Source organism: Conger conger, chromosome 9, assembly GCF_963514075.1.
Source record: "Conger conger chromosome 9, fConCon1.1, whole genome shotgun sequence".
Classification (NCBI taxonomy): Eukaryota; Metazoa; Chordata; class Actinopteri; order Anguilliformes; family Congridae; genus Conger; species Conger conger.
In genome coordinates, this window is record NC_083768.1 from 14,757,786 (window position 1) to 14,894,673 (window position 136,888).

At 40.1% G+C, this 136,888-nt stretch overlaps 6 protein-coding genes across 15 annotated transcripts; 2 read left to right on the forward strand and 4 right to left on the reverse strand.

Annotated features, from left to right (window-relative positions):
* Nucleotides 1–4,710: 4,710 nt before the first annotated feature.
* LOC133136900 (inhibitor of growth protein 4-like) lies at nt 4,711–12,802 on the reverse strand. Of its 3 annotated transcripts, XR_009709562.1 has the most exons (9): nt 12,765–12,802; nt 12,038–12,109; nt 11,595–11,761; nt 10,715–10,829; nt 9,175–9,286; nt 8,433–8,577; nt 8,106–8,167; nt 7,845–7,929; nt 4,711–7,749 (listed from the first exon to the last, which is right to left on the reverse strand). XR_009709562.1 is itself a non-coding variant. In XM_061254763.1 (8 exons), the coding sequence occupies exons 1-8, from the start codon at nt 12,799–12,801 to the stop codon at nt 7,710–7,712; spliced, it is 750 nt and encodes a 249-aa protein (XP_061110747.1). In that variant the 5' UTR covers nt 12,802; the 3' UTR covers nt 4,711–7,709. The 3 variants fall into 3 exon arrangements, 2 of the variants coding, with proteins under 2 accessions (XP_061110747.1, XP_061110749.1); XM_061254763.1 differs by lacking the exon at nt 7,845–7,929; XM_061254765.1 differs by lacking the exon at nt 7,845–7,929 and having other exon boundaries at nt 12,008–12,109; nt 12,765–12,778.
* Nucleotides 12,803–22,850: 10,048 nt separating this feature from the next.
* Nucleotides 22,851–50,239, forward strand: fam131ba (family with sequence similarity 131 member Ba). 6 transcript variants are annotated; one of them, XR_009709630.1, is made up of 10 exons: nt 22,851–22,956; nt 36,360–36,397; nt 41,886–41,921; nt 42,668–42,776; nt 43,731–43,949; nt 45,099–45,239; nt 45,922–46,220; nt 46,655–46,912; nt 49,492–49,793; nt 49,926–50,239. XR_009709630.1 is itself a non-coding variant. In XM_061256165.1 (9 exons), exons 1-9 carry the CDS (start codon nt 22,929–22,931, stop codon nt 49,708–49,710), a joined length of 1,347 nt encoding a protein of 448 aa, XP_061112149.1. In that variant the 5' UTR covers nt 22,851–22,928; the 3' UTR covers nt 49,711–50,239. The 6 variants fall into 6 exon arrangements, 5 of the variants coding, with proteins under 5 accessions (XP_061112149.1, XP_061112150.1, XP_061112151.1 ...); XM_061256165.1 differs by having other exon boundaries at nt 49,492–50,239; XM_061256166.1 differs by having other exon boundaries at nt 42,668–42,767; nt 49,492–50,239.
* Nucleotides 50,240–60,375: 10,136 nt separating this feature from the next.
* LOC133136391 (chloride channel protein 1-like) lies at nt 60,376–82,767 on the reverse strand. Its single transcript, XM_061253844.1, has 23 exons — nt 82,693–82,767; nt 76,448–76,667; nt 75,961–76,092; nt 73,605–73,733; nt 71,811–71,944; nt 71,455–71,532; nt 70,065–70,143; nt 69,457–69,582; nt 68,977–69,061; nt 68,701–68,802; nt 68,364–68,448; nt 67,835–67,990; nt 67,588–67,657; nt 67,255–67,365; nt 66,275–66,488; nt 65,321–65,454; nt 64,792–64,961; nt 63,077–63,158; nt 62,906–62,988; nt 62,038–62,082; nt 61,828–61,932; nt 61,517–61,603; nt 60,376–61,307 (listed from the first exon to the last, which is right to left on the reverse strand). The coding sequence occupies exons 1-23, from the start codon at nt 82,741–82,743 to the stop codon at nt 60,957–60,959; spliced, it is 2,829 nt and encodes a 942-aa protein (XP_061109828.1). The 5' UTR covers nt 82,744–82,767; the 3' UTR covers nt 60,376–60,956.
* Nucleotides 82,768–84,573: 1,806 nt separating this feature from the next.
* Nucleotides 84,574–104,409, reverse strand: LOC133136392 (solute carrier family 2, facilitated glucose transporter member 3-like). Of its 2 annotated transcripts, XM_061253846.1 has the most exons (11): nt 104,193–104,409; nt 103,474–103,608; nt 101,209–101,310; nt 98,573–98,733; nt 96,524–96,764; nt 96,079–96,241; nt 94,085–94,272; nt 91,867–91,971; nt 91,496–91,594; nt 90,762–90,965; nt 84,574–90,297 (listed from the first exon to the last, which is right to left on the reverse strand). In XM_061253846.1, exons 2-11 carry the CDS (start codon nt 103,486–103,488, stop codon nt 90,034–90,036), a joined length of 1,542 nt encoding a protein of 513 aa, XP_061109830.1. In that variant the 5' UTR covers nt 103,489–103,608; nt 104,193–104,409; the 3' UTR covers nt 84,574–90,033. The 2 variants fall into 2 exon arrangements, with proteins under 2 accessions (XP_061109830.1, XP_061109831.1); XM_061253847.1 differs by lacking the exon at nt 104,193–104,409 and having other exon boundaries at nt 103,474–103,646.
* Nucleotides 104,410–105,265: 856 nt separating this feature from the next.
* necap1 (NECAP endocytosis associated 1) lies at nt 105,266–116,031 on the forward strand. Of its 2 annotated transcripts, none has more exons than XM_061255162.1 (8): nt 105,266–105,452; nt 106,772–106,872; nt 107,436–107,540; nt 110,086–110,167; nt 112,579–112,687; nt 112,810–112,945; nt 114,331–114,424; nt 114,654–116,031. In XM_061255162.1, the coding sequence occupies exons 1-8, from the start codon at nt 105,358–105,360 to the stop codon at nt 114,709–114,711; spliced, it is 780 nt and encodes a 259-aa protein (XP_061111146.1). In that variant the 5' UTR covers nt 105,266–105,357; the 3' UTR covers nt 114,712–116,031. The 2 variants fall into 2 exon arrangements, with proteins under 2 accessions (XP_061111146.1, XP_061111145.1); XM_061255161.1 differs by having other exon boundaries at nt 105,272–105,452; nt 112,810–112,957.
* A 4,390-nt stretch (nt 116,032–120,421) lies between these two features.
* Nucleotides 120,422–130,963, reverse strand: LOC133137872 (serine/threonine-protein kinase SBK1-like). Its single transcript, XM_061256269.1, has 4 exons — nt 130,529–130,963; nt 125,296–125,440; nt 124,579–124,781; nt 120,422–123,919 (listed from the first exon to the last, which is right to left on the reverse strand). The coding sequence occupies exons 1-4, from the start codon at nt 130,532–130,534 to the stop codon at nt 123,110–123,112; spliced, it is 1,164 nt and encodes a 387-aa protein (XP_061112253.1). The 5' UTR covers nt 130,535–130,963; the 3' UTR covers nt 120,422–123,109.
* Nucleotides 130,964–136,888: the final 5,925 nt, after the last annotated feature.

Below are 136,888 nucleotides of genomic sequence, written 5' to 3' on the forward strand. Positions count from 1 at the left end.
GAAGGCTGGAGCAGGGCTAGGACGGAGATGGGTAGACAGGCAGGTGACGGGAACAGATCATAACCGGGAGGAAGAGAAAACATGGAATGGAACATGAACACAGAAAACACACAGAAATGGGGAAACAAGGGCATGGGACGTGACAAGGAAAACATGAAACAGGACATGGAACTAGAAAATACATAAAACAGGGATAACAAGAGATAACAAGAATGTAGGACAGAGATACGGAATGTGGCATATTTAAGTCTGGAAACTGAGATTGCCATTGCAGAACAAGGATGTTGTTTCAGTTACCATTTCTGTGTGGATTTTGATGAATGTTTAGAGCCATACTGGAAAATCGATCTATGACCAAGGGCCAGATTTATGTAGCTACATGAAGCTCGCAACTCAAAATGCGGCCTGACAAGAGTGTTGGTGCGGTCGCATTGTTCCTGAAATGAACATCTTATTTACAATGGCATCAGCTCATTACACGATCAGCTAATGGGACTGCTAACGAACCTCATTCTCCGAAAGAGGCAGATCTTCAACAGCACAGTTGAAACATGTGTTTAGTGCATTGAATATCTTCACTGCTTGTGGCGATATCCATGTATCAGCTGCCACGTGAAAGCATATCCAGCGCAGGACAAAATGTGTACATATTCCAGCTGTATTTGCTAGTTTTCTCTGAATTAATCCAAATGCAGGATGTAACATTGCAAAGAGCTTGACCATTGCCAGGTTAGAATGGGAATGTTGTGTGGGAGGTTTCATGAGATAGTTTATGTCTCCCAGAAGCGCAATTATTTGGATGGCTAGTTGCTTGTCACAGAAGAATTTCCCCATTTCTATTCCCTAATTGTTTTGGAGGATAATTAATGAAAACAAACACACAAACCTGTTTTTATTATTTTAGCAATGCCAGTAGAGTATGCTCTGTTTCTAACAATGTTCTGTTAAAGGCAAAAAGCATGTCTTTCCACGATGGACAAAGACAATTAAAAGCAGCATATCAATGCATTCAGCCTATTCATATTTTTTGCTAGCGGCAACGATTTTTTTAAACTTCAAACACTTGTTACTGTCACTATGGTTGAGCTTGTTATTTCAGTAATTTCCCACTGCTTCGCATGAGATATTGGTTAATTGAATAAATTATGTTTCGCTTGTGCCACAGTTTACGCCTGCTCTTTAGAGGCGGATAAATTTCACACACAAATCAACCCTTGTTAAGTGCGTGAACTTTTGTAAATTCAACAGAATACATAATCAGCCACACTTATAATATCTCCGTCCTTTATTCGCACGATCCACCCTTAAATGCATATGCATTAAGGAGAGAAGCACACTCGCTTGACTCGTCTAGATCAGACAGCCTACGTTAACGCATTCCAGCCCCGTGTGCCAGCTTCATACTTAAGACGCGTGCTTCCTGGGCAGAATGTGTCATATGTGCACCTGAAAATAGTTGCAAAATTTGTACAACTGGCCCCAAGTCTCTAGCACATTTTGTGAAAATCCTTGAATTCATTATGCCAATGCTGAAAATAGTGGCTCACTGGCACCAAAATATCCCCAATACCTCAATGACCCACCTCCATATTTGACAGTTGGTATGAGCTGCCTCTCCTTGTATGCATTCCTTCATTTTTATACCCTAGTGAAACAGGAAGTAATGGAACGACACACTAGTTCCTTTTAATTAACTAAAATAAATACAATCTCATTGCCAATTTAACTTTGATTGTATTTACAGTAATTGTAAGGAGTGACAATAATCTTGAAACCTATGGTTTTCAGAAAAAATAGGTTACATAATAGAAAATAGTAAGAATAAATGCATTGAAATAAAAATAGATCGTTTTCCCATATGTTTGAACAATTATTATCGGTATTGTTTATCATATGCGGCCCTTTTTCTTTATTTTATCAAGGGAGCCGATAATTCTGGAGCTGACTGTATACAAAGGACCTATAAGAATTTTTTCCTCAGTTGCCCTCTTGAAATCCTTACATGGTACTACAAACATGAGTCTATTTATTTTATTTTATATATGTCAATGTTATTGGATTAGCATAACAACTCATGCATAGAATTGAGGCTGAATGGAGACCGACTGGGGTGAAGGAAGTGGGTGGAGTCAGACAGCAGCTATATGTTCTGACCTCTCTTGTGAAGGTGGGATTGCGTTTCTTTCTTCCAGGGCATGACATTTACAGTAAAGACCAGGACTTCTCATGTTACCCTTGGCCACATTTTCTTTCTCTCTTACTATAGACTGTACCGCCCACTTGCACAGGTCTGTCAATCCAGTGACATCCAAACTGCTGTATGTGCAATTTTTATTTTTTTCAAATGCCTTTTCAGCACGTGCACAAAATGCCTGTTTTATGTTTAATCTATTTGCCCTAAATCCATAATCCATTCTTCTTGGTCCATAAAAGCTGCAAAGTAGCTGGATGGTCATGGGAAAATATGTTCATTATTAACACAATGAATATTTTTGAGCCAAAATGATTTTAAGGCAGCCTAGCTGCTACATAGTTCATATATGTTCTGTACAACATGTAAAGGGATGTGTTTTTTTTGTACTGAGTGCATACAGATATTATAGAAAATGGAAAAACGGGGAATAGATAAAGCTGCCTTTTTGTTTGATGATAAACAACTGGCTTTTTAATTGTTACATAAAATGGAAATTGCAACCAATCATGGCCCAACTTAACCTCCCTTCTTAAAAGGTGAAGAAAATGTCAAACTAAAAATATGATTAAGGCATAGATAACCTTTACACCATGTCATTCACAGTATGCGCCCGTTCCCAGCTCTTGTAGATCAGTGGTTCCAGAGCTTCTCCTCACATACTCCCAGCCACATCTCAGGCACAGCTGATGCAAATATTTGCTCAAATTGGTCTGAGGACGGCTGGTTTTCCACCCTCCCTCTACCTGGAAGCCAGGTGTGGCTACACAACTTCATGATAGCAATGTTTTTGTTACTGGTGCTATTTAAAAAAAATATTCATAAAATGTTTTGTTTACAATTAAATAGGCCTTTTACTCAAATACTCCCAAGCTGTTCTCATTAGAAAATTAAACTTGCAGCTACATGTACTGCAACATGTAAATGGTAGGCATATATATAGCGCCTTTATCCAAGGCGCTGTACAATTGATACTTCTTCATTCACCCATTCACACATCGACGGCGATTGGCTGCCATGCAAGGCCCCGACCGGCTCGTCAGGAGCATTTGGGGGTTAGGTGTCTTGCTCAGGGACACTTCGACACAGCCCGGGCGGGGGATCGAACCAGCAACCCTCCGACTGCCAAACGACTGCTCTTACTGCCTGAGCCATGTCGCCCCCCATGTCCTAGTAATGCTCTACCCCTCTGACGTTTGAGCATTTATCAAGCTAAAATAATAGGGAGTCATTTTATTATTAATCTCTGCCGGATAATTCTTTCTGTAACATTAAGTGGTGCTATCCTCTTAACGAACAGTACAGAAAAGCCAGGAAATCTAGAATATTTTGCCATTTCATGTTTTTCAGACAGCTTCCCTTGCCGAGGCAATGACCAGAAGAAAATAGCCTTTTAGGAGCCCCAACCCCTGGAGCAGACCTGTCTTGGCTCAGGAGGTAAGAGCAGTCGTCTGGTAGTCGGAAGGTTGCTGATTCAATCCTGCCCTAGCTTTGTCAAAGTGTCCCTGAGCGAGACATCTAGTTCCTGGCGAGCCGGTTGGTACCTAGCATGGCAGCTAATCACGATGAGAGTGTGAATGAGAAGCATCAATTGTACAGTGCTTTAGATAAAGGCGCTATATACAGTCCCCTCAAAAAAATTTTTACAATAAAAAAAGATGAACACATGACAACATTTCAGAATTTCAGCTTTTATTTCCAGGTATTTACACCCAGATGTGTTTAACTACTTGGAACATAGCACCTTGAGGATCAAACATGAACCTTCTAAATGGTACTCAAGCTCATTTATTGTAGTATACAATAAAAATAAAGAATTTCCTTCCATCATCAAAGGTGATTTACTTTACAAAGGTAAATACAGTCAGTTGCAACCTGCACCTTCAAGGAACATGCGTTCCCTGTAACAAAACCAAACAGCACAATTTTAGCGACCCCGGGCCCAAATGGTCGCGGCTCACAAATTAGCATGCGGACACGGGCTGTGCCAAAGAGACATCCAATTATATGGCATAGTTCGACAACAGTGCTAATGCTTGCAATGTTAGGGGAGCTCTGGCAGGATCTCCAAACAAATGAAAGGAAGGACTTATGACGAAGAGCTGCCGAGACTGACATAGGTAAATATTTGCCGCTGAATTGCTCCCAGGAGCCAACTACCAATACACACATTTAGATCAGCTGTGGCCTGGCCCTCTCATTGAACAAGCTCCTAATAACCACGGTGTCTCCCCAGAAGGGCTGGCATGCAAGTGTCTCCTCACAGCTGCTGCCCCACATGGCACGTGGGAGCAGAGGGGTACACATGTATAAGAGCACACAGGAAAATGCAGTGCAACTACTCACAGACAAGTGCATGTTGAATACCAAAGGGCTGTCAGTTAACAAGCCTGATGTTGGCAAGGGTCTCCTCTATCTAGCATTTACTTATTCACGACTCTCACTCTCACACACACACACACACACACACACACACACACACAATGAAAGCATTATAAATAACCACACCCAATAAATACTTTATGATTTTCACATTTTTATTATATTATAGATGTACAGTAACAAAATAAAACGGTTCACTTTCAGAATAAAATGTAGTTTTTTTTTTTCAGTTCAATACACACAGCATTTCCACTGTACTTGTTCCATACATGTTCCTTGTTTTCAGTAAGTACGTAGTAAAATCTACTGTCATTGTTTATTGCAACTCATTTTCAGAATAGCACAAGCTTCAGGAAAATTCAATAACAAGGCTTATACTCCACAATGTTTTAGATATGGGGTAAGGGGATGGAGGGGGGTAAACCAATCAATGTCACAGCTGACCTCACACTACACTGCATGGATGCTTGCAGTGATGACAATAAGACCATATTGGAATTAACCACATGCTTGCTTTTGCTTTAAAAATTTAATAAAAAAACAAGCATTTGGCAACTTCTTTTCATTCTTTAAAAAAATTGCCAAGCTAGCAAACTTGCTACTGGTTTGCTCTGAGGAAAATGATAGCCAGGCTTAGTATAAAAATGAGGCCTGTTTGAGAACCTATAAAACATTACCGAGGACCTAGTCTCAGTTTAAATTGTGTCATCGTGTCAAGTTATTCCAGTTACTGTTGAAGAAAAACGGCACCCGATAAATGCCTCACTCCTCAGTCAATATGCATAAAAAACACTGGCTTGCACAGCAACAGGGTAATTCAATGTCAACTCAACACACTTCTGGACCGCATCGTCACGCATATTTAATATAGATTTGGCATGCCAAAGAAACCCCTGCAACCAAAACGGAATCTGGAATATATAGGCTTTGCACTAATTTGCGTGACTTGCCCTATCTCCATTACTGTAGGCCGTAGAGAAATGGTTCGTATATCACTTTATACAATCCCCTGGTCAAAAAGCCTTTTTCAATTAATATCTTGGTCAAAAGAAGAAAACCTGAACTGTAAATGTAAAACATTAACATTAATTTAATTAAATGTAATTCTTTTCTGTTGCCAATCTATACCAGTTACCCATGTTGTCCAGGATTCACCGCATACATACGACCAGGTCCCCCGGCAGCAGGAATGGATCTACTTCTCCAAGCCACATCGTCTCCAACCGCGATTGTGACTCCAATGCGATCAGGGCGCTGTTGTTGTAAGCGGTGAGCCTCCCCCTACTGACCCCTCCCCCCTCCCTTGGAGCGGCGAGCCAATTTTGGCGCTCCATGTGAGCCGGCCAAACTCAGCCTTTGGCAGGACCGGGAATCGAACCCCGGTCCTCAGTGTGCAACTGCAACAGCAAAGTTCGCTGCATCTTAGCCTGTTGGGAACCATTTTGGATTATACTTCGTTACTTTTTAAAAAGATGATTACTAAGGCCCAGACCCAGGTGATTTACCTGTTAGGGCTTCAATGAGTCAGGTGAATATAATTCTAGGGCTGAACTAATTTTTCTGAAGCAAATCTATGCCTTCTAAAGTGTCCAACAGCAGTGGCTGTTCTGTCTGGCGATAACAACCACGTGTTCCAATAGACAGTTGTCCAAGGATGTCAGAATGAACATGGTCAATTTCCACCATGAAGGAGAAGGCTACAACAAAAAGCTCAGATAGAATGGCCCGAGACCTGGTGAGAAATGGTCAGAACCCACACATCACTGCAAAAGAGCTGCAATAAAGAGATCTAGCTGTGCACAGGACAATAAACAGCAAAGACCTACATGTCATTTGAGAACATGAGAACATGCCTTTTGGAACAGAGTGCTTTGGGCTGACGAAACAAAAATTGAACTTTTTGGAGACCACCAAAGAATGTATGCTTTGAAAAAAGGGTAAAGCCTTTTTAAAGAGGAACACATAGCCAACTGTTAAGTACTGACAGTTATGCTTTGGGGTTGTGTGGCAGCTGGGAGCACAGGGAATATTGTACGAGGGGAAGGAAGAATGATTCCTCCAAATATTAGGAAATTCTGGAGGCTAATATTCAATGGTCAGTCCAGCCATTGAAGTTGAAAAGAGGTTGGGTATTCCCTCAAGACAATGATCCCAAGCATACTTCAAAATCAACTCTGAAGTACCTCCAGGAAGGTTTCGGAATGGCCACAAACATGCCATACATGCAAGGAGGCTGAAGAATAGTTCAGAGCAAGAGGTGTTCTGCCAGGAAGAATGGGGGAAAATAGGAGGAGGAGGAGTTAGAAAGTGCTAACTGAAAGGGCTCCCAAACATAGGGCCTTTTTCCTTTTTTGAAATTCTAATAAAATAAAATAAAAAGAATACTTGCTTAAAAAAGTTTTTGTTCACAAATATAAAACAATTTTTTTTCCTTTTTTTTTTTTTTTTTTTTTACCAGGGGTGCCCAGATTTTTGCATAAGTCTTAGGTTGCGACCTATGAATAAATATATTATGTTCACCCCAAAATGAAAGGTAACAGAGTTATGAGTGATTATATTCTTCAGATCTGATTTGCAAAGAAACCTATATTTTATCAAATATCAAATTGTCAAGATATCATTACTTATCTGAAGCAGCATCACACAGTTTTGGATCATTCAAGAAAATAAAAAAGAAAACCAGGGCTGGTTTTGGATCCAATCGTGTGATGCTTCAGGTAAGTAATGACAGATTATAATCACTCATATCTCTCTCTATATATATATATATATATATATATATATATATATAAAATTGTGTTGAGTTGACATGGAATTACCTAACAGGTCAAATCTACAGTCCATACTGCTCAAGAAAAAATGTGACGGGCCAGTTCATAACAAGAACATACAAAAACAAAATGTAGTACAGAACACGGTAACAGTCCAGTTCATCTGGTACAGTATAGCCATGCATAAGAAGTGGAATGGCTGATCAGTCCATAATGCTGTTTGTGTTCCTGTCAGTTGATAATAACAATCAAAAATGATAATAATAATCATAGAACTTCAGCTACAGAAAGAAGGGAATGGAACACAAGCACCAAATGCTTAAGAGTGTACGATAACTGGCCTCCCTCGCTCGCTGTCCTCCGCTTCATTTTTTCTTCCTTTCCTGGGAACAGCGTGGGCAGTACCTGTCAACGCCAGGTACAAAAAAAAAATGCTAAATTATGTTTTAACACTGTGTGTGAAGGTCAGGTATGCTCTGGACAGCTTTCACAATACATACCAGATAGAAATAGAAATCTATCAATTTTGTATCATTTGTAGCCATTCACAAACAAGCTGTCACACAGTGCTTCACATTAGACGTTCTGGAAAAACAGAATCAACAGAACACAACTGTGGAAAAACAGAAAGCATATTCCCAACCACTTGAAAAACCAATCACCATAACTTGAGTTATTAATAATAATCATAATAATAATATTGTTATAATTATTATTTATATTATCTGGGCGACCAATGTTTCCCTCTCCTCCCATCTTACCATTTTCCTCTGGGCTTTGTTGTTAGTCCAACGCAGGCAAAGTGGAACCATTCGATGGAACACTGCAAAACAGAAGCACAGAACAGCTACACACAACCACGTTGGCTCAGGCGGTAAGAGCAGTCGTCTGGCAGCCAGAGGGTTGCCGGTTCAATCCCGCCCTGGGTGTGTCAAAGTGTCCTAGAGCAAGACACCTAACCCCTAAATGCTCCTGACGAGTTAATTGGTGCCTTGCATGGCTGTTGATGTGTGTGTATGAATGGGCGCCAATGCCAACCACAATGTAGTGCTATTATACCAGCCTGCAGCACGGTGCTCTGGACTCACATCAGTGTTATCACATCCGATCATCTCTCCGTACGACACCTGGTGGCACAGGCAATAGGTGGGCTCATTGGGGTCCACTGGCATGTCCAGCACATCAGAGGGGTGCACGTTCCCAAAGTTGACCGTGGGGGCAGTGAACTCCGCCCTATGGGCAGAGAGTGATAACACAGCTGACAATCTGAGTCTGGATACTAAGATATTCTTCTTCTTATGCAACTGGGCAAACTATTTATTATTGTGCAACAATTGAAAAAAAATACAAAGGCTCAGACAGGAGCTCAGAAAAGAGTGGCCGACCGAATATGAAGGGTGAGTCTGAACACTGAATTTGCCCCGTAGCAAAGATGAGTCATGCTTCCAGCCTAGGCAAGGCAGTCACTCATAATATTGGTGGCACACACATACTTAATGGCATTTACGGTATACTGTAAGTGCTATGCAAGCGGAATTCATCATAGACAACAACTACACATAAGCAAATGAAGCATTAAATAGTTCTCCAAACACAGAATTACATTTAGAAATGATTGAAAGCCTACCAAACACTGGGAATACAAGGAAATATGCTGTCTATTCAAACTTTATCAAACTACACTTTGACAGTTCAATGAATGAGACTGAGGCAGCAACAACGAAGTACACACAAAAATATTAAAAGGTGAGACTTTTAAAAGAAAGAGCCTGACAAGAGCAGAGGATAGGACATCACAAGAACATGATATGCAATAGGGAGCATATGTACGTGTGTAAGAGCTTGACTTTCTTCTGCCCGTTCTTGGGGTTGCTGTCATCGTCAGAGTTCTTAACCTTTGACCGAGTTCGGGCGACCTTCTTGTCTTTTAGTGCTCGTGACTCTGAAAAACAGTGGTAAGAGACTAATTACACAGCAGCGTTCAGAACCTCCTCACAATTATGTGTCCGCGCAACAAGACACATAACTGGTACATTTTAAGTACATATAGCAACAAAATACTTACCTAATTGATTTCTAGAAATTCATCAACTCTAAGTCCTGCGTTCCTCTGAAAATAATCAATTTGGTTGTTGATTCAAAGATTCAGCCTGCCCAGTGGTAAATGTTGTTTGAAGCAGACCAGCATAGTTATAGTACCCATAGCAGGTATTAATGCATTGTGTGTTGAAAGCCTTGTCAGTACATAGGTCAAGATAATGTTCATGGTGCCTGTGTGAATTCCTTGTCTTCTTCTGCTTTTGCTAATCATTCTCTCTCCTTTGAAACATAGTTTTTGGGTTGAATATCTATGCTCTTTGTGTGGAGGAGCTGAAGGACTTCTGTCAATTCGTCCAGCTGGAGTACTCAAAATCGTTTTCTCTCTTGGCCCAGCTCTTGAGAGAATATTGCTTATGTTTGATGGACTGATGACATATTTCCTTTCTCAAGTCCCCCTTCTGAAAAACATTTTCTATAACCCATGCACTAAACTGTGGCTTTCTTTTGCCACAAAGCAAACGGCTGTCTTTAATGGGGCAATCAAGGCAAATGAACAGGACAACATATCTGTCACTGAGGCCACTGCACTTTAAAGATCTGCTGTGGGCCAGGCTCAGGGAAACATTTGTCAGCACAGACATCAAGACTCAGTTGGCTGAACTAGTTGAAGCAGGTAATATTAGGGCTAATTATTTTTTTAGTGCTGTGCGCAACTTTTATTCGACCTCTCTCGACTACCTGCAGCATTAGAATGCTGCATTTCAGGGTAACTGGAGTGGACCTGCTTAGAAGTGCTCCAGAACGGAGTGACATTCAGAGCAGCCTAGCTACTTTCGACTCGAGAATTCCCACTCTCAGCCTGATTGATGAGAATTCCCTTTTTGATGAATGGACAAACACAAAAGAAGTAATCACCCGCCGCATCCCCATTTGAACATAAAGAAGAAGACAGCCCTTTCTGACCGATGGAAATAAATTAGAGTTAGAGAGCAAGACTGCAAGTTACCAAACACTAGCCAAGGCTGTGGAGTTTGTTCCATGTCCGCCAGGAACATCAGCCCCGTATTTCTCAATGTGCCTGGGTAGCATATCATGTAACCTGTTGCTGTGCTGGTGTCTGAATGGCGTTGTCAATTACAGTAACACACGTGTGTGTGATTACCGCCGTGTATTATGCACGTATTGCGCACATATTTTTTCAATGAATTTAGTTTTAGTCAAAATATTATGATTTATTTTTGGGTCCACCGTCCCGTATTTGCCTCCCGGGAATCTGGTCACCCTACCCAAACCCAAGCACTCAAAGACCACACAGTACTGTGAGACTCACCCTTGTTGCCCTTGCTGGAGGCAGAGTCATAGTCAGTACTCTCGAGCTGCTTCTCTTTGAGGTCTGCCTCAAAGCGGGCCAGGTCAGTATCTAGTCGACGGATATGCTTGTCCACCTGAGAAAAATTTAAAACTATACATAAATTTACAGCAACAGAAAAATCACAATCAGTCACGAGTCAACCAATAAATTCATGGAAACAGTTTGATTTACATTTAAATCAAGTGAGTGAGGATAGATGTGACATTGTACTTTTTTTTTTATAGCTGCCTGCAATAGTCAAACGTATGTGAAGGTGAGAGGAGACATATTCTTGACATTTTCAAAATATTTTGTGTAGGTGGACACACTTTTGAATACTAGTCACCAACGTTTCCAGCAGTCATGTGTAATCAACTGCACGTCGTTCTGGATAAGAGCGTCTGCCAAATGCCAATAATGTAAATGTAATGTAACACATGAGACTCATGACCATACTTTCCAGAAGTACAGCAACCTAAATAGCCTGTAGAGTTAAAAAGAAAAATGTAAGAGTGACAGTATTTTTGAAATGAAATGCAATGCAATGAAATGGTTGAAATGAAGATGAATTCATACATATATATAAATTGTATGTATCCATTTTTTTTGAGAGCTCAGTCGCTTTAGGGTTGTTTCCATAGACCTGGTTGCTGGTTTCTCTAGCGAGAGAGAGATCTGGTTTCTCTAGCGAGAGAGAGAGATCTAGCAACACTGGTCGTCATAGAAGCCAGTGTTACCAATTGGTTTGTAGTGTAGTACCTAAGGTCATATTTTTTTCCACATACAATACAATTTGAATGCACCCAACGGCCAACTCTGTGGACATGTCCTAGCATGCCATCGTGAAATAGGTACTGACCATCTCATAGGTCTGCATGGCCAGCTGGATCTTGTCGTCCCCAAACTCCTTGCACTTGCCATAAGACTGCTGGATCTGCCTCAGAAGGGAAAGCTTTTGCTCTGAAGACAGAGTCCGCGCGTTGCCCGTGTACTCCCGCGCCAGGGAGTCGATCTGCCCTTTCAAGTCTATGTCAGGAGGGAGAGTGTATGAAGCGCAAATGGGAGAATAGATTGCACATAATTAACATTTACAAACACGCTGAATGGGTAATGAACTATAGAACGATATGCTGTTAGTGCTTTCGCTAAACCGGGTACTGGGCAGGAATTATATTATTACATTGCATTAGCCCTCTTTCAAATTACTAGAAATACGAGCAAGCAGAAAGTAGCCGGCCATATCGAATTTAAACAAAAAGTATATAATAATACAAATTGGGAGATCTTGCAACGATGCCAGACCCTCAGTTCGCTGGTCCAGGTCTCTCATGAGTTGAAAATTCCTCTGCAGCTCAAATGGCAAGTTCTCTATGCCTGGAGAAAAGATATTGATGAATTAACAAACCTACCATTTCTTAAAACGTAGTGTGCTTAAGGAAACGTAAATAGACGTTCGAAACCACTAGCCTGGCAAGCTAAGTATTAGTTCTAAGACCTTTTTAAAGAACTTAGCTTGCTAGAAAGTTAGCGACAACCATTATTAACGTTAACAGTACTGACGACCACCATAGCTAGCTACCTAACATTCCTGGTATAAAATCCAACTAGTAACACCAGCTGTTTGAAAATATAGCTGGTCAAACTGTTGTGTATGGAGCTGGTTGTTTCAAAACCTAGCTTGGGCTGTTTTCTTTGTTATTGTTTTTTTTTTTCCATCAGGGATATAACTTGCTAGAACAAGGGTGCCGTAATACAGCAATACTAGCTACACATCAAAACAGAACTTCCATAGCTCCGGGCTATCTCTTTCAGCAGCATGCAATGGCACATTCAAGAAGCCGCACTTGTTAACTGTTAGCTAATTTAGTTGGGAACGTTATAAAATGCGATGATGCTTTTTCTTGACAATCCTGGATTTTGAAACAAAAGATACAACATTAATCATACCAAATATGTATAATCTCAAATAAAGGAGATAAAAAAGTATCTCGAAATATCTTATGCCGAAAGCAAAAACAGCAAATCTTACTGTCCAGATAATGTTCTAAGTACATTCCAGCCGCCATCTTGACAACAAAAGCGAATAAAAACGGTCCTTTTTCCTTCAATGTTTACACTCGTAACAGACGGTGCAATACCGTCATCTACTGGACTGGAGTGTGAATCACACAGCTGTCCGTCTGTTAACTCTCTCAGACCCGCGTTATATTCCAGCTAAGGGAAAAATTGGACTCGCACTATGACTTGCATTTCACTTTCTATGTATTTGTTCTTGTTTGTTTTCTGTTTAACTTTATACATTTTTTACTTAATTTTTCTTTTCATTTTATATATAATTTGTTTCTATTTACTTATTTTTTAGACTTCTACTGCTGTAGGCTATCCATTTAGGGTTATGATGTGTTGTATGTTCAGAGATGCTCTTCTGCAATGTGTGGTTATTAGCATTACTGTCACCTTTGACCAGTCTGGCCATTCTCCTCTGATGTCTCTCATTAACAAGGCGTTTCTGTCTGAAGAACTGCTGCTCACTGGATTTTTGTTTTTTGGACCATTCTCTGCAAACACTAGAGACTAGTGTGCGTGAAAATCCCAGGAGTTCAGTAGTTTCTCAGAAACTCAAACCAACCAACAATCATTCCAGGGTCAAAGTCACTTAGAATAAATGTTTTCCCCATTCTGATGATTTATGTGAACATTAACTGAAGCTCCTGGCCCATATCTACATGATTATATGCATTGCACTGCTGCCACACAATCAACAGATTATATAATAACATGAATAAGTAGGTGTAATAAAGAAAAAATGTTCTTAATAAAGTGCTCGGTGAGTGTATATGCTTTTTTATGTGAGGTTCCTAGCATAAGCCCCTTAGGGTTTCCAAACCTGGACATTGATTAAATATTTGGTCTGTATAACTTTCCTGAATAGTACATTTGTGCAAAAGATTAAAAGGGTCTTAAAAATGGTTGGTACCTTGTATGGCAGCCAATCGCTATTGGTGTGTGAGTGTGTGTATGAATGGGTGAATGAGAAGCATCAATTGTACAGTGCTTTGGATAAAGGCGCTATATAAATTCAGACCATTTACCATTTACAAATCTGAATTTTAAAAAGTTAAACATTTTAATTCTTTCATAGTACTTTCTTGTCCACTGTAGGACATAAAAGTTAAATCAATAATGTAATAAGGAAATCAAATTACATATTTCAAAGCTACCTTTCACACATTTTGGCAAACTCGGACAATCTGAGAAATTAAGACATAAGTAAGACAGTGACACAATTTATGTTGCTTTCGCTCAGGACTCGGGCACATTGGATTTGAAATATCCCTATAATAGAATATATATAGGGTTGTAAAATTTAGTCAGCTTTCATTGAGGGCATTTAAATCAATTTTGGTTGATATGTGCATGAATTACAACCTTTTTTTATACATAGTCCCCCATAGTACCATAACATTTGAGACATGGTTTCACAGGTGTTTATGATTTGTCAGGTTTGTTTAATCACATCTTTAGTGCAGGTATAAGAAAGATGTCAGTACCTAGTCTTGATTTTGATTACCTTTGGAGTCTGTTATGGTCATGTGGACCAGAGTTGTGCCAATGAAAGTCAATGATGCCATTATGAAGCTGAGAAGTGAGAACAAAACACTCTGAGAGATAGGCCAAAAAATAGGCTCACCAAAATAAAATGTTTGGAACATAATTAAGAAGAAAATGAGCACTTATGAGTTCAGTCATCGCAAAGGCCAAGGATGAGCGAAGACTTCTCACCATAATCCCCCAAACATCTGCCAGATGAGAAACAGCAGGCAACTTTGGATGTGACAAGGGGTGTGTCCCATTATTTGGAAAATGTATACTCCTTCACTACAGTATCACCCTCCTCCACACCATGCCCCAGAAACTGATATTTGTGGACTCCCTCCCTCCACTGTCCCATTATCAAAATAGACAAACAAAACAGTTTCAACTCTGCCCTCCTCCACTCCCCTGGCGAAGCGTACAATAATGTATGTTTCAGCAAAAGTCTTGGTTGACTCTACACCCACACACTCTGAAAACCCAGAAGAGATTGCATACACCTGGCTAATTAATAACATTATCCCAAATGTTATTCCTTGTAATCTCCACCATATATCTAATTTTATTTCTTCATCTTCCCAGCCTAAAGCTATTTACATGGGGAAATGAAATGAAGAAGAGAAGAATAAAAAATATTGAACATCAACATATGAGTGGAAATATTTTAAATATTTTATTTGCTATCAAACATTAATAGAGTCCAATGGGAAAATAGGCTTTCATTATGGGGTGACTTCATGTCAATTGCCAAAACTGACAGCTTGAAAGCTGGCCCCTTGGGGTCCCTCAGGACTGAGTTTTAGAACCACTGCTCTGAAAATGAGTATCCAGCCCTGTCTGACCCTGTGTTGCAGGCCACTGCATAATTGGGATGAGTGTCCTCCAGATGGCAGGGTTGTCTGTGACATCTTAGTATTCATTCAGTAAAAATGTGGGGGCTCTGGTTCTCCTCCAAAGAGATCTTATTTCCTGTTGTTGTTGTTGTTGTTTACATACCTTAAACACGAAATACCTGGCAAATAACATCTCTAAAACTCAAATATGAATGGAAATTGAATAGCTCTAGATGTGTCACTACCAAAGAAGCTAATGTTTTGACTGCAAAAGTCTATCAACCCCAAGTTTTTGGATGTCAGTTTTTTCGTTGGAGCCGAGCAAACTTCAGGAGAGCTGTTCGTATTGCGCGTGGAAATGAAAACGCATGGTTGTAAAACGGGTTTTGTGCTTTTATTATTCCATTAATTCATAATAAATTTCGATTTAGAGTGGCAAAATAAGGCAATTAAACATAGCTGCCAACTCTCACGCTTTCGGCGTGAGACACGCATTTGCCTGTTTTCACACGCACATGCAAATGCGTGTGTCTCACGCCGAAAGCGTGAGCGTTGGCAGCTATGATTAAATATTAGTTATTCATATATAACACGCAACAGGATTCAACATTAAAAACATAATTTAACATACAAATTATAAAGTGGTTGGCTATTCCTGTCCGCTACGTCATCACAGGCTGCAATTTAGCTTTAGGAATTATGAGACACTGGGGCTAGCTAGCTAGCTAAATTATCCGGTTACAAGTGAGCTAGCAAAACACAGCAGTAGGCTGTCAGATTTAGTGATGATGGCGATGGCTGCAATAGAGCCAGTAGAATGTCAAAATTATGTCTGATAGTGATTGCTGATGTTGATGGCTGCAGTGGAGCCGTCCTCATTTCGCTCAGGCTAGCCAAGATAGGTTCCGTAATATCTGTATGCTAACATTACGGTATTTTCGTTGGAGTGTCATGTGATCGCCGGGATGGGTGGCCGCCCATACACCAGTCTCGGCGTTCAAGGGTGGAGTTTGAGTGCCCGTTACTGTTCTGGGTAGCACTGGCTGGAGATTCAAGGCAAACGCGTCAAGTGAAGTCACTGGACGTGTTTGTTCTGAGAAGTTACTTTAAGTGCAGTTGAATATAAATTCCGTGAAACACGTAACAAAGTTTACTATAAACAGGGCGTAGCCAACAAGACTAATAGTTTGCTGGGTGTAGCCCAGAGTTTCCAGGTCCGCTTATTATAAGCGACTTTGAGCTTGTTTTTCAGTAAAGTCGCTTACAAATATTGGCAGTTGCGGGCTGCAATTTTTTGGGCTTGTTTCTAAAGTGTAGTTGCTTATTTGGGCTTTCTCCCTTTATGTCTAACGTTAAATAAAGTTTGACTGAGCTCCATCTAAGCAGATGTTTTCGATGTTATTTAAATGTATGATAATCTGTCAATGACAGTGTCATGTTGCAGGATCCGTCCACAACCCCGTTCACTGCGTAGGTATGCGAGTAAAAACTACTACTTTTTGGACATACTAGAGTGGGAGAAAGAGTTGACTGGATTCAAAGACACTGTGCAGAAGCGTGAAATGCAGGGTCATCGTGTTGCATTGTGGTGAGATCTGGTTCCACACGACAGCACATATAAACATAAAAGAAATGCAGTACCGTTCTCGTCAATGAGGCTATTGGATTCGCGGTCTCAAAGGGTCACAACACAGATTAGTGAGCTGAAGGTAGCAACCTACACAGCCATTAGTTCTTCTGGAGATGCCACTTGGCCAGTCAACCCTTAGTTTCTTTGTAAGGGTTGTTTAAAAGGCCAAAAATATATTTTTTTGCCTTCACTGATATAATTAATTGGCCAGTTCGTTATATGCAACTTTTCATTAATTCCTCATGTTCAAGTTAAAAATTAAATTAAATTAAATGGTTGAAATGCAAAATAAATTCATACATGAATAAATTAATAAAGTGGCCTCTCTCACAAGCATTGTGGTAGGCGCTTTTTAATTTTTTATATTTTTTTATTTTTGAGAGCTCAGTCGCTTCTTTTGGGCTTGTTTCCATAGGCCTGGTTGCTTGTTTCTCTCGCGAGATCTGGCAGCCCCGGTAGATCCTGCTTTGACCGTCGTTTACATGGCTGGCTTCTCTTTACATTACATATACATTTTTTCCCTTTATTCCTATAAGAAGATTTGGGGCATGGCGTGGCCTACTTCGGAAAGAAGACCGAGCCTATTTCTTTGGTGAGGCTCACAGAAGAAACAACAAACAATAACGATGAGTTCAAGTTCAAGTTCACACCTGCAAACATCATGGTATAGAAGTGGCATGGAATGTGGCTGATGCGCTTAATTTGTTTATGAGTTGTTGCTTTTTTTCCCTTGCGTTTAATGTCAGAGGTTGATGTGAACTGTTTTTCCCAGTAAGAAGGTAGTAATTCGATCAATCCGATATGATGTGAATGCAGCATTAGGCTTCATTGCTATGGCTGGCCTTTCTTTACATTACATTAACTTCTTTATTAGAAGATTTTAATTGGCAACATTACCACTTTGTTTGAGGCTTTGTTTGACACCTCCTTCTGGCTGTCTGCAAGGACAGGGAAAACCTATAGGCTATTGCTGTCACCGCTTCCACTTCGAAATAAAATATGTTGCTTCCATTAACAGAACTTCAATCTCTGCTTCAGAGAAGCTTTTTTCTTTTATGTCTTTAAATAGTTGAAATTCCATATGGCATTTTAGGGGTGTCAATTTGTGATAGTCGCACTTGGTATTTATCAACATACACACGTGAATACACAAATAAGCTATATCTATGCGTGTTTGATAAATCGGGCGGAATTTGTTAGTTTGGTTCCGATCAGACATGCATTTGCACACGGATTTCCGAAAATAGTGATAAATGAGTCCCAGTTTATCAGTAGTGTTTATATCTAAACATATACACAAATTAAATGTATATGTTATCATTATGCATATAATAAATGATAAAACATATATTATAATAATTATGCAGATGACAAATATAGATGATTATCCGGGAAGGTCCATTCTTGGCACAGGGAGGGCAGAATTGTCAGGTTAGCTGAAGCTGGAGTCAGTTTTTGGTGCTTGAGCTACAGCTCCAGGTCGGAGCTCGGAGTACCGGGAGGAGGGCAGAAACAAAACAATGTTATGTAGTAAAGATACACACCCCATGTCTGCCACAGGTGATGTCAGATTTAATTATTTACATGTTGCCGACAAAGTAGTCATTCATCAAGCCTAAACCTACAAAACTAACTGTTCAGTCACTGGGATCACTGTGTCATTGCGAATACACATTGAGTTTAATGGATTACAGACCGTACCTAACAATTTACAAGACAGTTCCAAAGATGCTGACTTTACTGATACAACTTTACTGAAAATAACTCTTTCTCTGTGTAGAGTTTGCATGTTCTCCTCGTGTGTTTCCTCCGGGTACTCCGGTTTCCTCCCACAGTCTAAAGACATGCAGGTAAGGCTGATTGGAGAGTCTAAATTGCCCATGGCAATATGAGTGTGTGAGTGAATGGTGTGTGTGCCCTGGACTGGCGACCTGTCCAGGGTGTATTCCTGCCTTTTGCCCAAGGCATGCTGGGATAGGCTCCAGCCCCCCTACGACCCTGTTCAGGATAAGCGGGTTAAGATAATGGATGGATGGATGGATGCTGCAAGACAGGACAGATTTCCAATGCTGCTCGTTTACCTGTTAAACTGAAGTGGAGCTAATTCAATTGAATTTATTTTTGTATAGTGCTTTTAACAGGAGACAGAAAAGTCAGAAAGACGCTTATCAGAATAACACAGAAGGGAATAAAACACATCTGCCCCCAAATGGCAAAATCCCAAAAAAACTCTATGAGTTACACAATCCATTTCAGCATACAGTGACATGGTAATAGTGCTCCACTGTGGAATTGTCGTGGGGAAGCTGTTGCTAATGAGAGACTATGAACCGGGCAGACGGTGTGAGCTAATATGGTTTTCCCAACACAGGGACGTTGTGTAGTTATTTGTCATTTTCTCTGTAGTTATTGGTCCAATTCAAAGAAACCAAAATCATGAACCGCATTCCTCAGAAGAAAAACTACCATTGAATGGACGTTAACTTCTGGTTGAAGCGGCCCCTTCCCCGTGTTCTGTTTGGTACATGGTGAGTTCACGTTGGTAGGTAAACTAGAAAGTCCATATGGAAGGATGTAATCTGGAGTTCAGAGGCAAGGGGGTTGAATTTGTAGCTCCAGAATGTGTCGAGGGAGGAGCAGGGCTGCCGGGGGTACGGTTGCAGTGGTCCCTGAGCTCCGGGGGGTTGGAGGTGTGGCAGAAAGAAATAAACAGGGATATGTTCGGCACTAAAATGTGTTAGTACATAGAATAACTGCTAATCAACATGGTTTGACCAGCTCAACCTATGTTTTGAAACAGCTGGTAGCTTGTAATTTCATAGCTGGATTTTATACCAGGGAGGCCTATTGTCGACACTGGTAAAGTTATCAACAGTTAACAGTTCTGTGAGTTCAATATATCCTCCTGTGGTATTGGTATTGATATGACTTGCCCACTCCTTGAAAAAACTAAAATGCTGTTGTTGTAGCCATAAATATAATATGCATTTTATATTGAATGTTACAGCTGGACCTTACAACAGTGATGCAGTTTTGATTTGGTCAAATCACATGACACAGCTAAAAAGCATAATGATCTATTCATAGAGTTCAGTGAATTTAATTAAGAAAGAATATATTATATAAGCACACCGACAGCTGAAATGTGAATGTTTGGACCCAACAAGAGATACCAAATTGGCATGTAGCTAATCATTGTAGTTATCATGGACACAAGGAAAGACTGTTTTGCTGACCTCCATTCTCCCAGCACCTAGAGGGACTCCAATAATTAATTCCGATTAATTACCTCATGATTAATAATCTCCAAATCGCCATTATTTCACAAACTTCCTGCATCTTCTGTATTAATAATACAAGTATTGAGATGCAAATGTTTGGAACCAAAAAAGTGGGAGAGCGTCCAGTTCCACTTCTGCTCTGACAAGCATTGGTCATTCCATATAGTATCTGTCCCACATACTCCCCCTTAGCTACATCAGAGTCTGGCTAAACCAGGCTCGCCTGGTCTTGTTTTTTATACTATTAATTGCTTGCTTTGTTATTTATTTAGTTGAATACAGTAATTAAAACAAAAAAAACAAAAAAAATAGAAAGATGTTATTGAAAACCAGGTATTTTTATATATCAAAATTAATGACTAAATATTGCATCACCATGACAAAAAAAAGAATGTGCAAAACTGCTGAATTCTACTCTTTAATCATGGTTGTTTCTTTGACTTTTACTTTCTGTGGATTCTGTTTTTATTGATGGAACCCATAATAGCCTACAGCTATTAATGAACTCCACATCATACAGAGAAATATATGGCGATTTAATTGACATGATATATCATAATAGGCTATCAATCAAGGATTGTTGCTCTGTTCAAAAATGTTTGCACTGATTGATTAATGTATTTATTTTTCTAATCCATTGGGAGATTGGTTTTGTATCATTCAGTGTTGGGATGAGAACTGTTGTTGTATCTGCTGTATCATTTGAGATAGAATAATTTAGAAGTTTAGAATTTTGTATTATTCAGTCAGAAATTGAGGTACAGATCGCATCATTTGCAGGGGAAACGAAAGATAATTAAAGTTAAAGTTAATTAATTTTGTACTCTCACCGCCAAGAAAATTGGTTGCAAAATGGGACCATTAAAGTTACAATAGGTGAGATATTTGTGTTAAAACATTGTTACAAGATCATTGTAAATCCCTTCCTATCACTGAAAAGGGGTCACTGACATGTTGACTCACCCTATGCCTGTGTCCTTACATTCGGGTTTCAAAATATGCAGTTTATGGGCCGGCACTCTGTACCAAAACATGGTATAGCTGTACAATCATTCAAGCTCATTGGTGAAAATTGGTTGAAAATATGTGAAAATTGGTTCTAATTGCCACAGCTAATGGCATTTCAACATCAGTGCATTCACAGAGAAGGGGTGGGATAAACAGTGTTGTGGTTTGAAGGTGTTGCTGCAATTCCTCTCTTGATGATTAGACGTCTGAAATTACCTATTATACCTTTAAGTCAAGCAATTGGAATCCTATAAAGATTTCATAATGGGTGTAAATATTGGTGGAATTATGGAAGTCTGAAGATGTCCCTCACAATTGAATTCTGTGCAAGTACCATGCCAAGAACTAGAAATTTAGTGAAATGTTCACTTCAATAAACCACCTTCAATATATCCCTCCCAATTTCTCTTTCTCTCTTTCTCATTCTCTCTCTTCCTCCCTTTATCTCTCTCTTCTCACGCAGGTGCGAGCGTGCACACACACACACTTTAATACAGAAAGAAATACAGATATAAATAGAGATTCAGCCCAGTCCGTGTTATATACAGTATCTACCAACACATTGTGGCGTCTGGTATTTCATTCTTAATACAGGCAGAGTTGTTACCTCTGTCTCTCACTCCTTCTCTCTCTCTCTTTCTCTTGCTTACTCTGTCTCCTTTCCACCCCTCCCCCTCTCCTTTATTCTCCCTCGGTCTCTCCAAGAATACTAATTTGTGCATCTCAGCTTCACCTCTGCTTTAGATGACTCAAAGCTCTGCCCCCCCTCCTCTGTTTACACTCTCCTGCTTTCTCCCCATCCACCCATCCCTTTCTCCCTCCATTTCAGTGCATGTGAACTCAAGGAAAAAAAGATTGACCTATCTCTTTCCTTTTTTTGGTAAGTGCAGACAATATGTCTACACAATGACAAACGTGCATATACAGTATATCCATTCACAATACAAATATCGAGGTATAGAAATCAACAAGATCAGCTAGGTATTATTAAGGATTCATTTACAGATAAGACTGTATTCTCAATGCATTTGTTTTGTCACTGAGAAGGAAGAAGAGTGGCTAAGAAGATGAAAAAGAGAGACTGAGACAACACAGAGAGGGGGTGAGCAAAATGATATGAGATAATAGAATACTGTGTTTTGTTAACTCCCACTTTTTCAATAGTAAATCAATTGGTCCGTGCATGTTTGAGTGGAGGAGAGGGAGGGGGAGGGAGCAAGTGACTGTGGGAAACAGCTGTACTGCATTGTAGAAAGAGGGAGAGAGAAAGAGAGCAAGAGAGGATAAAAATAGTCAAATTTGATGTCAGCATAAGAATATCACGGCAACATACATAACACATAGCTGTATAAATACCATATTTAACATATTAACGTATTTTAATTGTTCCTCAATCTATTTAATACCCATAATCATTCCCAATATTTTTTTGTTCAGTTGGTCAATTTAAACATTGAAATCTTGTATTATAATTTCATATGTACATTATTTCCATTTGGCTATTTTCATACGTATAAAAAAATAAGCTTTCTTTTGTCATTGTCAATGTCACCTTCAAATTCAGCTTTACGATAACAACAGTACCATTTTGGTAAAACAAAGGAGTTGGAAATGGTATGGTAATAAAATTCTTATTTTTCCCCTTCAACTCTCCTTAGATATACTGATTCACTCTTTGTGACTGAATAGTGCTCTGCACTGTGAGACAGAGAGAGCGAGAGAGAGAAAGAGAAAGAGGGGGGCATGCACAGAGCGAAAAAGAGAAGGGGAGAGGGAGACAGAGAGAGAGAGAATGTGTGGTGAAAGGGTGGTGCTTCCTTGCTTGTTTTCTGGGCCTTTGTAAAACCATGGGATGTATCGGCTCCAAGACTCTCAGTAAGGCAACATTTTTCTTCCTTTTGCTAAATATTCAAGAGAGGGGAAAGGGATTAGCTTAATTGGAGCACAGATTATGGGGGTGTGGGTTTCTATGGTAACATTTAGATCATGATGTCTGCCTTCAATGCTCAGGAACAGATTGAGATTTGTATGGTAAAGGACAGCAGGCTGCCGGACCTTATTATTTTTGATGAGATGTTGAATAAGATCTCTTGTTCCCCGGATGCTTTTCTTATTCCACGTTTATATTTATAACCGGCTGTGTGTGAGGGGTGCAGTAGGGGAGGTGGAAGGAAAGGAAAAAGGAGGCTGCAACCTTTTGGTACAGATTATTTGCAATGATGACAGTTAGAGATAGAGAGAAGGAATAGAAGGGAAATTCTGTTATTGGCATTGCTTATATGGTGTCGTGTTACACGTAAACAGTGTCAGAAAAGCAGTGATGGAGAGCAGCGTGAGAAGCCATGCTGAATTTCATTGCAGAAGCAGACAGCAGACAGGAGAGAGAGAGAGGACAAAAAGGATGTGGAAAAATGAGTGTTTATAATTCAGCTTTGTAACTATGCTGTATGGATTCCGTGTTTGACATTGACATTTTAGTTAACCAATGTCAACTGTGTTCTAGACTCCGGTGTATGTAGTGCACAGCGTAACTAGGGTACAATCAGGTGTATGGTGCCTTTCTTTTTGATCATGTGGTATATAATGTATGGTATGAAATATGATCTTGATTGGGTGTTGTGTAATTACAGTACAGTCTGACTAGACCAATACCATCAGATACCACCAGACATGTAGGTCGAGCTTTAATAACGGTTATGTTATCAACACAAGTAAATTAAAAGATATGAGTGTATCTGTGTAATATGGTAAATTATGTGGAAATGATTGTGGAATCACAACAATCAAGAAATATACTGCTGATATGATGAACAAGGACTACCTTTAGATCAACCTAGCTAAGCATGTCAGTATGCTAATGATTTCTATTTTAAGCTCATCTATGTTACCTTTGTTTATTCTTGGAACAGCGAACAAAAGATTCCCAATTCAGGATTTCAGACAGTTTTTAATTTTGCAATCATTGCATTTTTCATGTGATGTGGGGAACATTAGTGAGTTTAAATGTAAAGGTCATTAAATGTAATGGGCTATGATGATGGTGGCTATGGTTTAGTTGGCATACTTAATGTAAAATTGATTTCTCATGCATCTGGATCCATTGTTCCTGGATAAAGTTTAGTGTACTGTCATATTACAGGAATAGTCTTTTAACATGAAAGCAAAGCATTATGTTACCATGATTAATGTGATAAATTAGTATGCAATACTGTGAATAGTCATTCCGTTTCAAATATCTACAGTATGTGTATATTCGATTTAATACTGTAATACTATGATATATGAGAATACTATAGCGATAATTTTTACTGCTCATTTATTTATTTTTTCTAAGACGTTATACACTCGTTTTCAGCACAGTAAAATGTGTATACACTCAGTGAGCACTTTATTAGGCATTTATTAGACTTATCCACTTAGAGTTATGATATGTTGTGTGTTCAGAGATGCTCTTCAGCATACCACTGTTGTAATGTGTGGTTATTTATGTTACTGTCGCCTTCCTGTCAGCTTTGACCAGTCTGGCCATTCTCTTCTGACATCTCTCATTAACAAGGCGCTTCTGTCTGCAGAACTGCTGCTCACTGTATTTTTTTGTTTTTTTGCACCATTCTTTGCAAACTCTAGAGACTAGTGTGCGTGAAAATCGCAGGAATTCAGCAGTTTCTGAGATACTCAAACCACCCTGTCTGCCACCAACAATCATTCCACGGTCAAAGTCACTTGGATCACATTTCTTCCACATTCTGATGGTTGATGTGAACAATAACTGACCTGTATCTACATGATTGTATGCATTGCACTGCTGCCACACAATTGGCTGATTAGATAATCACATGAATAAATAGGCGTTATAAAGTGAAAATTTTCCTAATAAAGTGTTCGGTGAGTATATATTTTACCAATGTTGTTTTAGTTACAGCAATTACATTACATTACATGTAATTTGGCTGACGCTTTTATCCAAAGCGACTAACACTTAGACTAAGCAGGAAACAATCCTCCCCTGGAGCAATGCAGGGTTAAGGGCCTTGCTCAAGGGCCCATGGCTGTCCGGATCTTATTGTGGCTACACCGGGAATCGAACCACCGACCTTGTGGGTCTCAGTCATGTACCTTAACCACTACGTACAGAATAGCACACCTCTGGTGTGTGAGAAAATGTGTTTTCTTACTATACCAATAATTAATATGCTAGTATGCCTATAGATTATTGATTGAATGTGTCTGTTTGTTTTGGTCAGCAAGTAGGTGACATGTCTTACCATCAGCTCCAGTGACAGTGTATATATGCCAGTGTTTACTGGCTTTGTGCAGCACTCTGCTAAATGTCCCTGGTATTACATTACTGTTGCCATGCTTTATATCGATTTCTTTAAATCTGACTTATGAGCAACCATTGAACTGATACTCTTAGGCTAAATGTGGTTTAAATACCACCTTTTTTGTCCAATGATACTGACCCTGAGACTAGTTAGGATTGTGTGGAGAACATAATAATTATATCAAAACAATATAAAATTAGAAATGTTGATTAGTTCTGAAATGTGTGTATGCAACAGACCATTGCAATGCTCTTTTTGAATATGGTTGCTGTGCCAACTGTGTGCGCATGGCCTCACTGACTCATATACCAAGTGGCTGACTCACTAACAACCCACTTTGGCTGACTAATGCTTTCACCAACTGGTATATGTCTTCATGGCTGCCAGTCTGATCCGTACATGTTGAGCAAACTTGGTGGAAGTCAGCGTGTTAAAGTGGGATGGCTTGAGCACTAAAAATGCTAAGAGTACAGCAGGTGGTATATTTTGTGAAAACTTCCATGTAGATGTATGATGAGTGTGGTCAGTGCAGTGCAGGCATAAATCGTCGTCTGGTTCAATATATAAGGCAGGGTTTTGATTGGCAGGTTTGTTCTTGTCTCATCATAAGAGAAGTTAAATAAACACAGTATGAAATAGTAATTTTTCTGTTACAATGGATAGCACTGCCCTCATTGTAATTTAATAAATATATAATCATTTGCCTGAATATAATGGTTAACGGAATTGTAGTGCAGCAGAATCTGATTTTGCTTTGGCTATCATTAAAAATGAAAACATCATAAGGATGAAAGATAAGCAGATAAATTATTATTCAACTGCATCAAATATATGCAGCTCAAATATAATGTGCTAGACACAGTGAGATACCTTAAACTGAACAGACCACTTTATTAGGTAGTAATGTTCACCTGCGCGTTAATGCAAATATCTAATCAACCAATCATGTGGCTGAAACTCAATGCTTAAAGGCATACATACATTATTAATGAACAACTCTACCTGTTTGCTTTTTATCAAAAGTGACTTAGAGTTGATTAGACTAAGCAGGGGACAATTCCCCGTGGAGCAATGCAGGGCAAAGGGCTTGCTTAAGGGTCCAACAGCTGTGCAGATTTTTTCGTGACTACACCGAGGCTTAAACCATCAGCCTTCCGGGTCCTAGACATGTATCTTACTAGGCCACTACATAGTGAAGAGGTTCAGTTATTGTTCAGACCAAACATCAGGATGTGGAAGAAATGTGATCAAAGTGACTGTGGAATGATTGTTGGTGACAGACAAGGTGGTTTGAGTATCTCACTGCTGATCGCCTGCGAAAAACAAAAAAACATCCAGTGAATGGCAGTTCTGTGGGTGAAAATGCCTTTTTAATGAGACAGGTGAAAGGAGACTGGCAAGACTGATTCAAGCTGGAAGGTGACTGTAACTCAACCTTGTGTTACAACCATGGTATACAGAAGAGCATTTCTGAACACACAACACATTATATGTTGACCTGGATAGGCTACAGAAGCAGAAGACCAATGACCAAATAAGTGTAACAAAGACCTAATTAAATGGTCACTGAGTGTAAAGCATGTCATCTTGTAATGCATAGACAAATGTTTTCTGCAAAACTGTAGAATAGTTTTTGGTTTTTTTTAACCAGGTTGTCACTAACCACTGTTCGTAGTGCCACAGCATATGAATACTCTGCATCATTTCTAGTTTTTTTTTAATGTTTTTCATTTCACCCCCAGCACTAGTTGTGCAGGCCTAGAACAGACAACTGCAATGAGTCAGACCTCTCCTGCTGTGTTTGCATTGAAGAACGCATGTCAGTGTGTGTGCTGGTGTGAACCCAAGAGTTACCATTATGCTGAGGTTGTCAAGAGATAGATGCATTCCACTTTGTCCCAGGCATTAAATCTGTCAGGACCGACCCTGCCCTGTCCACCACAGTCATAACTTTGCTTGCTGATTTGGGAAGCGACTGTTTGCTATCCACAGGGCCAGTTTAATCATGTCCTGCCTCTATTCCTTTTGAACAGGACTGAACTGTCACTAATGCTTTTCCCCTTAATGACCGTTGGTATGACTTCTGCAGGTTTCACAGAGAATATTTAACTATTTATGATGACTGGAGATCACAACACTTCCTTCAATATTTTTGCAAATGTCTGCAACAGTCTGCACTCAATGAATTACAACACAGTATGGTGAATGAGAATTGACCATCAGTGAGAGAAGGTTTATCATTGGATGTAATAGATGAAATCAGAATGTTTGTAAACAAAGGTCGCTAAGATACCTCCGAGTGGCCACTCAGCCGCAGAACAAAGTAACGTTACTTCAAAATAGACTGAACCAGAGCTGTGTATAAACAATTCGCTAGATAACTATGCTGAAATCGTGTAGTGTTTTGGACTGTAATACCAAATGTAATCAGGCACACAGTGGATCGGGCCTTTTCCGATTCTTAAAAGGGTGGATAACCCAGATCCTATACAGTCCATTTACAGGGCAGTTTCAGTTTTAACAGGTGCTTGGCACAATCAATGAGAGCTGACACAGATGCTCGACGTAAGTTTCAAAGTGCCAGAAACATGGGGGGAAAAAACAAAAAACAAAACCAGAACTTCTGATTGTGTATTGCTCATGTCATTCACAACCGTTGGTGACAGCTAACGTTAGCTAATAAACACCAGAGGCTCATTGGCGGCTGTAAAGAGAAACACTGAGATAATAATAACTTTACAAACATTAAATCTGACCTTGCCTGTTGTAACCTTGCTGTCGACCTTGCATCCGACCTTTTGGTAGTAACGTTAGAGTAATACGGTTTCAAATAACGCTAGCTAGCCAGTTTGCACTGGTTATTTATTTTGATGATGTTGGCTTGCTAATATAAGCTACAGCTGACAGCTAACATTAACATTCATTCATTCATTCATTCATTCATTCAAACTTTATTTCAGACTCTTAAGTCCACGATGAAAGACAACACATAACATACAATGAATAACATACAAGAGATCATAAAAATCATTGTTTAAAATATATATTCTTACAAAGAGACACCTGTACTAATGTCTCCACAGCTGGAATTGATAACGTGTAGTGATAACGTACGTCACATTAGCTAGCTAGACCACATCGTATAAATCACAGAGTAAATAAAGCAATAAGCTGAGAGGCTGAAGGCAGACAGATTTGCACCATGTATTGAGTTTTACAAGCAGTAAGTTGGAAGAAAGTATATATATTTCCAATGTTAAACTGGTGGCAGAGTAAATTATTTACAAAGCTACTCATAATATCAGGCACAGAGATGATCAGTCAATGCAGTACAAGTCACAAGACCCTTGATGGACCAAAGTTCTACATCTCATAATAATAAAAGACAGGAAAATCATTAGGACACGAGACAAATGGGGTTTTAATTGAATTAGGTTTAATTATCTAATTTCTCCTACCATCTAATCTGTGAACGGACTACATAATGAACAAAGGACACTGCAAGGAGGCAATAAATTCTCATATAGTTAGCAGTCAGCACAGAGTGTAACAGGTTTTCTGAAAGACAGACAGTCTGGCTGAAAGATGAGGTCCCTCTGTTGCATCGGCAATGAGAAAGTCCCAGAGAATAATCCCCTTCTGTTAAATTCTGCCATGGTACTTGCTCAGTTCATGGTACAAAGTTTATCTCTCTGCAGCATCATTCTGTTCAGAAATCCATCTTTACATTTTACATTATTTTACTTTTTACTTAAAATTTTCCTTGATGTGCATCTGTAAATCTCTTTAGAATTATACATGTTTACAATTTTTATGGCGAGGTTCTATTATTAGTCTTTATTATTTGGGTGTCACCTTTCCTGCATTTTTTCCAGAGTATTAACTTTCTCCAGGAGAATGTCAATTTTGAATGGTTGGTGTCCTTATTTTTATTAAATATATATCCCTCCATATGGACTTTCCAGTTTACCTACTAGTTTAATACATATAAACTTATAGGCTCACAGTGGATGGGCAAGCCCCTATAGCTGGGTTCCTCCCGAATCTTTTCTTGCCACCGTTTGAGGGTTTTTCCCCCCATAAGGGAGTCATTTACCTCATATGCTATTTGGGGGCTTAGGGCTGATGCGTTTTATTCCCTTCTGTGTAGATGACTGTCACAAAGTGTCTTTGTGACAGTCTTATGTGAAAAGCGCTATACAAAATAAAATGAATTGAATTGAATTAAATTGTAGCTATAAAATAGAAACAAAGGATGTACTAACTGGATGAGCATTCAGACGATGCTGACTTTATGAAATGAGGGACCTAGTCGAGTAGGGCAGTTATCCATAGCAGTTCATTGCACAGGTCTAAATTGGTTGCTAATTGTAAGGGGAAAACAAAAGAACAGCCATGATCACTGGATTAGACTAGCATTACTTCACTTAAAGCATAAGTAAAGTATGTAATATTACCTAACACCAAAGCCTAAGAGCTGCCCACCACTAGGTATACTAAAGGTGTACTAAATAGCTAGTATTAGTATATCAGTTCATAACAGTATCAGCATTAGCTCTGGAAGTCTACTTTGACAATTGAATTTGACAAACCCCTGAGATGACAGAAGAGCTGGACACAGGGAGATACGAAAATTCTGGACATTCACAATATTCACAATAATGGTCATTACGGAGAGGGAGCGACGGCATTCCTGCAAACAGGAAAAATAACAAAAGTCTTCAGCTGTCACCCTCACAGGATTCGGACTCAAAATAATAAACTAAAATCATTAATGCAACTGAAATAACCTGACTTAGGTGCAGCTTTTCAGCTGGCTGGATTTTCAGATGGTTTGCATCTCTGCTTTCTCCTTTCCTGTGGTTTCCTGGTCTCAGCCGCCTACTGTGAAAAGAAGCACACTTTTACCTCCTGGACTGTGTGCCTACTTAACCAATACCTCAGATTGCTCTGCTTCCTTCCTGCACACCGAGCCCAGCCATCACAGGATTATTTTCTTTATCCTGATTTAATGGCAAGCTCAAATTCAAACCAACGTCCTTTCACCTTTCTCTATAATTTACAAACTGTATCTCCAGAGATTGAACTCTGATTGAAGAGATCCTACAGAGACCACATTTTAATTAAACTCAAAAAAGTTAACCTTTTCAAGTGATGTTTTAATTGAGATGAATTTGTATGAAAAAGGGACATAAAACCATACATTGAAAGTATGTTGACTTAAAGCAAAGTACATTCAAGTGAGGGAAGTGATGAGACATATTTATTCACTTCTCTGATTTTAATCCAAGTTTCAAATGAGAGACCAGGATATAATAGTCATGTTATCTTACTCATTTGCAGAGGAGAAAACTTTTCTGGACTTAAACCAGGCATTGTATCAACATGAAGAAAGATTTTACAACAAATTAATCCAGACCTGTATGGGTTAGCTAGAGACTGCATACAGTAAACATTCAGGTCCATAAGTATTTGGACAGTAACACAATTTTGTAATTTTGCCTCTGTACACAACCACAAAGTATTTGAAACAAAACAATCAAGATGTGATTGAAGTGTACACTTTCAGCTTTAATTCAAAATTCAAAACAAAAATATAACCATTTAGGAATTACCGCCATTTTTATACATAGTCCCTCCGAGGCTGAAAAATTATTTTACAATTGACTGACACACAGTTTCATGGCCAGATGTGGCCATGTGGAATTTATTTCCTGATGAAGAAAAACCCTTTCATAACATCTAGCCAAGTCAACAACACTCTCGAGGAGGTAGGTGTATCATTGTCAAAGTCTGCAATTGTAGCATGGTTAGCTCAGCTAGTTCGCTAGTAAGCACGGATGGTGCAGTGAAAGTGAAGGCTGGTAGCAGGTTATCGCGACAACACTCCCCGATGACGTAACCCTCAAATTCAAAAGAACGTTGTTGCCCTTGGCTAGTGGCGAGTTCGTCTTTAGCTGACTGGTAACGCGTTCGTTCAACAAATATTTGGACAAGTGAGAGGCCGGGGTTCAAATCCCACCTCGGACTCAGGCAATTTCTCACCTGTTACACAATCAAGAGATGCCTTCATGAATGTAAATACAGAGGGTTTACCAAGGTGCAAACAACTGGTAACACTCAAGAACAGAAAGGCCGGATTACACTTTGCCAGAAAACATCTAGAAAACATCTTCACAGTACAAATGACCCAAGACATACTGCGAAAGCAACCCAAGACAAAATCACACCACCTCCCCCTGAATGTCACCATAACCATGTCACATTCCTTGTGTGTAATACAGAAGGCACAGAGTAGAATACCATTACTAGACTTGACTAGGCACAAGCAAACAAGAGAATGCCATTCATAGTCAGCTATTCATGCTACCTGGATAACAGATTAAGATGAAACAGAGGTTTATCAAGCCTCTAAACCTCCAAGAAGAAAACTATGACACGGCATATGCCACACCACACTTGGCTATAACATAGACTGTCCAATAGTGACATTAGCTATGAGTGGAAAATAAAACAAAGAAACAAAGCAGAACACTATTTCTCAATTTAAGTAAGGATAGACTGAGAATGAATCTTTATAATTCCCTTGTGAAAAGCTTCTATACCATAGATTCAATGAGGCGGTTCACCAATTTAACCAATCTACCTGCCCTTGATATAACAGGTTTGTGTGCCTACCTAAGATCTGGGGGAACGAAAGCAACGTGAGGCTGAGAGACATGTGGCAGAGAGGTGTCAGTCGAGCTAGGGGGTGTGACGTGGACAGAGTGTTGGATGGGCGACAGAGCAGCAGCAGGACTGAAAGCCTCAGGGATGCATCCATAATTTTATAACAATGGATATCAGGATTCACATCAATGACAGTGTTCTCACTTGTCTGCAAGTTTCTTATTACCGTGTTCGCTCTTGTTTGCTACTAGCACGCAGTCCCCACGACTGAGGTATGTACCATTGACACTTTTGTTATACTGGCATGCCTGATGCTGTTGCTCAACTGAGGAATGTCGATGGGGAAATCTCCATGGCACACTTGAGGCCCGAAGGCATTGGCGTATGAGTCATAGTCAAGGACATTTGGGTTACAAAATTCCTGTTTGAACATGATGTCCACTGGCAGTCTTGGGACACGGCCAAACATCATAAAAAATGGAGCATAGCCTGTAGTCTCATGCAAGGTGGCATTGTACGCAATGGTGTGAGACTGAATTTGTTGGGGCCAGAGCCACTTCACTCCAAATGAGCAAGGTCTGAAGCGGTTGACTCTTTCAGTGCCCCCATTGGGGTGGTACGTGGTGATGTGTGATTTTGCCACACCAGACAGACGAAGCAGCTCTGCTATCAGGGTGCTCTCAAAATGGGTTCCTTGATCTGAATGGATCCTCCCAGGAAACCCATAGACACAGAAGATGTTATCTCAAAGCTTCCTGATGACCTGCTTTGCAGTCTGGTTGGCACAGGGGAAGGTATGGGCTAACTTTATGAAGTAGTCTGTGACCACTAGGACATAAACTGATCACTGTATGCTGTCTTCCGCTAAGAAAAAATCCAAACACACCAACTGCACTGGGGCTGTGGTTCTAATATTCTCTAGGGGAGCACGGGCAGCAGACTCTGGAGACTTCTCAAGAACACACCTGTGACAGCATTTCACATATTCTCGGATATCTGCCTCCATATCCAGCTATATCCACGCCTGGGGGAGTCACTTATCTGGCAGGAAACAAAGTCAATGTCTCCCAAAGACTGGTAACTGGCTCTGCATGAAGAGGGCTGCAGCTGGAAGGATGAATGGCAGGGTCTGGTGTTTGAGCCATGCGGATGCCTTGAAAGATGTCCCGGTCGGTCTTCAACGGCTACACATGGAGACAGACATCAGTCAACTTGCTATTTTGCTTTAAGGTGATGGACTTGACAGTGGTCATATGGACCCACATTTGCACCCACATGGGTGTCATGACTCGGCCAACTAGAACACTGCGTGCCATGGCTTTGGAAGAGGTGGTAACTGTGCTGACAGGGGACACAGGAACATTAGCAGGTAGCCTGCCCCAGAACAGATGTTTGTGGTGAAGGAAAAGTGTGACTACCTGTCAATCACCACCAACACAACCCCTCTCCTGCTGCAGGTGGCTTAGTTTAAAGGCTGTCTGTGCTGCTGGGAGCAACCACTGAACTAGCTGTTGTCATTATACTTGGCTTGGTCACTATGCTCAGCGGAACCGTGATGTCCCTGACGAGGACAATCTTTCCAGTAAAACACCGCAAGCACAAATTTTCCAGTCTGTGATGCGACAGCGTAGAATGTTCAGTACTCCAAGTGTGGTCCAACAAGAGTATTTTTTTAAGGTGAATATAACTTCCTTGGCCTTATACTCAATACTCCTGGCTATGTATCCTGGCATCCTTTTGGCCTTTTTTGCTTCTGCAGCACATTGACTAGAACCTGAAAGGCTTTGGTGAACTATGACCCCCAAGTCTTTTTCAACTTATGTTTTTATTTCCCATGTGTAGAACTTTACATTTAGTTGTATTGAATTTAATTTGCCACTTCTGGATTGTGTTTAAGTCTTCCTGGATTACTTTAGTAGAGTCCATGCTGTTAGCTAAACTTTCTAGTTTCTGCAAATTTTACTAAATTACTTTCAATGCCCATGTTAAGGTAATTTATGTAAATGAGGAAGAGCAGTGGCCCCAGCACCGATCCCTGTGGGACTAAACTTCTCACAATACTCTGCTCGGATAAGGCCCCTCCTACAACTACTCTTTGTGTTCTTTCCCATAGCCAATTCCGAACCCACTTCGAAATGGCTCATATAATTCCTACAATCCTCATTTTGATTATGAGTTTGTCATGTGGTATCAAATGCTTTCTACATATACAATATCATAAGCCATGCTATTATCAAAACACCTGGTAGCTTCCTCAAAGAATGCCAAAAGGTTTGTCAGGCATGACCTACCCTTTCAAGAACCATGCTGGCTATCCCTTAGAATGCTATTATTTTCAAGAAATAATTTGCTTGCTGCTAATGATAGATTCTAGTATTTTGCATGAGATACAAGACTGACAGGCCTGTAGCTTGGGTCCCTTTCTTATGTATTGGTATTATATTGCCTTGTTTCCAGTCATCCAGTATTTTTCCAGTATTCAAAAAATACTTGCCAGTGGTTTAAATTAACTCACTTAACTCTTTGCCATCTGGGCCTGCTGCCTTATTTGTCTTCAGTTTATATAATTTATCCAGCATTTCTTTATCCCCTATCTCAATATTGGCTAAGACATTTTGAGTATTGAGTTTGCCTTCTGGCCTACTAGTAACCTCCTCCCTCCTAAAACACTCAACAAAGTAGCCATTTAAGGCATCAGCAATATCTTTGTTCTTATACAGCAGTTCTCCTTTGTTATTCTTAATGCACTTGACCCTACTTATTTTTCCTTTTCCGACTACAGTATTGAAAGAAGTGTTTGGGATTGCATTTTGCATCATCTGAGATTTGCCTTTCAAATTACCTTTTGGCTAACCTTAGTTCTTTTTTAACCTCAGCATGCATATTACAATATTCAGCTTTATTACTCTCAGTGCTGTCCTGTTTATATATCTGATACAGTCTGATACAAACCTTTTCTGAAAATGTGAGAAATAATCCAAAACAGAGGTCAGAAGTATCTGTTAAAACACCAATTTCTGTCATGGCCGCCTGCCTTTGTCGGGCATTACCTATTTTATATTCAAACTAGCCAGTTGCTGGAAGGATTATGTCAAAAAAATGTTTGTAATTCCTAAATTGTTAATGCAATATTTGTGTTATTTCATTAAAGATGAAAGTGTACACTTCAATCACATCTTGATTGTTTTGTTTGTTTTGTTTTGTGGCAGTGTACAGAGGCAAAATTACTAAATTGTGTCACTGTCCAAATACAGTGACACAATTATGCACCTGACTGTATCTCTTATGGTAACTCCCTTGTGCAATGGATTTCCCCTCTTTTCTAAGCTTCAAAATGGCTTGCTTTTCTCCCAAAGACAGCTCTCTGATCTTCATTTTGGTTTATCTTCTCAAACACAAGTGCAGTCTTCACGGGTAAAAACCAAGGCTAAAACCAAGAGTAGACATTTGTAACTATTTATTGTTTAATCAATCTATCCAATACCTTTGCTCACCTAAAAATTGGGTGGTCTGATGCAAAAGGTATTATGTTCTAAGTTGTTTCACAAATCTATATACAAATACCAGGAAATCCGGATCTGTCATCTCATGGACATCTTTTGACCCCAAGTCTCCTGTGTATAGCAAAAACAAAGGAATTGACCTTGCTGCTCTTGGAGGGGACTGTATATGCAATATTTTAAAACTGCCCAAAACTGTGGTTCAAATAGTGGCCAGATGATAACAGCAGACTAGTAACTGTAAAGGAAGCTTAGTCCAATAGCTCTGAATATCTTCTCCAGGTAACATACATCTTGTGAATTGCCCAAGCACTGGAATTGTGTGAATTTCTTACAGTACCTGTCAGGTAGGGGTAAGGTAGTATCAGACAGGTAAGCTTGATTGAATTGTGCATCACATTTTTTACTTCCTGGCCAGACACCTATTACTTTGTTTCTGTCTCCTGTGAGCTTAACTATATTACATAATTATTTAATACAAAAATACATGCTTCACTCGAGATTCTCTTGTAGTTTAGTTGATATGCTCAGCTAGCCTGCCATCAAACATGTCTTTCCTTTCACTGGGGATGTGTGTACACTGATATAATGCACTTGCACTTGCTGACTAAATCAGCCAAAGAAGCAGGTGGTCTCTCTCTCTCTCTCTCTCTCTCTCTCTCTCTCTCTCTCTCTCTCTCTCTCTCTCTCTCTCTCTCTCTCTCTCTCTCCTGTAAATGCTTTTATTAATATGGTATATTTATGAATTGTTCTTCCTTTTCTCTCTCTACCTCTCCTCCTCCAGTCGCAGATGGAGTCCCGGTACGGAAGGATGGGGAGCAGGTATGATTGGTATTCACATGGTGTAAATGCTCTTATTTTATCAACACAATTATTTTTACCAAAATGTAATCTTTAAAAAGTTTCAGCATATTTTCCTTACATTACTAATTTGCTGTTTGGGAAACAGTCATAGGAGAGTGCTCTTTAAACATATTGTGCTAAATTTGATGACAAACCTCTATTCCATAGCAATTTGTAATAAATTGGAGGCATATGTAGTAATTGATGAACATATTTCACATTCTGGCTAATTAAGTTTTTTAAATATTAATACACCCTAGTCACCCTTTAGTATTTACTGTACGTTGCAACCAGATTCAGCTATGTATATACAGCAGATACAGAGGCAGAGCTGCAGCCCAATACAATGTTTAGATAGATTGATTATTTCTGTTACATGTAATAAAATAAATAAATGTTTAATCTTGCGTCAAAGAAACTGAGGCACAGAGAAATCTCAAACAATAGGAAGGCAAGCAGAGGCTATAAACCAAACAACATAACTGTACATATACATTTCTCAGATTTATGGGCACTAGAGATAATGGTGAAAAAAGCTGTTCTACAAAGCAGCACCCCAAAAAAGCTCTTTTATGGCTGTCCATGTTCCAGATTTGATCAGGGTCCAGGTTTTATTCAGTGCAGTTATCTGGCTCCTTAGTAATCCTGCTTTGTAGAACAGGCCCCTGGAAAGACACAGTTAGTTATGAATCTGCCCAGTAAAAAACTCATCCCCATCAGAGTGGAATTAATTTAGCCTGCAGAAATCAACAAGTGAACGCCATTTAAGGTGAGTCATAAGTGCTGGTACGAAGTGCCTTTCTGATGATGCAGTGCTTTAACAAAATAAAGCTTTATTACAGTGGTTTGTTTAGACAACAGCCTACTGAGAAACACCCATAGCAGCTTTCTCCAAATAGACAATGAATAGACAATGAATAGTAACAAAGGTGGTGGGACGCAAGAACTGAATGTAAGGGAGCGGGGTCGGAGGACCAAACGCGACCTAGACGGGGGTTCTACAAGTTACCCATCAGACGTGGGATAGTTGCTAATATTTCCTAGGGATATCCCTCGAGACAGGGGATATGTCCTAGATGAGGAAGGGGAAAATAAGAAAGGGAATACATAACTCCCCCGCACTCAGCCAACCAAAAAATGACCTGTACAAAACGGTCGTGAGTCTAATCTTACTCGAGCAAGGAAATTATAAGCGGCAGGGAAACTCAGCCTCACGCCTTAATGACATAGCGATAGTAAAATGAGGCGAGGAGGCGTCGGTATGCAAACAGATCATGGGAGAGAATTACGTATCCCAGCTACGGCATAGCCTACCTAGGACTGTAAACGACAAAGTGAAAACAAAAATACACACAAAACATCCCGCCTCAAATTCAACTGACAAAGCAGGATTACTAAAACAGAGATGGCAGTACATGAAACACATTAGAGGGGAGGATTGTCTCCTGCTTAGTCTAATCAACTGTACGTTGCTCTGGATAAGAGCATCTTCCAAAACATTAACCCTGTAATTCCTGACGAAGCAGGAATACTAATACAGAGGTAGGAAGTGTACACAGACAGCGACGGGGGTCTCAGACACAGAACCCCGGGTTTATCGGCAAGTTCGCAAAACTCTCCACTGAGAGGGGCGATACTCCAATGACTATGTACACCACTTGACTTTAGGGAAGGCAACTAAATACACATTCTGCTCCGAGGGTTGTCAAACACAGAACCCTAGGCTATCGGAGGTTCGCAAAGCTCTCCACCGAGGGGAGCGATCCCTCCAACACTCATGTATTTAGACTTAGTGGAAAACATAAAACAGACCTGCACTTAGAAGGAAATGCAAAGCATAAGCATCTTGGGCAGGAGACGTATGCTGACGTAACCTAACTACACAATCCGCCACGGGGATCTCCAACATAGATCCCGGACTATCGGAGGTGGGTAAAGCTCGATCTGATAAGGGTGTTACCTCCGACAGCAGCATATTGAGACTTAGTGCGATGTGTACAATAACATACGTAAACTGACAAAAACGAAAGCAATGCATTTTGAATAAAGTGACAGAAAGAAATACCTTGCTATACTCAAATGCAGCTGTCAGCTTTGGAACCAGCTGGGGGAAACAGACACACAGCAGTGCCCAGAGAAAGTTCTACATACAGATAGGGTGAACATTGTCTTCAGCTTACGCTTGCCCCAAGCTTTAGGGAGTCTGAGCCCGTCTTTAATTATAAGAGGGCCTCAGTACTCCTGGGCCCAACTTCAACTCAACCTAGAGCTCCTTACTTAATTACTAATTAATTTATTAATTAATTACTTCCCAAAGGTAGCTTTTAAACTAGGTGGAAGCCAATTACGTGGACAAGCAGCCTACTAAGGCAAGTGAACAAAGAAAAAGGGTGCTATAAACCCTAACTCATGGCCTAAACAGAAGGAAAATTCTGCTATTTGTGCAGGGAAAAAAAAGTGAAAGTGAAGGTGAGACGGACCGTCCTCATTACCCTAAGATGGTGAAGGGTTGCTGCGTGTTCAGCTCCCATTCCCTTCACCACAACAGATAGTCCATCCACACTTCCCGTTGGTGCACAAACAAAAATAAAACGCGGAACCATGCAATGAAAAATGGGGAAGTAACAAACAACCCTGAGTCTCAGACAGACTTATATAGATCAGATGCACCTGTTCATGATTACCCACTCGTGCAATCAGTGATTCTCGACTACATGAGGGAGACATGTGTAACAAGAGCGCCCTCTCGTGGCCACAAGAGGTAATTCCCAATGAAGCCAGGCAATCCAATCCACAAATCCCTTGTGTGCTGTTTCAAGGCAACAATCAAATTAGCTCTTCAGAATTATTGGTTTTAAGTACTAAGTAAGTAGAATTGCATTTGGAATTTGTATCGATGCAAAGGCAGCTGGAGGAAAATGGGGCCTTGTGTGTGGATAAAGAATGGCCTTAAAACACTGTGTGTCAAATTGCACAATCCAATGTTAGCCTCAAGGTAGTCTATGTTCTGAATTGGTGGGCATGCTATGACCAATCTCACCAAAACGTGAACTATATTTAAACAAGATCTTTAAAATTTAATTAGTGCACAAGGGATCGCTTTTATATTGCATTTCTTGACAAATAAACATTTTTACCAAAGGTTTGGACCAAGAGAAGTGCTTTGCATCTTCATGGAAAGAGACAATCAGAATTGCACAGATCTAAATTTACAGTATTGTAAGCAATTTTCAGACAAAAACCTTTGCAGCTGAATTATCATGGTGACAACTTTTAGAAAGCAAACGTTTCGAAGCAAAAAAACATAGGTCCTCGTCATACATGGTAAAGTTATTTCGAACAAAGAATAATGGCAAGCAGAGTACACAAAGGAAATAAATATGAATCAGTTATATTATCAGAGTCAGTGAGACTGTAAATAAGGTGCAGAGTTTCAGAGCTACTTTGTCCCTGGAAACTACACAAAAATACTTTCTTGATGTCCCCCCCACCACCACCCACCACCCTTGCCCCAAAACAAGCTGATGATTTCAGCACATTCGTGAAATGGGAATGCGTGGATATGACCTTGATTTTTTTTTTCAAGGATTAAAGCAACAGTACCCACTTATGTTGAAAATGGCTGGGTAAATTTATGTTGAAACTTGCTTCCTATGGCAACTTCCTATTTGCGCAAAAATAAGACACGCTGCAGCTCAGTGAAGATAAAGCACAGATCTCCGCTCAATGTGGAACAAGAAATAAAATAGTTTTTTTAGCACCTCCACATAAGCTTTGCAGGAATACTGTTATCACATAAGCCACCGATTACACAGCAGCTCTTTTATTGTACTGTAATTGTAATAACCTTGCCTTGTAGTATTCACTGTGATTTGTTGTGAACTGTGCTTCGCCCCTATTTTTAATCCTATTGGTTATTTGGGTGCTAAAAAAAGAAGAACTTGCGGCACTGGGATCAGTTGGCATGGAATTGGTCGGTGGGCTAGCTGTGAGACTGTTAGCTCATTTTCAGCAGTGCTGGAAGTGGAAATCTATAAACAGGATGCTCTGATTTTGTCAGCAAGGCACATTACCTGTGTCTCAGAATTTTATTTTTATATGTGGTATTGTTCACTGTAGGAAGTTGGTGGTACGGGGAAGGGTGGTGGGAGATTGGAATCTCTTTCTTGTTGTAAACCACTCTATATAGCTGGATTCTCATGATGTAAGCTATGAAATGACAAAAATGAAAAAGCTGGGAATGTGAAAGCTTTGTTTGGATCATACTTGTTTAATATATGCTTCATTACTCATCAGGCTGTGTTTGAGCAGTGATATTTATATAAAGACTTGATATGAAGAAATGATGAATAATGAATATACAGATGGCATGTTAAAAGTACATTGAGTGAAACTGTCTACAACCTGATGGTGACTCATTATGAATTACACTCCCTGTAGGACTGCATACACAATTCATCAATAAGCCTGGTTGACTGTGTAGGAATTGAAAGTTATTATTTTTTTAAAAGAAGTCATTATGCCAGAAATTAGTAAATGCTGGTTTGATCGATTGGCCTGTGAAATGCGATGTGAAAAATAGTTTGGATTTACATGCATTTTGTTAATGTTAGATGTTTGCTGCCATTGAGATATAGGACTGAGTTTCCAACAATTCCATGCATGCAATGTTGCTCCTCACAAACCATAGTTCTTGTGAGCTTGTGTGTTTTGCTTTTTTTGACAAAAGAACAACACCCCCCCCCCCCCCCCTCCCAAAATAAAGAGAGGAATCAGCCAAATCATGCTCTCCTTCATTTGCAACCAGACTCATGCATGCTACAAGACTACCTGACAACCTGGTCTTAATTAGTTAAGTTAGTTAATTTGCAACCACCTAAAAAGGTTGTGAATATAGTCATCCTGAAAATTGCTTTGCAGTTTTAATACTTTACATTTCATGGAGCTCTTGTTGTTGCGAGAGGTGGAGTTCAGGAACTGCCATTGTTCCTCAGTATTCTCTCTCTGGTAATGAAGCGACTGCATTTGGAGCTGCGGAAGACAGCGTATTCACTGCCCAATGCCAGCACCAATGCCTGTGGTGGCTGTGGTGCCCATAGGAAAGCACTGTATAGCCAAGCTTCCCTGACATCATTTCCAAAATAGACTCCCTCTGAGTAGAATTGTGAACAACATTAATTACAGTTAAAGAGAGAGACTCCATTACTCACAGCATTCTTCGCTGCTAGATAACTATGAACTGATCCCCCTTTCAACCCATCCCTTTTCATCACTATATTTATCACATCCTTTTGCTCTGCTTTACCTCCCAAAATCATTCTGTGTCTTTTCTCCCATGCCTCTTCTCATTTACCCTTTACTCTGCTTATATTTGGATCCCTCTGAATCTGTCATCTGGCACATCTCTCTTCCTCTTCCTTGCCGCTCTCTCTGTCTCTCTCATCTCTTCTTCTTCTCTTTCCTTCAGCATGGACGTACAGACTTTTCATGGGAAGGAATCAATGTAAGTCTCTGGGATTATCATTCCGTGTCATACATTTGTTTTTTTTCCCAACACTCATCTTAGATGTCTCTCATTCCTCTTCTCCTTATCTCTCTGGCTGCTGGCCTCTCTCAGTGCAGTCTAGGCAAACAGTTTTAGCATATTGTTTGAGCATTTTGATTGTTCATCTAGTGTATTCAAGTATATCGTGGTTATAAGTGAACATACCAAACAAAATAAAACAAAACAAAAACCCCCTGCCCACAAAGCAACTGCTATACTGATGAACGATATGCCAAGTTGTGTTAGATGATCTATGAAGCAGTTATGCAGTATCTTGTCCAGTCCTGGTTTTGCCAGTATAACGTATGCCTACATAAAATAAACAACAAAGGTTAGGAGGTATATTCAAAATCTTTAAACCTGGGACATTGTATTGGAATAATTTTCCAATTTTTGTTTGTTATTCAGCCATTTCAGCTTTTTCATTTTCCCCAAGGGGTGTAATCCTGGAGGTCACTGTGTGTGTGTTATAATGACTGAAACCTTTTCACACTTTTTCTGCTGTGTTGCTTTCTCCGTCCCTGTCGTTTTTTTTTTACCATACTTCCTCTTTTCTCACATACCTCACCCCATCACCTTTAACTTCTTACTGCTTTTATTTTCACAATTCTCAAATGTACCTTTTACTTCTCACTGCTCCCAACACTTATTTTTCTGTCAGGTTCCACATAATCTATTTGTCTCTCTCTTTACCCTCCACTCAGCTCTCTATGGAAGATACCACCTCCATCCTCCCACGCCTGAAACGAAACTCCAACTCCAACACGTATGGGATTGGTGCTCTGGCTAAGTCCTCTCTGTCAGGTGTGTCAGGTGTGTGTCTGTCCTGTGGCTGGTAAACTGACCCCATGTTGGCTCTAGTCTAGCAGGAGTGGGAGAGATGTGATGGAGCCAGCATGGTCCCCATGGGGGTACCCTTTTAGTACATTCTGCTTCCATTGATATTGATTATCAATGACTGTTTCAGTAATTGAGAGAAACCAATCAAATCCAATAATCAGAGACAATAATATTACTTGGCACAGCTTTATGTGTTTTTGTTATTCTTTGTTTAAATATGGTGTCAATGTAGTTGTTCTGTATATGTAAAGTGTTTGTATGTGATAATATCCATTCCGTTTCCATCTTTGTACCTTTGAGTGTTTTATTAATGTACAACTGTGGTATCTAATTCAGTATGACTATAAGCCACAGCACTCAGACGACCTTCATTTCTAGTGATGTACTCGAGGTGATCACATGGCAGAAGTCATTCTTTTTTCTATATAAATACAACAAGTATTCTGTGGAATGGCAAACATTGCAGTAACTTCTAATCACTGACAATGTACATAGATTTCTATCACTTAAAACAAATGAAAAATAAAGCCAATGAAACTGATATTTTTACCGGAATTACTACATTGTTTTTGCCTATGGTTAGTTTTACGCACATATACTCTATATCTACGTATATACATCTTTATGAACAGTTAGATTTACACACACATCTCTGGCTCAGTTCTGTCTCAGAGCTGGTTAAATGTGATCAACAGGCCAATACAAAGAAACCCAATCCTCACTCAGCTTTCTGCTGCCAACAAGTGCTGTAAAGAAAGAAATTAAGATAAAAAATCAATTCACAAAATATTTCCACTGCCATTGTCTGAGTGTCTACGTCCAGAAAATGGATTAAAAAATAAAATAAAAACTGACTAACTCAACAAGCCCTTTCCCCTTTTTCCCTATCCTTGCCCTTGTATGTCTTATCTAAACCCAAACTGTCAGGTGTGTCACGGTCCATGAAGGACAAAGTGACCAAGCCAACGGCAATGGCCCAGGGTCGTGTGGCTCACATGATTGAATGGCAGAGTTGGGGCAAACCATCTGCCGGGCCAGAGGGAGGTGCAGGCCGTGCCAACCTCAACCGCGAGAGGGAGAGACGTCTAGAAAATGATGCCTACAGTGACTTAAGTGACGGAGAGAAGGAGGCACGCTTTGCAGCTGGTAAGAGTGAAATTGAGACAATTTGCTGCTAGAGTTGACATTGAACGTAGTAGTATAATAATGGAACAAACACATTATTTGCCGCATCTCATTTTAACATTGGGCCAAAGTTCCTCTGCAAGAAAACTGACGCATTCATTTGGCAGCCTTTCTAGAGCTTCCACATACATTTTAATTCAGTATTGGCTTTTTTTTTATTTAAAATGATCTTACACTAGCACTGCCAGAACTGACTTTTAAAGTGAAGCTGCCTGAATTTCAAGAAATAGGAAATGTGTAGGTATACTGTAGAAAGCAAGAAAGGTATACTGGGGTGCAGGCTTTTCTACAAAACCTGTGCGGCCCATTACAAATAGAATGTATTCATGTAGCTATTCTATTTAAACATGCAACATTCCTGCAGATGTGTTCAACTGAGTGAAGTGTTGCAGGATGGAAGTAATGAAGCTGTAGGTCCATGACAGAGAAAATATACATATCTGTGACAAGAATAAGAGTTTGATTGAACACATCTTATTAGTATAGTATGTACTGTGCAAACAGATTCCCAACTTCACACCCTAAATCTGAATTCTCCTGCCTCTGAAGGCATGGCTATGTATTGATGTTTGTGTAATTAGCCATGTTATGAATGTCACATTGTGAATTTGGCACTGTACAATTGTACTAATTTATTTTTACATTCATCTATATTATAATCCTGGTTGCAATGAGTTATTTTGCAATTTGCTGCTTCTGCAGAATTTGTGCAGTACATTTTGACAGTGTTTAATGCACTGCAGTCTTGAAGGTTTCTGGTACATAGTCTGTCCTCCATAAAATACATTTTACTTGCATGTTTATAACCAGTTTAAAATCTCACATCATGCAAAACAACTTTTGCCAGTTGTTTTAGCATTTCTCAATTTTATGAAGCTCATCCAATGTTATTTTAATAGCTATGCTTAGTTATTTGTATATATTAGATATAGCAGGTGGTTCATCAGCACAGTTCATTTGGGGGTGGGATGGTGCTTCTAAAACTATCCCTCTCATGATTACACTCTTGTATTTTTTATGTGACAAAATGAGAATGGATCATATTCCTTCTTTGTGACCGCAGAACATAAACATTGACCTTGAGTCACCATGACTTATTCACTTCTTCAGGAGTGATGCAGCAGTTTGCTATCTCAGAAGCAACCCTGATGGGCTGGAACTCTATGGAGGGCGACAGTCTATGTGCAGGGTCCAACCAAGGCAGCGTGGCTCACCTCAGTGATGCCAATCAAGAGAGCATCACCAGCAGAGGTACAGCCTCACTCAAAATAGCAGCCACATCTTTCTTTGCCAAGTTCAAAACCTAATGATTTTTTTCTCCATTTGGAATTCCCAGTTGCTAACCCCAAGGCTCTCCTCCAAGACATGTGTTAGAAAGGCTCTGCTTCTAGCAGGCACCCAAATAATCAGAGTATTTATAATTTTGCATTCTGTATGTCAGATGTGCCAGTGACTACACAGTCTGTAGCTATTGCATCGCTGCAGTTATGAAATTGAAATAGCTCCAGATTTGAATGTCCATATGCAGTATGAGATGTTTTTATTCATGGGAGGTGTATTTATTAACCCCAGGATTTTAACGATTTAAATCTAATAAATTGAAATCTAAGTGTTAAGTACTACTTAATACTACACTTATATTGTATAGTACAACTTTGGTATCACCCATTTTTCTTTCGCTTACATTGATATGAGCTTCGGGTGACAAGATGTATTTTCCCCCTCGAGATCGATATTCCTGGCAGCCTGGATTGAGGTCAATTCCATGTCAGTTCAGTCAGTGAATTGAAATTATTTCTGCTAGAAATTAATAATTTAGAAATGATTCCTTCAGAAATGAATTTAAATTAATTTCCTGGATTGAAAATGGAACTGATCCCAATCCTGCTGTTAACATTGCAGCTAAGTATTCTATCTTTTTTCTTTCTCCCAGATCAAATATTACACCAGTCTGCAGCAGAGGTGTGGCCTCACACATATGTGTCTCAGGGCCTCTACTGTCTGTCTTCGTCCGATGCCTGGGAGCCAATCACAGACGAGCCTGTCGGGGTGAACTCCCCCAGCGCCGGGTCTTATGTCATGATGGGCGGGACTCCCTGTGAAGGCTACGAGGGAAGCGCAACACAGTATTTATCCCAGCAACAGCAGCTTAACCTGCAACAGACTCAGCTACAACACCTTCAGCAGCTACAGCAATACCAGCAGCAGCAGCTTCTACAGTATCAACAACAGGTGGAGAAAGAAAAAACTCGACCATTTCCTTTTCTTTTGTTCAGCGATGAGAAACACATTTATGATGTGCCGTCTTTAATTTGGGTCATTTCATTTAAATTAAGAAGCACACAGAAACCCACACTCCAATGACTAATCAAGCAAGAGTTAACTTCTTTTATTTTTAATTCCAGCTTTTATTTATGAAGTAAAATAAGTTGTTAACTCCTGCTTGATTAATTATTGGAGCACGGGCCTGAATGCTTTTCAATTTGTACAGTATGGGATTGAACGATATTCAAATACACATTTTTTGGTAAACAAAATCGCAAAGTAAAATTCCATTGTTTGTCATTTCTAATCTAAAATTGTATTCAATGCGATGTTTCATTTTCTGGAGCGAGTCCGTGTTTAGACTGAACATATATTTGTCTTGTTTCTCAAATCAACTCAAGTCACTGGACCACAGGTTCCAGCGAGCGACTCGCTCCCTGCAAGCCACGCCGAACAGCACCATCCACAGCCTGGGCCCCCCTACTCACCCGCGCTTAGCTGACCTGTGGGGGGCGGGGCCGACCGAGGCTTATCAGCTGGATGCTGGTGGATATATCGGCATGTCAGCAGTAGAAGGGGAAGTGATGGTGACCAACGGTGTAGAAGCTGGAACAGAGAGCGAATGTCTGCTACAGAAACAGGAAGAGGAGGAGACCCAGGTGAGTGATTTTGTCCATATCTTTAATGGACAAAAGCATCTAGCAAAACAAGGCCAGCAATGCATAAAAGGTACCTCAGACTTAATGTGTTATTCCTTTTCTTTAGTATGGAACATATCTGTATATTGAAAAGCTCTTTAGTTGCTGAAATAATAAAAAGCTCCAAGCTATTTTTACTAACACAAAAACAAAATCCATTGCTCAAACTCTCCTCTGTTATATTACATGCTCATTTTTACGGACGGCACTAGAAAATCAGTCACATAGATACAGACTCCAGATACTCAGGTAACATGTCAAGCATGCTCTGACTTTGTCAGAGTGCTTACAAAAAACTGCATTCTATTAATAATCAATAGTCTCTTGTCTACTTCCCAAACTATTACCATGCAGCAATCACAGGGTAACAAACATGGATGTCAAATTCTTTGCAGGTCAACTTGGACGATATGTCAACTGAGTTGTAGTCTACTTATTGTACAATAAGGTGTGTCTCACTGAGTGGAATTTGAATTTACATCCGTTTGAGCAGATTGATTGCCACAGAGGGAATACGACCAGTTTCAGAGTACATTCTGGGGACTGGAGACAGGAACGACTTGCGAAGACTTTCACTTGGTTCCAACTAAACCTTTAAGAAAAATCTTAAATGGTTCAGCACAGCTACCAACGCATTCTCTGATGGTTAATTTGTAGACTGGAAAACTTGAATTAGATTATTTAATTGCCAAGCTTGATTTATCACATATTAATTGCAAGGTGATTATTTCTCCATGGTAAAATCAGATTTTCTGTAAAGTTACCCTGTGTTCGTAGTTAATGAAGACATATTTCTGCCTTTCAGTGTTGGTGTTCTTTACTGTTTATCACTAGGACAGTTAACATTACATTACAGACAATGATATAAAGAAGTTATGTGTTTATATCTGAAAAGTAAATATTTGTGACAGATGGTCTGATTATCTCTGATTATCATTGCCTTTTAGTTTCAATTACATTTTATAATCTATTTTTTGTAAAAAAAAAACAACAAAAAAGTAATCATTGGTAATTATGGCTAAAATAAGTGACTTCTAACTACATTCACATTTATTATAAACATTCTTATACTGTATATACTCAATGTTTTCCCCACATACAATATTAATGGTGAATGCATTCTATTTTGAAAATATGTATGTTTTGCATGTTTATGTACAATTTTCTTAATTGTAATCACATTTGAAGTATTGATTCCACTTAAGAAAGCTATTGGAAAAATGGAAGGGTAGGTGAGTAGTTCCATAGAACAATTGCAGGAAACTGTAATTGTTACCACGGCAAGCATGCACACCAGGTTGCCACTGACTCCTCATATATCATATATTACAGCCATGTAGAAACATCCGTCATTTTTATCCTGGTTTTTAAAAAATTGCTGCATTGCCCCACCCATTATGGTTAGCCTAAAGGCACTCAATACATGATTATGTTCCCAATCTTTCAACCCTGGATGCACATTGGAAAAACAGTAACAGATGTATGCTGGGAATTTCACTGCAGTCCTATCTATGTAGAGAGTGGACTTGTAGCGTTCTTTTGAGGTCTTCAAATATACTATTTGAAATTAAGAATCACTTTGATGTACGAGTGAGGATCAGAAATAGGTACCTGGTTCACTGCATTGAAAATTTGCATGGTCAACCACCGTCTGTCTATAAATATGGAATCAGGTGGAGAATGTCTCTTGTTACTTTGCCTCCGTGTTATTGTTTTACCTGTGGTTTCTGCCAGAAGGACAACATATACGGAATGTTTATCTTTAACCCTTCAGAGCCCAGTAGAGTTCTATAAATATTTTGTAGAATGTTCAAAGTAAGCACATTTTCATTATTGTGTTGAAATATTTGTAATAATTACAAAGCAAGTTACATATTTCATTAGAAAAGAGCTAATTGTACAATATCAAGTATTTTGACTATGTGACTGCAGGGAAGCCAAGCAATTGTGTAGGACAGTAGGCTAGCTCTCTTGCTAGATAGCAAGAGCACTACCCCATAAAATACAGCTATATGTTGTTGATACTTTCAACATATACTATATTGTTTGGCTTTTGCTTGCTATGTTTATGACAAGCTATTATTTTGTAGAGAGCATCTTATTGGTCATGTATCTAGCAAACTAGCAAAAAGAACCTTCATCCTGAACATTCTAGAGAGTGGCCATCACACCAGCCTCTAGGTTCTAAAGGGTTAAAGGCCTATTGTTGCTGCCTAATTAAGTGTGACTGAGCTTTAACTGTGCAGGTATTGATTAATCAATAAGTATTTTTGCATGTTGTTTTTAAAGGCCATGTGCAGTGTGAAACAAAAATAGAAAATTATACAGTATACAAAAATATTTTCCACATCAATTTCATAGTAAGGAGTTGCAGTTATTTCAAGAACCATGGAGCACTACTGGTGAAAGACACTGGATTTTAAGCACTATAACCCACACTGTAAAAGAGAATGTTGGTCAAACTGCACAGGGACTAAAAAATATCTGTTGATCCCTACTTTTGATTACCAATACTTCATTCTGATTTAAATTTCATACAGGAAGAGGGAATTGCAACATATACAGACCCTGAGTCTGTTATTCTGACCCCACCTTTGCCAAGTGAAGAGATTCCCCTTACTGAGGACAGCAGTCCAGGGCAAGCACCAGAGTCAATCAAAGAGTGCAAGACCTTTGATGTCACTTCCTGTGTTGTACAATCCTTAGAGGAGAAGAATGAAGAGGCTGAAGTTCAGACAGTTGCTGTGGCAACCAACTGAGGTGAAAGTTAACGCTAGAGACTAACAGACACAGCAACTGACTGATGAAAATAACTTATGAAATAATAATCAAGCCGATCAAGGTATTCTATTGCTTTCCAGGTATTTATTCTCTGTGTGACTGATCAAATTGTAAAGACATTTTATGAGACGGAAAAGATGGACTAAAAACAGTAATAAATGACTGATGTCTCTGAATATCCTGGACTATGCAGAGGCATACAGTGGCCTGGAAGAAGAAAGAAGGAGGAAGGAATGAATAATACCAGCGGCACAAAAGAGGTATGACAGCGTGGAATAGCGAATGCCAAAAGTAAGTCATAATGTGCATGCATAAGACTGTCATCTTTATAAATATAATTATGACAAATTATAATATATATTTATCATTTTAATAAACCAAAATGTGATATGTACATGTATCAATTGTCAGAAAATACAGTGCTCTCCATCATTTTTTGGACAAAGACCCATCATCACATGCTTAAAATGTACATTGTCAGATTTTAATAAAATGCCTTTTTATACATTTTAGTTTCACCGTGTAGAAATTACAGCAGTGATTATACATAGTTCCCCCATTTCAGGGCACCATAATGTTTGCGACACAGCAATATTATGTAAATGCAAGTAGTCATATTTTTTTTATTTTGTTGCATATCCGTTGCATGCAATGATTGCTTGAAGTCTGTGATTCATGGACATCACTGACATGGCTGGTTGTCTTGTCTGGTGATGCTCTGCCAGGCCTGTACTGCAGCTATCTTTAGCTCATGCTTGTTTTGGGGGGTAGTCCCCTTTCTCTTCAGCATATGAAAGGCATGCTCAATTGCTTTCAGACCGGGTGATTCACTTGGCCACTCAAGAATTGAGCTTTGTTGCTTTAGCAGTCTGTGTGGTATCATTGTCTTGCTTTAAAATGAACTGCCAGCCAATGAGTTTTGTTAAGATAAGTGAGCCTTACCTTCAGCAGCCATACATGCCAGGGCCATAACATCCCCACCACTGTGTTTCACAAATGAGGTGGTATGCTTTGGATCTTGGGCAGTTCCTTCTCTCCTCCATACATTGCTCTTGACATCACTGATATCATTTAATCTCTAATATACTGATCACTGATATCAGTCTCATCTGTCCACAATACCTTTTTCCAGAACTGTGGTTGCTCGTTTAAGTACTTCTTGGCAAACTTTCTCCTGTTTTTGTGGTTCTTGCAGTTTAGCCTGTGTATTTCTGTCCATGAAGACAGTGCGGACAGTGTTCATTGACAAATCCACACCTGACTCCTGAAGAGTGTTTCTGATCTGTCAGATGTGTTTGAGGATTTTTCTTTATTATGGAGAGCAATCTTCTGTCATCAGCTGTAGAGGTCTTGGCCTGCCAGTTCCTTTGCGATTAGTAAGCTCACCAGTGCTCTCTTTCTTCTTAATTATATTCCAAACAGTTGATTTTGGTAAGCCTAAGGTTTGGCTGATGTCCCTTAATTGTTGTTTTATTCTTGTTTCTGTCTCATAATGGCTTCCTTGACTTTCATTGCCCCAACTTTGGTGCTCATGTTGATAATCAGCAATAATAGTTTTCAAAGGTGATCAAAAGAAGAGGGGAAAGACTAGGTGCTGATAGCTCTCTTATAACAGCATTGAGGAGGCAATGAAATGCATCTGAGCAATTACAAACACCTGTGAAGCCAAACATTATGGTGCCCTGAAACACCACTGTAAATTCTACATGGTGGAACCAAAATGTTTAAAAATACCATTTAATAAAATATGAGAATGTGCACTTTAACCACATGTTTATTGTGTGATTCTACACCTAAGATTGTGCCAATTCACAGGCAAATCAAGACATAATGGATATGTGTCCCAAACATTATGGAGGGCACTGTATATATATATTGGCAGATTGGAAAATGATTACTATGCCAAACACTTAGAAAAAAACTCCCAATATATCTGTGGTTTGAATTTAAATAACCGGTACAAAATAACTGCTGCCCTGTTCATATCCTGTTCATTTTGGCCACATTATGGTGTGCTTGGACTGTTCTCTGTTCATTTATGGACCATTAAAATAGTCAGTTGCATTTACTGTATTTATTTCTTTCACATTAAAACAAAATGTATCCTTCTCATTCAATTTATATTCATAATTCATTCCAATTTGACAAGTAATGTGGACATCCTCAGTTGATTAACTCCTGAATAGCATACTTTGCAGTAGATAAGTGCATATTGGTTTTGGCTCTGTACTCCAGCACATTGGATTTGGAATGAAACAATTAATATGAAGTTAAAGTGTAAACAGATTTATTTGAAGGTTTTCACATCAATTTTGGGTTATCCAAGTAGCAATGTAAATGCACTAAATTTTACTTACAACTGGAGACTAATAACATGGTGGCAAAACTCTGCAAAAAGATTGGTTTCTGGAAACTGCAATTCTTCACAGTATCTTAATATCACATATCTGAGTATTCATATTGTAATTGTCACTTTTCCTCATGTTTCATCCTAACCAGTTAATTGCAGTGCTGTACTTGTTGCAAGACAGTCCAGTGCAGCAATATATTGGCGTCGTATTCTTAATAAAACTGCCATGAGCTGGCTGGATTGTATTTAATGAAAACAGAATGGGAACCCCCTCACCATAGGGTTATATGAAAACAGTATGCTCTGGTGGGATCATAGTGAGGAGAATAGCCAAACTGACTACCCAGGGTCTCAAGGCAAGAGGGCCTCAAAAGTCCTGGACTACAAAGTTTTAGTCCATTGGGAAGGAGCCACAGAGATTGATTCCCATAATTATATACACCTCCCCCCCCCCCCCCCCCCATAACCATAGGGTCATGATAACAGTAGCAGTTTATGTTGATCAGCTTGCATGCTTATCGTCTTTTGGTTTTGCACAGTCTGACTATTTTGAATGATTTGCATTCTTAATTCCATCTTTTCTTTGGATGGTTTATGAAATGATTTAAGGACACATGCTATGTAATTGTAAAATTGGTAATAAGAATGAAAATGGGCAAATAATTAATTAGCTGATATTAAAAGTCATTTTTCAATGAAAACATTGCTAATGGCCACCAACAAAGTGTGTTGTTCTTACAAATAATATTGACTAGGACTACTCTTTGTGGGAATTATTGCTATTTGAGTGTGTGAACTGCCAAAGTGTATGAGGAGTATATATGCCCCTGAAAAGAAGAATGTTTGTTGAACATAGAATGAAAACAGATGTATTTTTGCAGATATGTGTGGTTCATGAGGTAATTTGCTTGTGAAAAAGCTATAAAATGTAAAAAATTGTGGTGATGATATGATGAACAGAATTTATTTTTATTGTATGACTGTGTCAAAAACAAAATATATCTTCTGACTTGAATTCTGAATTATTTATGCAAAGTTGGGATGATGTTATACATGGTTTCTCTTTTTTGCTGTGTGTGTGTGTATGCAGAGCCAAATATCTTAAAGAGCAGTCTCGAAAAAGGAAAACTTCTGCAAATGTGATATAGATGTATTTGTTGGGGGTGGGGTGGATGTAGAGAGGGTAAGTCAAAATCATGCATAAACTCTAATTGTTATTTTAAACAGGAGAGTATCAATAAAGAAAATACAGGCAACATGGACCCTTCTCAATCAATATCAATTTGGTTTTGTTGGTTTTTAAAGCCTTAATCACAAACATGGATGTGCAAAAGTTAATTAAGACAAAGTTGGTGAGGACCCTTTTGTTTATTAAAAAGGTGTGCCCGTTTTTATAGGAGTCACCCATTCACAGTTCAATAGTTTATGTGAATTTATTATGTAGCATAGTGGTTAAGGTACATGACGGGGACACGCATGGTCGGTGGTTCGATCCCCGGTATGGCCACAGTAAGATTCGCACAGCCGTTGGGCCCTTGAGCAAGGCCCTTAACCTTGCATTGCTCCAGGGGAGGATTGTCTCCTGCTTAGTCTAATCAACTGTACGTCGCTCTGGATAAGAGTGTCTGCCAAATGCCATTAATGTAATGTAATGTATAATGTAATTCATATATTGGGTTATATTACATACCATACTTTTGAAATAGGTTAGTTAGATTTTTGCCCTCAACAGCACCCTGGGTGCAGACAGTCCTGTCAAAAATGGTAATTTTGCATTGTAATCTCATGCCTCTCATGCATCTTTGCTAATCAACCAAAAAGGCGGCTTTGGCTCCCAGCAAATATAGTGTTGCGGATAGTGTGATTCTCTCTCATGTAGGAGACCAGGGTTCGAGGTTCACCTGCTCATTTTTTCCTCTTAATTTTCCTCTTAGTTTAGAGGGCAGAACAGAGTTAGCTTCTGTAGCAAAATGAAGCAGAGAACATTGCTCTACCCCCAGGGTGCTGTTGAGGGCAGAAAACTGCACCGCACCGTGACATGCACAGTGTCATAGTGATGATTCAAATCTCTATTTTTATTTAGTATTAGCATATTGAGGAATTTTATCCAAAATAGAGCATCATTTATTCAACCTTGAAAAGTTAAATGAAAAGAAAAGGAGTTCAATATTCGCTGATCTGTCCATTTTTATTTCAATGCATTTATTAGGTAGTGTATTAAATTATCTGTGAAATGAACACAATTTTACTTAATGTTTTGCATCAGTCAACAACCTTTGTTCATGTTTTCACATATTTTAAGTTATTTACAACATTTACAAAGAAATATAACCAACAAATGTACTGTATGCTGCTGAATAGATAGGAAAACAATACTGTAGTTAACATTACAGGGAAAATGTGTATATCAATACTGTACTGATCATGTACTGTACTGTATATGATGATACCGTGCCCTGAAAAAGTATTTTCCCCACACATAATGGTTTCAGATCTTTAGACAAAGTGTACAAAAATGAAAAAGGGAAGCCAAGTAAACACAAAACAAATTTTTGAAATTAGTATTTAATTTATTTAATGAAAAAGTAATCAAACATGTAAATCACCACTGTGAAAAAGTAATTGCCCCCTTATAAACTGGTTGCACCACCATTAGCAGAAATAACTGCAATTAGAGGCACCCTAAGGATTTATTTCCAAGGTAAGCAGAAAAAAAACAATGGTATTCTAATTGTTGACACCGCCTCGCCCATTCAATCATTTTTTTAAAGATATTTTTTAGGCCTTTCAGCTTTATTGGACAGTATATAGTATAGAGAGACAGGAAGAAAGGGAGCAAGAGAGAGGCGAAGACATGCGACAAATGTCAGATGGTCGGATTCGAACCGCTGACGTCACGGCTCGCAATGAGCATGTGGTCAGTGCTCTCCAGGCTGCGCCACTGAGACACCACCATTCAATCATTTTAATGTATCTATAGTGATATGCAGTTACCTCAGCTTTTACCAATTTTACAATGTTAAATTTGATATTTAATTCCAACTAGACAGCTGTCCATAGACATTTCAATTGGACATGGCAGAACCAGCTTGCTAGCTAAATACTGAGGTATAAACTAGCTTGCTCATAACTATGGAGCGAATCAGAAAAAATGCATTTTCCTGCCGATTTGACCAATTGGCCAGCAGTGGCCACTATGAGTACCTGGTCATGCCTTTCGGACTCACTAATGCGCCCGCTGTCTTCCAGAACCTCATTAACAACGTCCTCCAGGACATGATATCCAAGTTTGTTTTTGTCTACCTGGATGACATGCTCATCTTCTCCGCCTCCCTGAAGGAACATGTCAGTCACATCTGCCCAGTCCTCCGTCGTCTCCTGGAGAATTGGCTATTCATCAAAGCCAAGAAGTGCCAGTTCCCCTGCTTCAGCGTCCAGTTCCTTGACACACCCAGCACAGGATCGACCCGGCAACTCTCCGACTCCCAGATGACTGCTCTTACCGCCTGAGCCCATGTCACCCTGAACGCCTCTGACACAAGTGTCGGAGCGGTACTCTTGCAGAGATCCCTGGACATGATCTATTCCTGTGCCTTCTTCTCTCACTGTCTCTCTTTCAAGGAGAGAAACTTCAGCATTGGTGATCGAGAACTCCTGGCAGTCAAGCTGGCGTTGAAGAGGGGGCCACCTGCTGGAAGGAACTGCCATCTGACCACAAGTCCTGGAGTGGGCCCACTCTTCTCACCTCGCCTGTCACCCTGGGGTTAGCCGTGTGCTGGCCCTCCTGGGCCGCTGCTTCTGCTGGCCATCTGTCAAACCTGACAAGGCCAAATTCGTCGCTGCCTGTCCAGAGTGTTCCCGGGGGAAGTCCAGCAACCAGCTGCCCCAGGAACTCCTCCAGACGTTGTTACCGGTTTACCAGTCGCCGGAGGGATATCTGTGGTTCTGATCATAGTAGAGTTCATCCACTTTGTCACCCTACCCAAGCTGCCCTCATCTTCTCCGCCTCCCTGAAGGAACATGTCAGTCACATCTGCCCAGTCCTCCGTCGTCTCCTGGAGAATCGGCTAATCATCAAAGCCAAGAAGTGCCAGTTCCCCTGCTTCACTGTCCAGTTCCTTGACACACCCAGCACAGGATCGACCCGGCAACTCTCCGACTCCCAGATGACTGCTCTTACCGCCTGAGCCCATGTCACCCTGGACGCCTCTGACAGAAGTCTTGCAGAGTACCACTTTGTCACCCTACTCAAGCTACCCTCATCCAAGGAAACCACCAAACTCCCGTTCCTACATGTGTTCTGCCTGCACGGCTTAGCCCTGGAGGTGACCTTGGACCTCGGACCAGGGCCCAATCATAATACAGTCAAAGTCGCTTAGATCACATTTTGATGGTTGATGGGAACATTAACTGAAGCCCCTGACCTGTATCTGCATGATTGTATGCATTGCACTGCTACCACACAATTGGCTGATGAGGTAATTGCATGGATACTCGTATGTGTTCCTAATAAAGTACTCAGTGAGTGTACATGTAGAAATAAATAAAATGGTTGCTTAAACCACACAGGGCTACAAAAATCAGTTGATTTTCAAAAGAACACAAGCAGTTTCCCATAAGGCCTTTGAGCTCCATTTACTGTGCCCTCCATAATGTTTGGGACAAAGACCTGTTATGTCTTGATTTGACACAATTTTAAATTTGGAATCACATAATTAACATGTGGTTAAAGTGCACATTCTGAGAATTTATTAATGGTTATTTAAATTTTGGTTTCACCATGTAGAACTTACAGCGGGGTTCATACATTGTCCCCCCATTTATGCAGGGAGAAGAGAGCTGTCTGCACCTAGTCTTTCCTCTAGACTTTCAGTCACCTTTGGAAGCGATTAATGTTGTTTATCAACATGAGGACCAAAGTTGTGCCAATGAAAGTCAAAGAAGCCTTTGTGAGACTGACAAACAAAAATTAAATGGTTAGAGACATTGGCCAAACCGTAGGTTTACCAAAATCAACTCTTTGGAACATATTTAACAAGAAAGTCTACTGGTCAACTTACTAATCCCACTTGTGGGAATGCAGACCTCCACAACTGATGACGGGAGAATTCCCAGAAAAATCCCTGTCTGACATATCAGGAACACTCTTCAGGAGGTGTGGATTTGTCAATGACCACCGTCCGCTGAAAATTTCATGAACAGAAATACAGAAGCTACACTGCAAGATGCAAACCACCACTGCTGCAAAAACAGGATGGCCAGGTTTATTTACCCAGAAGTACTTAAAAGAGCAACCAGGTCTGGAAAAAGGTCTTCTGCACAGAGGAGATGAAGATTAACCTATATCAGTGTGATGGCAAGAGGCAAAGTATGGAGGAGAGAAGGAACTGCCCAATGACAAATCTAAAATTGTGGAGTTCAGAGGCAAATAAATAAATGATGGGTCTTTGTCCCAAACATTATGAAGGGCACTTATATGGAGGGCAGGACCAACTTACAGTGAGTGAATCTCTTCTTGACCATGCAGGTTATGACTGCGGCTGGTAACCCCATAAGGTGACGGAGGGAAGGCTTCAGACAATAGGGTTCCCCCCATCTTGTTGCCAAAAGCCACTCCTCTGGCCTGCCTGCTTCAGGTGTGGAGGTATTTCCAGTCCTCTGGAGCAATGACCAAGCAGCTTAGCTACAGAGGGAAGGGGCAGCTGTCCACGTACATTTGTGCTAGTCTGTGCTCTCCCAAATTAACAAAGGATGTGCCGGTAGATGGACCGAGCTAAGACTACACCTGAGTAGACCAAATTAACTTGTATGTATGACTTTTAGCAATACCGACTTACAACAGATGCGCATTTTGATTAACTCAGCAGAGATGTTCTGCAGCCGCTATTCCTCTTGTGGGAATGTAGGCAGCTTTTTTTTCTCACTTACTTGCCTTTTTAGGTCAGTTCTTAGGTTTTTTATTTATTTATTTATTTATATGGATTCCAGGACATCTTGTGTTGGAGGGGTGGGGTGGGGGGGGTGGGGGGGTAGGGTGTTGTTATATTTAGTTCAGAAATATAACACTTTGAAATTTCACCTCCCAGCATGGCTCTATTCAGTGGGGGAGTTAATATGCTGTTGCTATGACAGAGCTTTTATGACATTTGTCATTTCTGTTGATGTTTCTGGTCAGTCATTCTTCACATTTTTTACAATTTTTTTCCTTTTCTGAATTCATGCCATTGATTTTCCGTTGATGCCACTGTCTGTCATTTTTTAATGGAACTCATTACAGCTTCAACCATACAAATGCATCCGCTTCGTTCATTGCACCAATGTTTGCTTGCATCCACAGAGGAGTCTTTAGTATTTGACCATGGTAAACCAACATATGGACGCAGACTGAGCACATTGTCAGTAAGCTGGGTATACACTATGCGATTTTAGCGATTTTGAAGTCGCAGACAAAATTTCTAAATTGGAGAAGAAATTGTTTCTTGTGAGCTAAAATAGGCCGCCTTGGATCTCTCAGGGTGACATACTCACAGGTGGCTGATTTAGTGAATCTTAGTCTCCAATGGAAGACTGACTGTGTCAGATATTTCGGGTCAAAATCGTGCGATGTGACAACTGCTGCAACAGACAATGGACATCTAATGAACAACCAATAGGAGCATTGTAATACAATACATGGTGGACTGTAATCGATACATGTAGCACTCTAACCACAATAAATACATTTTAACATTAATTAATTTAGTCATTATTTCTAGTGTCACCTTTTATCCAAAAATAAATTAGCATAGGCTAATTAAGTACACCTTTAAAACTGTTTTGCTACCACTCTCAGAACTATTTCACGTCCCAAATAGATAGCCAAAGTTGAGGCACCTTTCAATAGCAATGTAGCTAATATCTAAAAGGAACGAAAGAAAAGAAAACATGTTTAGAACTTTAGACTTTTTGCTCCATAATCCTCAAATTCTGCCCATGGATGTCAGGTCATGAAGCCACTCTAATTGTAGGATGGAACCTCTACTCTTATAATAGAATCCTTGGATCCTATCGCACGGTGTGACAGCAGTGAAAGACGTGATATTGTTGGGGCTACATTGCACAGTGTGCCATGTACCAATCGTAAAAGACAGCTGATGTTGCACAGAACACAGCCAGCATTAGCATATGCACATCTTCTTTGTATTATTTTGAAGAATGTGAGAATCTATGCCCTTCTTTTACGCACTTTTTGCGCGAGTATTCTATTCTGCATTTAGTAAACACCAAGGGCCTAACCTAATCCAAAAGTGTTATCCGGTGTTATAAGCCGTTATGGATGGCCACACACTGGTGAGACGATTTGTTGGAAAAGTAGTAAGCCCAGTGGGGTTTTTTTACATTGATGCCTTTTTTCACAGTGCAACTTTCAATCACTATGGTAACAGGATATACCGTTTGAAAGCATTAAAACTCACAGTTCCATCTGTATAACTTATTTTACAATGCCATTGCTTTAGTGACAACAGCACCTCATTTTGTAACATGTAGCAAAACAAGCGTGGGAGGACCTTGCCTTTTCCGCATGTCAGTGTTCTTTTCACAGCACGGGTCCAGCGAACCAAATGCATAATAATGCTATTCTAAAAACTCTGAGAAATGTTAATATAATGTTCTTTTTTCACTTCGAATTTCTCTGGAGGAATGATCATTGTTTCCCCAATACAGCAAAAAATACAGTATAACTTCAGCTCAGCCTAGAACAAGCTAGTATTGCATGGTATTGAAGTAACGACTGAGAAGCGTTTTAGCTAATGACCTTACGTTTCCAATGGTGTATATTTTGTTAGGCTTGCATTCAAACCATTGCATCACCAGCATTTTTTTTACCTGTGTAACGAAACCGTAGCATTTCCAATATGGACTATTACACTATTATTAGATACACAAAAATGTTCTTGAGATTTTATGACCAAAAAGGTTGATGTTTTACAACAAAAAATATATATTTTGCTATGCCTACATCTAAATAGAGGACTTCCAAGGTATCTCTCATCTCTCTAGCCTCTCGATTATTCTCAAGTGAATATTTCTCAGGAAGACAGTGAAAACACCTTTGGCTCCTCAACAGAGGGCATTTTCTTTGTGACCTTTTGTGATTTTTATATCAGTGATCATCTAAATACCTTCTCAAAATATTGTATTATTATTCAGAAGGAGCTAGCCTGTTTTTGAATAACAAATAGCCTGTGAAATTGTGGATTGTCTTTGACCTGTTGATGGGGGTTGGGCACAAAAACTTAATGAACTTAATGAATATATTAGTATGTCAAGATTTTATTGTGATTATTTAACTTATTTTTTATAATCTCATCAACCTATTGCTGTCTGAGAGCACAATGATAAAAAGTGTTGTATACTTAGTCAGCAAAATACAGTATTTTACACATCATAAGACCCATAATATCATTTAGTGTCCTTTTGGAGTTTCCAAATGTCCTTTTTGGAAAAAACACATAGTTTAGAAAAAACTATGAATGCCATATGCCTGGTGATATTGTCAGCAAATTTCAAAGAGTTGTCCAGTGATTTGGTTTGGGCTCCATTGTGCGCCAGGCACCGCCACAATAATCTGTATCCACTCAAAAACAGACAATCTTTTCAGTGAGGAAAAAATCTTCCACTTCCACTAGCTTCTGTAACTTTGTTGTAGTAATGCCCAGAATAATTCTGATTACTGGTAAACAAATCCCAAAGGGTTACCTTCCAGAATATATCATTATGCCTGTCGTCAAAAGGGCTCAAGAATAGTAACCATTTTATTTTGGTTATGTCATTTTCAAGCTTGTCAAGAAAAGGGTGATACTTAAGGTGTTAAAGAATACCAAATCTTCTTCTCTAAATGGGCTCCTCTTCACTCTCTCCATTATCATCCTCCTCTTGTTGAAAAACAGAATCAAAGGATGAAAGGATGATGGGCGTAGGGGAGGAGGGAGAGAAGTTGGCACTGTTGCTGTTACCGTACACTGTCCCCCCATCCACACTGCTCCAGGCACCATTCCCTTCACCCTCTTTCATTTCCCTGTTTCCTTCTCTCCATACCTCGCGCTCCCTCTCTCGTGTTGGGGAGGATGGGGCAGAAGAAGATTGCGGCAGCTTTGAAGATTTGCGCCTCCCGTCCCGGAAACTGGCCAGGGGGGGGCGTAACCTTACACCACTGCGAGTGGAGCCCTCAATGGCTTTTTGCAGCTGTGTGTGTGTGTGTGCGTGAGAGAGAGAGAGAGAGAGAGAGAGAAAAAGAGAAAGAGAGTCGAGGAGAGTGAAAGAGAGAGTTTCACGGGGGGGGGGGATGGAAAAAGGAGACTCGGGCACCAGACAGAGTATAAAATATTAAGGAGATGCAAGGCTAAAATAGTGTGTAACAGTGACAAATGGAGAAAGAGAAGGATGTGCCGTACCTCCTTCAGGGCCACTACTCCTACCAGTTTCCCAATACTGGTGACATAGGCATGGCTGAGGCCCAGCAAGGAGAACAGGGTGTGAGTCTGTGACAAGGAGGGTGGGGGATCATGGTCATAACATCAGATTCAGCTGGTCAGTTTAGACTGGACAACTACAAAATGACACCAGATTCCTGTATTATAACCAGTGAACAATTTACAAACCAGGCTGCTCTGTCCAACTACAAGTAGATAATTTAAAGATCATTTATGTATCAAAGTCAGTTCTCATAAACAAACAGAATTGACTGAATTTAATTAATACCCACCTTGTGAAGGGATGTTCTTTCAACAAGCTGGAAGGGGGAGGGGTCAATACGTATCTGATCAAAGCCCATTGGTTTATCCATTTCTGCCTTTTCCCAGGCCTTGATCTGCAGCAGCCAATAGATGGGATTACATAGTTTAGCATAGTTTGTAATTGAAATACAGTCACACCAAAACAGAAAAATATTCTGGTATTTATTTGGAAAGGTAACCTCTTCTGGTGTCATTGTATCTGCAAGGGGTGGAGGAGCAGGCTCCTAAATAGAAAGAAATTGAGAGAATGTAAAATAGGATCAAATGTACTTCAGACAAAAATCCCATAATGCATATTTACAAGTGAACCTCTTGACTACAAGGTCATTGAAAATGCATGCAAATGGATTATCATAAACTATTGGTATTGTTACTTCAATACCAATGCTACACTGTCTTTAACCATCACTAGCAGGCAACATTTTAATTTTTTAATCCCAAAGCACAAATAAATTATATTTTTTTCTCAATATTTTGATGAGAACTGGTGAAAGCAATGTTGCTGTTTGGCATGGACACACTGGCCTATATGCTGGAGTGAAGCATTAATGGCTATTTCACCAGAACATTCTGAAAGGCTAAAAAAAGACCAAGCACCAGTGCAGACCAGTTTTTCCAGCCTGTCTAAAAGTCAGAAGGGTAGTGCTTTGGGCACTCACACAATGCAGGCTCAAGTCAGCTGCAATATGCAGGATATAATATCATGCTACTGTACATGTACACTGCAGCAAAATGTAATTTTAAAAAATGTAATCCCTTGACATTTAGAAAAATGAAAATCAGATTTTCTTGTCTTGTACAGCAAGAAATAAAATGTAAAATAAAAAATGTACAATAAAATGTGGAACATGCTATGTGATAATGCAGGATGTGGTAATATAAAGATACCCAGTAAAGTGCCACAATGGCTCCCCTTATGCCAAAATAATAATAATCTCAATCTGTTTAATAGTTCATTTTTTGTCATCTTTTGCCTGTTCCTCTTAAAGTCGAGAACAATGACTCTCTGCTCACATTTCTGCAAAATAGTGGTTAACTAGGGCATACCTGTGTTTCAACTTCAGTCTGCCTGTCAGCAGAAGAGAATAGACCTTGCAGGGTTTTTTTGACTGTCTTTAGAGAGTGACTGTCTGTGAGAGTAAGCAGGAAATAAATTAGTTTTTTATTTCTGCCTAAAAATCACATGGTTTGAGTCCCTCATTGATGATATCAACTCACCAGAAGTTGTGTGGTTGGAGGATGGCTCTTGGGGTGCGGCAGATGGGAAAGGCCCATTTCTCTCATCCTGTGGTGGGAGGCCCTGGGAAACCAAACAAAAAGGAAAATAACATTGGCTCAGGACAAGAGCAGTCGTCTGGCAGTCGGATAGTTGCTGGTTCCATCCCTGTGTTGAGCCCTGGGTGTATCGAAATGTCCCTTCCTCACCACCTAATCCACTCAACTCCTCGTATAAGCAATGGTCCTGTCCCACCTGGACTACTTCAATTCTCTGCTGGCTGGCCTTCCAGCGTCCGCCATCAGACCCCTACAACTGAATACCAGACGGGCTGCGGAGTTCTGGATCAATGACATTCACGTCGCCCCCCTGCTCAGTGACCTCCACTGGCTGCCTGTTATGGCTCGCATCAAATAAAAAATTTTGGTGTTTCCATACCAGGCAGTCAAGGGATCAGCCCCTGCATATATTTGATCACTTATAAGAACGTATACACCAGCAAGAACCCTCCATTCTGCTACTTCGGGACACCTGGCACCTCCCCGTCGCCACACCTGCACTTCTCGGTCACGACTGCTGTCTGTTCTGGCCCCACGGTAGTGGAATGACCTTCCTGTGGACATCAGCAGAGTCTCTGACCACTTTCAAGCGGAGACTGAAGACTCATCTCTTCAGGCTGCTCCTTTCCCTCCCTACCTCACCACCATGATTAGCCTTGTACATGCCATAGATTATAATGGCACTTATTTATAGTTATATATAGATATTACTGTATTGTATTAGCTATTGTATTGTTGTACTCAGGGTATTCTAGCTGCCAACCGTGGTAAGTTGATGTATTCTTCCAGGGTTCCAATTGTATCTATATGGCCACGCTAGGACTCGGAACCATACTGTCCTCTAGGGTCCTCATCACACTTGTCCCTGTGTTCGATCTGCACTTCGTATGCCGCTCTGGATAAGAGCATCTGCTAAGCGCCTGTAATGTGATGTAATGACACCTAACTCCCAATTTCTCCTTTGCGTCTTATGTCCCTGTTCTCCTTCCGTTGTCTATTCTGATCTGCCTGTTCATTTATTTCACCTGTTGCTTGTTGTGTGCTTGTCAACTTTGTATTTAAGCCTGTTCTTTTCTGTTCTTTTGGCTAGTTTGTTGTATCCCGTATCTGCTCTTGTACCTGGTTTCCTGTCACCTCCTGCCTCCACAGCCTCTACTTCCCTTTACCCTTATCTGTTTGGTTTCTGTTTTGTTATCAACTTCTGCCTGTTTTTGGACTCGTCACTCTGCTCCTGCTTATACAATTACGCACTTGATACCCTCTGTCATATCTGTTTGCTGGTATTTGACCTCTGCTTGCCTTGATCTGCCTTTACCATTAAAGCCTGCCATTTTTTTCTGCATTCCCGAGTCTTGGTTCTTCTGTCCTGCATTCCTGACATGCATGGCAGCCAATTGCCATTTGTGTGTGTGTGTGTGTGTGTGTGTGTGTGAATGGGTGAATGAGAAGCATCAACTGTACAGCGCTTTGGATAAAGGCGCTATATAAATTCAGACCATTTACCATTTACCATTAATTCAACTAGAGTAAGTGCATAAACCAACCAAATTGGGTAATTTCACTATTCATTAAAAATTTCATCAAGCTGTTTTCAGATTCTCTATATCATTTATCTCATTATGTTAGGACTTCCATTGGCCTTGGACTATTTCACAAACCTCTCCATTCTCTTCACCTCCCTTCTCATCCATAAAGGCCAACTTCAGGCTCCTGTCATGACCTTGAAGACTATGCTGCTGGCTGAGGATCCGCCTCTCAGCAGAAAGCCACCAGTCAGAGACAGCCTGCAGTTCAGAACGCTCAATGGAGCCCAAAAGGATCATCGACTCTTAAAGAATAAAGAGTACATAATACAGTAAATAGAAAAGCCAAAACAAAGGTGAATGCTAAACTACACTAAAAATATGTTTCAGTGCAGTGACATGCTTCACATTCAGCAGCACAAATACCAACAAGAGTTCCTAAACAAAAAATAGAACAAGTGGTGCAATGCAAATGGAAATAAAAAATGTCTTGTGGCTAACTCATGTTAAAAATGTGTGATATCTTTACATTGTGAGGAGAATAAGCATGATTCTCATTGGCTGTTAATATTGACCTCTTTGAAGAGATCCCAAACTGTTTTTATATCAAAAAGGGGAAATTCTGGGCGGTACATTTTTTAATGAAAAAAAAAGCAAACTTTACCCTTTGATTCAACTAGTGGAATAGTTTTGAGTGATGTGGACTGCAGCAGGTTGTTCAGCTCTCTGTATGTTGACCGTGAAGACAGGAATAGCACTTTTCTTACCATAATGTTCTCCACAAAGATGTTGTACTGACTGAAAAACAGGGATCCAAGGAGATTGTAAATGAAACATAACTTGCCTGACTGAACTGTTCATAGTGGCCCTCAAAGGACTCAAAGTAAACATCACAGGCAAATTAGTTAACCCAATCTGCCACACCTCAAAAGTCACAATTTACGATTAGCATGTTTTTTTGAATCCCACTTTTATATGTGACCCGTTCTATCAAGATCATACCCGAAACGTATTATTCGAAAGAAGAGAGTGTAAGCTTTCTAACGATACCAAAGTTATCTGTCTACTGCATTTTGAGTGTCACCAAACCGTGTGTTTGAGAAAAACGGCTTCAAAAGTTTGTTGCAAAATGGTAGTTAGGTGAGACTATGATTAGGATTTAAAACTATTTTTTCACTCTGAGCACTTACTCCTGACAAGTCATACAGACCATTTAAAAAAATATATTTTTGAGTAAAATCCAATGAAACTGCTATATTAGCTAGCTACAGACATGAACGCAGGTGATGTGGCTGTTAGCCAGGTGACTGGTGAACGTTGACAGGCTGGCTAGCCTCCAAATGACATTTAAAACTATATTTCAAAAATTATTTTGACATTGAGACATACAAATCAAGACAGTGGTCACTACGAGTGACAAACGCCTGTGTGGTCTCAGTAGCTGAACAGAATGCCAGTGCTCGTGTGTTTAAAAACATTAAACTATATATTTTTTGTTTTGTTACATAAACATTGATTCATGTGAAATTGGCTGTCTTCCGACTGATTAGAACACGTCACATATTAACTGCTAGACCTTAAACTTGCCAAAATATCTGCAAATGCATTTCTGCCACACCTGATGTGTCCAAAGCCAAGCTCGGGCAGATAGGGCAGTTTCTTGACCTGGATGATAGAGTCATAGAGTGAGGGCTGCAGCCCTTGGGCCACCATGTTGGCCAGGATCACTGCAACCATCATGGGCAGGATATGAGAGATCTGTCCTGTTAGCTCGAAGCAGATCACTGCAGTGGAGACGGTGTGAGTCACTGCCCCTGTCATCGCAGCTGCTCCTGAGGGACAAAGATAGATAGTGAGAGAGATATTAAAGCGGACACTTCATAACTCTTATCTGGAGTGAAAGAAAATATTGGTACAGAGAGTATGTTCCCTCTTTATGATGTCTATGGGAGATGGGAAATAATTGTATTGCGTATTGGAATTTATTGGAATAGAGAAAGACCGTTCTTCCGGATTTCTTAGCTAAATCATGCATACAAATGTTAATTTTGTGGCATAACATTAGGAACTTATACAATTTATGTTCAAAGAAAAGTGACATCACAAAGATAATTACTTCAGTTACAGTATGCTGCTGGCTCTTTTCCCTCCAAATCTCACATTTCCTTCTGGAAATGTAAAAATTTCGATTGCACATGCATGAAGCAGCCAGTAGAAAACTCTCCAGCAATTTGAATCTGTTTTTGAAGGTAACCTTGTTTATTGGAAGCAGTGCCATGGACATTTCAAGTGGTTATGAAACATCGAGGAGATCCTCGACCTTAAATTAAAATCTGTGTAAATATTGAGTGATTTTAATCTTTTCATAGCAATGAACATTGAACAAAATGCCATTTCTCTTTATGGTGGTGACCTTCAGGAACTTTGAAGCAAAAGAAATGGGGTGATGGAAAGATTTGAGAGATAAGCAGGAAGACAGGAAAATAAGGAGGACACATTTGTGGATAAGTTCATCTTTAAAAGAAAGGCAAAGTAGGAGAAGGGGACAGCTTTACTGGGGTGAATCAATGTCAGCAAGAGAAGAAGCAGCAGACTGACCGATGACGGCATACCCTCCCGGCAGGATGCGGTAAACAATTCCGTCAAACAGAATCCCGTTGGGGAAGAGGGTGGCCATGATCTCTCCCACCAGCCTGCCGAAAGCTGCTCCTGCAGGATGCAGAGAAGGACACAGTCACACCCACTCTTTTGAACTAAAGGGCCTCACTGGCTGCCCAGCTACACATAAAAAACATCAAATGACAATTTGATGTTTGCGCAATGGGGGGGGGGGGGAGCTCAGTCAATAATAAAGGGATCCAGTGCTTTCACTTTCAGACTTTGAACCATGAGATTTCCTGAGAAAAGCCACGATTAATCTTTAATGCTCACCCAGAATAAAGACTGGCATGAAGGCACCAGACGGGATAGGCATAGTTGTTGAAACGGCAGACATCCAGAACTGAAAGATCAAAGAGACATTATGGTATCTGTCCTTAAGCATGCTGTCATCTGTACTGAAGTTACCTGGCACAGTGTTTCATTGGCACTTGGCTATAATGATTTTTATTCCAAGTGTCTGACTGTTGGCCTCTATGCAGAAGTACAATGAGTTAGCTCAGAGAGGGAGGAGGGTTACCTTCATAATGAAGAAGAGACTGAGGATCACAAAGACACTGACTTGAGGGTGCAGCCAGGCCGAAGAACGCCCCAGGCCAGGTGGGAGAGGGAAACCTGAGATTTTGGTCCAGGTGAAATTATCAAAGAGAGAATTGATGCACTCTCTGGGCATTAACTGGAGGGATGGATGAAGAAAGAGGGAGCATTAGAAAAATGTAAGACAAATGGACATGGGAAAATTGTGGAATGCATAATGAAGCAAAAGAGGCCTTATTATGTGAGAAGGACTGATGCCATTTTATCTGATATTGGTAGTCACTCGGATTTCATTTCACCCAGTTTTTGTTTTGGATTGTTATAAATGTAACTTATTTCACAAACTTATCTGGAAGCAGCAAATCCCCCTTTTGTCCCCAAGCAGTTATGTAGTTATCTAGTTACGGCAGCACATGTCTCTGAGGCCATTACTTGTGCTTGTCCAGGATATAGAAATAATGAAAGCAACACATGGATGAACAGAGAGGGAACAGCAGAGGCCAATTTCTGACCTCTCCAGCCATGAACTGGCCAAATCCTGGAGGAAAGGTCAAGGTTGCAATCACAAAGGTCACAAAAGCTGGAAAAACCAGTCGGCTGTAAAAATAAAATGGGATTACAGCGTGAGATTGAAACATTACACAAAATGAAAAAGCTGCAGAGTGTATCATTTTCTTAATTCTAATATCATGATAATACCTAATCAATGTAATTTAAAAAGTCAGAAGAAACTTCTATATAGAAATTTGTGAACCCTCAGAGAAGAGTGGCATAAAAACTTTGACCTGTATTATTGCAAGAGTGAGTGTTACTCTGGGGTGTGTAAAGGCTCCCTCTCCGCCCCCTCACTGTTTTATCAGGAAGCTGGTGAGTGCATTCTGCGTCCTCATAACCAGCACCACTTGACGATTCAGATAGACAAAGAAGGCTCCCAGAAAACCACACGAAATACTGGAGGAAGAACAAAAATACAGAAAATGTCCATGCATCCACAATGACAAGGGTAGAATCTGTATGTATAACAAATCTGCTGCTTCAGTGTTCATTTGTTGCATATTTGGCTAAACTAAATGTGGTAAAAACACAACTGTCAACATGCTTCCACATACTCTTTCTCCCTCTCACCCAATGATGGCGAATGCTGGTAGCTCCTGCAGATCAAATGGAAAATCCATCCGGAAATTGGTGCGGAAAAGAGCAGTGATGGTAACTGAAATAGCGTAAAGTTCTCATTAACCATCTACAGTAAAATAGTGTACAGTATTTACAACCAATAATATTAATTTATCAAATGTATTAGGGGTCAAAGCACGAAAGCTGGAAGCTGTTGGAACCCTATTAGGAATGATCTAATACGAATAAAAGTAATAATAATAATAATAATAATAATTATAATAATAATAATAATAATAATTTTTTGTTTATCTAGACATCCAGTTGACAAATTACAGTGTATTTCTAATTGGTTTAAACATTTCCACTCATTTGCAGTGTCTATGCGTTTCAAGATCAAAAAGGTTAATCAAGAAATTATATGTATTCTATTTATTATGTATTATTATGCCATTTATTTAATGTTCTTTATAAATATGTGGTGATCCTTACCTGCATCTTTATTCCACACTGACAGCACTCGGAATATGAATGCACTGAAAGTGGCTGCAAAATATCCCCTCCAATAATTCCTTACAGCAAAGTAAGTGGATGTAACTTCAATACTGAATAACACTCCTGGTGGCAAATGACAAGGATATACAACATTACATTACATTACATATAAGACCTGAGTATACCACTAGCGCTGGATTAAAAATGTATGGATTCCTGAATGAAGAAGGAAATCTTTTCACAGATCAAGCAAAAGTTGCATCAGGAAAGAGATCCTGCATCAAAAATGTACAGCTAATATCCACAGCATCAAACCTATCATCCACTCACGTAGCCTTTCAGTTTGATAATGTAGGGTTTAGATGTATGTCATCATGGCAGTTGAGCACTACAGTCAAAAGCTCAATTCCTTCATAGCTGCATACCTCTAAAAGCGACTAAATGGGGCATAGTGTTCTGAAAACATGATATGAGGAAGATCAAACTGAACTGAGAATGTGCGGAGGGAAACTTCATAGGATATATGTTGGCCTTAAAGTACATTTTCTTCCCACTAAAGCAACAGAATGCCAGAACAACAGAAGAAGAGATGAAGCAAGGTTTACCTCCAAGAGGAGTGCCAAAGCAGCAGCCCACCCCGACCGCACAGCCCACTGTAAGGATGTCTGTGTAGCAATAAGGGTTCTACTGACACCAGAGAGAAAGAGAGAGATGTGGGGAACATGGAGAACAGGAGTGGCAAAGGAAAAGAGAGAAACAGAGGACAGCGTCAAATGAGGAGTGAGTGGAGAAAGTGAGAGAGAAAACACACGGGAGAAGAACAAGAAAGAGCTGGATGCAAAGAAGAGAAGAAAAACAGATAAAAGAAGCAATAGAGGAAGAGAAATAGGTGCGGAGAGAATTAAAAAGACTTGACAGATATTGTGAATTATGAACAAAACAAAGTGGAATGCATTAAAAAATCGTTCAGTCGTGAACCAAACACAGCAATGTTAGATTTACTCATTGTAATGAGTGGATATAGATGACACATTAAATATACCAGGAATAAAATGCTGGAGGCAAACATATGTATGCACCATTTTAGAACAATCAAGCATAAAGCATATCAATTTTGGATATTGCTGAAATGTACTTGGTGACAGTTTAATTCATGAATAATTTGTCTGTAGCATGTATTTGACTGTAAGCATGTGTGTGACTGTTACATAATCACATTCCTACATCTTAGTCTCAGTCCAAGTCTCAGTATCAGGTTTGTAGAACACCAGGACCAGATGCGAGACCAAGGCGTAGCTTTTAGATTGAGTCTTTATTATAATAAAGGCGGGTCAAACAGGCAGAGGTCAATAGCCAGCAAATAGAATCAGCAAGGATAAGGCAGTTTCTATGTAAAAGTCCAGAAAATTGGTCAACTCTCCAGCAAACAGATACAGTACGGAAAATCCGTAATCGTGGTCACAGGTGAAGGATCGAAAACAAACAGGCAAATCAGACAGAATCGGTACCCGGAAGGTGAAGTCAAAAAATAGAAACAGGTCGATACACTGCAGTTCAGAACAAGACAGACGGGATTAAAAAAATGCGGAAGTAGGTGACAAAACAGGTCCTAACAGAGATCAATCAGATATAAACACTGGAGAGTATGGTATAGACACATAACAATCTGGTGACGTAATGAACAAACAAAGGGGTTTATATAAGACAGATAACAAGAGGGAATGACAATCAGATGTGGGGAAACAATCAGCAAGTGAAAATGCATGTGAAACGAATAACAATGAATGAACAAACTGACAGGGTGACTACGGTGTGCACAGAGGGTACTAAAACACGGAATGCGACGCACATAGACAAAAGACTAGACAGTGAAAACACGTAACCTGACACTCTAATGCAAAACTGCAAGTGATGCATTAGAGTGCATGTACTTTACTATCCCTATCTGCCTGTCACTACCTACACTGTCTTTTCTTAGTGTAGGGCTCTGCTTACCTGGTAGACACCAGAGAAGAAGGACATGAATTTGCTGAGCACTGCTGCACAGATACTGGCAATGTGTACAAACGGGCCCTGAAATGGGAGGGGAGTGGGAGTGCATCAGGAAAGAAGCAAAAAGAAGATAATATTTGCATTTGGTGTATGAGGGATTATTCATAATCACGTGTCTTGAGCTATGACATTGTGAAAGTTCCCTATGTGAAGAAAAAAGGGGACATGCACTGAGAGATAAATAAAAGTTGAATTTGTCAGCCCTCAGACAATGAGAGCAGATCTGACTATGAGATAGACGAGGCTTGTTGATTTGTGTGAGAGACACAGAGAAAGACAGAGGGAGCAGAGATGTCTACCTCTTTCCCCACGGGTATCCCACTGCCGAGTCCAGCAGTCAGGCCAATGACCTTGGCCACAAAGGCTCTGAGAGTCAAATATTCCTTCAGTACCACCCCTCTAAGGATGGTCTTCAGTTCTGGTATTCCAGATCCTGAGAGAGAGAGAGAGAGAGAGAGAGAGAGAGAGAGAGGGGTGGGGGGGGGTGGGGGTGAGAGAACATCAGGAGATGCTGTATTTTATTGCTTTATGCATTGCCTTGTCACGGATGACCTTATTACACTGATTTATGTTAGTCGTAAAAAAAGGGGTTGATCAAAAAATGGGTGTGGAAATCACAGGCTCACAGTGTGTGTGACCACTGCTGGAAGCAATACAGACTGTACACCTGCAAGGCAAGCTTTCCATGGTGTCAGGCTCTGCGTTTTTCTGTTATCGCTGTGCTTTCCGTAGTCTGTTTCCCGCTCCATTTATCTTTATCCATTTGTTTCAGCTGTGTCTCCGCCTCCCCACTCCTTATATGTGCTTCCTTCCTATCTCCTGTCATTTCTGCCGTGTCTCTCACCTATTTCTCGTTATCTGTCAATTAGTAGTGTATTTAAACCTGTCAGTTTCTTGGTGCTAGTTCGTCTTTCTGTTATTCCGTTCTCTACCTCGGTTCTAGCTTCCTCTACCCTGTACCTGTGCACTGTTATTTTCAGTCTAGTTTTGCTCTGCTCTGTTCTGCTTTTGGATTTTCTGGTTTTGATCTCTGCCTGGTTTTTGGATTGTGTGTTTTGGTTTTTGTACTTGTAACTTCAATTATTGGGACTTCCTGGTTTTTGAACTCTGCCTGTTTCCCGATTACACTGTCTGCTTGGATCACAACCATTGCCTGTTTGTGGATTACATTTTGGAACTGCCATTGGTCATTAAAGCCTGTCTTTCATCCCTGAGTGTGCTCTTGGTTCTCCCTGTCCCGAATCCTGACACATGGGTTGCAGGTGTTATGCGATTCTGTCCCCATTAATCTTGTAAACCAGTAAAGCATGTGCCTGTAAGCCGATCCCTGAGCCACAAATGTACCTAGGGCATCAGTATGTGTGGGGTTATATAATGACTAGGAATTAAGTAGAGAAACATACAGAGGCAAGGCACATATACATGTACATGCACCCACACATGCATGCACACACAAGAGGCAGAGAGAGAGAGAGAGAGAGACTTATTGCTGGGTAACAACAATCAGGTCAAAGAAAGATCTATGTAGGACATACACCGATCAGTCAAAACATTAAAGCCACCTGCCATTAGTTTCATTCTTCTTCTCTCCATTGGAATTGCATGGTACTGCATGTGGTAAAGCTTAGATCCCATGAATATCGAAATATGGCGGGTGGGCTTTATTTTTTATTTTTTAATGAATATTTTGCCTGTTAAGATCATGATCATGAACACCAGTATGTACCGAGATATTTAAATAAGAAAACAATGCACCCCCCCCCACCCTCCACAATGAGCTTACAAGATTTTCATTTAAAAATTAGACTTTTGAATGCAATACACTTATGACTATCTGCTTATATGAGTACACGGATCATATCATTAAATATTAAGTGTTTCTAGACAGTTGTCTAGAAAGTGTTTCTTTACACAGTTTATAGAATTTGTAATCATGAAAAAATTGCTTTTAACATTTTTAATGTTGTGGTTCATCAGTGTATAAGCAGTGGCTGCTGAATTAGGGACCCCAGTTTGGGCAAACAGTGAGGCGAGGATGGAGATGGGCAAGGCGGGCGAAGGCTGGGACAGGGGTCGCAGTGGTCTGGACTCACCGATAGCCTGCGGGGCGACCAGCTGGCAGAAAAGGGAGGAAAACAAGATGAGCATCATGGGATAGGCGACCCAGGCCAGGTACTGCAGGGGAACATTGCCCTGTAGGTGGTTGTGCATCCACTTATACGCTGTGATAAAAGGAGGGAAGGAAAGAGGGAACTGTTAATGCCAGGTCAACAACTTTCACAGGCAGGCACCATCACTGTGATTTCAAATCTGAGGCCTCTATATTATTATTATTATTATTATTATTATTATTATTATTATTATTATTATTAATTATTCATAATCATCATCATCATCATCATGTTACTATAGTATATTTGGAAGACACTTTTTCAGTAAGTCAGAAACTACTACTTCTATGAAAACTTAAATGACAGACAATGAGTACTGGTGAGGGTTGTGGTGCTGGAACAGGCATGACGATGATGATGAGTTATTTGATGATCAAAATACATATAATCCTGCACTGGAGCAGCCATCGTATACATTTAAAAATCTTTATTGACTCTTGGGCAGGTGAGGCAATATGTTTATTGATTTTTTTTTAATCACGGTTAACATTTTGGAGGACTTAATACTTCTAAATTCCTACAGTAAAACTGCACGTAATCAATGTCACGTATACCATGCTTGGTGATCTTAAAGAATATCATGGTGTTTCCTGAAAACAGATAAATTAAACATTGTCGTGCATTTTAAAATTGAATTGAATAGTGAATATTTTGGAGTTTGCTATTCCATAATTATAAATACCCACTGTAAAAATGCACGTAATCGATAGTACGGATACATTCAAAGGTGTTTTTCGTGAATATGGTGGAATTTGGAAAATAATTCGAGTCGACTTTTGATTTGTATGGAATTTGAAAAATCGCCATGCATTAAAAACAATGACTATTTTGGTTACTATTTTTATTATTCAGTGTTTAAAATAACCAAGGGCATCATTTGGAATATTGAACGAGCGAGTCGTGGAGATTTCAGCTGTATATTGTCGTCAAAACATGATTTACCGCAAAGCGCAATGTAGATGCGCACCTAAAGTTTAAGTGCGGATAGCGTGACCAACGTTTTTCGAAGTGCGGATGGCGTGACCGCATCTGGTCATGTTTATTTTGAAAACAATGAGCATTAAATTAATTTTATGACACAACTAAAAACAATGACGTTTCCACTACATTCTTTCAGTCCAGTCCAGTCTTTTCGCTGATATTTCAAGTTCTGGCACAGGAACAAACCCACGGTAGATTGAGTTGCGTTCTTTTTAGCTTATTTTCAGCTGTAATAATACGATAGGCTACTGATGACATGACGTAATTCCCACGAAAAGAACACGAAAGTGAAACAAACATTAGTTGCGACGTAGCTGTTAGAGTTGTTGTTGGAGCTGTGCTGAAGTTTGATGTTTTGCTGAAATGAATTATGTGCCCGTATCATATTGCTATTAGCTTATGCTATTGTTCCGTTTTGCCTGGCCGTTTGATTGAACGTCACTCAGATGTTCCTGGCGGTACCGTAACAGGTGCTTCGGTAAAGCAGAAGGGAAAACAGTTTTTGACAGTGTAGGCCTACCCTGTATGAAGCATAGCTGCCAACGCTCACGCTTTCGGCGTGAGACACACGTATTTGCATGTGTGTGTGAAAACAGGCAAATGCGTGTCTCACGCCGAAAGCGTGAGAGTTGGCAGCTATGATGAAGTGTATAGACGACTTGCATCGAACATGTTCTTGAGTTTATGTGGAATTACCCGTGGGATTCCGTTGTGCTTCGATTACACCTGATTTAGTATGATTTTCTTTGTTTCTCTAGATTAGAAACGTAATAAATGATTATATGATTGTAAATGTAAATAAACGCACGAACCGAGAGCACGCGTTGACTGGACTGAACCGATTTCAGACGTGGCATTGGAAAGATTTAACAGTGGTTGTGCATCACTACAAGTCTTCATAATCGCAGTGGAATATGAAAAAGAATCCTGACTAACAGATAGAAAATGGTTAATAGTTGGCAATGAAGATGTGTAAATCCACATTAATTACATTACATTAATGTCGTTTGGCAGACGCTCTTATCCAGAGCGACGTACAGTTGATTTGATTAAGCTGGAGACAATCCTCCCCTGGACCAATGCAGGGTTAAGGGCCTTGCTGAAGGGCCCAACGGCTGTGTGGATCTTATTGTGGCTACACTGGGGATCAAACCACTGACCTTGTGGGTCCCAGTCATGTACCTCAACCAATACGCTACAGGATGCTTGTTTGCTTCAGGAATGAAATTCAAATGAAACTGAAATACAAACTAAAGAAGGCTCAAGGAAATGCATTGCATTATAGGCATTGTAGTACCTTGGAGAGACTTGGCGCTGGCATAGTCCATAGTCCAGCTCACCAGTGCCATGGTGATACCCAGCAACACTAGGAAGATCCAGTCCTCTCCCAGCTTTGTCACAATGTACCTCTGTACCCGTGCCACACAATCTGAATAACAAAGGAGACTGGGCTTTATGACAAATGAACCTCATTCAGCAGTACTGCAGTCAGAATATAGCCATATGCCAAGAACATAATTTACGAGTGTTGTGTTCTGTGCAAATTGTGCATAGTGCCTGTGCATTAATAAAAGGAATTATTTGTCTTACACAAATTCCCCAAATCGATGTGAGACAGAATTGGAAAAATTTCAAAAGTAAACTTGCTTACGTATTGTTTGAGATCATTTTACAACCCGATTATAATTCAAATAAGTTGCAAAACACCCAATGAACAAAACTGTTATTTTTTCTCTCTCCCTCCATTCTGTCTGACCCTCCTTTACCCTCCTCCCACACCTCACCTTGACATTTAGAGAAAGGATGGGGCTTCTTTGACGGAGCATTGTGGGCTTGTTCTGGGGGAGGGGCTCCAGTTTCCAGGGCAGCAGGATGGTGTGGGTCATGAGCTCGCCGTGTGGGGGCGGACTTATCCGCGTGTTTCTTCCATTCTTTTTCTGTCAGCAGTCGAGCAGCTTCCCTTCGTGCAGACGTTCCGAGGTGTTCCCGGTACTCTCCATATAGCTACAAAAATCAGGAGAGGAGAACATTTTATACACAGCATTTTCTGTTGCATCCAACCTTTTTCAAAAAAATCATACTGCCATAGAAATATAGCATCTCGTAATCTTATGTGAATTAATGACATCTTCAATGTTGAAAAAAATAGGTTCAATGTTTGTCTTGATCTATTTCAAGTCCTGTCAGGTTTTCATTTCTTACACCCTTCCATATGAGCTTGCTACCACCTCACGGCATAGCTGTAAGGCTGATGGCAGCATATCAACATCAACAGTAAAAATATGCAGTAAGTATACATTTGTAAAATAAGTGTAAATAGCAAAAAATGCTGCTGCTGATAAGCCTACTGATGAACATCAGCAATATAACAGCATTATTGACAGCGTCCACCAAAACAGTTTTTAATCAACTTCTCAAAGATTTTCTCTTTTCCATGATGCGTGCCAATTAATTCAGTCATTGCATGGGAAGTGCAGCTGGTGCCCAATTCACTAGAGAAGCTAAGGAAAGGTAATGAGAGGGGGACAAAGCTGCCAATGGAAACCCTCACTAATTGGGTGATGCCACGGCCAATTTTGTGTCACCTTACTATCTGGTGCCACAGTCTGAGCTGGCACAGAGAGGACTCGGGTCACATTGGGTCGAACTGGACCATGTGTACTTGGAACAACATTATGTTGACATACATCATAATATCCTTGAATTCTCTGAAGTTACATGCAGATTAAATTCCACACTACACTAAACTATCATTGTTATTGTTGGCAATGAAACTTATACAATGTAATACAGTGCCATCTCATGCAAATAGTCAAGTGATGTTTTTTGTTCGTTTTTTTAACCGAGTTGCCTGAACTTTGGAGAATAAATTGTAACACAATTTTCAAAATATCAGGGTAGTGGTAGGCAGTGGTGGCTATAATATATACAGGTTTATATTTCCACCAATTTCCCTGGCTCAGTTAGCCAATTAGTCATATACCTACAGCAATGGCAGCTCACTTGAATTAAAGCATTGTAAAGTTCATTGTATCTGAACACAAAATAGTCTTCAGCAGTCATTTGTGGTCTTTCTGTATCAACCTCAGATGACATGCATGTTTAGTCTAGTCATTACATTTCATTACAATTCTTACAGATTCAATAAGGCAGGATGACTAGGAAGGCACAGAGGGCCATTTATAATCAATTATTGTAATGTTCACCTAAAAACATCAATTTGTACTATAACAAAATTTAAGTACCATGAGGCTGCATAAATGCCTAGCAAACTGTCATGTCACAATCATATTGACTGATGCTCTCCTGAGCAAGCTGAACATTGTCAGTTTGCTCAAAATGCCCGGACTGAAACATTTGTTTTGGTCTACAATTTTAACCTCCAGAGACCCTGAGCCATTCAAGTTATATACAGTATTTATTTTAACATAAGGGACATTTAATTAAAATGAAATAAAATGTATTTTTAAATTTAATCTAAATGTCAGGAGGCGGGAGAGAAAAACCAAGCTCAACCCAGAAGTCGAGGAAACGGGAGTTTCATTTCGTAGTTCAATAACCGGCAGACAGTTACAGGGAGGGTAAGCAAAGGGATGGTCATGGTCACAAGCAAAGTTCGTAAGCCAGAAGTTATCCAACGGAGCAGAAGTACAAAAATGGAGTTCAGAAATCAATAGTGGGAATAAACAGAAACAGGTCAATAGACAGAGCAGACGAAAATAACACAATGAATAATGACGTGAGGGAGCTACGGAGCGGGAGTACAGACAAAAATATTCACGTGAAAAAACAAATAACAAACACCAAAGTCAGAGAGCAAACACGGGTTGTGACAGTAAAAAGGTAAAATACTTTTCTCCTGGGTTTCCGGAGGTTAAGGGGGGCCACAGAGACAGCATATGCGCAGCAATTCTGTGCTACACCCCTGTCCACATGCACATATGCATACCTCTCTGTGTCCCAAATTCTTACTCAACCCTCATCCTCTCCCTCTCTCCTGGTGAAATTCTACTCTGGGGCTTATATATAGCTTCAGTGTGACCCACTGTTCACATAAACACTTAACCTCAACTCTTTCTCTGGTTATGTGTCTTCAAGCTCAGATTCAGTTCTGCTTTTTTTCCATAAATAATAATATGCAATAAGAAAACACACAAAGGCATCTATTAATGTAACTGGGGGAGCATTTGTTGAAACATGATACCATTGAACGTTACCCAGGTAAGTTAGTGCAATAAACTGAATTGTGACCATACCAAAGACGTCAATAATCTCTTTTTCTGATGATAGAAGTGGTGGGGTATGTTCTGCTTGTAATGCCATGAGTAAGTGTGTACAAGGCTAATTTCCTTTGTAATGGAAAATAAGGTCCCATTCTATTCTTAATTTATTTTCTGTTTCTTCCTTTTTGAAAATAATAATTTGGCACCAAATGTGGGGCTGAACATATCCAATTCCTGCATTGATTTGAAATGCCCAATTAGCAGCTGCAATTGCAGCTGTGCTCATGCACAATCCCCACTACTGATTCAGGGGGCGTGTAGACAACCGTGGATCTCCTCCAAAGCATGTAGTGTTGCCAGCCTGAGACTCTTCACACCACAGCCCACACCAAAGCTTGAACCGAGTTGAGTCGGGGAAAGATATGCTGCTTCGGCATTGGGAGACCACAGGGCTCATCCATGCACCACAGCATCGTGCCTTTACCGAATGAGCCATCTGGTAGCGCCATTTTTTATTTTTTTAAATAGGCATAGAAGATCCATACATATACGATGTATTTAATTTAACAATATAACAATATTGAGTATAGCTATTGAGTAATGAAACTAATGATCATATGAAAATCATGACAATAGCAGCAATAATAATTGGTGATGGCAATTAGTTAAGGTAAGGTGAAAAGATAATGTAACTGAATGAAGCAGTTTATTCATTATTGGGATACAAATCTACACTACGTGCATGACTTATGTTTATTCTTCATTTCATTTTGAAGGCAGGCTACCATGGCAAAAAAGGGATATACAGAATTATTTTATTAAGGCACCCTTAATAAAAATGGACAACATAGGCTGCATATAATAAATAACATGGATAATGATCTAACTCTCATGTTTCAATGTATTTTATTTAGTAATCCAATTTTTTCTAAAACCGCATGTGCCAAAATGATTGGCACCCCTAACCCCCATAGTATTGTAAATTAAACAAAGTGAAATTGGCAATATAATTTTACAATTTAATTCATATCAGTCTAAAGGAACTATATTGTGTCATTCCATCACTTCCTGTTTATAATGAAGTGTCACGTTTCTGGTCTTCTGTTCTGATGAATTTCCAGGCACTGCGCCGCTAGAGGGTGAGCTTGCTGTATTTTTGCCAATTGTGATTAGTTTCACTTTGGCTATCAGTTAATGAATACCCTCGTGCTTCATTGGTAATCAGACCACACACAGCAATTGTCTGCTGTGTGTGGTCTGATTACAGATGAAGGTCAGCTGCGTGTCTTTCTATTTGTGTGTTATTTTTCCAATTCCCATAGCACATTCTGTTTTTATTTTTCATTTGTGTACTATGTGACGTATGTGACTGACGATTCTCATTTACCTGTTGTGGTGACGTTAATGGGAGCTGAATACGCAGCAACTGTTTGGGTAGTGAGGATAATCTGTCACACATTCACCTTCACATTTTATTTGGTGCACAAATGTTACTTGGAAGACAGGATTCCTCTGGGAATTGAGACCTCGTTAGCAGCTTTCTTCTGTCTAGGCCAAGTGTCAGTTTATTGCATCCCTTTTCTGCATGCTTGCTCTCATTGGCTGTTCGTCCACATAGTTTATATCTGCCTTGTTTAAATGCTCCCTTTAGGAAGAAAGGAGCTTTAGGCTGAGTTAAAGTGGACCTAGGAGTACTGAGGCCGATAGCCCGGAGCTCTATGTGGGAGATCTTTGTGGCTGTTTTTGTATTTATCTTGGTTCTTCTTAAGTCTCCTGCATGGTCTGCGGAGCCGAGAAGCATACTGTATTCATGTCATGATTAATGTATACTTGCTATTAGTGTATGGAGTTCACTGAGAGGAAATGCACAGTCTTAGGAGACTAGGTAAGCAAAGGGACTGGTACTGTTCCCGGTCCTAGGTAGGCTATAACGCAATGGGGAGCCCGCATAGTCTTCTCCCTAGCACTGTTCATGCACCAATATCCTACTCGCCTTGTTTTACGACCACCGTAATCAGTAGGACATTGAGTAGGTTGAGTTTCCCTGCCGTTTGTTATTTCCTCACTCAAGTCAGTTCTCTACTGTTTTAATAGGTAATTTTATTGGTTGGCTAATTGCTGGGGAGTTATTTGTTCCCTTTCTCATTTACCTCATGGTCGAAAATCCCTTCAAAGTGTTCTCTAACCTTATCACAACTTATAGGAAAAGACTCATGGCTTTCTTTGCGATGGGTGTTTGCACAAAGTATTAAACCATAGGTGCCAATAATTGTGAATATTTTTTTTATTTGAAGAATGTAAGGCTTTAGTTGATTCCATTTAATCATTAATAAAGCGCACTACTTTTCGCATTTTGGACAATAAAGTTTATGTCAATAACTTTTATGTTTTTCATTTACAGCTCTTTTTGTGCATGTTTATCAATAATTCCGGAGCCCACTGTAACTTCACTTCCATCTTTTTGCACTCCTAGTGTACTTGCAGATATGCACACATTGATGCAATCAATATCAAAACAATACAATACAATAATGCATTTAAATAAAATCGTTCATGAAATATAGCATTTAACAAAACAGAAAGAAATTGTGTATTAAAAAGTAATTTGCACTTGTAATATGCCAAAGCTGGTTTGTCATCTCTCTGTCATGTTCCCTGCCTTTGCCATATAGAAATAACAGGAACACCCAGTTCTGTCTTTTCTTTCACTTCAGTTTATGGCTGATTGAATTGCATCTTTTCCTCCAGAATGCTATGGACACAGTCTGAAGCTCTCCAGAAGGTTGCCTATTTTGTAATTACATTCTGTCTTCTTGGTGGGGTATATTCCTTTTAATGACGCAGTAGAGAATGTTTTTTCATCTTTGATTTCACAACCATCATACCATTGAGCGTCACAGGAAATTTCAGTTTTGATCCAGGTAAATACAATCTGAATAGAAGCTAACAACAAGCTTAAATGCTAAAAGGGCAACATCACTAGATATAGCTCTGCTCACTGGGCGACCATATAAACACAAGGTTATTACAGCACACATGCAATACACAGCCTCAAATTACAACAGACAGACAAACAGATAAGAGCGAGGTGATTGAGAGAGACACAGAGAGGGACAGACAAATAAAATATATGGAAATGTCTGAATTACAATGTAATATTTAAAAAATACAGTGTGGGAAAATTATTTTTAATATTGTACCACGCATGCTGAAATAGAAGGAAAATAATTTCAATGATTTCAAAATCGGCATTGTAACTAATAAAATAGCATAATGAAATTGCTAAATACTTATTGATGAACCTTAAATTTGAAATATGATTCACACATGTATAGGAGATATATTTCTCTCCATGCACGCAGTCAGACTGACTTAAGACAGCAGACTGCACGATTGACTGATGACTAATTCTGACTGACTCGCTGCAAAATAGCGTGAGACCAGAAACAAGCACTGTTTCTAAACACAAAATAGAGGAGGTCAGGTGAGATGTGTGTTCCCTTCAGAAGACCCCAGACTGTTTAGTTAAAACAGGGGCAGGAAAAGAGGGGTTACCAAAAAAAACATGCCAGTATATTCTACAGCACAATATCACTGAATACTATTACTTGCATAATCAGGGAGTTGACAACCTACAGGGATTGTGTACCACACATCCACAGCATTTTGGTGAAAAAAAAAAAAGGTTGACTAGATCACAGCAGGAGAAGTTGGACAGAGGGCAAATGAAGGGAATGGCAGAAGGTAGAGAATGAAAGAGAGAGACAGGGGTGACAGACGGAGACAGAAAGGAAAGGTTTACTGACCAGGGTGTGCTGGTACCTTAGAGCTGTCCTTTGCGATGCATCTGCGGCCATTGACACACTGTCACTGATCCAAAAATAAACCTACTGTCTGTCTCAGCATTACCACCCAGGCAGCGCACAGCGTCTCAGACACACACACACACACACATACACACACACACACACACGTCCACTCACAGACGTCCACTCACAGACACACACACACACACACACACACACACACAGACTCACACACGTCCACTCACAGACATGCACTCACACACACGCATATAGACATACACACTCACATGCAAGCAGGTTCATACCCATGCAGTCACATACACAGGCACACACCATGACCAGTCCCTGCTGTGGACTATTGGTACTCACTACTGTGCCAGATGGAGGTTCCCGGTGTGTGAAAATGATGACAGTACATGAACTTCACACTTTCTTTTAATAGAACTGCAGCTCACTGCAGTGGCTGCTTCACATTGACAATGCTGGCACCCACACACACCCTACTATTGCCCCTGCAATAAATGGCCTTGATCACCTGTTCATTCATGCATTTGTGGTGGTGGCCATATTGGAGTGAGCAGGAGGCTGCATTTTAAGCACCATTGATTTTATTGCAAATAGATTTTAATCTCAATTACATTTCCTAGGTGAAGTAAAGGGTACATCAAAATAATGCTGCCACACTGGCTTCCTGGCAAATCAATGCCCCTCAATTCAGTTCACAAAATTGGTAATATTTAAATAATTATTGTTTTCCATAAATTCCAGTTTTGTCATCTACATTATTTTAGCTATCTGTGGATCTGAGTCAATGGGATATTGATCAGGACTAGGTGACCATAACCTCCCTATATACACCAGTATTTTCTATCCACAGATTGTACATGTTTAACTGATCCTGTTATGTTCCTGTGTTCTGTGTGTTAGTTTATCATTGTTTATCTTTAGTCTTGTCATTTATTATTTTTCATATTCATGTCCGGTGTTCCGTTTATATTCATTAGTCTTTGCACTCGTCTTCCCCTGTGAGGTCTGAGTCTGAATGTTTACTAGCCCAGTCACTCCCTTGTCTGCGTGCCCCACTATTCGGGTGTTTACGGTAGTTCCGGGGTTCAATCTTCCTTCCAATCTTGCATTCCTTACTTCCTGCTTTCTCTCCATTTCATGTTTGTACATAGCACTAATATACTAATCCCAACTAACATAGAATTTGTACAGTACTAATTATACTAACACACTAATATGTTTGTCAAACTAACATTCACTAGTTTTGGGTGCTAGTTTTGCACGCTGCTAGTTCGTATTGTCCTGTCTTGAGTCCCGAGCCCTGTATTCCTTCCCCCGGTTCTAGCCTCCTTATTCTTGTTCCGTCTGTGCCCTTGTTTTTTTTTTTTTTTCAGTATTTCCGGTTTTGACCCCTGCCTGCTTCCCTGGACTCTTGCTTGTTGGATATTTGTACCTCTGCCTTCTTGGACTGACCCCCTGATTTTTGACCCTGGCCTGTTTTTTGACTCCGCTCTGTCTGCCCCTTTTGAAATTAAACCTGCCATTTTTCTGCACCACTGTCTGCTTTTGGTTCCTCTGTTCCCCCCGGCATAACAGATCCTTAGCAACATACTGCACTAACCTGCTGAATTTTTGTTCAAAATGAAACTGGTATAATTCAAGAAGAGCTTCTCACTCTCCAGTGTGACAGGAATCACACCACAACCAGAATTGTGGCCAATGTGCACATATTCAAAAATATTTATTTTAAAGATATCATGTTGCACAAATATAGATAAAAACAAATGGTATAACATAAAGTGTGCAAAATAAATTCTAAGCCATATGAGAGTGTCACCATGGAAGCTGAGGTAAAATAAATACCATACACACTGCTGCCATAAACAAGGAATGTATTTTACATTGTGACACATACACAAACATACTAAAAGCAAGGTTTGCACATTCTCCATTGTCATTTTACGCCACAACATTTGTTCATTTATCACAACCTCAATAAATAATTTGCACAAATATACACATACGTGATTGCAAAATATAGCTATGTAATATAGTTCTACATATACAGTCACCTCCAAAAGTATTGGACCAGCAAGGTCAATTCCTTTGTTTTTGCTATACACAGAAGACAATTCAGTTTCAGGTCAAAAGATGCACATGATATGACAGATCAGAATTTCTGCTTTTATTTCCTAGTATTTGTACCTTGATTTGTACTTCGAACATATCACCTTTTGTATCAGACCACCCAATTTGTAGGTGAGTAAAAGTATTGGAACATGTGACTGACAGTTGTTTCTTGTTGCCTAGATGGGTCCTGTTAGATTGATTGGTTAAACAATAGCCCTGAATGTCTACTCTTGGTTTTAGCCTTGGGTTTTGCTTGCATTTGCATTAGAAAAGATAAATGAAGACCAGAGAGCCTGCCATTTTGAAGATTAGAAAAGAGGGGAAATCAGAACCATTGCACAAGCATTGTGGATAGCTAGTACAACAACTTGGAATGTCCAGAAAAAAAATAAAAGAAGAAAAGAAAAAACAGCTGCCGTACTGAGCAACAGACATTGAGCAAGTCGACCAAGGAAAAGAACAGCAGTTGATCACAGAACCACTGTGACAGCTGTGAAGAAAAACCCCAAAACATCAGTCAGTGACATCACAAACAATCTCCACAGGGCAGGGGTGAAGGTATCTCAATCCACCATTTGAAGAAGACTTAAAGAGCAGCAATATAGAGGCTATACCATAAAATGTAAACCAGTCATCAGTCGTAAGCCAATTGAGACCTTAACCTAATTGAGCATGCAATTCACCTTCTGAAGAGGAAATTAAAGGGAAGTAGTTTAACACATCTAGGTATAAATACCAGGAAATAAAAGTCTCTCTTGTCTCTTTTTATCTCAACCCCAAATGTATTGAGAGTATTGCAAAAACAAAGGAATTGGCCTTGCTGTTCCAATACTTTTAGAGGCAACTGTGTGCTCTTTAAATACAAATATTGCACCAGAGTCAATATATGACCTTTTCTGTTCCATAGTATTACAATTTACATGGCCAAGCAAACAAGATTCCACAGTCATTGAAAGAGATGGAGGCACGTTTTTTCAACATTTACATTTTACATTTTCCACGTTTACATTTCAATCGTAGACATCTTCCAACAACAACACATAAGACAACAAAGTGACAGTGAACTTGAGTTCTCAAAAGCCATTTGGTGTGAAAACTGCACTGATACCCATAGAAATAGTAATCTCATTCCCAACAGACACTGTTCAAGCTAAACAGATCAGTACTGAAAGAATACTGATCCTTCACTACAAATAAAAAGAATCATAGAATGTCCTAATTTTGGCTCAATTAAGTCAATGAAAAGCACTCAGATTCACCGCAGCAAAAATCTAATATCTCACCTATTACTTTTGTTATTTACGATGTTATGACGACTTATGATGACATGAGAATTACAGTAAATTCAATACTTATGTTTTAAATTTGGTAGACTTAGGTAAATAAATGTCTCACAATAAACTATTTCTTCGTTGTTTGATATTTGTTCAGTATATGAAATAGCTAAATGTTCTTAGATTTGAGCTTTCCATCTATCTAAAGATTGCTGTCCTAATTAATGCAGGCTCTAATGGCATTAATGGCAGATTAAACAGTGTTGCCAAAGCATTCTGAACTAAACTCCAGATTTCTATTGATTTATTTGAATAATGTCCTCTAAAATGCAACATCTGCCTTTCTTGATGTTCACATTCATTCTAAATCTGAGCCTCATCAAAGTTCTCTCAGGGCTACAAACTATCCTTCTGGCAACTTGTGAGGCAACTTTGCCCCAAGTGAACATACACTCACTTTATTAGGTAGACATCAGCCTGTTAATGCAAATAATCAGCCAATCATCTGGCAGCAATGCTCTGAAGACGTGTTGAGGGGAAAAGGGCAAGTTTAGGAATGATGATCTAGAACCATGACACACACATCCAACGCTGAATCCATATCAGCACACCTACTCAGAAACCTTATGAATACGAGCCCTGAATCCATTCATAAATCCATTCCATTCAATTAATTCAGTGAGCTCCTCCTTTTGCAGACAAACAGACGTTAATGAGAGAGATTATTGTCTTGGCTCACTTTAACCACAACGAAAAATGCTACTCAAAATTCATAAGCATGCAGGGACATTTAAACGCAAAATCTGCCCTTGGTAGTGGATTCAGAAGACACAAAAAACAGTGATTTATAAAACATGACTGAAAGCCACAAGGATGAAACAACCTCATATCTAATACACATAATAAATTCAATTCAAAATTGATTTAGTCTCCTAGGCTTAATCTGTGTCTGTGAACTTGGCCCATAGTGCCAATTCAGCATTTACACACAACACAAATAATCAACCCCTCAACAAGTTTTCTTTTACTGTGTTTCCTTTAGCAATCTGCAGGTTTTTGGTAGCACACACAACCATACTTTACAGGCTTCCTTTAGTCTGGACAGAACTGTTACGGCATACCCAGCTGTGCTGAAGGCTTGCCTGGAAGCTCATAACCTGAGAGCTCTGTTACTTTTATGCTTTAACGAAATCTACTTCACTAATTAACCCTTCAAACTTTTTTTTGGTATTTATCTTAATGTAGAGACCCGAGGTGGCTATTAGTAGCTGCTATTATTCTTTTGAAAAGAAACGGTACTGCAGTACAGTAAACACACCTGCAAACATGGTGTCTGCATTAATATCCAAAGAACTGGATGAGCTAACATAAAATGGATCACAGCTAAAATGTTTCCCAACAAGCTGCCAGAACAAACTTCTGCAACAAAGGAAATCTGGATAGATCTGGATTCCAAAGAAGCTAGGCGATAACATTACGATTTTGAAGACCAGCCTAAAACAGGCATACATACAGTCCCATACATACAGTTCCAAGTATTGGAACAGCAAGGTCAATTCCTTTGTTTTTCATATAGTACATTGAAGACAATTGAGTTTGAGGTCAAAAGATGTACATGAGATGACAGAGCTTAATTTCAGCTTTTATTTCCTGATATAATTTTAATTAGATTTGTTAAACAACTTAGAACATATCCTGTTTTGTATCAGACCACCCAGTTTTTAGGTGAGAAAAAGCATTGGAACATGTGACTGACAGGTGTTTCTTGTTGCCCAGATGTGTATTTTTAGACTGATTCGTTAAACAATAAATAGTTCTGAATGTCTACTCTTGGTTTTAGCTTTGGGGTTGGCCTCTGAAGACTGCATTTGTGTTAGAAAATATAAACCAACATGAAGCTTAGAAAAGAGATCAGAGCCATTACACAAGCATTGAGGATAGCTTGTACAGCAAGTTGGAATGTGCTGCAAAAGAAAGAAACCGCCTGAGCAACAGACATCAAACATCAAGGAAGCTGTCGATGACAGCTGTGAAGTAAACCCCCAAAACATCAGTTAGTGACATCACAAAGAGCAGCAATATAGAAGCTATACCACAGGATGCAAACCACTCATCTGTAGTAAGAATCGAAAAGTGAGATCACAATTTGCAATGAAGTACAGAGATGAGCCACAAAAGTTCTGGAACAAAGTTTTATGGACTGAGACCAAGGTGATGGAAAGGCTAGTGTGGCGAAAAAAGGGATCCTAAACATACAAGCTCATCTGTGAAGCACGGTGGAGGAAGTATCATGGCTTAGGCTTGCATGGCTGTTTCTGGAGTGGGCTCACTAATCTTTATTGATGATATAACGCATGATGCGTCCAAACTAATTGGGTTAGAATTTCATCATGGAGCAAGACCCCAAACACACTTCCAACACAGCAAAGGACTTCATTAGGGAGAAAAAGTGGAAGGTTTTAGACTGGCCAAGTCTATCACCAGACCTTAACCCAACTGAGCATGTATTTCACCACCTGAAGTGGAGATTGAAGGAAAAGCCCCCCCCGAAACAAACAACAACTGAAAGAGGCGGCAGTAAAAGCCTGGAAAAGCCTCACAAAAGAAGAATGCAACAGTTTGGTGATGTCAATGGGTTGCAGGCATGATGAAAGCAAGGAATATTATACCAAATATTAACTGCTATTTACCTTCATTTACTGAAATAATCGCTGTTCCAATAGTTTTGCTTACCTAAAATTGGGTGGTCTGATATCAAAATGTGCTATGTTCAAAGTAGTTTAACACATCTAGGTGTAAATACCAGGAAATAAAAGCTGAAATTATTTTTATCTCAACCCCAAATGTATTGAGTGTATTGCAAAAACAAAGGAATTGGCCTTGCTGTTCCAATACCTTTGGAGGGGACAGTATAAAAGACATCTGACGTGGGGTGCATTCAATACACGGAACAGTTCCAAATTGAACACTCAGCTGCAAAGTTACTCCAGGCAGAGAGAGGATTCGACCTGGTTTACCACCTCAAGAAATAAAAACAGCCTGTTGACACTGGGTAATATGAATTTCCTAAGCACTAATATAGCCGCAATTTCATTTGAAATACAATACAAATATACATGTCGGCTATTTATAAAAATAGCAAATGTGCTCAGGATGTTCTTTTCATGTCCCTTACAGCAATGAACTAGGCAGAGCTACAATTCTAAAGTGTGAGCAACACTGATCCAAACACAGAGCTGATTTTGACATCTGCTAAAGAGTTCTGCCATTAGGGTTTCAGCTGCAAAGCGCAAGCTGTTTCAAGTGAACTGACCTTTTCAGGTGCAAAAACTGTCAGAATGTTTGGAGCCCCTGTGGATATTGAATGCACCCCTACACTCTCTGTACAGCAAAGGGCAGGGATAATGCTGAAGCCTAATCAAAACGTGGGTCTCCAGGCTGGTGGAACAAAGGGTAGTAAGGGCCAAAAACCAAAAAAAGGGCCACATCTTTATTATCTTACCACTCCCAAATTTCTTTTTTTTTTTTTAATGGTTTAAAAATGCTGCATAAACTTAATATTTCATTAGATGATATGTGCACTTACACAAGCAGATAATAATTAGTGAATTGCATTTAAAAGTTACATTTTTAAATTAAAATAGAAATCTTGGAAATTCGCTTATCTGCTTATATAAGTACACATATCATGTAATTAAATATTAAGTGTTTATAGACACGTTTATACGGTTTAAAACATTTTTAATCATGAAAAAACTGATTTAAGCAGGTGGTTTTAATGTTGTGGCTGATCGGTGTATATAAAGCAGGTCCAAATACTGAACTATTTCCCATGTCGTTTAGCCCTCAGCAGATTCACCCCATAACTGTATCTGTGTCTTAGCCCCTGCCCTTTGATGTAATAGCATCTACAACATCCTAAAAGTACGTCCTAAGCTTTGGAGCTGGATTCGGCAGAGGTGGCCTCCTCCTGGACCCCCACCAAGGGGACCTTCTCTTTGCTGGGTGAAGCAGGCAGCGTGACCGCGCCCTCTGGAGCTGGGGCCGGAGCCGAAGCAGAGGCGGCCCCCCCAAAACTACGGGCGATTTCTTCGAAGGTCCGTCCTTTGGTCTCAGGAACACAGAAGAAGGTGAAGATGAAGAATAGGATGAGGAAGACCATGAAGATTATGAAGACATATTCATGGCACCAATCCTGGGTAATGAGAGAGAGAGGGTGAAGGGGGGGGTTAAAGGAGATTATTTATTAAAAAATAAATAAAGAAGATGCCCTTTCACAATGACTGTTTTCTTCTTGTCCTAGGCCTACCTCTCTGATGTTTACAAAGTACTAAATAAATGAAGAATTCATGCATTAATTCAGTTTCAAAACATTTTTTATAATGCTAGATTGCTGTTGGATCCTATAGATCAAAGCAACACATATTCTTTCCCCATGATGATGGTTACAAACGAAAATATTTATATTGAATCCAATGGAAATGCCTTAACACACAATAAATTTTGTAATATATAAAACTAACCACAATGTCGACCGATGATGTAATTTCACTACCTAGAATCTAGCTGGCGAGATACAATGAGGTTAGCTAGATTCTACCGGTCTTTAACGCTAAAACATCAACAGTCGTCTATGTTCCGATGAGAATGCACACTCACCACTAGTTTCGGGAAGCTGATGCCCACAATGAAATTGGCGGTCCAGTTGGAGCAGCCGGCCACGGCCATTGCGGCAGGGCGTGGCCCCTGGGAGAAGAGCTCGGCCACGATGAACCAGGGGATGGGCCCGGGCCCCAACTCAAACATGGCCACAAACGCAAACACTGCCACAATGCTCAGGTAGCTTAGCGACGGGATTTCCTTCTGCTCGCCAAGGTGCAAATGACACAGGAGAAACAGGGCTGAGAATACCATCAGAAACACACATCCACATACTACAGGCCAGCCTGTGGCCTAGTGGCTAAGGTACATGACTGGGATCCAGAAGGCTGGTGGTTCAAGTCCCGGTGTAGCCACAGGCTCCAGGGGGATTGTCCCCTGCTTAGTCTAATCAACTGTAAGTTGCTTTGGATAAAAGCATCCACTAAATAACAAATTATTACATCCATGTATAGCCTCAGGTACAAAATGACAAGAATATTAATTTTCAACAAATACAAGCCTATTTTGGATGTTAGATGTTCAGAAAAAAGTAATGCCCACCATGTGTTTTTTAATCACTACAGTATAAATAATTGATTATAACATATTAACTAGATTGTTAGATTGTCTCCTCCATTTCATCCTGTATTTGTTACATTTTATGAAGTCCTCATTTAGTTCAAAATAATGCACTTTTACGTATTGGTTGGGAGACCAATGACCATTTACATGGATTGACAAGTGGAACCCACCAACAGCAAGGCGATGGTCATGAGCAGAGCACTGATGGCCATCCCACCCAATCCCAGGAGATGCAGGGTCCTTCGCCCCGCCCGCTCCACAAGAAAGAGCTGATGGAGAGAGAGAGGGAGAGAAAGGGAATTATCTTTTATAAAATAAAAGACATGATTGCATAAGACTTGCATAATGACTATTTTCTGCTGCTTGTCCCATAATTCCTACAAAGTACGCCAGTAGATAAATATAACAATGATGATGGTGTTCGGTAATAGACATTTCATTGCAGTAACAGGAGGACTGGCTGTATAAAAATAGTCAATTAGCATGTGCGCAGTACCATTTCAAATTAAGGTAGAAAGAAAATATATGGGTATATACTTACAGAAACCACAGTAAAAACAGTGTTGACTATTCCAGCTCCAATGGTTGCATAAATGGGTTTGGTCACACCAGCAGACTTAAAAATACCTGTTGAGTAATAGAAAACCTGAAAGATGGGAGACAGAAATGGATTGAGTGAATGGGAGGGATATAAACTGACCGGACTGGACACTATAGCATTAAAATCGTCGGATCAGTTTGAAGATTCGGAATACACACTACACTGCACCAGTAAAAATAAGTGAGTGACAGTACACCATTTTGTTTGGAGATGTTTCTAATTGTTTCCCCCTGTTCATGTGTGGATGCTCCCTGACAAACCACCAGGTGGCAGTGAGGTGATCAGTTCAATAAATGTATGCAAATTGCAGCGCTTCTGCAACTTCTGCAAGCTTCTGCAAGCCCACATACATCAGCGTTCTCCACCTGGTGTTAGCATCTAAAACACAAAACATTTGCAAAGAGCAGTGATGTAGATTTTTTAAGTCCCTAACCCGGCCCCCAGTGCCCAATTCCCCCTCAGCATCATGTGGTCAGCTCTCACTGTTAACATTTAGCAATGTCATCAGATAATTGTGCAAAAACATACGTCATGTCACATGGGAAATCGTTTGGAAAAATAGCAGTTAGGGCCTACTGTAAAATATGCATACTTCTACCAAAATTGCCATTGTTTTACTTGGATCTGAATGGAACACAAATCGAAAGCTCCAGGATGATAAGCTGAATACAAGTGACCTATTAAAGGTGGGCAGCGACTTCATGACCTGTGTCTGTATCTGTATTCATCCTGATCAACCAATACAATTGTCTACATCTGTATTTGGAACAAGAGGGGGTTGGCTTTGTTCATTGAGATATCAATTAAATGTTCATCTCTATAATCATAAGACTTGGGCAGTCTATAATAATAATTTGTCAACTTTACAGATACTGTATTTCAGTTCAGATACACCCAGACATTACCAATTACTACTACTATAAGTGCAAATATTCATTTTAAAAATTAAGATTGATTTTTAAGTCAGTAAACATATGCCACTGATTTTCATTAAAAACATTTTGAACTACAGCAACAAAAAAGGTAGAAATCAAAATGTACTAATTTAAGCACAACATTTCTGATGGCACATGCCCAGTTGGGAGGCAACAAATACCTCATGAACTGAGCTTACAATTCACAGACTCCCTCCACTGGCAAGAGGAGAGTAGTGCATCTGCCCTTGGATAGCCTGACTGCGTCGCTCTGCAACATGACCCAGTTAGACTCCATTGATCTGAATGGCTACATCTGTAGGTCATTTAGGGGCGACATGGCTCAGGCAGTAAGAGCAGTCGTCTGGCAGTCGGAGGGTTGCCGGTTCGATCCCCCGCCCAGGCTGTGTCGATGTGTCCCTGAGCAAGACACCTAACCCCTAAATGCTCCTGACGAGCTGGTCGGGGCCTTGCATGGCAGCCAATCGCCGTCGGTGTGTGAGTGTGTGTATGAATGGGTGAATGGAGAAGCATCAATTGTACAGCGCTTTGGATAAAGCCGCTATATAAATGCCTGCCATTTACCATTTACCATGGTAACACAGGGATGACCAACCTTGGTCCTCAAGAGTCTGTAGCTCCTGAAGCAGAAGGACAAACAGTACTGTGCAAAAATCTAAGGCACCCTAGACACCCTGACGCCCCTAAAACACCATATATGGAATTTCGGCTTTTTAAAGAGATAGTCAAAAAAAGAAAACAACTTAAAAAGGCGGCCTGTAGCGTAGTAGTTAAGGTACATGACTGGGACCCGCAAGGTCAGCGGTTCGATTCCCGGTGTAGCCACAATAAGATCCGCCCTTAACCCTGCATTGCTCCAGGGGAGGATTGTCTCCTGCTTAGTCTTTTCTAATCAACTGTACATCGCTCTGAATAACAGCGTCTGCCAAAATGCCATTAATGTAATGTAAAAAGGATAAAACAGCAGCCATTTTGGCATATCCCCAGCCCAAGTCTGGGCTAGCAAACTACTCTCGACGGTTTATTCTGGATTTTTCTAGTTTACATTATTTCACATATTTAGAAGTTGTTAGAACTGTTCATTTCCATATTTTAGAAAGCATCTTCACTTTACGTCTTTTTTACATTCACAAGCCTTTTGCACAACAATGCACAGGGAGACCCTGTGGCTGACTCAGGACCGTGAATAAGGTATTGCACCCTGGGACTTGTAGTCCACGCACCGCATTGATCCCGGAGAGCTGCTGGGAGAGCTGGAGCATGACGGCGATGATGAGGGGCTGCCGGTAGGCCGAAGTGCGGAACAGCTCGGGGATGGTCACCTTCTTCTCCATCGCCATCTTCAAACTCTCCTCCTTCATCTCCTGCATGTCCTGGCTCACATCCTCAGTCCCACGCAGCCGCACCAGGGCTAGGCAACACATCAGGACCAGGGGGAGGAAGGGCAGACAGGATGAGGCACAACTGTCAAAACCATCCCCAATGAAAAGTTACATGGCCAGCGTAAATTTAATTACAGCACACTTTACATACAACGTGGGATCAGGTGCATCTATGAGAGCTGATTTAACACTGAAAATTCTGCAGCGTACGAGTACAAAATCAATTTTGCTATGCCCACAGTGTTCATATATGCAAGTGTACTTTAACAATTTACAAATGAAGGCCCTTTCGACTGAATTTAAGACTGGGGAAATGGGTCAAACGAGGCAGTAGTCCTTTGTTTCGGTATATACTCATTTTCTGGAAGCATCTTATTCGTCCTTAAACATGTCCATATACAATAATGTAACACCATCACAACGAACCATTTGGAAACAAGGGAAAAGACCAAGTTAACTTTTGTGACTGAATTATGCTTAGAAGGATGTTTATAACTGACGGCTAATCGGCTAAGCTTCCTCCACCTGGCCAAGGGCTAGCCACAAAAGTATAGCAAATTGAATTGGATTTGTAGTGAGTGGGAGGCTTCATTAATTTCTAAATATATGATCCTTTTTCACTAAATGTTGTCACACAGCAAGAAATTTAGTGTAAATAAAATGTTTGAGAGAAGCAAAGAAAGGCGCTTAGAAAGCTTTTGAGGGTTCGTTTTTGCTCTTCAGATATTATGGCTGTTCGCAGATGGAGAATGTCGTGAGATAATATATCATGCCTGCAACACAGCTGAACAGCCACATGGAATAGCTTTTACGGATGGTCTGGAGCAGGTGTAAAGGTACGGACATTTTCATGATAACAGTTTATAAACTCAATGTTGTTGTGGATTTCGATTTAGGCTCAATTTATGGTCAAATCTGGTCGTATGACCTATTGGCCCCCTGGGGTCTTTCAGTCTACTTTAGGTCTGCTGCGTCTGCTTGGCACACTGCTTCTGTCTACGCATAAGCTAAACTGCTGAACAGACAGACTGCTTAAATCACTGCACAGAACCTCTGGACTCAACAACTGTGGCTCAGGCCAGCTGGCACACAGAGGCATAGTGAATATTTCAGCAACTCACAAAGGGAACATGATGACGAGATCTGCAAAATAATGATGGCACAAAGGCTCACAACAACTATCTCAAATGGTGTGATACATAGCCGGGGTTTTCAGCCGCCCCCATGCTATGAGGGAGGCAGCTTATAGCCTAGTGGTTAAGTTGCTTGACTGGGACTCAGGTTCTGTGTTTTTCTGTATCTGTTCTTAGCGTTTTTGTTCCTTGTTGCCCTCTGTGACCACAGTAGTCTGTTTCCTGCTCCATTCACCTTCATGCATTTGTTTCAGATGTGTCCCATTTCGTGTCTCCTCCTCCCCACTCCTAATATGTACTTCCTTCCTTCCAGTTTCTTGTTGCTAGTTCGTCTTTCTGTTCTTCTGTTCCCTACCCCAGTTCTAGCGTCGTCTTCCCCATGCCTGTGCCCTGTGTATTCTGTCTGGTTTGCTCTGTCTTTGGATTTTTCTGGTTCTGATCTGATACCTGTTTTTTTTGGACATTTGGATTTGTCTGTCTCACGATTACACTCTGCCTGCCCCACATGTACCCGTCCGCCTGGATCTCGACCATTGCGATTGGTTCCCTTTGTCCGATCCCTGACAGACTCAGAATGTCGGTGCCCTTGAGCAAGGCATTTAACTCCATATTGCTCCAGGGGGCCCCTGCTTAGTCAAATCAAATGTAAGTCACTTTGGATAAAAGCGTCAGCTAAATAACTGTAATGCAATGAAGGCTCACCTCGCTGGGCCTCTTCCTCTTTGTTGAGTTTGATGAGGAGGAAGCGGGGGCTCTCAGGGCAGAATGGCAGCAGTGCACACTGCAGCACAGCTGGGATGGCAGTCACGGCCAGCAGCACAGACCAGAGCTCGTCTGTGCCCAGCAGAGCCTCTAAGCCAAAGATCTGCACAGAGGACAGGCGTAATACAGCCTCCATCTTCACAGAGGAAACCAAGAGGCCTTTTCAAACGATGTCCACCATATTTGTGTATGGCCAGAAAGGGAATTATCAGTTAATTTAATCCCAAATATTGAGGAAACGTCATGGAATGAGGACAGTATTGCATTTACAGTTTTGGACTAATTTTTATTTTAACGGCCCCATATTGAATATCAGGACCTAAAAAAAAAACCACTGGAAAATACACAAAATGGGACCGACGGGAGTGGACATGTTTTGTCTTACCTGCGCCACCAGGATGCCGATGACCACCCCGAGCTGGTGCAGGGTTCCGAAGGCCCCCCGGAGGTCTGTGGGGGCGACCTCCCCCACATACATGGGGGTGAGCCCCGTACACAGCCCGCAAAACAGGCCGATCACCAGGCGCCCGGCAATCACCATCTCAAAGGACTTGCACAAAAGTGAGAAGCCCATAAGTGCTGCTCCAATCAAGGCAAGGATGTTGGCCAACATCATGGATTTCCGCCTGAGAGAGATCGAGAGAGAAAGGGGTAGCAGGAGAGAGAAAGAGAAAGGGAGCGGATGAGAGAGAGAGTGGGGATAGCAGGAGAAAAAAGTGGCAGAGAGAGAGAGAGAGAGGGGGCAATGGTTGGTTCAAGGTTCTTCTTCGCTCTCTTGCATTTACTTAATTACTTGGCATGTCATACTGCACTGAGCCTCAGTGTCCATCTGCCACTTGTAGCTCAGCCTGGGGGAGACAGAGCACCTGTTCTTCCCAGCAGACTGATAATCACAGCATTTCTATCAACAAAGCAGGCTGGCTCCTTATCTATAAGCTTACTGAATAATAATGAAATATTTTTATCATGTATTTAGATGCTCACCCTATACAAAATAGGGTCATGTCACTGAAAATGCCCTAGATTGTGGAGCCAAAGGTGTTTTCACTGGCTTTCTCATTATTTACTCAGACGAGAGATTCCTTGGAAGTCCTCAAAAGGACTGTGCATCGCAAATATACATTTTGTTTAATTTTTGTTCTAAAAACTTTTTTTGACATAAAATCTCAAGAGCTGTTTTTGTCGAAGCGTAGCAGACTCCGCATGCATATTGAAAATGCTATGGTTTCGTTACGCAGGCAAAAAAATGCTAACAAACTATACACCGTTGGAAACATAATGTCATTAGCTAAAATGCTTCTCAGTCATCACTTCAGTAACATGCTGGCACGGATGATGCAGTGGGTAGCACTGCCGCCTCACAGCAAGGAGGTCCTGGGTTCGAATCCCGGTCGACCAGGGCCTCTCTGTGTGGAGTTTCCGCCGGGTACTCCGGTTTCCTCCCACAGTCTAAAGACATGCAAGTTAGGCGGATTGGAGAGTCTAAATTGCCCATGGGTATGAGTGTGTGAGTGAATGGTGTGTGTGCCCTGAGATGGACTGGTGACCTGTCCCGGGTGTATTCCTGCCTTTCGCCCAATGTATGCTGAGATAGGCTCCAGCCCCACTGTTCAGGATAAGCAGTATAGATAATGGATGGATGGACTTCAATAATATACACACAGTCGGTTCTTTGCTGGACAGCAGCCATATTATGGTTACTGGTCAGAAAAGCTCATACTTGAGCTCATGGTGTTCCAGAGCACCTATACAAAACATAGATGATGTAAAAGTATGAAACTGTGAAATACACAGCAATGATAATTCCTCCTGAGAAATTCTAAGTAAACAATGGACATTCAGTCGACGTTTCTAGAATTAGTATTTTAAAAGAATCTATTTACGCAGTTTACTGGACCCTTGCTGTGAAAAATGACACTGACATTACCATATTTCTTGTAGTATGTGGATTTCCAAAGTGCAGAGAAGGTGAGGTCCCCCCATGCTTGTTTTGCCACCAACATCTTATAAAATAAGGTACTGTTGTCGCCAAAGCAATGGCATCTTAAAATAGGTTACACAGATGGAACCGTGAGTTAACGCTTTCAAACTATCTATCCTGTTACCATAGTCATTGAAAATTGCACCGTGAAAAAAAGGAATGAATGCAAAAAAAACAGCCCAGCCCAGGTGAGACTTAAATAAAAAACATGAAATTTTTTTTAGATATATATATATGTATATATATATCCCTTCTCTCCCTTTACCTCACAGGTCTTGAGGTATCTTAATGGTGGCACAAACATAATTGTAACAAGACACCTTTGCCTATCTAGATCTTGCAGTGCTTACCATTGAAAGCCAGATTACTAAATTGTCATTTTAATCATACTAATTGCTGAATTGGTGCATACCTGAGATAAAGTGCTGCTTTTGCTGTTGAGAGTTCACTCACCTCCCAAAAGTGTCAGCCATAATCCCAACACTGAATGAGCCTGCCATGCCTCCAACACTGAACACGGCCACAGAGAAACTCCAGATGGTGGTGCTCACCCCCTGGCTAATGGGCTCCTTGTATCTCTCAACCCAAGTCTTGTTGAAAAAGGCCAGTAGTTTCTGACAGACAGATACAATTCATTATGTAATTTAATATAATTAGAAGGCTCAGAACATCTTTTATTTGCAAATATGTGAAGCAGATGTCTATTCGCCACTGCATACAGTAACAATTTTTCTTTTTCCTCTACATTTCCAATGAATTTCCCACTGGCATAAATTCACTTTGTGTCTCTCCATTAAGTTAAGAATGGGCTTTCTGAATTTAACAGAGCATCCATTGGGAAGGTGGCATGGATGGTGCAGTGGGTAGCACTGCCGCCTCACAGCGAGGAGGCTGTGGGTTCGAATCCCCATCGGCCGGGGCCTCTCTGTGTGGAGTTTGTATGTTCTCCCTGTGTCTGCGTGGGTTTCCTCCGGCTACTCCGGTTTCCTCCTACAGCCCAAAGACATGCAGGTTAGGCTGATTGGAGAGTCTAAATTGCCCATAGGTATGAGTGTGTGAGTGAATGGTGTGTGTGCCCTGCGATGGACTGGCGACCTGTATTCCTGCCTTTCGCCCAATGTATGCTGGGATAGGCTCCAGCCTAAGGATAAGCAGGTTCAGATAATGGATGGATGGATCCATTGGGAAAACATGCAAAATAACAATGTTACAGTCGCCTCCAAAAGTACAGTTGGAACTGTACAGTTGAGTAGTTGGAACAGCAAGTTCAATTCCTTTGTTTTTGCTATACACTGAACCAAGCCTACAACCCATTGACATCACCAAACTGTTGCATTATTCTTTTGTGATGCTTTTACAGGCATTTACTGCAGCCTCTTTCAGTTATTGTTTGTTTGTTCGGGCAGTCTAAAACCTTTCACTTTTTCTTCTTAATGATTTCCTTTGTTGTGCTGGCAGTGTGTTTTTAGTCATTTTCTTGGTGCATGATGAAGTCCCTCTAAATTAGTTTGGATTAAAGTTTTTGTAGACTTGAATTCATCTTGCTGCTACCATCATGATTACATCATCAATAAAGATTAGTGAGCCCACTCCAGAATCAGCCATGTAAGCCCAAGCCATGACACTTCCTCTACTGTGCTTCACAGATTAGCTTGTATGTTTTGGATCATGAGCAGATGCCCTTCTTTCTCCACACTTTGGCCTTTCCATCACTTTGGTAGAGGTTAATCTTCATCTCATCAGTCCATAAACTTTGTTACAGAACTTTTGTGGCTCATCTCTATACTTCTTTGCAACTTGGAATCTCACCTTCCGATTCTTCCTACTGATGAGTGGTTTCTATATTGTGGTATAGCCTCTATATTGCTGCTCTCTAAGTCTTCTTTGAACGGTTGATTGAGATACCCTCACCCCTTCCCTGTGGAGATTGCTTGTGATGTGACCGACTGATGATTTGGGGTTTTTCTTCACAGCCATCACAATGTTTCTGTCATCAACTGCTGTTGTTTTCCTTGGTCGACCTGTTCTCTGTCTGTTGCACGGTACACCAGCGGTTTCTTTATTCTTCAGGACATTCCAAGTTGTAGTACAAGCTCTCCCCAATGCTTGTGCAATGCTTCTGATTTGCTTCTGATTCCCCTTTTCTAAGCTTCAAAATGGCTTGCTTTTCTCCTAAAGACAGCTCTCTGGTCTTCATGTTAGTTAATCTTTTCTAACACAAATGCAGTCCACACAGGCAAAACCACAAGGCTAAAACCAAGAGTAGACATTCAGAATTATTTATTGTTTCACCAATCAATCTAACACCTGCCAATACTTTTTCTCACCTGAAAAAAAAAACAGGAAATAAGAGCTGGAATTGTCACCTCGTGTATATCTTTTGGTCTCAAACTCAATTGTCTTCAGCGTATGCAAAAACAAAGGATTTGACCTTGCTGTTCCACTATTTTGGAGGGGACTGTATACACTGGTCAGCCACAACATTAAAACCACCGGCTTAAACCAGATCTTTCATGATTAAGAATGCTTTAAACTGCATAAGCTGGTCTATAAACACTTAATATTTAATTACAAGATATGTTTACTTATATACGCAGATAATCATAAGTGACTGGCATTCAAAAGTTAAATTTTTAAATGGAAATCTTGCACATGCTCAGATTTTATCAGGGTATTTTTATACATTTTGGTTTCACAATGTAAAAATTACAGTGTTGTTTATACATAGTTCAGAGCACTATAAATATTTGAGATACATGGCTTCACAGGTGTTTGTATTTGCTCAGTTGTGTTTATTGCCTCCTTAAGGCAGGTATAAGAGAGCTCTCAGCACTTTCCTCTAATCGTTCGATCAACTTGCTTATCAGTACGAGGACCAAAGTTGTGCCAATGAAAGTCAAAGAAGCCATTCTTGAAAAACAAGAATAAAACGGCTTGAGACATTGGCCAAACCTTAGGCTGACCAAAATCAACTGTTTGGAAAATGTCAAATGGCACTTTGAAAGTACCCTGTCGACACAGATTTATTCTTTTAGCATCCCACACTCTCTCTTTGACACACACACACACACACACAGAAACACACACACCTGCTCAGGAGCATTGATGACCCCAGTATTGTAGCCGAACTGCAGGGAGCCGATGACAACCGTGGATATGGAGAAAATTAGGAAACAGGTGACTTGCTTTTTCTAAGAGAGGGAAATAAGAAAAATGGCGGTGAATACATTAGCACACTGACACTGCAAAACGCTGCGTCCACAGAATGACAATCATCTCGCAATGCAGTTCTGTGGCTGTACTGAGGGTGGAGCTGTCCAGTGCTGAAATACACACGCTGCTGCAGCAAAGGCTGTACCCTGCTAGCAGAAGGGCGCTTAAAAGCCAACTCCCAAAAATCTCGAGAGAAATCCTCCAACCTCCAAAATAACCATTTGACAGATACAAACTCCTAATTGCTAAAAGACGTATAGGTCATATAAACACGAAGACTATTCTCATGCACTTAATACCATTCAGCTACAGTTCCCATATGAAAAAATAAAAATCTTAATGCATTTGTGAGGTCACTTTACGGATGGATAATTTAATTAAGATTTTTTTTTTCTGATGGATTAGAATTGATCCACATTAATGGATACCTCCCTCATCCCATTTTTGTGCTATGAACATTAGCACAAATGCTGTTCCCATGTTTCCAATAAAGAACATGAAAACAAAAAAAGATTTTAATTAATTAAAATGTCAAATGTATGTAAAAATAAATTGGTAAGCGACTCAGTCACTTATTTTTTTATTTGCAAGGTAAAATAGTCAAATATTAAAATTACATTATGTGTTCTACTGCTGTGTCATTCCATCTGTCGTATCTTTTACCATTACTGCTTAGTTTGTACAATTTGCTGACAGCCACTAGACTGCTGAAAATTTAACTGCATCACAAAAACCACACCAAAACCTACCAGACCTGAAGTCATAAATGTTGAATCAGTTTTTGAAAGGACATGCCCTGGTTATGGAGCACAGGCTTGATTATTGCAGGACAGCCAACACCCACTTCCCCTCTTGTAAACAACAAAAAACTCTGGGCCGGTGAGACTTAAGGGGCTACGCAAAACTTCTGGGAGAGTGACACAGTTTTGTTGTTTTGGCTCTGCACTCCAGCACTAGCGGAGAGTCCTTTGTATTCTATAAATATGAACGCAACAAAGTGGATAGGGTTAATGAGGCTATTTTATTTACTAAGATCGGGAGCCTATCAAGTCCTGATCCCACAATCATAAGCTCACTCACTCAGCTAGTTTGGTTAATGATGAGTTTTGTAAGCAATTACAGAATACCTCTTTTCTGACACTGTAATTCTAGTAATGGTGCTAAAATCCACACTCAAAATGTGACACCAGTACTTACATCCAGTCACTGTCACTCCATGATAAAGATAAAGAGGCAAAAAGCCAAATAAATGGTAAATGTCTGCATTTATATAGCACCTTTATCCAAAGCGCTGTACAATTGATGCTTCTCATTCACCCATTCATACACACACTCACACACCAATGGGGATTGGCTGCCGTGCAAAGCACCAACCAGCTCGTCAGGAATATTTGGGGGTTAGGTGTCTTGCTCAGGGACACTTCGACACAACCAGGGCAGGATCGAACCGGCATACCTCCGACTGCCCTTCGACTGCTCTTTCCTACTGAGCCAATGCCACCCCTTTCCATTTAAAGGTACAATAGGTCATTTCAGACTTCTAACGGTCAAGAGAGGAATTGCAGCAACAAATACGCTCAAACCACAACAATGTTTATCTCACCCCTTCTCTGTGAACGCCCTGAAGTTGAAAAGCCATTGGCTGTGGCAATTAGAACCAATTTTCAACCAATGAGCTTGAATTATTGTACAGTTATAGATGTTTTGGTACAGAGTGCTGGCCCGTCAACTACATATTTTGAAACCCGAATTTAAGGACTATAAACACAGGTAGAGGGTTTTTTTTCAATGATAGGAAGGGATTTACAATGGTCTTGGAACAATATTTTAACACAAAACTCTTACCTATTGTACCTTTAAATACAGTATATGTTCCATGCATATCTTAAACCAGGACATGTGCATGACATTTTGAGGGAATACGGTATTACAATTCCCCCCAGGAGCATCACTCTTCTCATGCATAAAGTCACCCTGCATAGTCAAAGTCTTCGGTGATGTCGAGGTAGAGGCTTTTCTAGTATAGAAGCAGACAAAATGGCCACAATGGTACTGCACTCAGCTACACAAAGCATCAACAAATCATCTGCCCACTCTGCTCAAATGATCCAAAGCAACCCGTGAAAATAATGTTTACTCACCTTCTCCCCTTCCATCTTCTCTGAATGGGTAATGGCCGGTTCTGAGCTTGATTTTTTAGGCCTTTCCAGATCCAGTCAGTCAAGGTTCAGAGACACTCGTTTCTGTGCATGCTTCCAGAATTTCAAAGGTTTTCGCTGAAAAATAAGTGTAGTTGCTCTACCTCTGAACTTGCATAAAAAACTACATTGAAGATTACGAGCTAGTAAATAACACGTTGAAGCTGGGCAAGGCATATTTTTATACACGTAACACGTAAAATGGGAGAACAACGCCTCTACAGAATTAGGTCCAACGAGGCTACGTAAACGAATAGGCTCAACAGCAGAAATAACATTCTTATGATAACATGTTTAAATTATTGTGCAGAATTAGCCAGAGCCTGTAAAATGGACAGCATGTCTGGGTTACTTCAGGTCAAATAACATAATGAGAACATAATGTACATACACGCATTCTATTTATTTGGTGTCGTACATTTGTAATCGCGTTCCTGCTGATGCTAGAGAGCAAACCAAATCTTGGAGAATAGTGGCATCATTAAATTTAGTATGATATGGTGTATTGATTTTAACACTGTAGAAAACTATATTTTTCCGAGTGCAATCTCTAAACCACACACCATGTCATATTCAGGCTCTGAATTATATATGTGGATTATCACCGAAGACAGCTAAATGAAATGAAATGATTAGGCTATGCTAAAAATGATATAGCCTACCGTAATTTGCTAGTTGCAACGAAACGTAAGGTATTCCTACAGAGCACACCGCATATCAGAAGTCTGCGTTCTCACTAGCTTCCACTTCCTTCGCCGTTTTTCTGTATATTATGCTATAAATTGCTTTGGAATAGATACGTGTTCAATTTCGGGAATTAAATTCAGCACCGACGCGTGACCACCTTTTTTCCTTATTGATCTTGTGACTGTATCGCAGCTCCCGACAAAACTGTGACGACCAGATGTGCAGCAAATCCGCGACCTTACTTTAGGAATAGGACTACGTGCGTGATTGGTTTGTGAGGATGCATTCAGGATTACCTATACGTCACGCCCCGCGTCCGCGACCTTGAGGAGAACAGTCGATGGATGCTGATGCAATTCTACTGAATATCTCCACCACACTAAAACATTGGTTTCACGAATAGCGCCCCTTACTCTTTAGAAAATAATCATATAAACTATCGTTCTTACTGCGTTATGGTGTGATGAAATATTGGGTACCAAGGGTGACATTAAAACAAATTACGAAATGTAAGTTAATTTCAATTCATCCCACTTAAAAAAAACTAACATATAGCCTAGCAATTATATCGTGACTCTTTTTAGCTACATTTATCAATTAATCTCAGATAGGCATTGGTGATGATGGGCGGCTCAAAAAGCTTGCCAAGATAGGTAGACTGGACGTTTTCTATGAAGACATTTTTCTTAGCAAATTGTGCTGGGAAATAATTTGACAAAACCAATCGTTTAAAAAGATGAGATTAATTACGTGTTAGTTTGACATTTTTACTGTAGCCTAAATGAAAACACTACACACTAAAAACTACACACGCGCGCACTGAAGGTGTCATGTTGCTGCGCAAATTCACTGATCTCTAAAGTCTGTGAATGGCTAATGCAATTCCCTGCGTCAACTAGTAATGGAGGACGATCTACATAAAGTTTTGATTTCCCAAAACCATGCGCACCTTGACGATGTAAAAATATGATTACACTTAAGGATGCTCATTTTTAAGCCGCTCCTTACATTCACGTGTCTGGTGTTATCTGAACGGCCCATCACATTCACCGTTTCACATGATCCACATGATGTAAAGATCAGTGAATCTGCGCAGATGGCGTCCTAAAAGACGGGCTGAGTAATTTATTTCAAATCAAAATGGCGACCGTCAGCGATTACGAGTCAATTCTGTGCGTTAAACCTGATGTAAATGTTTACCGCATTCCGCCACGGGCAACGAATCGTGGTTACAGGTAAAGAGCTAAGATGTTGCTGCAAAACAGTGTTCTTTGACCTCCGGTCTCTTTTCATTTTAGATGGACTGTTCGGAACAGTAATGTCAATGTAGCCTAATATATTGGCTAGCTAGCACGCAAGGTATTGCTTATAATCAGGAATGCACTGGTGTCATAGCGGGAATGGATTATTTAGCTACTTGGGACAACAGCTGTTCTTGGAACTACATAGGTTATATCAGTGGTTCGTGTGATACCATTCGCTTGTCTGACAGCTTTCCTAAGATATTGTTATCCGTAAAATGCGTTCCTGCGGATGGAGAATTTGCCTGTTGTAGAGATGCAACAAGAACGATGGGTGAGGGCTACCGTAGCTGTAGACAGATAGCCTACATGGAAATGGGAGCGTGAATGTAATAAAGTAATCGAAAGAAATACGCTGCGGGTTTGTAATTAAACGTCGACGTAACTGCAACTGTTACCAAGTAATTTACATAGACCTTGCTGTTAGTTGGGGATCTCTTATTTTTAACAATAGGCCTACAACATTATCGCGTAAACATTTTCGGGCCATGTCGTATTGTTGTTAATGGTGTTTTACATGTTGCTTTGATAGCGGTAAATAGGCCATATAGCATTATAGCTCGCGAGCTGTAGAGTTTGCGTGATTTGAAGTTCGTTTGTCTTTCATGCCTTCAGTTATTCCATCCCCGTTGGATCTAATCAGCAGGGCCCTGTTGGGAAGGTACCATGAACAGCCGTTTGAATAGTGTCAGAATGTTATATAATCATTTTCGTTGGATGGTATACTTAAAAAAGCTTAAAACATATAAATGATATGACAAATTCAAGAAAGCAGTAAACTTCAGCCGTGTGAGATACACTGATGTAAAAATTCTCCAAAGTGATTCACCTGGTAAAGGCAATTACTGCAAAATAAGGCTGCTGGGCTCAACATTGCTCGGATGTGTCATTAGCCAGCGATGACAGGGTGCCCACAACCATTGAGATGGAACTGGCTTCATCCAGCCTGGGGTACAGGGGTTGTGTGGATTTATGAGTGACAAGAGCTCCTTGGGTCAGTGTTGCTCTAGCCTCACATGAGCGCCTAGAGTTGGCTCAGATTACAATTGCATTAGTTTCTCCAAACAATGGGTGCTGAGTTGAGAATTTGAGTTGAGACAGCAATGACTTACCACTTCGTCACCTCTGCTCTTTGCATAAACCTTCATGTATGCACTTTTTTGTAACAAGCCTAAATCTGTTGAGGCAAACTGTCTTGGAAAGGGATGTGCATTTCCACCTGGCCTATTGTATTGATTGTTGCCTGTCCGTAGAGCCTCAGACTGGAAGCTGGATGCGCCTGATTGGACAGGACGTATGCGCATAACTGCAAAGGGCAAGGTCGCATACATCAAACTGGAGGACAAAATCTCTGGTGAGAGAAGGAGGAGAGTGAGAAGTAGTCATCATGCTGTAGTCATCATCTCTTGGCTTCTGCCATGTGCTTCACAATGATGATTCCTGTCACCATTCACAGATCATTTGCATTCATTCACATCACTGAGGCATTTATTGCATAGGCTCCAATATAAGGAGAAAGCTTGCATCACTGTTCAAAAGATTAATATTATGTATGTACACTAAGAAATTGTGAATTAAACATGAATTAACAATAGCCAGTCATGGTCATCAAGAACTGCTGGTTTCCTATCCTCCCTTTACCTGGGTGTCAGGCATGAAGACAGTCTGGCCCATCAGTAGCAGTAGTTATTTAGCTAGAAAAGAAAAGAAAACCAGGGCCAGATTTGGTGATTGCTAATTTAGACTATCCAGCTGTAATAGTCTTCAAATGATTAATTAATATAACAGTTTTTTGGTATAGTCTACCCATGAATGCTAGATGCAGGGATGTAAATGGTGCTATTTCCCTTATTTAGGGATAGTACAGAAACTGGTCATATCCATGAAATAATCTGTTATTACCGTTCTGTCCTTTAGGGGAGCTCTTTGCACAGGCACCAGTGGAAGAATATCCTGGCATCGCCGTGGAAACTGTGAGCGACTCCAGCCGCTACTTTGTCCTCCGAATACAGGATGATAATGGTGCGAATATCTATTATTTGAATTGTTTAACCCCTCAAGGATCATCCCGTTTCTTAATACAAGCTTGAAAATTACATACCGAAAATAAATGGTTACTATTGAACCCCTTTGACTACTGGGACAATCCTGGTCTCTTCTGAAAGGTAACCTTTTGGGGCTTGTTTTTCAAATGCAGAATTACTCTAAATATTACAAAAACAAAGTTACAGATGCCCAAGCACCGTGGAAGTGGAAGTTGTTTTTCTCACTGAAAGTATTTCTTGCATTTGAGTGGATACAGATGCTCATGGCTGTGCCTGGTGGGTTTAGAAACACAGTGGAACCACAACAAAAAAGCTGGACAAATCCCTTTCAAATTTGATGACAATATCACCAAAAATTAGTGTTCTGCATTGCTTTTTCTAAGCTGTCTTGGCAGGTTTCTAAAAGGACATTTGGAGACTCCAAAAGGACATATGTAAACTAAATGATATTATGGTTTGTGTATGAGGTGTGAAATACTATAGATTGCATACAAAATTATACAACACTTTTTATCCTGAAAAATGTGTTCTTACTCCCCCCGCCAGTCACCCTTTTTCTACCTCTCCCTCTCAATATGCCTCATCTGGCAGCAGCAGGTCCAGAAGTTTGTAAAAATAATTAAAATAATAACAATATATACAAATATATTGACTGAGGTCCATCTGATTGACGATGAAATATCCAACCCCCACCAACAATTCAGACACATACCCACAATTTCACATGCCATTTACTATTCAAAAGCAGGCCTGCTCCTTACTTATAAACGTACAGAATAATAGTAAACCATTTTGAGAATGTATTTAGATGCTCACCGGTGTAAAATGGGGTCACAAAATGCCCTCTAGTGTGGCGTGAAATGCGTTTTCACTCCTAGGAACTATTCAGGCAAACAATTTCAGAAGTAGAGTATTCCATTTAGAATTAGTCATTTTTCCTTGTTAAAAAACATCGACCTTTTTATCCATGAAGTCTCCATATAGTATCCTTTATGCTTTTTAAGCATAAAGCTGTGCTTTTCAGTGAGTACCTGTCTCAGTGTACGTACTGAAAATGAAAGGAAAATGCTTAACGTAAACTCAACAGGAAACGGCACCTTCCACCAGAAGTTAACGTCCGTTCAATGGTAGTTTTTCTCCTGAGGAATGTGGTTTATGATTATGGTTGCTTATTGACTGTCTCCGACACTCGGATGTGAATTGGACCAATATTTATAGAGAAAACTAAAAATAACTGTTAGCTCACGATCGTCCAAACACCACCATATAAGTCTGTTTTGGTTCTCTCGTTAGCAACAGGTTCCCCATCACAATGTCACAGTGGAGCACTATTACCATGTGACTGTAGGGAAACGAATGAAAAGAGTGAAGTGTAAATATAGCCCTGTGTGACCTTATACAACAATATGCTAAATATTGGTAACACTGTACCACTACCTAGCTATGTAGAAGACATTGCCCTTGTTATCCTCTGCAGGTTATTTTTTAAATCACTTTTTAAATTTTTTTACTTTTATTTTTTTCTGTGATATAAGTCGGATATCACCCTGCTAGCGCATTAGCTGTATCGACCACCCAGGGGATGTGTAGCGACCACCAGAACTGGTCTTTTTCTCAAGGTGGAGCTACTCTAAGCCATTAAAGGTGGTGTGCATTCAACTCTGGTATTTTAGCTTTAAAAAAAATACTGATCCCATGCACTCGCTAGTTTATTTTGTAACAACATCAACACCTGAATCTGACTACGACAAAATGTATTTACAACACCCAGCCCAACGTTTCTTCTCATCTATCTTCGTTATATGGATTGAATAACTAAAAGAAATGTTAAAGACGTTGATCATAATCATTATAGGGTTAATGTACAGTAACTTTAACGTTACTCCTTGAGATCATGTTGAAGTGCCTTTTCATAAAACAAAACGGTGACATGCCTATACTTGCTTTTACTGGCAGGAAAGTAAGTATCATATATTTAAAATGAACACCTATGCATGTCTTGCATTGATGTTAACTGTTCTTTTGTCAATAAAACGCATTGTCGCATTTCAAGGACTAGTCCTATAAACATATTAGCCAAGAATCCTAATCGTAAAGTGTTGCCTGTATTAATTAATCGTTGTGATTAAGGAATTGTTTGTGTAATGTTTATGTTAAGTTTGTATTAATATTACAAATTGTATATGTATGCAAGTTTTTTTTTTTTCATGGAGACAGTTTATTGTGTGTATTTCTACGGGACTTAAATTTTAATGGGTAACAGCATTCATTCTCTAAAATATAGTCAAATAGAAACGGAGGTGGTCCATATACGTCCGATAATGGGTACTTGAGCGCTAATTGACTGTACGATTAGCAAAAGTTACACTTACTGATTGCTCACGGAGAGGGTTGTTGCCTATACCATGCGACTGCGTTACTGGGTAACATGTTTTTGTTTGTATTGTCCAAAAACACTTCACTGGATATGAGCTGAAGTTATAATGACTTTTCCAAAATATCCCTCTTTCTCTCTGCCTCAGGTCGCAGTGCATTCATTGGTGTTGGGTTTGGGGACAGAGGAGATGCCTTTGATTTCAATGTGGCTCTTCAGGATCATTTCAAGTATGTTTATATATACAGTTTGTCTGTACTATCCGTAAATAGAAGTAATGGCACTTTATATCTGCATCTAGCATCCATGGGTAGATCATACCAAAAAGTGTTATATAAATGAATAATTTTAAGACCATTCCAGTTGGATAGTCTACATGCTTATAGCCTATTGTTAACTTATTGTTTACTGATCTTTAATGTGCTTACATAATATGAATATTTTGAACAGTGATGTAACCTTTCTCCTATGCAATAAATGCCTCTGGACTGTGAATGAGTGAAAATGAGTCAGTCAATGGTGACCTGTCACCATTGTAAAGCAAATGGCTGGCAATGGCTCAGTCAATTAATGAGCAATTTATTAGGTAGTGCTTGTTAAAGCAAATATTTTATCATCCAATCAGGCATGGTCAAGAGGTTCAACTGTTGTTCAGACCAAATGTCAGAATGGGGAAGAAATGTGATCTAAGTTACTTTGACGTTGAGACAGGGTGGTTTAAGTATCTCAGAAAAGACTGATTTCCTGTGATTTTCTTGTGCAACAGTTTATAGAGTTTGGTACAAAAAACATGCAACAAGACAATGACCCAAAACATACTACAAGAGCAACTTAGGGGTTTTAGGCTGCAAAAAAGGGGAAAATCCTTGACTAGCCGAGTCAATTACAGGATCTGAATTCAATTGAACATGCATTTTACATGCTGAAGAGGAGACTGAAGGCAAAAACTAGAAACAAGCAGGAACTGAACATGGCTGCAGTGCATCACCAGGGAAGATACCCAGCATGCATGCAAATATGAAAAAATGTTACTTTATACGACATTATGTTAAACTAATCAATATATTTATCTAGTTTAGGGTCGTGAACGTCTAAACGGTTGACCGAAACTGAATTATATGCTAACCGATCATTTTTTCTGAAGCTGAAATGGTAAGCCCAGTTTAAAATAAATGCACGTTCACCACCAGCCGTATTATTGCGGATTACATTGTAAACTAGCAAAAGACAGGCTACAGTAGTTTGTTACATTTCAGGGGGTTTAAAATGCAAACACCACAGGGAATTGAAGGCTACAGAGTTATCAAATCATTTCTGTAGCTGTTGTTTGACATATGGCTTATTGTAACGGGTTGTCGTTTCTCAAGGTCCGTGTTTATTTGTTGACAGGCGAATTCAAACTACCGCTAACTGAAAGTACCTTTCTACTATGCTATATCTACATAAAAATAAACCAAGCAATACGTCATTGGACAAATGGTGCACATAATATTAAAATACGCTTTGGCAAGCAATCTGCGGCCATTTCAGAGGTTTGAGAATGTAAACACGGCAGGGAATTGAATGCTACAGTACAATAGTTATCAACATTTTTTTCTGTTTTTTAAATCTTTAGCTGTTAACTCACTTATGGCTGGTTGTATGGAATTTCTTCATCCGTATTTACTCGTTGACACGCGAATTCAAACTAACTTCGCTTTCCACTAAGCGGTATCTACATAAACATAAATGAAGCAATACGTTATCTTTGTTTATCCAAAAAAATGTCCCTGCTTTCAGCGAAAAATGGACCATGTTAATCTCCCGCACCATACCGTTTACCGTTACATAAAAATGTATTAAATTGTAGAGGCTTGAGAGACCTGTATTGGCATGAAAGTGAAATCATTAGACCAGTCGCATATGTTAAAATAGATCCGTTATCATATTATATCAGGCAAATATAGCGTGACCACAATTTTGAATGCACAGCCCCTTCTGTAACAAAGCTCTTAACAGCAGCAGATTTACAGATTTCATGCCAATCAAGTCTATCAGGCGGAAGCCACAGGGAAGGGGGATGAAAACATCCATCCATCCATCCATCCATTATCTGAACCCACTTGTCCTGATCAGGGTCGCAGGGGAGCTGGAGCCTATCCCAGCATACATTGGGCAAAAGGCAGGAATACACCCTGGACAGGTCGCAGGGCGCACACACACCATTCACTCACACACTCATACCGACGGGCAATTTAGACTCTCCAATCAACCTAACGTGCATGTCTTTGGACTGTGGGAGGAAACCGGAGTACCCGGAGGAAACCCACGCAGACACGGGGAGAACATGCAAACTCCGCACAGAGAGGCCCCGGCCGACGGGGATTCGAACCCAGGACCTCCTTGCTGTGAGGCGGCAGTGCTACCCACTGCACCATCCGTGCCACCGGGATGAAAACATGAAGAATTATAATTTTAACCGATCCACTTTAAAAAATGACCTGCATGCCTGGATTTAACTCCAGACTTGCGCAACTGAGATTACACTGCACAATGTCAATGTAAATGTAAATCTTTAATTTGGCAATTAGGCTATTATTGGTTAGTCGGTTAACACTTCAATAAATGTGGTAGAAAAACTGATTATGCAATTCTCTTTCAGGTGGGTGAAACAGGAAATCGAAATTAGCAAACAGTCCCAGCTTCCAGACACAGGACCAAAGTTGGACCTAGGCTTTAAGGAAGGACAGACCATCACACTCAATATTGGGGTAAACTTACTGCAAGCATGTGTTGATTGTTTTAGTTAAATTAGTCTTGGCAAATATATGCTACAGCACTCATCTTCACTGTCTAACCTACTGCCTTTCTGTCTGTCTGATTGTCTTCCCAGCAAAGCAGAAAAAGGGACAAACCTCGCCAGACAGGGTCAGGTGGACTAGGTCTCCTTCCCCCTCCACCTGGGGGCAAGATCGCCCAACCTCCTCCCTCTGGCTCTTCCAATCACAACACAGAGCCGATCACGGGAGGTGTGGATACTGGTAAAGCTCATATGTTGCAGACTTAAATCTAGTTGTGTGCATAATTATTTCTCTCGTCTAGGTAACTGCTATAATTGTTCTGTGGGGGGAAAAAGCAACCGAAATTACATTATCGCAACTTCCTATTTTAGTTTGAAATGGATGCACTGATATTGATAGTGGTTCCATTGGAAACATAATGCCTTGCAACATTTAGATACGTTTCCGGTATTTATTAATACTCGATACAGTCCTCTCCAAAAGTATTGGAACAGCAAGGCCAATTCCTTTGTTTTTGCAATACACTGAATACATTTGGGGTTGAGATAAAAAGATGAACACGAGATATGAGCTAAGAATTTCAGCTTTTATTTCCTGGCATTTACACCTAGATGTGTTAATTAGAACATAGCACAATTGGTATCAGGCCACCCAATTCGTGAGTGAAAGCATTGGAACAGAGAGTATTTAAGTAAATGAAAGTAGATAACACTTAATATTTGGTAGCATATCCCATGCTTGCAATAACTGCATCAGGCCTGCGACCCATTGACATAACCACACTGTTGCATTATTCTTTCGTGCTGCTTTTCCAGGCTTTTACTGCAGCCTCTTTCAGTTGTTTCTGTTTCGGGGGGCGGGGGGGGGGGGGTTCCCTTCAATCTCCTCTTCAGGAGGTGAAATGCATGCTCAATACAGTCCATACTTTGTTCTGGAACTTTTGTGGCTCATCTCTGTACGTTGTGGCAAATTGTAATACTCCAAGTCTTCTTCAAATGGTTGATTGAGATACCTTCACTCCTGCCCCCTGGAGATTGTTTGTGATGTCACTGACTGATGTTTTGGGGTTTTTCTTCACAGCTCACAATGTTGTCATCAACTACTCTTGTTTTCCAAGTTGTTGTACAAGCTATCCCCAATACTTGTGTAATGGCTCTGATCGATTTCCCCTCTTTTCTAAGTTTCAAAATGGCTTGCTTTTCTCCCAAAGACAGGTCTCAGGTCTTCATGTTGGTTTAGATTAGCAAATGCAGTCTTCACAGGCAAAACCCAAGGCTAAAGCCAAGAGTCGACATTCAGAACTATTTACTGTTTAACTAATCAATCTGACAGGACACATCTGAGCAATTAGAAACACCTGTCAGTTGCATTTTCCAATATTTTCGTTTACCTAAAAATTGGGTCACATAATTGGTCTGATACAAAAGATGATATGTTTAAGTTGTTGAACAAATCTACATGAAAAATACCAGGAAACAAAAGCTGAAATTCGGTGTGTAGCAAAAACAAAATTGACCCTGCTGTTCCAAAACATTTGGCGGGGACTGTATATAAGCTTGAAGTGTATTACTGAAGAGATGAGTTGTAATGATCCTGTGTTCTCTCTGTCTTAGGTTGTTTATTAGATCTAGATAGCAGTAATTCCAACTCGGTGGTCCAGTCAAACCATAGTTCTGATCTTTGGGGAGATTTCTCCACCTCTGCAAGGTAATCCCTCCAATTTTTTCTTAATTGTCAATACACTATCTCTAATGATGACGTACTGTACAGTCACCTCCAAAATAATTGGCATTGCCTTGGTTCTTTATTTTTTAGCAGCTCATTACCTGTGTTGTTTATTTTGTACAGTTGAGGTGACTATATGTAGTTAATGACAATATATTATTATATTTTATATATTCTTATATATAGGATTAATGCTCTCTTTCTTTTACAGTTCCCTCGCACAACCAGCTCAGCATGAATCTTCTTCCACCAGCTGGGTTAAGTTCTGAACCTTTGCCCATTTTTCTTTCCGTTCTATCACTGTTTTCATCTTTGTCCACCATTTCAGCTACACTCAAATAGGAACTATGTTCAGTCATCTGCAATACATTAGCCACTTCCATTCATTTGCATCATGAATATTTATTACTGGAGACCTTAAGAGGCTGAGAACAAAATGTATGGAAATGTTGGAATTCATGAAGTCTTTCCACAACTAACCCTAAATTCAGCTAAACAATAGTTTTGAAAAAGGTAATGATAACAATATTAATATATGCGGTATGTATAATGTAAATAATTGCCACTGTACATATATAATTTAGCATATTATTTAATCATATATTTCATCTCACGAGAGGGATTTGTCAGATTCCTATAAGGGCACACATTTGCATTATGGTTTGGCCATATCTGTTTGGTTGCAGTACATTGCTTTCTTGTTTATTGCTTGGCCGATGCCTTTATCCAGAGCAACTTACACAGATTGATTTTTAAAAATGAAATATATAACCCCTATGTTATAATTCCAGTATCTTAACTACTACTCTTGATGTATATGGCAGAGCCCTCCAGTATGATGATCATTTGTATTGACAAAAAACTGATTTATTTTTGGTCACACTGAAATGTAACAACAGCTGTTTTTCATTTGACAGTAAGAATAGTTGGCCCTCCATTGTCAAGTGAGGAGCAATTAACTAGCATGTCATAATCTTCTGTTCTGTGTTATTAAGACTGTTGGCTTCAGAATGCACAGTTGATCTGAGATAGAAGGGATTTGATATGCTTACTCTGTTAATCTTATATTCCTATATTCTGTGGTCAAATGTTCAAGAGAATGTGTTTGTGATAGTATACATATTCTAGTGACTTCTTATGGCCCCGTGCATTACAGTATAAAGTACAAGCAAGCGAATAATGCAGTATTTTGTTGATTAGGTTGGATTAATGTAAGAATGGGTACTGTTGGAATGGTTTGTACCATAAATAATAAAAGTGCTGATCGTAGTATTATTTCAAATGGGCCTGTTACTGAGCCAAACCTGAGCCACTAACGCTTGCTGTTATGGTAAATATATATTTCCCAGAAGAGAGCAGTCATTTGCAGTTGAGCAGTCATTTATCAGGATAACTTGGAGCTCCATTTGGATGAAAGAACTGGGATGTTATTTGTTTGGTCTGTTTTGCTTCTCTTCCTTGTGTTCACTTTATGTTTATATATAAATTAATAATTCATCTATCTGCCTGTGATTCCAGAAATACTGTATGTATATTTACTGTACTGAGCAGTATAATTATCATGCTTATAATAAATAGATGTCAACTGAGTTTCTTTTCCTTGTCTTGGTATGAGTGATCTTTGAACAATCTAAAGGTGAACTACAAGAGGGTGGCTCTGAAATGCAAAACGCAAAAATTCTGGAGTGCAAATCACGCAAAACTCAAAATGTTTTCAGGAAAAAACACTATAATCATGTGACATTCCACACACCATGAAATTCTTTAAGAACACCATGCCAGGTATACATGCCATCGAAAGTGTGAACTTTTACTGCAAGAATTTAGAAATATGGGATGTCAAAGTCCTCCAAAATGGTTATTTTATTCAATACTTGGCACTATTCAAAAATCTATAAAAAATGTTTTTAATAAAACTGTTTTGAAGAAACACCACTACATTCTTGAACATCACCAGGGCAGGTATATGCTCAGTGAGCATTTTATTAGGTATAGCGGTACACCAGCTTGTTAATGCAAATATTTCTTCAGCCAATCATGTGGCAGCAACTAAATGCATTAAAGTATGCAGACATGTTCAAGAAGTTCAGCTGTCAGAATGGGGAGGAAATGTGATCTAAGTGACTTTGACCGTAGAATGAATATTGGTGCCAGACAAGGTGGTTTGAGTATCTCAAACTGCTAATCTACTGGGATTTTCACACACACTTGTCTCTAGAGTTTGCAAAGAATGGTGCAAAAAACAAGAACAAAATCCAGTGAGCAGCAGTTCTGCAGACAGCAACGCCTTGTTAATGACAGACGTCAAAGGAGAATGGCCAGACTGGTCAAAGCTGACAGGAAGGTGACAGTAAGGCAAATAACTGCACATTGCAACCGTGGTATGCAGAAGAGCGTCTCTGAACACACAAAGTCTAATAAATACCTAATAAAGTGCTCACTTGTATACTATGTCCACACCATTACTTTGCTAGATTCTTATGTGTCTTGTGCATTCTTTCAAGCGTTTTCCTGATTGCCTAATCCAGAGGTGTCCAATCTTATCCTAAAAGGGCCGGCGTGGGTGCAGGTTTTTGTTTTAACCCAGCAGTAACACACCTGATTACACTAATGAACTAATCATGGTCTTTCATCAAGACCTTGATGAGTAGAATCAGCTGTCTTAGTCCTGTGCTAAAACAACCACCTGCACATACACCGGCCCTTTCTGGATAAGATTGGACACCCCTGGCCTAATCTGAACCTGTATACGTAGACTTCTGATTTCTGAACGCCGATTTGGTACCTTAAACTTTCTGGATTGTTTTTCTTTTCACCTGTGACCACAACCACAGCAATGCCTGTCTCCAGTGTGATTGTTTGAGATAATATCTGCAATTCAGCTGAACAACCACAAGAAGTAGTTTGTACGGATGGTCTGGAGCATTGGACATTTTCACGATAATTTCAAGTTTATGAATTCAATTTACGGTCAAATCTGGTCATACAAACTTTATGCACAAGGCCCCCTGAATTGACTTTGCTTGTGTGTACTCCATTGTAACATGCTCAACAGTGAGCAATTGAATTGTCCAACACTAGATGGCGCTTCTGTCACAGATCACCGATTTGGCTTTTCAGGTGCCTAAACCTGCTAGTTAGGAATGATGCCTTTCCCCATTGGAACTAAACAGAATGTGTATTTGAGTATTGCTTAGGGGCATTGGACACAGTGTTAGCTGAATGATAGAATGGGCAATTCCGCAGTAATGTCAAGCTAAGCATGAACAAATAAACTATTACTTCCCAATTAAGCTTCTCTCATATTTACTCTTAGGGTGTATATTTTGTTGTACAGACTGAATTTTGCCATTGTATCAATGAAAATTCATGTTGTTACCATTCGAGTGCAGGATGCATTATGTCTTATAAAATATGCCTTTTCAGTCAACTACATTAATGGATCCAGATACTGAAAGCTTTCTTATACGTATGATATGGCAGTTCCTTTTAGTCTCAGTATGCTCTTGGCCATCCTGTTTTTGTAGCTAACTAATGGTTCACATCTTGCATTGTAGGCTCTTTAGTTCTGTTTGTGAAGTTGTGTGTACCATAGACACATTCATGCATGTCTCCTGAAGGGTGTTTCTGATCTGTCAGACAGGTGTTTCGGGACTTTGTTATGATGAGAATTTAGTAGTCTTCCTTCACTAGTTCCTTTGCAATTGCCTTGCAATTACTTGTTAAAGTAAACAGTTGATTATGTAACCACTTTGGATACAATCTTGGCTAACAACAGGAAATGGTATAAAAATGGATTTATTAGTCCCATTACCAGTGAAATCAATGCTATTTGATGCTATTTGATGGCCACAGTTTTCTAAATGTCAAAACCGAGCGATTTTGTTTGTCATTTTGTGTCCAAATGTCACAGCCATAACGCTGGATTGCATGAATTGGACACGATCTCATCCAAGTGAAGCTGTAGGTAAATGAAGACTGGCATTTGAGATGACTTGAATTTTCCAAGTCTCATTTAACAGGATTGTGAGTAGATGAAAGATTTGGAAGGTCAAGTGATGGACATATCCATATCATGTCATTAAGTAGACTAATAAAACAAGGTGCATATGCGCATTTAACTATTTTTATCAGGCAACTAGCTGCTCATAGTTTTGGCAGTAAATATAGAGAATTAATTATATCCCAAGCCTCTTCTCTATTTTAAATTGACGTTAAGATGTCTAGCCAAGGCTTATTTTTTCAGCACCCCCTGCTGTCCCTATGTCACCCACATCGACACATGGCTTACTGCAGTTCACATTTACATTTATGAATGCAGGGTACATTTATGAATACCCTATACCCAACACAATACACTCCAGGAGAGTCAAATCTTGAAATCTAAAGAAGAATGGGTGTCTAACCTACCCTACTCCACAAGGTGGGGCCAATCATATCCAACCTCTGTGGATCATCAAGTTATAGTCTATTATACTAACTTATTATACTAACTGCCAACACTGGTCCTGCAAAGCAAAAGACATAACTTTTGTAGAAAGGTACGATGGACCTAATTTTTTTTAAATCAGAGGTGTAAAGTCCAGGGCCATGTGTTTCTTCCACCCGTGAACTCAGTCAACCTGACGCCTAGCCAATCCTGTTTAGCTTTTTGATTCTTGCATGCTCTCACGTAGGGTGGATCAAAAGTCAGACATGTGCTTCTAAACTGGACACAACCAGAGTGAGGGGGATGTTGCAAGGGGTACATAGAGTGACAGAGTAAATAAATGAGCAGTGCTGATGACACCCTGAGTGATGGAGAGGGAGTGGGGAGGGGAAATTGAGAAGAAGACAGGAGAGTAGACACTATTATGGTATGCGCAGACTTATACTGCAATGACCCGCAAGCTCCATTTGGACTGACAGAGAAAAACAGTGAAAGGGACAGGAAAAGACGAAAGGTGGGTGAGTGGCATATAAATGTATAATCCTCTCTCTACTTCCTTCTGCCCCCCTCTTTTCTTTGTTCCCTCTCTCTCACATTTCCTCCCTGGGGAATTTCTGCATTTTTATTGGTCTTGTGGTCAGACGGCTTAATTCATGTTGTTTGAACACATACACTCTCTTAAATATTTCAACACACGCACCCCTTCCAGGCATGTATCAGGTTAAATGTCAGAGTTCAGGGGCCTATAGTAAGCATTCAAGAGCTACCCTGCGGTCTCACTGACCCCAAATTATGTGTAATGAAGCAATTAAACTGTTCTCTCTGACTGTGTAAGGAGACACTGTATTAATGGAGCTGGCCGGACAGGCAGCAAAGGGCTAAACCATCTTGGGCAACACACTTCGTGGAATCGTCCATTGAGCGCTGCATGCCACATCTGCTGTCACACCTCACATTATCCATCTTGCTCTTGCCACCTCCGTGCTGGTTTTGACGAGTGAAGGTCCCGGTGCATATCTCTTTGTCTAGTCCCGTGTCAGTCAAAATTAATGTAACAGCTCACTTAGGGTGCATTAGCTCCCGGACTCTTAAAGGAGAATCAGATAGGAGTATTAAAGAGGAGTAACAGTTTGACTATGTGACTGGTCACGCCAGGAAATTAACCCTGATATTTTTATGGGGAGACTGAGTAAAGGAGTTCTCACGTATGTGCTGAGTGAGCCCTGTGAAAAAGAGCAAAATAGACTGAAGGTGATGATGGTACGCAAAGTGTACCCTCACACCAGTTATTTTTACCCCTCTGCAGTGGCGCTGTGAACCCATCAGTCCATATGAGAAAATATGGCAGAAGGGTGCAGTTACATTTGATTTAGCATTTGTTTAGTTGGATTAGTTTCATTTATTGCCAGAGTTATTTCATGGGTATCAAATCCAGTTCAGTTATATTTCAGGTTAGGTTTTTCTGCTCCAGTTTTCAGTTTGTTGTTGTGATTGCTTTGTTTGTCTCTTTCAGCTGTTTCAGCATGCATACATTAAATTAAAGAAGACCATTTATGAATACATTGCTACATTTAATGTTTGACAGATCTTTGTCAGAACATTATGATAGTTGTCCTTCCATGATAGAAACACCATGGGTAAGGTGTTATGAATACAGTACTGTCTCTGGTGATCAGTCATTAATACAATCTATGAATCAAATTATTAGTCATAATATGAAACCATTCATTTAATATCATTTCAATTAATATTAAATAGAATACTATATCTAAATCATCCTTGTAATTGATTGGAACAATATAGACCTGCAGGAATAAAATATATACATTATATATAAAACTGTAACTGTAGACTGTGGAACTATAGCTCAACTAGTGACAGGGGATAAAACAATGGGAGTGATTACTAAGGGTTAAAGGAAAGATAAACAAATAAAATCACATTTCCAAAACAGCATTTATGTAATAAACATGGATACTATACACTCAGTGAGCACTTTATTAGGTATTTATTAGACTTATTTTTTAGATGTCTGCTGCTGTAGTCTATCCACTTGAATACCACTGTCGTGATGCCTGGTTACTACATTACTATCACCTTTCTGTCAGCTTCGACCAGTCTGGCCCTTCTCTTCTGATCTCTATCATTAACAAGGTGTTTCTGCCCTCAGAACTGCCGCTCACTGGATGTTTTTTGTTTCTCTGCAACCTCTAGAGACTGTTGTGAGATCAGCAGTTTACTCAAACCACCCTGTCTGGCACCAACAATCATGACTTTAACCAATCATCATGGTTGAAATCACTAAGATAAAATGTTTTCCCCATTCTGATGGCTGATGGGAATATTAACTGAAGCACTTGACCTGTATTTGCATGATCGTGAGGATTGCAGATAATCACATTACTAAGTAGGTGTACATATAAAGTGCTCAGTGAGTGTATTCAGTCCCCTCCAAAAGTATTGGAAAAGCAAGGCCAATTACTTTGTTTTTGGAATACACTGAATACATTTGGGGTTGAGATAAAAAGATGAACACGAGAAAAGAGATCAGAATTTCAGATTTTATTTCCTGGCATTTACACCTATATGTGTTAACCTACTTAGAACATAGCACCTTTGGCATCAGACCACCCAAGTTTTAGGTGAGCAAATGTATTGGCAAATGTATTTAATTAAACGGTTGATTGAGATACCTACACCCCTGCTCTGTGGAGATTGTTTGTGATGTCTCTGACTGATATTTCTGGGGTTTTCTTCACAGCTCTCACAATATTTCTGTCTAGAGCTGCTGTTGTTTTCCTTGGTTGACCTGTTCGATGTCTGTTGCTCAGTATGCCAGCAGTTTCTTTCTTTTCCAGAACATTCCAAGTTGTTTTACAAGCTATCCCCAATGCTTGTGCAATGGCTCTGCTTGATTTCCCCTCTTTTCTAAGCTTTAAATCAATCTGGACAACAAGAAACACCAGTCAGTCACATGTTCCAATACTTTTGCACACCTAAGAATTGGGTGGCCTGATACAAAAGGTGTTCTATCCTAAGTTGGTTAACAAATCTAGATGAAAAATACCAGGAAATAAAACCTAAAATTTGGATCTGTCATCTCCTGTATATCGTTTGACCTCAAATTCAATTGTCTTCACTGTATAGCAAAAACAAAGTAATTGACCTTGCTGTTCAAATACTTTTGTATATACATAATATGTATATACACTCACAGAGAACTTTATCAGGAACATTTTTACTTTATTACACCTTCTTATTCATGCCTAATCAGCCAATTTGTTTGGGTGGTTTGAGTATCTCAGAAACTGCTCCTTGGATTTTCACTCACACTAGAACAGAGGTCACCAACCCTGGTCCTGGAGAGCTACTGGGTCTGCTGGTTTTTGTTTTCACCCTAAAATCAGCACCCTGTTGAGACCTAGGTAACCAGGTGAGGTGAGTTAGCTGTGTAATCATCTGCCCTAATTGATAAATTAAGTGCAGAGTAACAGCGAAAACCAGCAGACCCAGTAGCTCTCCAGGACCAGGGTTGGTAACCTCTGACTCTAGAGTTTGCAAAGAATAGTGCAAAAAACTAAATAAATCCGGTGAGCAGCAGTTCTGCAGAAAGAAACGTCTCGTTAATGAGAGACGTCAGAGGTGAATGGCCAGACTGGTCAAAGCTGACAAGAAGGTGACAGTAACGCAAATAACCACACATTACAACAGTGATATGCAGAAGAGCATCTCTGAACACACAACTCATCATAACTCTGTTATGTGGATAGGCTACAGCAGTAGAAGTCTAAAAACGAAGTAATAAATACCTAATAAAGTGCTCACTGAGTATATATATAAATACACCGATCAGTCACAACATTAAAACCACCTGTTTAAACCAGTTTATTCATGATTCAGAAAAAATTGTATCGATATATATAAATATATATGATTGTATGCATTGCACTGCTGCCACACAATTGGCTGATTAGATAATCACATTAATAAGTAGGTGTAATAAAGTAAAAATTTTCCAAATAAAGTGCTCAGTGGGTGTATATATATAATACATAATAATATAAACTAGATATAAAAAATGTAATCACCGAATGTTGGCTAATGCAGCCAAGACCAAGACCTTGTCCATCTCCCTCCCCCACCATCCTTGTATTATATTTCACCATCTTCCCTCAGGTTTTAATACCTTGCCATTTTCATTTAATGCTATGAGAATAACTCTCCAAGTCCCATGATCTCTATGTTCTCCCACCCTTTTCTTTCTCTTTCTCTTTTCCTTTGTCGCCCAATGTTTTTTCCACCTCTCCTTTTGTGAGTAACCAGGCACTCCCCAGGTATCTCAGGACATCCTCAGGCATGGTCCGAAGGCAGGGCTGTGGGCTGAGCAGCCCTTGAAAGAGGCTCCAGGCCAGTGGGGTAAAGACTTCAAACTGGGGGGGCGCAGGACCGCATTCTGGACCTCCAGCTTCATTACTCCACCCAGACCTCCCCAAATCCTGCCCTTTCCACTTGACTTCCTCCCCCTTCTCTTCTTGTTTTCTTTCTCTGTCCAACCAGTCTTTGTATTTTCTGTATCCTGGATCATCAGAGGAGGTTTCTTTCCAAGGGTAACAGCCAGTCAACAAGGAGTAGACCAGGATTCCTAGAGCCCAGCTGTCTATACCTACCTCTACTGACACCCAAATTGTCTTCTTCTTCTCTTCCTTACTCCCTGCCTTTGTAGAGGTACCAGGAATCACTGCTCCTATGCCCTTTGCACCCTTCCCTTTTGAGTTCTTTCCATTTGATGCTTTCTGTTCCTTCCTGCCCCTGGCCATCTCCACTTCTGGGACACAGTATGGAGAGTCATACCACACCGCTGGGACCCGCGCACCCTTGGGTTTAACCATCCCAAAGTCACCCAGTTTGACCCACTGGCAGGTCTGGTCACACAGGAAAATGTTTTCAGGTTTCACGTCCCTGTGGACGAATCCCAAGGCATGGAGATGAGACAGGGCCCCGCTCACCTGTGACGCCACCCTCTGCACCATCTCCTCTGCCATACCAACCTAAACACAAGGAGACAGTGTGGGTACAGCCCCTGTGCCCTCTTCAACAATGCCTCTTCCTATGCTTGCTTAAGAGAAATCATAAATTAGATTTATATCACTGGACTATTACAGATTTGTATGTGTGTATAAGGCAGACCTGGGTCATATATGTAATTGTTTTGGATTCAAATACTTCTCTATGCTCTTCTGAGCTTGTTTCGTTTATTAGAACCAATGGAATATTCTCAACCCTGCCTTCTGGTGCTCTTGGTTGGCTCAATCAAGATCAACCAAGCACAGAAAAGTATTTGCAACTTAATTTGTCCTTAAGCTGATGTGGTTATCCAAAGTGACTTACAATTCATTAGACTAAGCAATTTGGGATTAAAGACCTGGAGCAACGTGGGGTTAAGGGCCTTGCTCAAGGGCCCAACAGCTGTGCGGAATTTATTGTGGCTACCAACCTGGAGGGTGCCAGTCATTCAACTTAACCAAGGCTACATGTTGCCCCTGGAATCCAATTGAATTACGTACTTGACCCAGACCTGGTTTTGGAGAAAACTGGCAGTAAAATTCCCAGTAACACCTAACAAAAACTACGCTCGTGCTTTGACTATAACCTGACATAGTGCACAGGGTAGATTGATGCTTTTAAGAATTAGGTTAAACCCACAGACCTCTGGGTCTATGATGTCATACAGGTCTCCATACAGTCCGGCTTGCTGGGCGAAGACGTAGTGTAAGGGTGTGGAGTAGACAATGCCCAAGGCCCTCGTGAGCGAAGGATGGGAGCAGAAAGCGAGAGAGAGATTGTACTCTCGTAAGAATGAGATTAGAGAGGTGGATCCTCTGGGAAAAAACTTCAGGGCCATTGGAGTACCTTAAAGTTTGAGAGAGACAGAGATAAGGGCGGGGGGTCCACATGCATTACCTTGGAATTTATATTCTAATCTCTAACATGTATTAAAAGACTACAAATATAAAGATGAATAAAGTGTTCCGTACCTCTAATACATAACCAAACTGTTCAGTCAACACAATAGGTATTTCAGGTGGTCTGGTCTATATTCAGAGCTTTTTGTAATTAAATGCACACTGTAATCCTTTTAAGGAATTAGTGTGCGACAACAAGCACCCTATATGACATTTCCTTTCAGGAGATTTCTGCTAATTACATGCCTATCTGTAGATATGCTAATCTATTTTTACTGTATAGCTTGTGTTGTGAATTTTTTTTAGATAACATTTTATGCTCCATGTATTTCCCCAAAGTTGCAAAGCCAAATTGGCCTTTCAATTTAGGAGGGCATAGACCGCAGTATAGTGGAATTATAACTCCAGACACATGAATTCAACATCAATTCAGATAAAGAATTAGAGAGAGCTTTACTGACCTCTCTTCTTGTGAACTGCCAGCATGACCTTGCCATATGACCCCTCACCCAAAAGCTTGATGATCTTGAAGTGATTTTTGGTCTGAAGTGATGGCAATGCCTGGGCTGTTAGATGACATAATGCATCTAACTGTTTTGCAGATGCCTTGGAAGAAGCATTAAATCATGTTAATTTTATGTTCTGTATTCAATGATGAACAGTAAGTACAATACTACATTTCTTATATATAAATATATACATACACTCAGTGACAATTTTATTACATAACATAAGGTAATGGTGCGAACAGGCCATTCAGCCCAGCAATGCTTGCCTTTTCCTACCCCTACGTGTACTTACTGCCTAATTTGCCTAAAAGCAAAATAGAATCTAACACCGTATCAGGCCTGGTCTTGAAAACCCTCAGTGTTTCTGCCTCCACTACATGCACTGGGAAGCTATTCCACACATTGACCACTTGCTGTGTGAAAAAATACTTCCTAATATGTGTATGGAACTTTTCCTTAGCCGTTTTTGCCCTCTCGTTCTGCTAACGAGAATCCCCTGTAATTTACTTTGTTAATCCCTTCAATTAATTTTAAAGCAAAATCCACCCCTAAGCCTCCTTTTACTAAACTTAAAGAGATTAAGCATCCTAGTCTATCCTCGTAATGCTTATCTTTTATACCTGGAATCAATCTGGTTGCCCTTCTCTGAACCTTTTCCAGTACCTCTACCTTATTGTGTGGTCCCCAGAACTGCACACAGTACTCTAAGTGTGGTCTAACATTGTATAAGGTGTATTGTATAAGGTGAGTATAACTTCCTTGGACTTATAATCAATACTCCAGGCTATGTATCCTAGCATCTTATTGGCCTCTTTTACTGCTACTGCTCATTGACTAGAACCCGAAAGGCTTTGGTCAACTATGACTAAGCTCTTTTCCACTTGAGCACTATCCAATTTTGTACCCCCCTTAAAGTAATCCTGCCTTATATTTTTATTTCATACATGTAGAACTTAACATTGAGCTGTATTGAATTTCATTTGCCAGGTTTCCGCCCACTTCTGGATTGTGTTTAAGTCTTCCTGGATTACTTTAGTAGAGTCTATACAGTTAGCTAAACCTCCTAGTTTTGTATCATCTGCAAATTTAAGTCAATTAAGTCAAAAATGATCTCACTTACTGAGTACCCTTGCAAATATGCCATCTGGGCCTGCTGCCTAATTTGTCTTTAGTTTGTGTAATTTATCCAATATTTCTTTATCGCCTATCTCAATATTAGCAAGGACATTGTTAGTATTGGGTATGCTTTCAGGCCTACTTGTGGCCTTCTCCCTGGTAAAACTCTCAACAAAATAGCCATTTAAGGCCTCAGCAATATCTTTATTCTTATACAGCAGTTCTCCTTTATTATTCTTAATGCACTTAACCTTCTCTTTAATTTTCCTGTTCCTACTACAGTATTGAAACAAACGTTTGGGATTACATTTTGCATCATCTGTGATTTGCCTTTCAAATTGGCTAACCGTAGTTATTTTTTAACCTTCTTTTTTAACCTTAGCATGCATATTACTATATTTATGTATCTGATAGTTTTTTAGTTTTACATATAGCTGTATTCATACACTGTGAAGATTGTTTTCTCAACTTACATTTCTGCACCTTAAGAATTGATTTACACTGTGCGTCAAGTATAACCCTTTTGAACCTGCTCCACTTTTTATTCACAGTCCTGCAATCAAGTACTTCCTCCCAGTCTACATTACTTAATTTTGATCGCATCTTTTTAAAGTTGGCCCGCCTTAAATTAAAAATTATTGGAGGAACCCCCCTTAATTTGCCAAAATGCATCTAAATGTATTGTGGAATGGTCACTTGTCCCAATTGGTTCCATTACCTCTATCCTGAAAATTCTGTCTGGATCATTACATATTTCCAGATAAAGTTTAAGAGGATGGTTTTCTTGGCGATAGCTAAGGCAGTGAGTATAGGTTTGGTATTTTGATTTGGTGGGTTGCTTGTTGAGGGTTCTCCTAGTAGACAGAGGGATGGACAGAGTGGAATGCTACAGGTTGTAATGCTTGCAATTGGTGGTCATCATGAAGGTGTTCCTAGAGATTTGAGTCCAGATGTGCATGCGGTAATTGTGAATTTAATTATTTTATGAATTTTTCCAATTCATTTTTTGGAGATGGAAAAATGTTTCAGTAAGTCCAGGATTGGTTATAGCTGAAAAATCTTAATTCAGTGTAACACAGTCTTTTTGTGTGCTTTCCACTTCGCCAGAGATTTTGAGCCTTCCAATCTACGGCAGCACCAAATCCCATTCCCATTTTTATGATGTGTATTTGAACCATGTGTAAGTAAGACTGTTTCGGAGTTGCTATAAGGTGTATTTCTTCACTTTGAAGGCGGTAGGCTACTGACTTCTATTGGCTTCAAGTCTTTATGCTAAGCTAACACGTTATGCTAACATGAAAACCGACCCAGTGAAAGACAAAAAAAGAAAATGAAATCGAACATCTCGTCTAAGTCTGGGTAAGTAAAAAATATGTTGGTGTATTCCTTTAACTAGCAACTGCCTTTGGCGATGTGTGCCCTACGTGGATTCACAATTTCACCATACCAAGTGCTTCTCCTTCTCAAAACTAAAGACTTATCAAGAACTGCTTTACGAGAAGAATGGGACAAGAGAGACTAAGTGGGTTATCAGTGCTTTCAATTGAAAATGACAGAGCCGGGAAGTTGGACCTCTAGAGCTTGGTAGATGATTTTGCGGAGTGCAAGTTGAACTGGATGTTCCTTTAAATAAGTGAGCAGGAGGAGGGCCTGGAGTATAATTTTCATTTGCATTGCGGGGTCCGATGGGTCTTAGTTACGTCATTACCAGGTAAGGTGTCTATACAGTGGATGCCAACAACAGCAATATCCTCTAATGTACTACTGTTACACATACCAGGAATCGGCTCATACATTGCGGAGCACCTCATCTTATTTCTGGATGACCTCTATGGATGGGTTGTCCTAGGTGTCCATAATCATATGGTACAATGTGGCAAATGCCCTCAGAGAGTGGTTTGAAGCCCATCCAAGGATGATGTTACTTTCCCTCCCATCTTACACCATTCCTTAACCCCATAGAGGAACCCTTTTTTTGGAAGGTATATGACCACCGTTCACATGATCAGATGTCCCTCTTGAATGCAATGAATGCTCCAGGACATATCTGCAGGAGATTGTCGGGGATGGATCAGGCATTCAGAGTTTTTTCCCCCATGTGTATGGCAAGAAAGGATATAAGGTGTAATATAGATGAGAACTTCTGCCCAATCCAGAGGACCAGGTTCACTAGCATTCATGTACGTATCTATCAATGAGTACATTCTATATATACAGTATGTGTTTGTTTTTTTTTCCTGTGAAAACCTCCACACCATAACATCACTTGTTCACAACAGAACACCATTTCTCATTGCTTTCTGCAAATTGCAAATGTGAAGCATATTTTTGCAAATGATCAAGTACAATAATCTACAATTGGTCCAATTATCAATCGCATAAGTCTTGCTGATCAGAATAGATTTAGCTTTTCTGTTGAATAGTTTTACATTCAAACACATCTATGCAACTACTCTGTACTATATGTCATCATATGCAAAATGGTCCATCCAACAATCATAATATGTCAAGTAGATATTCTCAAAGTTTTTGTGACATGGTATTTATGTGACATGGTATTGATGTAATCAACCATAGTCTTACAATGGCATAGGCTGGACGAAAAGTGCAACCTAATATGGACCATTCTGCAGAAAGAGGTGCTCCACTGTGCAATATTGCAATTCTTCATGCTATTTCAGTTTACAGTAAATGCATGTAGTGAAGTGAAGTTCATAAAGACAACACAAACTGTGATTTATTGGTGATTTCCAACCGATTACCCTGCATTGCAGTGTTTCCTGTTGATTGTATTGCACTGTGTCACACTGGGTATTACATAGTGCCATTTGGCTGTCTTGATTTCAAACAATGATAAAGGGAATTTTTATTTTGATGACACTGACTAAGTCATTGAAACAATTATTTTATTTTGAAACATCAGTTAAAGATTTTGAGTGAGGTACGCGCTTTTGGAGGTGAACCATAATATTTTGCTGTATGCATAACTTGTTTTGGCAAATGCTCCCATAGTTAAGAGAACATTAAAAATGTTGCAGGAATTGGGCCAAAGTCATTGAGAAAACTATAATACGGTATTGGAATGGCTGTTCCATGTTTTATGTATTTTGTGTTTAAATTTTGTGGAATTAGAGTAGAACTGCATTTGCAAAAATATGGCAAAAATACAGCATATTGAGGAATATTGCTGCATTATTGATTCATTTCTTTAAAATGTAATTGATTGACTGTAGTTTAAACAAAGCAGTTATGCATTTAAATTAAATTGTTCAATCACATGCGCAAATTATTACTTTTTATGATAGCACTTTCCCGAATTAGGCTGCAGTATATATGAATATAAAATATAGGTTTACCATTTTTAATGGAAAAGTGTTGTTACAGTGATAATTATTGTGAATTGATTATTAATGTTCACATTTGTAATTATGTGCTGTAATGTGTTTTGGCACAGTACTCTTTTTGAACGCACAAACAATATGGTAGACAAATGCAGTAATTTTTTGTAATAATATTTTCAGAACATGAAAGTAGAAATGAAATGCACTATATTCCATGAATGTATGTATAATATACTTTTGTGAATAATATTGTTTTACATGTTAAAGAGTATATAACATGTTTGTATTATTTTTCAGCATCTTTCAAAATGGTGATCTCACTGCTTCACATTAATTATATTGATCTATTTTTTTATTCATAAAATCATGATTCGTAAAGATGTAAAGGAACAGCAGGCTGCAATGGAACTTTATGAAGGACAAGTACATTATTAAGAATAAGCAGCATTAAGGCAAGCCACAATTTGAATCCAATGAAGAAAAAAAATTGGAAGCCAAAGCTTTAACTTTATAGTAAGAGAGCGGCTTGGCAAACCACAACCTTAAGCAGAGGTTTTAAAGATTTCAGATAATAGGACTAAGTTATATTTGGACATACTCATTCTCAGTTGTCATAACTCATTCTACAAAATCAACAAAAATCTACATTTACCCAATACAACTTTACTGAAAGTACTTGCAATTACAGTAAATGCATGATTTCTTAGACAGAAGAGCAGTTTACTTACAGTCATGGTGGAGCTTTTTCAAATCTCTCTTGTTTTTTCTTAGTCTGTCAGCATGTGTGTTTTATTCTTCTTTCTGATTTAAATTTGGCTGTGTTATTATACATCTATTTGTAAATATATATATTCAATATATAGCTTACACTTTCCAGATTCCTGTGTGTATTTATATTTTTTAGAGCAATACTTCCATCCCCTTCAGTTTGCACATTAATACTGCAGCCCCTTCCTTTACCCCTCACACTCTATATATTTCTCTCTCTCTCTTTCACTCTCTCCCCACTCTCCTGTTGGCATCCATGGAAAGATCATAGTTTCTTTATGTGTCCATCTGTCTCTCCAGGGGTGTCCATCATCCAGATCTATCACTGTGTCTCTCCACACATCGCTCTCTCACTGCCCTCATGATCCTCTGTCATTTCTAACACCCACACCCCCCCCCCCTTCTCTGTCTTATTCCGCCGAGTCCTTCCATAGAGCAGATTTCATGTTAATCTACAGGAATCCATGACTAGAACAGCCTCAACTTGCTAACGAGGTGTCAGCACAGGACTGTGTTTCCATAAGCGGTGCTGCAGTGAACTCCAGAGAACCCATGTAGAAAAGCAGCAGCAGCAGTAGCTCAATTTGTTTATATTTAACTCTGAGTGTCCATTTCATCTATTCTCAGCCAATAAAAGTTGAGGGTGCATGCAGGAGTAAATACATAGTGCAATTCACATGCTTTTATGCACAGTTGGTGTAATGAAAACATAGCAACCGTATGCTCCTGATTCATCTCAAATTACTCATAGATTACCTTTCAATGTTTTTTTTTCCTATCTCCCCTACACTCCCTCCCTCTCTTTCTCAAATCATCATACCTCCCTGTTTGACAAAACTAACAGCTGAGAAGTTGTTTTGCAAAACAGCTTAATCCACAAAATGGTGGCAATCCCCTCCTGTTTTTTTTTTTTTTTTGCCAGCCAATCCTCTTCCGTGCCAGCTGCGCACAGCTTCCAGCAATAGACCCCCATCAGTCCCTCCCCTTTTTTTGAGATTTATTTCCCTGTAATTGCTGTTCCTAAAATGGTTACTATGTTCAACAATGACACTTGCAGCTATTATTATCACTACTATGGGCAGAAAGTTCTAGTTAAGCAGAAAGAAGAAAGAGAAAGGGGTTGTGCAAATTATAAAAATAAAACTTTTATCATTACTTTTCTTTTTCAAATTTCTATTTTCTCCTTTTGTTGTCCACATTTTCATATACTGCTAAATAGAACCCTAGGTCTTTAGAATTATAATACATCGGGAGCTGATCTGACCAATAAATGTGCATTTGCATGTAAAAGCAAAGCAGGCTACACTTGACAAAACTTGACAAGAACTGGTTGCATTCGAAATTGTTTAAAAATAAAAACATTTTGGTCAGTCATAATGCTGCTTTCAGGGAGCTCAGACAGCACGGACTCACTGGAGGGGCTGCACATTAGTTGGGCAGGCGTGTGGTACCCCTCTTTCTCAGCGACAGGGCCTTTCAGAAATAAATAGCTGAAATGAGGACAGCAATGAGGCAAGTATAAGTGACCTTTTAAAGGGTAGGATTAGAGTGACCTGGAATAATCCCTGGGAGAACAACAGTAGCAACTCCCATTTCAAAGGGAATACTTTTGAGTTGGGGTTCCACACAATCCAACACATTAGAACTGCAGTTAAGAAAACCTTTTCGCAATATGCCATTTTCTCCAGTTTCTCCCAAGCTATAATGTCAAATTGCATTTATTGTCTTGTCTAGGCCACAGCATCCTCTCCTTTGAGAATGAGTAGATAAATATGAGGTGCCAATTTGGTCCAAATTCTGTTGAGAATAGTGCAGGGGCTGTTGAGGATAATATCCCGTGGAGTGGATTGAGGGTAACTCGTGCAGCCTGTCGAGGAGTAAGTCACGAGTGGCCTGTCGAGTGTTAACTCACACAGTGGTTGGAGGGTAACGTGCTCAGCCTGTCGAGTGTTAACTCACACAGTGGTTGGAGGGTAACGTGCTCAGCCTGTCGTGTGTTAACTCACACAGTGGTTGGAGGGTAACGTGCTCAGCCTGTCGAGTGTTAACTCACGCAGTGGTTGGAGGGTGACATGCTCAGTCTGTCAAGGAGTAGTCATGAGTGGCCTGTCGAGTGTTAACTCACACAGTGGTTGGAGGGTAACATGCTCAGCCTGTTGAGTGTTAACTCACACAGTGGTTGGAGGGTGACATGTTCAGCCTGTCGAGTGTTAACTCACACAGTGGTTGGAGGGTAACATGCTCAGCCTGTCGAGTGTTAACTCACACAGTGGTTGGAGGGTAACATGCTCAGCCTGTCGAGTGTTAACTCACACAGTGGTTGGAGGGTGACGTGCTCAGCCTGTCGAGTGTTAACTCACACAGTGGTTGGAGGGTAACGTGTTCAGCCTGTCGAGTGTTAACTCACACAGTGGTTGGAGGGTGACGTGCTCAGCCTGTCGAGTGTTAACTCACACAGTGGTTGGAGGGTAACGTGCTCAGCCTGTCGAGTGTTAACTCACACAGTGGTTGGAGGGTAACGTGCTCAGCCTGTCGAGTGTTAACTCACACAGTGGTTGGAGGGTAACGTGCTCAGCCTGTCGAGTGTTAACTCACGCAGTGGTTGGAGGGTAACATGCTCAGCCTGTCGAGTGTAAACTCACACAGTGGTTGGAGGGTAACATGCTCAGCCTGTCGAGTGTTAACTCACACAGTGGTTGGAGGGTAACATGCTCAGCCTGTCGAGTGTTAACTCACACAGTAGTTGGAGGGTAACATGCTCAGCCTGTCGAGTGTTAACTCACACAGTGGTTGGAGGGTAACGTGCTCAGCCTGTCGAGTGTTAACTCACACAGTGGTTGGAGGGTAACATGCTCAGCCTGTCGAGTGTTAACTCACACAGTGGTTGGAGGGTAACGTGCTCAGCCTGTCGAGTGTTAACTCACACAGTGGTTGGAGGGTAACGTGCTCAGCCTGTCGAGTGTTAACTCACACAGTGGTTGGAGGGTAACATGCTCAGCCTGTCGAGTGTTAACTCACACAGTGGTTGGAGGGTAACGTGTTCAGCCTGTCGAGTGTTAACTCACACAGTGGTTGGAGGGTGACGTGCTCAGCCTGTCGAGTGTTAACTCACACAGTGGTTGGAGGGTAACGTGCTCAGCCTGTCAAGTGTTAACTCACACAGTGGTTGGAGGGTGACGTGCTCAGCCTGTCGAGTGTTAACTCACACAGTGGTTGGAGGGTAACGTGCTCAGCCTGTCGAGTGTTAACTCACACAGTGGTTGGAGGGTAACGTGCTCAGCCTGTCGAGTGTTAACTCACACAGTGGTTGGAGGGTAACGTGCTCAGCCTGTCGAGGAGCCTGTCGAGTGGAACGAGCGGCCTGTCGAGTGTTGGCTAAAAAATCACGATAGTATACTCTCTGCAATTACATCAGAATTACATCCAACTGTATTAATTAAAAGAAGAATAACAACTAAATAAAAATAAAAATAAAACTCTTTCCAGCAACAATTACCAGCTTAACAAAGCTTTGTTCAAAGAAATTAAGAATTATGCTCAAATAAAAAAGCCTGTCCTTCTTCATAAGTAAATAGGCTAGGGGATTTGTATTGTAATGTAATGTAGGGGATTTGTATTGTTGATACAATAATGCCTATTTAAATGGAATGAAGGCAACGTTTCATAGGTCCACCATAGTGGGGCGGACCTATGAAACATTGATGGGCTAGCAAACTTTCAGAAATATTTTAAAAACAAACTCAGGATATCATCCACCTGGATCTTGTTGAAGAAACTGAGGCTCCACTGTCCTATTTTCAAAGTGTACAAAAAAAACTGCTTCGACTCCGCTCTCCTACACTGCCCTGGTGAAGTGTACAACAATGTATACAACAATTTCAAAGGAACACTTTTCACATTTCTGGGTGACTTCATCATGTTCACGCCCACATACTATGAAAACACAATCCGCAAAATCTGGCACTGTTGAGATCCAGATCCAGATCCAGAAAGCAGAGATAGCGGGGAACTTGAATTCCCCCAATAATGCGAAATATTTAGAAAAATGTGTGTGTCATTATTTTCACGCACATCATCCTACCCAGAATGCAAAAGTCTGTTTTTGTGGCTCATATCCTATAAACAAATTCGGCAATTTAAAACAGGGAAGCTGGTTTATATATTTGTTTGGTTGTACATAAAACTTACTTTAATCCAATGTTGCTGGTTACATATTAATTGTGTAATGTCGTATCCTACCATGCAACTTGTGCTTGAAACTTCCAATCGATTTTGTAGCTGAGGAGCACGGAGTAAAATTACGGGAACACAAGGAAAGAGGAAAAAACTATGGGAAAAAGGCACAAACATTACAGCAACCATTGTGTTTGGAGGGGCATATTGCATGCACAATTGGTGCAGGCAGCTGGCAGGGACCCAGCTGGCCAGAGGAATATCTCAACAGATGTAATCCCTCCTTAGGGTGACACTATTTTCAGTTGTATGCTGCCCTGTAGGAATGCTGGCCAGAGTCAGCACTAGCACAGTCAAGATTTGGTTTAACCATGATATGCATTACTAGCAGACATTTGGATTAGCCACCTAACCGTCCGGTAAAATTAAATTTTTATAATATAATTTAATATAAAAATATGATCACCATTTAGAGCTTCTGTCAATACTGTGCTTTTTTGCCATCTGTGTTTCTCTGTTCTCCATTTTCTGTCCTCAACATTTTCATGTCTTGTTACCCTCTGTGACCACTTTAGTCTGTTTTCTGTCCCATTCACTATAAAATGGTAGCTTTCAAATGGTAGTTTTCTGTCCCATTCACTATCAAAGCGCCGTACAATTGATGCTTCTCATTCATTCGTTTCACCTGTTCTCCATTTAGTGTCTCCGCTCCATATATGTACTTCCTACCTGTCACTTGTAATTAATTTCCCCTGTTACTCATTTTGTGCTTGTTAGTAGTATATTTAAACCTGTCCTTTTCAGTTTCACGTGGCTAGTTCGTCTCTTCCTGTTTCTGAGTTCTGCCCTTGTTTTCCTTTCCCCCGGTTCTAGCCCCGTGCCTTTGCCCTTGTGTGACTCTCTCTGGTTTTTGCTCAGTTTTTTTATATTTTGTTTTGTACTTTCATATTGAACTCTGCCTATTCTATGATTACTCTCTGCCTGCCTCGTATGTACCCATCTGCCTGGATTTCAACCATTGCCTGTTTTCTGGATTACATTCTTGTTTGCCCTTTGTTAATAAAGCCTGCCTTTGCACGTTACCCGAGTCCGCTTTTGGTTAATCTGTCTTGCAAACCTGACAAATGCAACAGTTTGGTGATGTCAATGGGTCGCAGATTTGGTGCAGTTACTGCAATCAAGGGATATGCTACCAAATATAAACTGTTATTTAGTTTCTATGTTCTAAGTATTTTAACACATATAGGTCTAAATACCAGGAAATAAAATCCTGTGGTTGCTCCAGGGGAGGATTGTCTCCTGCTTAGTCTAATCAACTGTACGTCGCTCTGGATAAGAGCGCTTGCCAAATGCCAAGAATGTAATGTAATGTAATGTAATATTGGACAATGTGGAATTTCACAATGCCCGCACCCTCACAGAGTGACTGAAAGCCTGTCCAAGGATGATGTCACTTTCCCTCCTCCCTTACTTGCCGTTCCTCCATCCCATAGTGGAATTATTTCCCTCATGGAGGAGGAAGATATATGACTACTATTCACTATCCACATTGTCACGTCCGTGCACTTTTGCCATTGTGTTTTCTGTCTCTTTTTTTCACATTTTTACCCCCTGTGACTACGGTAATCTGTTTACTGTTTCATTCACTGTCATTCATTCCTTCCACCCGTGTCTCCGCCTCCCTATGTACTTCCTTCCTGTCTCTTGTCATTCATTTCACCTGTTTCACCATTGTCCTTTTCAGTTCTTGTGGGTAGTTTGTGTTTTCCAGTTTCCAAGTCTGCCCTTGTTTACGCCCCCGGTTCTAGTCTGTATTTTCCATCGCCGCTTTCCTGTCTGTTTTTCTATGCTCTGGTTTTTGGATTTCCTGGTTCTGATCCCTGCTAGGCTTTTGACTCCCTGTGTTGTTGGATTTTGTCTTTGGTGCTTTTGCCTGCGGGACTGTCTACTGGTTTTAAACTCTGCCTGTTTTCTGATGACTCTTCTGTTTGCCCTGTCTGCCTGGATTGTGACCATTGCCTGTTTCTGGACTGCATTTTGGATCTGGCCTGTTAATAAAGCCTGCCGTATTCTTGTCCCTGAGTCTGCACATTGGTTCTGTCCCGCGTCCTTACACACATGATCCGATGTCCCTGCTGAATGCAATG

Excerpts from the sequence above, each read along its gene's own strand:
- LOC133136392 (XM_061253846.1), bottom strand. Across the intron at positions 90,966-91,495 it reads TGACCATCGCCTTGCTGTTG|AAGGAAATCCCGTCGCTAAG; the intron begins GTGGGTTCCACT and ends CTTGGCGAGCAG. Across the intron at positions 90,298-90,761 it reads TCAGCTTCCCGAAACTAGTG|GATTGGTGCCATGAATATGT; the intron begins GTGAGTGTGCAT and ends CTCATTACCCAG.
- necap1 (XM_061255161.1), top strand. The coding sequence starts at position 105,358 with ATGGCGACCGTCAGCGATTACGAGTCAATTCTGTGCGTTAAACCTGAT. Across the intron at positions 106,873-107,435 it reads ACTGGAGGACAAAATCTCTG|GGGAGCTCTTTGCACAGGCA; the intron begins GTGAGAGAAGGA and ends TCTGTCCTTTAG. Across the intron at positions 110,168-112,578 it reads GCTCTTCAGGATCATTTCAA|GTGGGTGAAACAGGAAATCG; the intron begins GTATGTTTATAT and ends ATTCTCTTTCAG.
- fam131ba (XM_061256165.1), top strand. The coding sequence starts at position 22,929 with ATGGGATGTATCGGCTCCAAGACTCTCA. Across the intron at positions 22,957-36,359 it reads TATCGGCTCCAAGACTCTCA|TCGCAGATGGAGTCCCGGTA; the intron begins GTAAGGCAACAT and ends CTCCTCCTCCAG. Across the intron at positions 46,221-46,654 it reads TTCTACAGTATCAACAACAG|TCACTGGACCACAGGTTCCA; the intron begins GTGGAGAAAGAA and ends AATCAACTCAAG.
- LOC133136391 (XM_061253844.1), bottom strand. The coding sequence starts at position 82,743 with ATGGCCGCAGATGCATCGCAAAGGACAGCTCTAAGGTACCAGCACACC. Across the intron at positions 67,991-68,363 it reads GCCAGTTCATGGCTGGAGAG|TTAATGCCCAGAGAGTGCAT; the intron begins GTCAGAAATTGG and ends CCATCCCTCCAG. Across the intron at positions 67,658-67,834 it reads GTCTCTTCTTCATTATGAAG|TTCTGGATGTCTGCCGTTTC; the intron begins GTAACCCTCCTC and ends TTGATCTTTCAG.
- LOC133136900 (XM_061254763.1), bottom strand. The coding sequence starts at position 12,801 with ATGGCGGCTGGAATGTACTTAGAACATTATCTGGACA. Across the intron at positions 8,578-9,174 it reads AAAGTCAAGCTCTTACACAC|GGCGGAGTTCACTGCCCCCA; the intron begins GTACATATGCTC and ends CTCTGCCCATAG. Across the intron at positions 7,750-8,105 it reads ACAAAGCCCAGAGGAAAATG|GTACTGCCCACGCTGTTCCC; the intron begins GTAAGATGGGAG and ends TGGCGTTGACAG.
- LOC133137872 (XM_061256269.1), bottom strand. Across the intron at positions 124,782-125,295 it reads GGCAGTTCACAAGAAGAGAG|GTACTCCAATGGCCCTGAAG; the intron begins GTCAGTAAAGCT and ends TCAAACTTTAAG. Across the intron at positions 123,920-124,578 it reads ATGACATCATAGACCCAGAG|GTTGGTATGGCAGAGGAGAT; the intron begins GTCTGTGGGTTT and ends CCTTGTGTTTAG.